Below are 144,179 nucleotides of genomic sequence, written 5' to 3' on the forward strand. Positions count from 1 at the left end.
CCTCTTTCTTAAGCTTATTAGCTTAAGCTTAACTAATTAAGCTTAAGCCATACTATACTCTGCAAGTTCTACTGGGCAGACAAGTCGGCAAACTCTCGGTCACGCACTCCAGAAGACAAGTTTCACAAGTCGACACTAATCAAGTCCTGCAAGTTCTGCAAGTCGGCTAAGTCCAGCAAGTCAACAACCCTGCAAGTCTGTTAAGTCTGCAACCCTGCAAGTCAGACTAAATCAGAACTGACTAACGCTCGAAACTCCTAGAAGACTTGTTCGTTTGCAAAAACTCAGAACTGGAAAGTTGTTCGCAGCAAGCTGTTTTACCTATCTACAAGTTCGTTGAAGTACTTTCAGCAAACGGAGACAGAAATATTTCAGAATTTCTGAAAATTGAAGAAGAAAATACCCAAAAATACATAGCCTTGTAACCCCAAATTTGAGCTACGCTCATCCCGCTAATTGATTTTGAGTGAGAAAGGTTTGTTGAGTTTTACAGGATGACTACCCCACATATGGATGATCCTATGGCTGAAGACGATCTACCCGAGCCTACCATGGAACAAAAGCTGGATCTTATCATGCTACAATTGGACGAAGAGCGAAGAGCTAGGCAAGCCTTGCAAGCGCAATTGACAAAGCTACAAGGAGCGTCCACTGATAAAGAAGAACCGCAAGCTGAAGATTTGATTCGTCGTACCATCGACGCCACTCTTGAAGCACAAACCATTCGCAAGGAATCCAAGATAAGTAAACGAAGTTTCAAGTTTCGCACTTTCAATGGCATAAGAGAAGGAAAGACTGTTTTATCATTCATTAGCCAGTTTGATGACTATTTCCATGAGGAAACTTATCCTGAGAAAGATAAAATCAAGTGTGTTACTAATCATCTGATAGATAGAGCATCACTTTGGTGGACTGTCGTCCGCAAGAGCATAGAATGTCCTGCTACATGGGAAGATTTCAAGAAGAAGTTCATGCAAAATTTCCTTCCACCGCAATTTCATGAGAAGGCAATCAAGCAATGGGATTTACTTCAACAACGCGACCGTGAGCCTATTCCACAGTATACAGAGCGTTTTTGGAATGCACTCTTATAGCTACGCATGCTTGAAGACGTACCAGAGACGACACATAAGCGGAAGTACATGTCTGGACTTCTTGGACATTACTACGCTGAGGTGAATATGTTCAAGCCTGCTACCCTTGAAGATGCCATCTCCTTAGCTCACGACACTGAAGATAAGTTACGTGGAAGAGATCGACGACCACAGCCATTCCAAGCAAACGGTAATTATGGATCTAAACAATTCAATTCAAATTTCAGAAGGTTTAATCCAGGTCGTTTCTCATCACCATCTTTCCGCAAGAATTGGCCTAAACCACCTGCATTACCATCCACTGTCAATCCAAATCCTAAGCCTATCCAACAAGCAAATCCAAATATACCCAGACTCCCAGCCATTGCAAATAATGTGACCAAAGCCAAGCCCATCGTATGTTACAAGTGTCACCAGCCAGGCCATCTCGCAGCAAATTGTCATTCAAAGAAGCCATCAGCACATATCAACTACCTTGGAGCTATGGACGAAGACGAGCATGAGGATATGCCGGACTTCACTGAAGAAGAAGATGATCCTACTACTACTTCCGACACTTTACCAGGTATGCTTACTTTACATTCATTGTTGACTATGAAATGTATGGTGCATGGAAAAGAAAGAACTGTATTGCATGATGACGGTAGTACGCATGATTTTATTTCAGCAAAATTGGTAAAGGAATTGAAATTGCATACAGTACCTACGCATTATCGCATAAAAGCTGCATTTTTAGGCACTAGGTACAATGGCACACAAGAAGTTCAAAATTTAGAAATTCAAATTGGTCCATATATTGAAAAAAGAAATTTCTTAGTTGTCCCATTACAGTCTAGCGACATTATTCTAGGAATGCCATGGAGACACCAACATAATCCCAATATAGATTATTCCACACACATAATGAATATTAATTTTCAAGGAAAATCTATTACATTATTTGGTATGCATGCATCTCATATGTTTCCACTGCTTTCGCATACTCAAGCAAAACGTGCACTACGCAAGAATACTAAATCATATCTCATTTGGGTGAATGAATTACACGCAAAAGAAACTCATATGCACCCTAGACATAAGGAATTTCTTGCATATTTTAAGGACTGTTTTGCAGAAGACCTACCACCAGGTTTACCTCCATCACGTCCAGAAGACCATAAGATTGACCTAATACCTGGCACACAACCACCTTGCAAAGCCCCATATAGGCACAATCAAATAGAGCAAAAAGAAATCCAGACTCAAGTAGAAGAATTACTAAATAGAGGTTTAATTCGACCTAGCAGTTCTCCATTCGGTGCACCTGTGCTCTTAGTCAAGAAAAAGAATAATACTTATCGGATGTGTATTGACTACCGAGCATTAAACAAGATCACTGTAAAGAATAGGTATCCTATACCTAAAGTTGACGACCTTATGGACAAACTGCAAGGATCTTCTATATTTAGTAAAATTGACCTTAAATCTGGATATCATCAGGTGAGGTTAGATAGATCCGACATATTTAAGACTGCATTCAGGACACAGTTTGGCCATTACGAATTCTTAGTTATGCCATTCGGATTAACTAATGCACCTGCCACTTTCAGTAGAATGATGAACCGTATCTTTCTAAAATATCAATATTGTGTGATTGTTTTCTTTGATGATATTTTAGTATTCAGTCAAAGTGAAAAAGAGCATTATGAGCATTTATCATTAGTTTTTCAATTACTGAAAGAAAATCAATTGTTTGCAAATCCTGACAAGAGTGAATTCTTTAAGACAGAAATAGAATATCTAGGTCATATTGTATCAAAAGAAGGAATAAAAGTTGATCCTAAGAAAATTGACGCAATATTGCATTGGCCTATTCCTAAAAATGTACATGAATTACGCTCATTCCTTGGTCTTGCTAGTTTCTATAGGAAGTTTGTACGTAATTTCTCATTACTTGCTTTACCACTGACCAAACTTCTTAAGAAAGGCATTGTTTATCAATGGACTGAAAACCAGCAGAAATCCTTTGATTTACTTAAACGTGCATTGACCAATGCCCCTGTCCTACAATTGCCTGACTTTAACAGACCATTCTTTTTAGTTGTGACTGATGCTAGCGGATCAGGAATAGGAGCCGTGCTAATGCAAGACAACCATCCAATAGCATATTCTAGTTCTAAGCTGAAACCCTCTGAGCTTAAATATTCCACTTATGACAAGGAACTCTTAGCAGTTGTTCAAGCATTAAAACAATGGAAGCATTATTTAATGGGTTCAGAATTCATGATAAAGACTGACCAGCAAAGCATTAGACATCTACTTAGCCAACCCCAAATTTCTGACCGTCATATCAAATGGGCTTCATTCATTCAAAGTTTCCATCCTATCATTCAATACCAACCTGGAAAAGAAAATGTAGTTGCTGATGCATTAAGTAGAAGACCTGCAATTCATAATATTTCTATCATATCTTTTGATTCTTTGATTGCTATGAAAGACACATATCACCAGGATATTACTTTTCATTCTGATTGGCAAAAATTAGTTCAAAATAATTTCATTCCTGTTGATTCATTGTCATATAATGATGGATTCATGTTCTTTGAAAAGAGACTGTGTGTTACTATTCCATTCCGATCTTTTGTTTTGAATGAAATTCATTGTCCCCCATATCAAGGTCATAGAGGTATCATTTCTACATTACGCATGTTAACTGAAGATTTTTATTGGCCGCATATGGATGCAGATATGTCTAATTTTGTTTCTGAATGTTTGATTTGTCAAAGAATAAAAAGACATCATGGTAAACAGTATGGACTATTAATGCCTTTATCTATTCCATCTAAACCTTGGGAACATATATCTATGGATTTCATTACTGGCTTACCAAATACTAAATCTAACCATGACATGATTTGGACAATTGTAGATAGATTTAGTAAGCAAGCATATTTCATTGCATGTAAGAAAACTTTAACAGCATCACAAGCAGCACAGTTATTTTTGAAAACTGTTTTTACTAACCATGGATTGCCGAAAGTGATTATTTCAGATAGAGATTCTAGATTTTGTAATAATTTCTGGATTACACTGTTTGCAAATCTAGGCACAAAGATTGATTTTTCATCTGCATTTCATCCAGAAACAAATGGACAAACAGAAGCCACAAATAGCACCATTCTAGATCTTTTACGTGCATACACTATCTCTAAACCTCGGACATGGGATACTCATTTACATTTATTACAGTTTGCATATAACAATACACCGCACACATCTACAAAGAAAGCACCTTTTGAAGTTATTTATGGATATAGATTATCTACACCTGTTGCATCTTTGTCTAATAGAATACAAAGTGCCGATGATATTGCTGTTATGCATAACACTATTTTTGATGAGGTAAAGGATATGATTGCTAAAGCCCAACAATCATATACCAAACAAGCCAACAAGAAAAGACAAGCCATGAATTTCAAAGTTGATGATTATGTTTGGCTTAGAATAGAAAAGCGTAGACTGCAAAGTGTAGATAGACATCCAGTTGTCAAATTAGCCCCTAGATTCTACGGACCATTTAGAATCATTCATAAGATTAATGACAATGCATTCAAGTTAGAACTGCCAACTCATTGGAAAATTCATAATACCTTTCATATTAGTTTATTGAGACCATTTAGAGGACAATTACCTATCCACCCTGTATATGAAAACCCACCTTTACTAGAAGAAGAGACTGAAATCCTTGAACCAGAAGCCATCATAGACACTGATTACATGACCACTAGAACTGGCCGAAGGTACTCTAGATATCTCGTGAAATTTAAGAACCATCCTGTAGAAGAAGCACAATGGATGCACGCTAGAGACCTAAATGCTTTCCCCACTCTGTTAGCTCCACATTGAGCTAATAGCAATTGAGGTCAATTGCTATTCCACCCCGGGGGTATGATGCCAGGAGGCATATTCCACGCCACGGTGGATTCCGTGAGGTTTTACGGTGGATTCCGTAAACTTAGATGACCGGGGCTCATACGCAAAGAGGATTTTTTGTGCGAGAAGTTGATGGGGACGCCTGTCCTTTTCGGGCGTTTCATTAATTTAGTGTGTACATGGGTGATTCCATAGCGGGTGATTCCGCAAAATGCATATTAAATTAATAAACGTTTATGAGTTTAGAGTGCGCACTCGTAATAAATTAAGGTTAGGATTTATTTCTAACTAGTTGATTTATTTATGTAGCTGAAGACTGCTAGGTATTCACTTTTGTCGGTTTAATTGTATTATTTTACTAACGATTGTGAATGCTTCAGTTGATGTGTAGAGATAGCAGCAGTGGCGGAGGAAAGCATTGGAGTCTAGCGGGTTTCCGATCTTTGGACTATATTTTGATAGGCGCCACGCCTATATTTTGTTATGTCTATAGAGACATCAATTATTTATTATTATTTTGTATGCGCTTATGCGCCTGGATATGTTATTTCTATTAGGACATTGAGATTGGGCGTGCCAGACACTATGGGCACCGTCCATTAGCTTTATTTTCCTATTTTTTGTAGAAAGCAAACTCAAAAGCTAAAAGCTTGTCATATTTTTGTATTTGGGCTATTTTTGAGCATAAAGATTGGAAATATACATTAAATACATGCTTTGTGAAGCGCTCACACAAGGCATGGGGGAGATTCAACCCAATTTGTCTCTTGTCCCATGTCGTGCTTGTTTTTACATTGGTTTTTGTGCTAAAAAGTAGAGTGCTTTGTTCTTGGGGACCTTTGGGAATTCACTACGTGAGCTACCTGCGTCTGATCTGCGCACCAGAGAGAGAGAGAGAGAGAGAGAGAGAGAGAGAGAGAGAGAGAGAGAGAGAGAGAGAGAGAGAGAGAGGGAGGGGGAGGGGGAGGGGGAGGGGGAGGGGGAGGGGGCGGGAGAGAGAGAGAGAGAGAGAGAGAGAGAGAGAGAGAGAGAGAGAGAGAGAGAGAGAGAGAGAGAGAGAGAGAGAGAGAGAGAGAGAGAGGGAGGGGGAGGGGGAGGGGGAGGGGGAGGGGGCGGGGGGGAGGGAGAGAGAGAGAGAGAGAGAGAGAGAGAGAGAGAGAGAGAGAGAGAGAGAGAGAGAGAGAGAGAGAGCATAATCTAAGATTAAAGCAAGTTGTGCGAATGGGTTTGCAAGAATAGCAAACATGTCCTCTCTTCTCAATAGCTATTTCAATTTGTTAGCTATCTATGCTCAATTGCACTTATAAAAAAGGCTATCATGACAAGATATATACGTGTCAAAAAACATCCCTCTCATTCAATGTGAGTGAGTTGTTAAAGGATCGATAATTCCCTATTTATTTGAATTTTAGTAGCCTCAGAACAACACTGTAGTACCACACCATGTTGTTAGAGCTACCGGATACCACATCATGTTGTTAGAGCTACTAGGCACTTCAATTACCGGCACAATTGCTGCCCTATTGCCTTGCTCTTCCCTTAGCCTCTATTGTTGTCATTGCTCCACCATTTGTATGTGAAATGTGATATATAGAGGAGAAAATTTGTAATCAAGACCACATCGTCACAGTGCTCATCCCCAACACTATGATGAGCAATGTTGAGGATGCAAATAGACAGTGCACACTATTCTACTGATTGACATAGGGGTTGCCATAATGCTGAAATAATGCTGATTGTACCACTGGTAGAAAAGGAGCAACATTAGCCTTTACAATTTTAGTATTTACAAGTGTTTGAGATAGGGGTTGCCATAATGCTAAAATAATGCTTGATTGTACAACTGGTAGAAAAGGAGCAACACTGACATTTACAATTTTAGTCTTTACAAGTGTTTGAGATCAATCATGCTCGATATTGGAGGCTTTGAAGACAACACCCGCTACTCTAGAATGACATCCAAATAGTGTACATGCTTTTGGCCTTGCAACTATCAATATACTCATGATACGCTTAAGCCTCTAATATCTTATTTTGTTGATAGTAAGGGTGCCAAGCCATGGGTTTTCCTTGCAACAATAGTTTTGAGACACTACCTCAAAAGCATTCGCAAACACATTAAGTTTCCTTTAGACTCCTAAATTAGTGCTACTGTAGCAAAATTGTTGTAGCTCATGCCGATGGTTGATGTCACAGTATTATGCCATGCACTTTGATGTATGAAGTTTTTCATCAGCACCTTTGTCTTCTCCTTTACTTCTCTGATTTCCACATATCTTAATAGCCTTGCATCAATTCGTTGGAATTGGCTTCGTAATAGGTTGCCTATACCAGCAATCACCCTTCCATCATAATGTCATTGCCCTCCATCACTCCAATTGGAATGAATACGACCTTCACATTGGCTCCACATGCACGGGATCCAAGCCCTTGAATGATGATGGCTATCTCACTACATGATATGGAATCGGCCTGCCATCTTCACAATCATGTGCACCCTTTTTTTCATGAGAAAAACTCATTCACAATGTTCTAGTCCTCTTGCCCCAAGCTCAGTGATAGCAACACCTCGTAGAAGGTGCCTCCTATAATGTTGGTAATTGGCACAACTGAAGGAGAGTTTTGATGACTCCTCTCACATCTCCAGAAATCAACGCTCAGGTTTATGATTGCCTCAGTTAGCTTGTTTAATCCACTCAGTTGTCACTCAAGTCTATCAATCAAGTTATGACCATCTTCGTTTGCTACAATGAGCCAAACGTTCCTTCATGTTGAAATCATGATCTAATCGTTGTAGCTTTGTCAAAAAAAGCCTCTAAGCTTTCTTCGAATTCTTCTTCTACTGCCTTTGCTATTACTTCTACTTCACTTGTTCATTCTTTTTTCTATTTTGTCAATATGCGCAAGGACACACCTACTCTTAGAGCCACCATCAATTGCTTGCCTCAAGTATCATTGAGCTACCTACTTGCGCCAACTAGCCCCACCCTAGCATCGCTCCTTCTTGCTTCCCTATTGTTATAAAACATTAAGAAGGTATCAACCATTTAATACCAATAAGACATCAATCGAACGCTAAGGAAAATTATAGGTCAAAGTGAACAGTGGCATTGGGCAAGCCAAATGAAAGTGTGTATGTACGTGGGTTGAATTTAAATATATGATAGATTTAAATATAAATAAAAGATAAAAGATTTCGCCCAAGCGGACCATGTGGATTTGGATAAACTTCTCGACACACAAGGGGAAAGACTGAAAGCCTTCCGCGGGCGATGAACCGAGGCATCGAGCAGCGAGCGATGGCAATCGATCTTCCTTGCCTGAGCCCGAACTCGCATTTCTTCTCGGAATGTATCAGACTCAATAACCAATGCTCGACACCTTCCAACGCTCACACAGGAGGCCTGCCCAGGTGCCTGATTCTCGTCAATTCTGACTTCCGTTAATGTTTAGCGCTCTGGAGCGCCAGTGTGGTGTGCGTGCGTGGTTTATGAAGATGCTGCAAGACAGATTTCGTCCATGTGCATGGTGTAATGGTGTCTCCGTACATCAAAGGTTTATGCAGCGCAGTTCCATAGCTGCCAATCTTGTGATTGGAAGCAAAAGTCTGAGCCCTGGTGCTTTCCTCAAGTCAAATTTCATGCATATGCATGGTGCAATGTGTATCCCTACATCAAGAATCTGACGAGCTTGCATAGGTAGCTTTAGTGTCATGGACTGTTCGGGCGGGCTACTTGTGCTCTGCTGGCTGGTTCGCTATTTGCCTGATATATGGTCGATTGGTCAATAGTCCTGGTTGCACCAATTTCCAAGGCTTGAAAGTATGCAGATGGGTCGATTGCTCTAGCCACACCATTGCATGCTCTAGTCCAAAGCTTTCTGCCTACAATGGTACCTTTTGATGGCTTGACTAGTTTGCCAAGGTTGAGGAGATCTCTTGCATATGGTGTCGGTCCTAATCTCTAGCATGGCCAAATAGCCCCTGGGTGAAGGGCTCCCGCCACCACTAACCTTAGGGGAGGTTTAGTGTGTGACTATAAATCTGCCCACGAAGGTACAAGAACTTTTGTGCAAATACAATTAAGTAATCAGCATATCAACAATAGCTAGACAAACTTTCCTTTTTTGTAATATCATTCCAACAATCTCTTTGAATATTTAATAATAATAAGCCTTTCTTAAAAAGACAAATTCAATAATCCAAAATTCAATAACCCAAAACATCCTTTGGATGCTTTGCAAGAGAAGATGCAAATCCATCACAAGTGACTTTCATCAGAGTATAATCACAAAGTGATACACACCATTCTCCTAGTACTTAAGTCACTAGTTAAAATAATACATCTCTAGTATTTTCTCTACATCACAATCCATTTCCCTAAATGATTTAACACTTATCATGCACTCTCAATTTGTTATGATATTACAAGGTATCTACCTTTGCATCAAATTCGACCTAGGGGTCACTAGGTTTGTTGTAGATTCTTCCTATGTTTGTAGGTCATAACCCTAATGGGATTAGAATGTAAGCTTTCTTGTGCATTTCTCTAATAACCCTTTATCAAGGAATATGATCATGCTTCTATAAGATATATTTTACAACTTCATGCTTTTCTCAAGATTATGCTAATACTTTAAGTCAATACTAAGAATTCCTAGGATCTTACCTTGAGGGTACACTCATAAATGGTGGTTCTAAAATTATCAACCTCTAGCCTCATCGGTAGATTGCATTGTAGGTTCTATGGTACAGGTTCTATGGTACTTCTAGGGCACAAGAAGACCGACAATTATTTTTAAAGAGCTTTGTTTGATGGGTTGGATAGATTCAGATGGGTAGGTGACATTAGACACTTGGGAATCCACTATAGGTTTTTGTCCTACTTTGGGGTCGAGTGCTATTGCACGGAGTAGCAAGGGATGGCCCACTACTTGTATTGTGTAAGAGTACAAAGCTGCTTGTATAGTAGCTCAGAATGCTAATTCGCTTTTCATAGAGATAGGTGATAGCGCTTCAATGACACTTCATGGCCATAGTAAAGAGCTCATTGTTTCATGCTTGCACAAAGCACATAGAGATCCAATTCCAATTCGTTTGGCGAGGGGCATTTCAAGCCTTGTTTAGTGTGATTGCTTTGTCTAGTTGGGTCCATAATCCATATTTTCTTCTTTTCTAGTGTATCTCATACTTTTTGGGCCCATCCATGTTATTTGGGCCTCAAACACATTTTGTACCAATGTTTGGTGATTGTATTGTGTGCACTTCTTTTGTCTCCCATCCTTCTAGGGTCATGTGTAGGGTCTGTCTTGTACAATAGTTGTATCAGCCCTTTTCATGTGTCAATTATTCATCACCTTCATCTTACTCTTTGTATTTTTTTAGTCTTTTGTTTGCTCATTCTTGCTTCTGCTCACGTTTTGACAAAAAGAGTATATTTTTGATGTAAGTCTTAAAGGGGAATTTGTCCTCGTTAGAGATGCATAGGATGGAAGTACACAAGTAATTGATGAGGACTTCATTGGGGCTCTCTCTACTTCCTTGGTAGTAGTTGAGGTAGTTGGATGCAATGAACTTTCTAGGCATGCTTTGTTGTGTGTACCTCTCTGCCAAGGATGTCGATGGAAGAAAAGTGTGACTACGTCTAGTTAACTTGCTGATGTTCATATTTTCTAGTAGCTCAAAACACTATGCCAATAATATAATTATGTAACACAAAGGAGTAATCTCACCATGGCATACATGTTTATTTGTGTATTCACATTGAAGAACAATGGGTGGAGGCTCTTCTCTTTTGCTACCTTCTTTAGGCTATAAGCAATTGGGGAAGCAATCTTAAATAATTGCATGTTGTAATGAGCGCGTGATGAGGAAGAGAAATCCTCCACGAATCATTTGAAAGAAGAAATCAAATCTTTCTCTTGGAACTTGAGGCTGTCTTCTAGCCTTTTTGCATTGACATTATGTATGAAAGGGAAATTGTGTCTACTATTCCTTGTAACAAAACCGCAAAACACAAAATAGAGAAGAAAGATAACGTGGAAGTGAATGAATGGAGGGTGTAAATGAAGGAAAGAGTGTACAAGATATTTAAAGACAGAGCTTTTCAATAGGCTAATGACTACTGTAAGAGTGGGTTGAGGAAAAGTCAGAGAGTGAAGTTCACTAGAGATGGATCCAGGGTTGTAAATACGAGTCAGAGCTATCGAAGACCTCCAAAATGTTAGAAGTTCTAGAGAGACAAAAGGTGGAGCACGAGCAAAGCAGTAGGCTCACTGCATTCTTCTTCTTCATCGTTCTTCATAGTCTCTACACACTAAGTCTACAATAGTGATAAAGAGATAGGTTTGATTGACCATAGTGACTAACTAGAGTTAAGCTTACCTGACTTATTAAAGAGGTCACACATGTCTAGTTTAGCTAAGCTACAATTGTCTTGTGTCCGTAGAGTAAATATGAGCTTGATTCTCAACACTCCCCCTCAAGCTCAAGAAAGACATTGTATCCCAAGTAGCTCCTTGAAGTGATTGAACTTATCTTTACCTAGTGACTTGGTAAAGATATCAGCTACTTGGTCTTTGGTTTTGACATGCAAGAGATCGATCTGCCCTGTAAGTACCATCTCTCGTATGAAGTGATAGTGTATCTCTATGTGTTTGGTGACATTTTGCGTATTCTTCTCATCGATTTGGTCATATGTGATGTCTACGCCTGATGTATGATGGATTTATCTGATTATGAAGAGAATCTGGCAATTGGCACCATCATCTATGGTGTCTCTGTCTCATTTGCAGCATGTTCTATGTGTTGCACTTCTCATTTTCTGATCTGTAGTGCTGAATATAGTATGTCTATGCTTCTATATGGTTAGTTCAGAGTTTCCATAGTTTTTGGATGCGATATCGAGTATGTACCCCATGAAGCATTCTTTGTCCTGTTATGTATTCTGCATAGATAGGGTAGCAACACTACCTGTACACCCAAATCTGCCAACAACTTCAGCAACCAAGCAGTCTCACACGTTGCTAATGCTACACCTCTATACTTTGCCTCAATACTAGAGAGTGTAACTGTTGGTTGCTTCTTGCTATTCCAGCTAATCATTCCACTACGAAGACTGAATGCATATCTGCTAGTAGACCGTCTATGATATGGACAACCTACCCAATCTACATTAGTGTATTCCATGAGCTTAAAGTGCTTATCCTGTTGGGAATAAAGGTCCTCGTGCCTTTTAATGTGCTCGGGTGTGAACACACCCTTAGCACTTGTACTTACACATATATATCTATCTAAAAAACCTAAAGAGGTACACTTGTCATTGTACCCACTAATCGTGCACACTCTCTACTTTTCTCTCTCACACTCTGTCTCATTGCGCGTAACGAACATTGATTGTCTCGATCTTTGTGTCTCCTGATCTCTACATACTGGTATCAGAGCCAATGGCTCACGCAAGTTGGTGAGGGGTAGACCAACAGGCATAATAGTCTCATGTAACAGTCTTGTGGATTGTTGAGGAGCAGGCAACACGTGGCGAGTAGATGAACAGACGAGCTGCGTGATAGGTGACGAGGTCAGGTTGAGTGACAAGTGATGAGGCGACCTGAACGCGACGCCAAACGGTCTCTGTGACAGGTGACGGGGCAGGCGACTGGTCGAGGGTCTAGCGTGGACCATGGCGACAGCAAGCGTGAGGCAGTCGACTGGTGCAGCGGCTGACGGGCGACTAGCGGCGGGCGAGCAGGCGTTGCTGACAGACGGCGACTGCAACTGCAACTGATGTCGGGCTGCACAGATGACTAATGGGATTGGAGGCGAGCTGCACGGCGCTGAAGATAGACGCGTCACGGTCGAGCGGGTCAACGGACCCCGATACATTTTTTTAAAAAATCAAATTTTTTTCTTCTTGAAACTCCTTTGCCCCCTTCCCTTTGTTGGGTGTTCACACCTACAAGCATAGAGTGCAAATCTGTGTCTTGAAATTTGGGGGTTTTCCCAAATTTGGTGTTTGACACACATTGCAATGTTCTCTGGACAAAAACTTGCAGACATTGAATGCACAGGCCTCAGAATTTTTTTTTGTGGGGATTCTCAAATGCAAGTGAGATTTTTTCTTGGATGAGTCAATTTCACTAAAATCTGTGCAATCTTGGCCTAAAAATTTGGGCCTTTTCCCGGATTTGGGGATTGTGATGCAATACAAGACAAATTGTCTTAGAAATTGCAAGAATTTGTGACATTTTGTCTCCAACATTTGGGGCTCTACATGTACATGCAAAATTGGGTTGAAATTTACCAATTTCTCGACATTGATGCACGTTGGACCCTGTGCAATTTGGGGCTTTTGCAGTTTGGGTAAAATTTGTACGTCATTTGGTCATTTTATGTACATGCAGGTTCAATTCCATGCAATTTGGGCATCCAACACTTGGAAAAATTTGGGGCTTTTGCTGAAATTGCTCTATTTTGGCAAAATTGGCTTGTTCTATGTATGACAGAGAAAATGCAGATGTGTGGTTGATGCTTTGAGCACAAAAATTTTGGGGCTTTTGACCGTGTATGTCAAATTTTATGCCCGTGGGTACATACATGTACAACAGAAATTGCAGCTAAAATTTGGGATTTCTCATGTAATGTGATGGATATGCCCTTGGAAGGGCTGTAATCAGTTGTGGAATGCTGTAGCACATAGTTTGGTGCTTCTGAAAATTTAATTACAGATCTGAAATCTTTGTCTCTACGTGGTCATTTATTGCTGGTTGGTACTTTGTTTGTACCTTGGTCACTTGTGTGACAGTTTGGGCCTGCATTTGCTGAATTTTTTGGTCACATTTGGGCTGAAAATCATGGCTGGCAGCAGTGACAGCAGTAATCTCATGCGCACAAAGAAGCTTGAAGGAGCACATAACTTTGCAGTTTGGCAAAAATAGTGCTACAATATCTTGTTGCAAAAGAAGCAGGCAAAGGCCATTAAGACAAAAGGGGCATGCTCAACCATCGAACTTGCATGCTCAACCATTGAACTATCGATTTCTGATGCCTTGCTGTTTAACATTAAAGGTTTGGATTCTACATATGCTATTTGGACTCGATTGGAAGAATTGTATGCATAGAAGTGTGCGGCAAGCAAAGTGTATTGGTTGAAAAAGCTTATGGATTTGCGTATGAAAGAGGGTACAACAATGTTTACTCACTTGAGTGAGTTTAACTCCATTTTCAGCCAGCCGGTTGCCTTGAAGTTCTTGATTGTTGAAGAATTTAAGGTTACGTTCTTGCTTTGCACTCTTCCAGAGAGTTGGGATACATTTAGGACTGATATGAGCAATTCCAATGCGATTCTTTTGTATGCTGATGTAGAGAGTGCTCTACTCATGGAAGAAATGAATTGGCAAAACAATGCATCCGGTAAGTCTTCTAGTGCTTTGCATACTAGGGGCAGATCATAGCAGAAAGGCAAATTTGATAGCAAGGGATGCAATAAATCACGGGGCAAAGATGTTGAATGTCATCATTGTGGCAAGAAGGGTCACTTTAAACGTGACTGCTACAAATGGAAGAAAGATAAAGGAAAGGGCAATAAGACAGATGATAGCAAGGAAGAGAAGAAAGAGGGTCACCCTAAGAAGAGCAGTGTCAAAATTGAAGAGATGAATGTAGTCACTCATGACAGTGACAGTGGGAATGACGTACTTTTGGTCTCTTCACACTTTGGTGCACATGCTTCACTTGTAGATACAGATGATGACATGCATACTTGGATTCTTGATTCTGGTGCTTCCTTTCATGTCACCCCTCATCGTGAGTGGTTCTCTGCCTATACAGGGGGTCAACATGGTGTTGTCCATCTTGGGGACAACTATGCATGTGACATTGCAGGTATTGGTAGTGTGCAGTTGCAGTTTCAGCATGACTCTGTCTTTACACTTCAGCATATACGGTATGTACCTTAGCTCAAGAAGAGCTTGATTAGCATAGGGCAGCTAGATGATGATGGATTTCATGCCACCTTTGGTGATGGGAAATGGAAGATCTATAAGGGGTTTAGATTGATTGCCAGAGGTTGTAAAAGTGATACCTTGTATCCTCTCCATGTATCTAGTGTGAGTGATCATGTTGTTGCCGTGATCGAGCAGCCAAGCGTTTCTTTGTGGCATGGCCGGTTGGGACACAAGTCAAACTGGAATGAAAGTGCTTTCTTGTTTGGGCTACTTGCCTTGTTTTCATTATGCTGATTTTGAGCATTGTGATCATTGTGTTTATGGTAAACATGTACAGACGTTTCATAAAAAGTCTCTTTCGTTGAAATCTTCTCCTCTAGAGTTAGTACATTCAGATGTATTTCAGATGCCAGGATTATCTTTAGGCGGAAAGAAATATTTTGTCACTTTTGTTGATGATGCTACACAGAAGGTATGGGTTTATCCTATTTGTAGCAAGGATGAAGTGCTTGACAAATTTAAAAAATTCTCGGCATTGGTTGAAAATCAGATTGACAAGACACTTAAGTGTCTTCGGTCTGACAATGGTGGGGAATATGTGTCCAAGGTCTTTCAGGCATTTTATGACAGCAAAGGGATCAAGAGGGAGCTCATTGCCCCTCATAATCCACCCCAAAATGGAGTTGCAGAGCATATGAATCGGACCATACAGGATAAGGTCCGTACGATGCTGTCTCATGGTGCATAACCCCATGGTTTTTTGGACAGAGGCTGTTATGACAGCCGTACACTTAATTAATCGGTCACCAAATAGATCTTTGGGGGGGGGGGGGGGGGGAGGGGGAGTTCCCAAAGAAGCGTGGTTGGGAAGCCACCTTCATATGCTCACCTGAAAGTGTTTGGTTGCGAGGCTTTTGTGCACATTCGTAAAGAAAAACGCAGCAAACTTGAGCAAAAGTCCTGTAAATGCATTTTCCTAGGATATGGTGACAAGCGTGAAATGGGGTATAGATTATAGGATCCTAAGAAAAGGAAAGTAGTAGGCAGCAATGATGTTATCTTCTGGGAAGATCGCATGCATAAACAGCTCGAAAAGACTAAGGAGGTCCGTAGGGTTGTGTTCCGGGAAGAAATACCTTTTGGACAGCAAAATGTGCCCATTGTACAACAGCAAATACTTGCTGTAAATGAACTTGTAAATGCAGAAAATAATACTGGAAATGATTAGCCAGCTATTGCCCATGATAATGAGCCACTACATGTGCAGGAACAGCCAGGACAACAAGCTCTTAATGCTGATTTGCAGGCTGAAATGCCAGGACAACATGCTGAAAATGGAAACTTGCATGAACAGCCAGCAAACAATGATCATTGGGCTAGCAGATTATCTAGGGCTACTAGACAACCTAATAGATTTGTTCCTGGTGCAAACAATGTGGCTGATTATGTCATGTTGACAGATTGTGGTGAACCTGTCAGAGTGCAGCGGTGCGGAAGCGTTGGACGAAGACTGAGAGAGAGAGAACGCAGAGAGAAGAGAGAGAAAGAGAGTGGATGATGAAGATCTGCTGTATACAAAGATATGCAGATATGTACACGGGCGCAGTGCGCTGGACTGCGTGTCTCCACCTCGACGATGCAACCTGCTGTTCACCTCGAAGTCCGCTGCAGTCTGCACGATCTCTTGTTTGAAATCTGCGAACAGAGATGTAATCTGCATGTATCTCCAGCCTGGAACCTGCGATCTGTAGTGTTCGAAGACTGCTGGAAGATCGGCTATAAATAGCCACAAAATAGGTGCCCAGTACATGCAGGTCGGCTGCATTAAATGCAGCCGACTGTCCTGGTACAGGTCGGACTGCCACGTGGCAGTCCAACTGTGCAGTCTGATTGCACTCCGACAGGATCTGATCGCTAATACCCCCTCTCAGAGCTTGGGCGGGGCAGAAGCCTGAGGGATTGGCATGTCTCCGAAGTAGAGCCTGGGCGAGGCAGAAGCCTGAGGGATCTGGCATGTCTCCGAAGTAGAGCCTAGGGAAGTGCCTTCGTAAACAAATCTGCAAGATTGTTCTCCGTCTTGCAGTACTCCATAGCGATGGTCTCATCCAGAAGCTTCTCTCTGATGAAGTGGTACTGGATTTCTATGTGCTTTGTCTGGGCATGGAAAACAGGATTCCGTGCCAAGGCAATGCAACTCTCATTGTCGCATTGCAGCAAAGTAGGACGAGTCTAGGGGCAGCCAAGCTCCTCCAACAATCTCTGAAGCCACACAGCCTCACATGTAGTGGAAGACGCAGCCCGATACTCCGCCTCAGTAAATGAAAGGGCTACCGTGGGCTGCTTCTTGCTACTCCATGAGATAACACTTGCACCCAAGGTAAAACAGTAACCTGTTGTAGACGGCCTGTGGTCCACATCACCAGCCCAATCCGAGTCGCTCCAACCTGCAAGTACAAGATCTGAACCACCTGTGCCTGCTGGATAATGAATCCCTAAATCAGATGTCCCCCTCAAATACCGAAGTATCCTCTGGGCAGCCTGCCAATGCACTGTCTGAGGTTCACTCATGAACCCCGCCAAGAGTCCAACAGCAAAACAAAGATCAACATGAGTGTTGAGGAGCCAAATCAATGATCCAATCAATTGACGATAGCGGGAAGCATCCGCCAAGGGAGAAGCTGAATGGGAAGTGGCCTTTCAGTTCGGATCCATAGGAGTAGAAATAGTCCGACAATCCTCCATCGCAAAAGAAACCAGGAGTGCCTGTACATATCTCTGTTGAGAGATGGAAAACCCCCTCTGAGACTGATAAATCTCATGGCCCAAGAAAAAGTAGAGTAGACCCAAATCCGTCATCTCGAACGTCCGATGTAAAGCTGCCTTTGTCTCTTTGACCTTTTGTGCATGATCACCTGTGACAATCAAATCGTTAACATACAACACAAAAAGCACACAACCAGCCGCAGAAGTGTGTACATAAAGCTGCAGATCGGCCTTGGAGTGCCGATATCCCAACTGTGACTGAAGGAACGAATCAATCTTCTCGTTCCATGCACGCGGAGCCTGCTTGAGGCCATACAAGGTCTTCTTTAACCTGTAGACCTGCCCATCTGAAGATCCAAAGCTAGGAGGCTGCTCTACATAGATCTCCTCCTTCAAATCACCATTGAGGAAGGCCGACTTCACATCCAACTGGTAGATAGGCCATCTCCTATGGCCAACCAAGGCAAGAACAGCTCGAATAGTCGCCATACGAGCAGTGGGAGCAAAAGTATCATGACAATCAATCCCTGGGCGCTGTGCAAAACCTTTAGCAACAAGGCGAGCCTTGTGCTTGTCCAAAGAACCATCGCTAAGGTACTTGGTCTTGAAGACCCATTTGACGCTAATTACCTTCTTATGCGAGGGGCGAGGCACGAGATACCAAGTGCCATTCCTCTCAATAGCCTCCAACTCAGCTTCCATAGCTTTCTTCCATGGTGCGGACTGTAAAGCCTCCTTCACGGAGGTGGGCTCTCGATCCTGTATAACATGGGTCATCAAACAATAGTTAGAGCAAACAAGCTCCGTAGAATGTGCCTGATGCCTCCGTGACCGCCGTGGACCATCCTGTGGTCCCTACTCCTCAGGGACCTCCTCAATCCCTGAATCACGGAGTGTGTCACGGGCCCAACGAGGAGGAGGCCGGACCTTTCCCCGTCTCTCTCCATCAGCTGAAGACTCTGGGATATCCACCGGTGGTAACTCCTCGGGGGTGACCAGTGAAACAGTAGACTCTGTATTAGAAACAGAATCGGAATCAAAAGGCGGGGGCTCCAAAGGAATTGTCTCGGGAGCCCAACTTTCCCCTGGATCTCCAAGAACGGGATGCTCCTCACCCGCTGCTGTGGCCGGAACCTGGACGAACCGCACATCTCGACTAGTGTACACATCCCGCTTGACGGGATCATACAAATGATATCCTTGGGACTGAGAGTTGTAGCCAATAAACACCTGTCTTCGGGAAGTTGCTTCAAATTTATCACGACGAGCCTTGGGAATGTGAACATAGGCATCACACCCAAAAACCCTAAAATAAGAAACATCAGGCTTACTCCCAAAGTAGGCCTCAAAAGGTGTCATCCCATCAACGGCCGAAGTGGGGGATCGGTTAAGGATGTGGACTGCAGTAGCCACAACCTTGGCCCACAAAAACAGAGGTGTCTGTCGGTGCTTCATCATGGTGCGCGCCATCTCGATCACACTTCGGTTCTTCCGTTCAAGAATGCCATTTTCTTGAGGAGTATTGGTATTAGCAAACTCCTGGTGAATACCTTTATCTGCACAAAAACGAGCAAACTCATTAGAAACAAATTCACCACCCTTGTCGGATTGCAAGGCCTTCAATCGCCGGCCTGATCGGTTCTCCTCAAAGAGAAGCCAATCCTTGAAGTGGAAGAAAGCCTCCGACTTCAACGCCAAGAAGTAGACCCATGTCATCCTGCTAGTCATCTACGATCAACATGAAGTACAAGCTTCCTCTCAAGGACTCGTTCCTCATAGGGCCACAAAGAGCCGTAGATACAAGCTCCATCGGTGAAGTAGACCGCGGCGAAGCTTTGTTGGGAATCACATCCCTATGCTGTTTCCCACGAATGCAGGAGACACATGGCTGCTGACTCACCACTATGTCCGGCAACCCTCGAACAAGCTGTCCACGCGACGGCCTCCGAAGATAATCATAGTTGAGGTGACCAAACCGAGCATGCCATAGCTCTAACTGTGTCTGAGAGGTAAGAAGAAGAGTAGGGAGGGCGGTAGAAGACGTCAATTTGTAGATGCCGTTCTCCTCATATCCTGATGAGAGAACCTTCCTTGACCCACGATCAAGGACTCGCACCAAATCACTATCAAACTCCACCAAAAGTCCAAGGGAACAAATCTTATGAATCGAAAGTAGATGATACCCTAAATTTGGCACATGCAAGACCTCTGAGGTATGGGTACCACCACGCCCATCTGGAATAAGCTGCATCTCACCCCGTTCTGCAATAGACACCGAAGAGCTATCTCCAATGAGAATCTGCCCACGCGAAGGTCGCAGCTGGGCAACACCATCTGATGAAGGAGTCATGTGCCGGGAGGCACCACTGTCAATGATCCACTCTCAAACCTGGTGAGCTGTCATCGCAGCATCAGAAGCATTCGGTGTAGAGTCCTCAATGACAGCTAGATGAAGAAACGCAGCTGATGAGGGTGCAGCCACCACTCCAGAATCCTTCGTGTCCTTCTTGTTGGTGTCCTTCTTGTCTTTGTCAAGGCAATCCTTCTTCCAATGGCTAGTCTTTCCACAAATATGGCATGTGGATTCTTTGTTCTTGTCCTTCTTTGACTTGTTGTCCTCCTTCTTCTTCTTTTGGTCCTTCCCCTTCTTCTGAGAGGCTTGACCTGTCAAGGCTTCCGACTTGGAAGCATGCTGTCCCTTCAGTTGTTCCTCTTGGTCCAAGACCATAGGAACCAGCTCTTCCCACCGAAGAGTAGACTCATGCCCCGAAGCAATAAGGGCGGAGTAGAAAGCACCGAATCGTGGCGGCAACTGGGACAAAAGTGTGATCGCCATGTCTTTGTAGGAAATTGGCTTCCCCGCATTCTGAACCTGCATCTGAAGCTGTCTAAGCTTGTTGATGTGCTCCCGCAGCGAAGAAGACTTGTTCACGAATAAGGTCCGCATCTGTACCTCCAAAGAAACCCGCTTCATAAGGGTCATTCGGTTATATATCTGATCAAGCTCCAGCCATATCTCCCGAGCCACCGTCAAGTGCTCGATGTGGGCTATCATGGCTGTAGTACAAGACAGAAAAAGAAAAGAACGAATCTGGGCATTTAGTTTGTCCCAATGAGACTGTGCCTTGGCCAACTCTGCACGAGCATCGGAAGAGAGTTTGGACTCATCTCTCACCGATGGCCGGTTGATCTCCTGTACAAGCTCTGTCAAATTGTAAGACTCAAGGATGGCCAACATCATCACGCGCCAGATGCAGTAATTGTCGCCATCGAGCTTTTGATCTGCGGGAAGAGCCGGTAAGATAGCACCTTCCGGTCCATGATCGTTTGGAACTCCAAGTCAATCTCTGTAGACATCTTCACCTGTAATGCCTTCACAAACGCAAAAGCAGCCCCCTCTGACTGTGAAAACGCAGCCTGCTAGGGCTCTTTCTTCTGCGTCCCGAACCTTCTTCACCCGCCGCTGGAGGCGATGAAAAAGCAAAACCTGCACTTGAAAGCTGAAAACTCAGCCTTCCTCCTCTTCAAACAGCAGCAAATACACCAACTGGACTCCTTTCTCGCGCGCCCACGCTCGCTTTAGCCTTGTTTCGAGGCGCAACCCTCCCGCTCGCCCTCAAACGCTAGAAACACAGCCTTGTGTCGCGATGGAAACTCCTCTTCAGGTCGGTTCTTCACTCAGTCAGCCCTTCTACACTGCTCTGATACCATGTCAGAGTGCAGCGGTGCGGAAGCGTGGGATCAAGACTGAGAGAGAGAGAACGCAGAGAGGAGAGAGAAAGAGTGGATGATGAAGATCTGCTGTATAAAGTGTGCTGTATACAAAGATATGCAGATATGTATACGGGTGCAGTGCGCTGGACTACGTGTGTCCACCTCGACGATGCAACCTACTGTTCACCTCGAAGTCCACTCCAGTCTGCACGATCTCCTGTCTGAAATCTGCGAACAGAGATGTAATCTGCACGTATCTCCAGCCTGGAACCTGCGATCTGTAGTGTCCGAAGACTGCTGGAAGATCGGCTATAAATAGCCACAAAATAGGCGCCCAGTAAATGCAGGTCGGCTGCATTAAATGCAGCCGACTGTCCTGGTACAGGTCGGACTGCCACGTGGCAGTTCGACTGTGCAGTCCGACTGCACTCCGACAGGATCTGATCGCTAATAGAACCGGTTCGTCTTTCTTCAAGGAAGCAATGGACAGATAGGACAGTAAGAAATGGTATAAAGCCATGTTGTCAGAGATGGAATCTCTTGAGAAAAATGACACTTGGGACTTCAGTTGCCTAAAGGGTTGAAAACACTTCCATGCAAATGGGTCTACAAGATTAAGGTCACTTCTGGTTCCTCACCAAAGTACAAAGCAAGATTGGTTGCGAATGGATATAAGCAGGAACATGGAATTGACTTTGATGAGATCTTCTCTCCTGTAGTCAAGATGACTACCTTGAGAACCATTTTAGGCTTAGTTGCAGTTGAAGATATGGAGCTTATACAGATGGATGTAAAGATTGCATTCTTACAAGGTGAACTGTATGAAGACATATATATGCAGCAACCTGAAGGGTTTGCTGAAAAAGGGAAAGAAAAGATGGTATGTAAACTCAAAAGGAGTTTGTATAGGCTGAAACGAGCACCAAGAGAATGGTGTTATAAATTTGATACATTTATGCAAACTCAAGGTTTTCATAGAAGTCAAGTGGATAACTGCTTGTACACTAAGAAGGCAGTAGATAGCAGCCTGATTATCTTGGATTTGTATGTTGATGACATGCTGAATGGTGACAGGGATACTCATGCCTTGGATTCACTGAAACAAAGTCTTCATGGTAGCTTTGACATGAAGGATCTTGGTGATGCAAATCACAGTCTTGGTATGCGAATACTCAGAGATAGGTCAAAAGGATTGCTCTATTTATCTCAGCAGGAGTATATCTCCAAGGTCTTGCATCGTTTCAATATGGAGGAAGGGAAAACAATTGGGGTTCCATTGCCTCCATATGTGAAACTCAGTGCAGAGGACAGCACAACATCTGATGATGAGAAGGCTGAAATGGCCAAGATACCATATGCTTCAGCTGTTTTCAGTTTGATGTATACTATGGTTGCTACACGTTCTAACATTGCCTTTGCAGTGGGAGTGGTTAGCAGATACATGGCAAACCCTGGCAAAAAGCATTGGGAAGCAGTGAAAGGTATTATGAGATACCTCAAAGGCACAAAGGAGTTGTGTATTTGCTTTGGAAAGCAAATGGCATCTGTTGTTGGCTTTACGGATGCAGATTACGCTGGTCATGCGGATTGTAGAAAGTCCACTTCTGGGTATGTGTTTACTTTCACAGGAAAAGCAGTCTCTTGGATCTCCAAGCTACAAAATTTTGTTGCATTGTCTACTACAAAGAGTATGTGGTTGCCACTAAGGCATGCAAGGAGGCTTTATGGCTTTCACGTCTGGTGGGAGAGCTTGGCATTACAAAGTTACCTGTTGTCCATTGTGACAGTCAGAGTGCTATCATGCTAGCACGGAATCCCGTCTTTTATGCGAAGACAAAGCACATACAGGTGAAGTACCACTTCATTAGAGATGTATTTGACAGCAAGAGCATTGAGCTTGTCAAAGTGTATACAGATGATAATCCTGCAAACCTTCTCACGAAAGGTCTTCCAGCAGAGCGGTTTGCTCATTGCCAATAGATGATGGGAGTTGGATAGATATATGTATTTCAGCTTTGTACATACCTAGACCTAGCTGATTCTTTTCTCCTCTTAAGGCACATTGCCTTTAGGCGGGAGGTTGTTGGGAATAAAGACCCTCGTGCCTTTTAATGTGCTCGAGTGTGAACACGCCCTTAGCATTTGTACTTACACATATATATCTATCTAAAAAACCTAAAGAGGTACACTCGTCAATGTACCCACTAATCATACACACTCTCTACTCTGCTCTCTCTCACTCTGTCTCGCTGGGCGTAACGAACACTGACTATCTCAATCTTCATGCCTCATGATCTCTACATATCCTTCTTATAAAAAAGTCCATAGTCTATTGTAGCCTTGACATAATGCATAATTTGTCTCACTGTATCCAAATGGGGTTTTCTAGGCTTCTGCATGAATTGACTAATGAGTCTAACTGAGTAGTTAAGATCAGGCCTGGTAATAGTAAGGTAAATGAGACTTTCTACCATTTACCTATACATAGTAACATCTAGAATTTCAGCTCTAGTATTCACATCTAGCTTAGTATTCTAATCCAGTGGAGTATCCAAAGGTTTTCAATCTATCATACTGTATTTTTTTAGCATCTCAAGTGCATACTGTCTTTGCATCAGCCAAAGTGCATTGGCTGAGCTCACATCCTTAATGCCTAGAAAAAACTTCAATTCTCCCAAATCCTTCATACCAAATTCAGTTTCAGCATAGCCATAACTTTTTGTATTCCAGTTCCATCATCTCCTGTAATGAGCAAATCATCAATATAGATGACTAATATCACAAGACTTGTATTTGTCTTCTTTGTAAAGAGACTATGATCAGCTTGTCCGTAAATCCAAGACTTTACAAGTAAGTACTAATCCGTGCATGCCAAGCTCTTGGAGCGTGTTTCAGTCCATATAGTGGTTTGTTCAGTTTGCAGACATAATTCGGATATTGAGGGTGCATGTATTCTTTAGGCTGATCCATAAACACCTCTTCGATCAAATCTCCATTCAAAAAAACATTCTTTACATCCATATGTTGTAATTTCCAGCCCTTTATTGCAGCCAAAGAAATCATTGTCCTGATAGTTTCCATTTTGGCAATAGGGTTGAATATCTCTTCATAATCCAAGCCAAATTGTTGTGCATACCCTTTTGCCACTAACCTGGCTTTGTATCTTTCAATGCTGCCATCAGATTTGCTCTTAACTTTATAAACCCATTTACAACCAATTGACTTTTTACCATCAGGCAATGCAACCAATTCCCAAGTTTGAATTTCAGCTAGTGCATCCATTTCTTTACACTAGTTTTTGTCCATGAGAGCTTCACTGAATGTAGCAGGCTCTCTGTGTTCCATGACCTTTGTCATATATGCATAATGCTTTGCTGAATATGCACTATACGTAAGCTTGTCAATAGGGTATCTCACTCTCTATGACCTTCTCAACTGAGGTGGATTACTTGATTCCCCTCTCTTATGCAGCGGTACATATGTAGTCTGCCTAATCCCAGGCATGTAAACAGATGGAATACCAAATTCATTGTCCAAGCGGTCATTGAGTCATAGCCTCAAGTCATCATCTTAGGAGCATCATCAAGAACTTTCTCTTTGCCTTTGTCTTCTGCTTTATTTCTCCCCCTCATTGACATAGTGCGGTCAGTGGATGGTGATGCATGACTGCATAACTTGCCAGTCCAAGGCGAAATACTCGGAGATACATCACTTGTAAGTCGAGACATAGTCGTACTCTGCTGCAGAATGGCAGTATATACATGATCCGAAGAGTGATCATGAGGAATAACGAGTAGATGACCCAAACCATGAAGCCAACTCATTAAAGATAATATCTTTGCTGATTACCGTTTCCCCTAGTAGATGGTTCAAAACATTTGCAAGCCTTCCGCTCTTGAGCATAGCCAATAAACGCACACTTTTGTGCCTTAGGATCCAACTTTTGTTGGGTGTAAAGGCCCTTACGCTTGTGAGCACACCCTTACGGGTGTAAGTGTACCGTATCCTAAGTATAAGTGCATTCTTTTATTCTTTGTGTATACCACATTGGTACACACCTATCCCTCGACTCTCACTCTCACTCACTGTTCACTCAACTGCTGCACACACCTCGATCGACAGACATATTCTGATTGCTTCCTCTCGCACTCTTCAAGCTGGTATCAGCGTATGAGAACTTGTGCAGGTAGTCGTGACCAGCAGCCATTGGTAGTTGTGACAAGCAGGGAGTTGCAAGACAGGCGGGACGATTTCTACAGACAGCAGCTGCGACAATGTCCGCAGCAATCGTGGTAGGGTGGCGATGTTAGGTTGACATGTGTGCAGGATGAGTGGCGATGTCTATTGCAGGCGACGGCAGCCTGACAGGTGACATGTCAATGACAGGGGCTGTCTGTCAGTTTTTTGACATTTTTGGCATTTTTAAAAATTCATTTCAGAAGTAGGCTCCTTGTTTATTAATGGGGTTCACGTCGCAAGCACATGGCTTAGATTTGTGCGAATTTACATCTGAAAATTTGGGGCTTTTCCTAGATTTGATGCTGGACATGCATAATAGTGACATTTGACTTAGAAATTGCAGATATTGGGCGCACATGCCTTGGAAATTTTGGGGCTTTGCATATATAAGTGAAATATTGCTCAGCTGAACCAATTTCATATCAATTTCATTGTAATTCGTGCACATTTGGACCCTAAATTTTGAGGTTTTGCAGAATTCGTGAAATTTCTGCAACATTTGCCCATATTTGATACTCGGGAGGATGTATTGATGCAATTGGGCAGATTCACCCCAGAAATTTGGGGGCTTTTCGCATCGATGATGCATTTTGAGCCGATTTGAGCTTTGACAGTGAAATTACAGCAGATTCATTGCTGAGTGGGAGAAATTTGAACTTGGGATGTTTCAAATTTCGTAAAAAGACAGCTTCTCTTGGTATATGTATTACTGAATGCTCATTATGCAGTGAAACAATTGCTAGCAGCCATGTTTGTCATGCCTTGTCATCTCCTGCCTGTGAGCCTCAGTCTGAGTCAGACAAGGACATTAGGAGCTCTGACATGTCTGTCATGTGTTATGATGGGGGAGGCTAGTTACTCTCGACTAGCTGTCTTAGGATGTGTATTTCTTTTTGGCCTCTTTTAGTGGGCAGCCATTGGCTGCTCGGCCACTTTTTTGGTCACTGATGTGGGGCGCCCATTTTAGGGCATTTTTAGGGTTTGCGCTCATTTTAGGGTTTGCGCCCATTTTTAGGGTTAGGGTTAGGGTTTGTCCTTTTGCCTATTTATAGGCAGTCCCCTCCCCAGTTGATCACTTGTCTTCTTGCAGATTCCGACACTCCTTCTCCCCCGTGGTGGTGCTGCCATCATCATCAGCCTGATCTGGTGCCCTCACTGACGCTGTGGGCTGCGTGCAGGGACTGATCAGTCTCCTTCCGCCTTCCTGTTTGTATTCAGCATTCATTTCAGTCAGTGCAGATTTCTCTTCCTTATTTTCTGCTTTCTCTCTCTCTCTCCCTCCGTGTTCATATTCCCTCTTCCGCAGCGCACTCTCACAATAATGGCATATACAACACTTGGGTTATTGCATTTGGGTATTATGGTGATGCATTACTGAGGTGGGAGCTGTCATTAATGCAAATGTATTAGATTTAATTCGTGTACCTGTAATCAGTACTTGAGGCTAAAATTGCAGCAAAACATCTGCTTCTTGGACATCTTGGAAGTTCAAGTGTATGTACTTGCTGTTACATTCAACAACTTTGCTATTGGCTAAAAGTATTCAACATTTTATTACAGTTCTTTATTGTTGAAGATGGCTGGCAGTGCATCTACATCTGACACAAAGAATCTCTTTGAGATTCATTAATTTGATGGCAATGGCTTTGATCTTGGGAAAGATTGTATGCAAGGTATATTTTTTTGAAGGATTGTGATGATGCTTTGGCAGAACATAAACCTGTTGCTTTGTTAGTTAAGGATTGGGCCAAAATGTATAAAAATGCCATTACTTACATTAAAATGGTTATCATAGATGATATCTTCGGATATCAAGGGACTTACTGTTTCTTATGCAGTTTAGGAGAAACTCAAGGCTATGTATAAAAATACAACTCCAGTCAATCGGGTACATCTCATGCGAAAGTTGGTCAACTTGAAGCTTGATGAGTCCAAGTCTGTCTCAGAGCATTTAAATGCTTTCTCTGATATTTTGAGTCAGTTACAGGATGCAAGCTTGCTAGCTTTTGATCCTAAATTGAGAGCTATCTTCTTACTCATGGCTTTGCCCGATTCATGGGAAGCACAGGTTGTATCATTGAGCAACAACCCCAACTTGACATTTGATGGTGTGTGTGGTTCAATTCTCGAAGAAGAGATTAGATGCAAGGCAAGTGGAAAAAATAGTGGATTAGCTTACAATATAAGAGGAAAAACTGAAAAAATGTAAAATGTTGCAAATAAGAACAAAAATTTTGGTAAAAGCAAGGAAAAACAACAAGATCTCACTTGTTATCAGTGTGGACGCAAAGGGCATAAAAAGCCCGATTGCAGGTACTATAAAAAGGAGCAAGAACACTAGAAGCAGGCTAATGCAAAAGGCAAAAAGAATGAAAAGGATGGTAGCTCTATCCCTAAAGAAACAAAAAAAGCAAATGTGGTATCTAATGTTGTTATTGAGGAGATAGAAGAAGATAAAGATGCTGATTTGTTGGTTGCATCTTCAGTTCCACATGCTATGACAATGGAGGACATGTATATCACTAAAATAAATGTGATAGATGCCTTGTTGTCAGCTCATGATGGTTTGCCACAATCGTGGATTGTTGACAAAAGTGCTTCATTTCATGTAACTTCATCTTTGGAGTGTTTTTCTTCTTATGGAGAAGGTAACCTAGGAAAAGTCTATCTAGGCAACAACCATGCATGTGATATTGAAGGAATGGGCACTATACACTTGGCTCTTGAAAATGGTTAGGAATTGAAAATGGTTAGGAATTGATACTTTATGATGTTAGGTATGTACTTGGCATTAAGAAGAGCTTGCTTTTTGTTAGGCAGCTAGACAATAGGGGTTACCTTATTATCTTTGGTGGTGAAATGTGGAAGATATAGAAAGGGTATATGCTAGTTACTAGAGATTATGGCACTTCCTATAAAGTTTGTTGTAGTTATTGAAGTGCAGGCACACATGGAGTTATGGCACAAGTGACTTGGACACGTGAGCCAAAAGGGTTTATAGGCACTTTTTTCACTTGGAAGAGTTGATGTGAAAAACTCAAAGCTTGACTTTTGTGATGATTGTGTTTTGGAAAAACATGTAAAGAGTTCATACTCTCATGGAGCCTCTAGGAAGGCATGTATCTTGGATTTAGTCCATTTTGATGTATGCACCATGCTAATAAAAACTCATCGTGGTTTTTGTTATTTTGTCTTTTATTGATGACCATTTTAGAAAGCTATGGTTTACTTGCTTAAGCAAGAAAGCGAGACATTAGATGCCTTTAAAAGGTTTTATGCATTTGTTAATACTCAAGAGGGTTTAAATTTAAAATGCACAAGAATAGACAACGGGGGAAAGTATGTATCTAAGAATAAGTTTTGTGACGTTAATGGGATTAAACAGGAGCTTACAGCTCCTTATAATCCATCATCTAATGGTGTGGCTGAGCGAATGAATCGAATGTTATGTGAGAGGATTCAGTGCATGCTGTCCATAACTTATCTCTCATAATCATTTTGGGGAGAGGCACTTAAGACCGTAGTGCATATTTTTAACCGATCTTCACACTGTGCACTTGAAAGTGGCATCTCTGAAGAGGTTTGATTTGGCAAATCTGTTTCATATGACCACTTAAGGGTCTTTGGCTGCGAATGCTATGTACATGTACTCGTTGATAGCAGAACCAAACTTGGACTTAAAATCCCATAGAGGCATCTTCATGGGCTATGGAGATGAAGGTGAAATGGCCTATAGAATTTGGGTTCCAAGCATGAAAAAGGTGCTACAGAGTCGGGATGTGGTATTTAATGAGTCAAAGCTGTTGAAAAATGTCATATCTAATGACATGGACAAAAATAAAGTGAAATTTCAGCACGATCAGCCACTTGAACAACCATCAGTCCACTGAAAATACAGCTCCATTTGATGCTGGTAATGATAACTAGAGTATCATCATTGAGCCAAATGAAAATGGGTAGCAAAGGGATGCTGAAAACCAGCTTGGGAAACAAAATCAGCATGCGAAAAATGAATTACAACAGCTTGAAAATGTATTACAGCAACCTGAACATATAGTTCAGCAGCCAAATAATGAGATCATTGATATTCCTTTGGATGTGGATCCATTTCTTGATAACACAAATCATTGGGTAAGAAGGTCTAATCGTATCAGAAGACCCATACGAAGGTTTGATCCCTCTTTGGATTGCATTTTGCTCACAGATGAAGGTGGGCCTCTCACATATGAAGAGGCATTATCATGTGAGTTAAAGAAAAAGTGGGAGCTAGCTATGCGGGAAGAAATGAAGTCATTGTATCAGAATAATACTTGGGATTTGGTTCCATTACCCAAAGATAGGAAAGCTATTCCTAACAAATGGGTCTATAAAATCAAGTGTGTGGATGGCAAACCCAAATACAAAGCGAGGCTTGTGGCTAAGAGCTAGACACAGAAAGAGGGAATTGACTTCTATGAAGTTTTTTCACCTGTTGTCAAAATGACCACTCTTTGAGTATTGTTTGTTATCGTAGCATCTATGGATCTTAAAGTTGATCAGATGGATTTTAGAACTGCAATATTACATGGTGATTTGGAAGAAGAGTTGTACATGAAGTAGCCAGAAGGCTACCAAGAAAGGAGCACTTGGTGTGTAAGCTTAAGAGAATCTTGTATGGTTTGAAATAGGCTCCTAGACAGTGGTATAAAAAGTTTGATGCCTTCATGCTCTTACATGGGTTTATAAGGAGCAATGCAGATCACTGCTTGTATATCAAGAAGGCTGATGATGAAAGTCTTATTATACTTGTGCTTTATGTGGATGATATGCTTATTGCTGGTAAGCATAAAAGCTAGGTTAATGCATTGAACAATAGCTGAATTCAACCTTTTCCATGAAGGACTTGGGTGCAGTTGAACACATTTTGGGCATGTGTGTAATGAGAGATAGAGAGCAGTAGCAACTTGTTTCTCTCACATTAGCAAAGTACTTGATTGTTTTTCTATGGCCGATGTTAAGCCACTTGACAGCATCTACAGACTATTGAGACAGGGCATCAGCAGTAAATGACTGATTTTCTTCAGCTCTTTGCATTTACAAGCTGCGTTTGACTGATTTTCAGTCATTCTTTGCAATAAAACTTTGAATTTTCTCTCTCTACAGGTATATCTCTCATCTCCCATCCATTTCATAGCTTTGCTCCAAAGATCTCAGCATTTGGACCCTTGGAGACTGAGAAATTTCAGATTTCTCTGCTGTAAACCCTAATTTGTAGTAGCAAAAATTAGGGTTTAGCAGCAGCCTCGGGAAGTATATCAGAAATTGGAAGCTCCAAGACTTGGATTCAACAGGGTTGAAGCTGTTTTTAGCCTATTCAAGTGGAGGGACCAGCAAATAATTGAATTTGGGGTATTTTCCATCTCCATCAAAGTGGGTGAAGGCCAATTGATTGCCCGAATCAAGGGGCAAATCGGATTAGAGACTTGTTGGTGATTCATCACAGCAAGCTATGGGCCATTTCAAGTGTTGGAGAGGACCAGTGGTGCATGCTATAGATTGAAATTGCCTCCATACTGGTGGATACACAATGCCTTTCATGTGAGCCTGCTTAGACATTTTCATGGAGATGTGCTGAAATTCAGCCGGAGGTTGAAGAGCTCGATGAAATACTGGCATCGGAGTAGATTTTGGCACACAAAGAGAGGAAGATCAAGGGTGAGGGTTCCAGAAGGTACTTGGTGAATTTTCAGAATTATTAACCAATGGATGCCAAATGGATGGAGGAGGATGACATGGCAAACCATCCTCAGTTGTTGCAGCTTTACCTTGATGCTTTCCAATTAGAGCTGACTTTAGTTCGGGCTTAAGTAGGTTCAGCAGAGTAGAGGCCTAGAGTATTACTTGATGCTTGTGAGGGAGCTAGCACCTCCACTCCTCGGTAATGGACAGCTCTAGAAGTAGTGGATCTCGAATGTATTCAACATACATTCAGGGTACTGTAGCTGATTATATATTTGCCAGGAGATCATTATATAGTGTACTAGTCACTATATTTGGTATGCAGATCGGTATGGTTTTCATTGTAACTCTGAAACTGTACATTTGCATCCGTTATTCTCGATGTGTAATCAGTTATGCTTGGTATGGCATTGGTTATGCTTGGTGTAGCATCAATTAATGATCATTAGGGGCTGATTATCGAATGTTGGTTTTCAACGTATGATCATTAATATTCAGTGGTATTCAGCTCAGCTTTTGATCAGCTTGAGAACCGTTTATGGTCACTTTTTGGATCAATTTTGCATCAGTTTTTGCATTGATTGTTGGTTAGTTTTTGCAATGAGTTTGTGATCAATTTGGGGTCACATTTGCAGCAGTTTGTGATCAGTTCTTAGATCATCAAGTGATCAGTTTATGATCAAATTATGCTCAGTTTTCAATGGTTTACATCTAGTTCCATGGACAACAGCATAGATTTGTCAGAGTGCAGCGGTGCGGAAGCGTAGGACTGAGAGAGAGAGAACGCAGAGAGAAAAGGGAGAGAAAGAGACAGTGTACAATGAAGATCTGCTGTATAAAGAATGCTGAATACAAAGATATACACGGGCGCAGTGCGCTGGACTGCGTGTCTCCACCTCGACGATGCGACCTGCTGTCCACCTCGAAGTCTGCTGCAGTCTGCACTGTCTGCTGTCTGAAATCTGTGAACAGAGACAGAAATCTGCACGGCACCGGTCTGTAATCTGCGACAGAGAAGAATGTGTAGACTGCTGGAAACGTCGGCAATAAATAGGCGAAAAACCACCTAGAACGGGGCGCCAAAATAGGGCGCAGCCTGGTAAAAACGGCTGCAGGCACTGCATGCAGTCCGACTGGACTGCACCAGGCTGAAACCTGCCTGACTGTGATCTCTCTAACAAGATTATGATGCCATTGATGTTTTTAGCCATGGTTTATGCTTGGTTATTCTATGCTATGGTTTGGTTTTGCCAGATGAGTTGAGCTTATGAGAAATGGACATGTCACATGATAATCTGGCAATGTTTTTGAGATTCTTTGTGAGTCTTATGTTATGTTATGTTGGCTGGTAATTTTCAGCATATGTTGGGCATATGGAATGGTTGAACAACAGTGCGCAATGTTGTATTGACTATGATGCCCTATGGAAATTTCATTATAGTACTTTGCTTTTGATGCACTTGGCAGTGCAATCGAGGACGATTGCAAGGATTTCAAGGGGGAAAGTTGCCATGAGAACATGTATTTTTGAAACCTCACTTAACATGTGGATTAATTTTTAATCACACGATTGAGTAAATGTTACACATGTGAGGTGCAACTAGGATTAAAGTAAATTTACAAGCCCAAGACTCGAGAAAATCATGGAATGTTAAAGGCAAAAGTTGCTATAGTTATGCTGCACAGGTACTTGGTGGTATTTGGTGCCAGTTGTTGGCTTAGGTCATCCATTTGACCATAAGTGTTAGTTGGTGACACTAGAGAAGTGGCGTTTAATGGTACCTAATACCAATCTCATGGTCAAAGATGGTGTAGAGACACTCCGGAATGGAAGTTGCCTAGTCAATTTAATTATTGGCAAGTCAGATTATTTTTCAGGGTATAAAAATAATTATTAGATTAATTTTCAGTATTTAAAGGCTGAAAATTAATATTTAATTATGAAAAGTATTGAAAACCCCATTTGGGAAGGTTGTTACTTGTCAAAAATGCCCATGCGAGATTGAAAACGTCTTTAGAGGTTGGAGAGAAGCATTTTTATAAATTCAGCCTGCAAGAGAGAGGGAGAAGAGGCTGTTGGTTTGATTTGCAGCCTTTGGAGGACCTTCTGAGGATGCCATGGGTAGGAGAAGACCAATCAACAGCGGGAGACATCATCTACAAGTTGTTGAGACAGGGCAATAACAATAAATGACTGATTTTCTTCAGCTCTTTGCATCTACAAGCTGTTGTGGTAGGGCAGCACAGCTGCATTTGACTGATTTTCAGTCATTCTTTGCGACAAAACTCTGAATTTTCTCTCTCTATAGGTATATCTCTCATCTTCCAGACATTTCATAGCTTTGCTCCGAAGATCTCAGCATTTGGACCCTTGGAGACTAAGAAATTTCAGATTTCTTTGCTGTAAACCCTAATCTATAGTAGCAAAAATTAGGGTTTAGCAGCAGCCTCGGGAAGTGTGCCAGAAATTGGAAGCTCCAAGACTTGGATTCAACAGGGCTGAAGCTATTTTTAGCCTATTCAAGTGGAGGGACCAACAAATAATTGAATTTGGGACATTTTCCATCTCCATCAAAGCGGGTGAAGGCCAATTGATTGCCCGAATCAAGGGGCAAATCAAATTAAAGACTTGTTGGTGATTCATCATAGCAAGGGGAGTTGGAATACCGAAAGGGATTTGGAGAATCCCATTGTAAATCAACTTCTTCTTCAATAAAGCTAAAGAAATATTGAAAGGGGCGCCAATTTTGGGGACAATCGGGTGTGCATTGTCCAAGATCAGTAGGTAAATTTGTATTTTTAGATTTGCACTAATTATTTGCTGCTGTAATTAAGTTGTAATCAGGGATTTACCACTCATCCATGGAAGGAAGGCTGGTTACAATATCCCCAACTACTGAGTGCACAACTAGCCCCAAACTGTAGTAAGATTTCTGCAGCAATATGACCTCAAAAATAAGTCAAAGTGTCTACCACACTGAGTGCAATTCACTCACAAGTCTGCCCCAAACTGTGACAGGGGTAAAGGCATTAAAAAGCCTAAAGTCTTTGACTCAAAAAGATATCACACTGTCTGTAACATATACCTTCAGACCACTTCTAGGTGTGCTTAAGCACATGAATTTAATGCCAATTTCATTTCCAAGAATTTCTCGTCGTCCAAGTGTATCATTATCAAGCATAAGCTGATTGAATTTTCTGATCAGCACTGTCAGAGACTAGGAGCATTTTCCTCAGTTTACTCTGATCTGTACATGCATACTTGCTGTTCATTTACAGCTCAACGGATACTCAAACCAAGGCAAGAATATCTGGTGCCAATGCTCAGGGAGATCTTCCAATTTCTGAGTGTTGCCAGCTCTCAATTGAGCTGCTATTTGTTGCCTTTAATGTCAGAAAGCAGGCGCCTTCAGTGCCCACTGAGCAGGCGCATTCAGTGCTGTCCATGCTGGCCTGAATCAAGTGTTTACTTCTGCTTGGTTGCTGCTATATCCAGCACTTCATAGTACCCAAGATGCAACAGAAGGTAAGTACTATACCTGTCAATCAACAGCCAAATATGACAGCACCTTTCAGAGCTTCAATGCTGTCCACTCTTTCATCCACGACTAGGTGCAGTTTTCAGGGCTGTCCACACTGAGTTGAAGCCATGTGTTTGCTGCGGGTTGGTACTATGATAATCAGCACTCGACAGTGCTCCATATGCTTCAAAAGGTAGGCTACTCAACCCCCTTGAATGCCTCAACAGGCCTTGGACAGCAAGGACAACTGATTCATGTCTTCCTTTCTTGTCTGCAGGACAGGTCAGCTTGTGCTTCTTTACTTGAACTCTCTTGGAAACCTGTTCTGATACCATGTTAGAAGTTCAAGAGAGACAGAAGGACAAAGGGGTGGAGTAGGAGCAAAGTAGTAGGCTCATTGTATTCTTCTTCTTCATTATTCTTCATAGTCTCTACACACTAAGTCTACAATAGTAATAAAGAGATAGGTTTGACTGACCCTACCTGGCTTATTAAAGAGGTCACACGTCCAGTCTAGCTAAGCTATAACTGTCTAGTGTCAGTCGAGTAGATACGAGCTTGATTCTCAACACAAAATTAGTGCAGTAGCTGTATGACCAGGCTTGCAGTAAAAACGCAGCTGTACCAACACCGTGCTGGTCAGGGCGGCAGCAAGAATACACAGTTTTGAGGCTGCAGACTATTGTGAAGTCTCAACTCGGGACGTATTCTTGGAGTTCGCGGCATGGGTGTAAGTGTAGGAAAGAACGTGAGAATGATAATACTTTGAACTTAACCAACTTGATAAATTATCACCATGAGAGAGAGAGAGAGAGAGAGAGAGAGAGAGAGAGAGAGAGAGAGAGAAAGAAAGTTATATTAACGTCTACAACAGGCCAAGTTGGCCTATGAGACCAAAATGTTGCATACAAATGTCTGGGAGATTTCAAAAGTCCCAGTGAAGCTAACATTTATGCTATGTTGAACTAAATTGAGTAGGTACAAAAATGATATCTGGACTAGATACAGTCTAGAGGTACTCCCAGTGCGGTGTGGAACTGCTCCTGGGGTGTTCATCCTAAGATGTCCCGCATGGGTCGGTCCAGCATGGAGAGGCTAAAGCGGCGGGGTAGGGCCCTCCGATGGCGGCGTAGTATCCCTTGTATCTTCGACCAATGTCTTCTCCGGGGACGGGGGCCGGCGGGGCGTGGTCGCCGAGCTTTACCTCTCGCTGTGGCTATTTCTAAGGTAGTCCCCGGGGGCCAGGAGGCCGGTTGGGCTGGTGGGGTCTCGGTGGTGGGGAGGGTAGCTGGTATTTGGTAGAAGTCGTTGAGTGTGCGTTGGTTGGTGGCTCCTTGTCTTTGCTCCGTGGTTCGTAGGAGGTGGTCTCTGTGGCGTCGTATTTCCAGTAGAAAGAGCCCCAGGCATCTCTGGTCTTTGAATTCCATCACCTTGGAGAGTGGTCCCAATCCTTCGCTGAATAGGCAGTGGAAGTGTCCCCGGATTTCGTAGTACACTGGGCATCTACAGATATAGTGTTCCTCTGTCTTTGGCTCGAGATGGCAGAGCTGACAGATTCGGTCTTCTGGGGGGAGGGGGTTGGCCCCATATCTACCCGTTTCGACCCGTAGTTGGTGTGAGGACGTGCGGATCTGTCCGATGGCACTTCTGACCCCGTGAGACAGGTGTGTGTCCATGTAGCTTGGGCGGGTGATGAAGCCGTCCGAGGAGATATGCAAGAAGTGTTCTCGGTAGAAAGCCTTCTTGGTTCCTAGTTCTGATGTGGGGGTCACCCATGTCCTGGCGGTGTTTGTCTGGATGATATCCATTTTGGTGATGCGATTTACCTCCTCTTGGCTGAGCTCCAGGTGTGGGCAGTCTAGGCTGTATTGTAGTGGGGGGAGGTGGTCCATGTGCAGGCCATGGAGCCGTAGCCAGGTCTCTGTTCGGGCATACCAGCACACTCAATGTCCCCTTGTGTTGCTAGCTGTTTGGATGACTTCAGGGCGAGTCTAGGGTACCGGTGCCGGGGCAGGTCCCATATTCGGCGCAAGAAGGTCATGGTCTGGAAGAGGGCCTCAGCCACGAGGGGCGATGCCCCCAGCTCTGCGCGGATGATCTCGTGTGGTACGGAGGGCTTGCTTTGGATTATCCGTGAGATCATAAGTATTAGGGGTCTCTCCATCTGGTCCCATCCCTCATAGGTGGCCTCCTCCTTAGGCAGTGGCTGATCCTGTGGGGCCCTCCGTGTGTGGTAGAGATTGGACCCCCATATGGGAGCCCCGTACAGGAGGGCTGGTGTGACCAATGTGTCAAAAAGCCAGAGCTTTGTCCGGGGTTCCTGGGACTGTATGCGGGCACATTGGTTCTCCATTGACCCCTGCATAGCCTCAGGTTAGTCTATTTGCCGCGGCTTTTCTCAGGGTAAATCTCGGTCTAGAGAATGTAATCCCCAGATAGACATATCTTTGGACCACGTCCACGGTTTCTCCACCGTATGTGAAGGGGGGTACCGATCGTCGGAGCCATTGGGTTGACGTGTTGAATACCATGACCTTTCTTTTCCCCAGGTTCACAGTTAGGTCTTTGTCTTGGCAGAAGGCCTGTAGTGCGTCCAGTTGGCGCTGCAGCCCTTAGGGTGTGCTGGAGATGAGGTCTATGTCGTCCGCATATAGTAAGATAGGTATCAATGTCTCTCCCAGGCTCGATCCCTCCTCGCCCAATCTATCTATGTACTCTGAGATCTCATCAATGTAGAGGCCAAATAGGGTGGGCGAGAGTGGGCATCCCTGCTTGACTCCGATGGTGCTGGTGATCTCCTTTGACAGCCCTCCCGGTGCCCGAACTCGGCCCGTTACCGATTCATATAGTGCCAGTATCCCCCATCGTATTTCGGTTGGTACCTCCAGTTCCTGTAGTCTCTGCGTGAGCCTCGCTGGTGGGACTGTGTCAAAGGCCTTGCGGAAGTCCACGAAGCAGCAGTACACCCGTCTTCCATGTGCTCTGCCCTCCTCTATGATAGCTCTCAGTGTGAGGATATGGTCAAGGGTGCAGAACCCCCTCCTAAACCCTGCTTGTCCTGCTACTCGGTGTTGGTGTTGCTCTGCCCACTTGCTCAGCTCATGGTACAGTATGGATCCATAGAGCTTGGCTAGTACATGGCCAACCATGACTGTTCGGTAGTTCGTGGGAACCATGGGGTGTCCGGCCTTTAGGATAGGTATTATGGTGTTGGCTGACCAACTGGCTGGGAAGCCTTCGCATAGGGCTGTGTTGAACATGTGTGCTAGGAGAGGTGCCAATATGTCTCTAGCATGGGTCAAATGCTCTGCTACCAAACCTTCGTGGTCTTGGGCACGGCCATTTTGGAGTCTGTCAATGGCGTCCCGAACCCGCCGCGTGCTGAAGAATGTGGATGATCCGGGTCTGCTCCCTGGGGGCCGGGGTAGCTGGGGCTGCTTGGATACTTGGTATAGTGAGGTTGCATATGCGTGCCAAGTGTCCGGGGAGGTGATGGGCGTCTGGGCTCGGGGTTCCTGAAACGCATTCCATGCCTCTTTGCTGTCTTGTCCTAAGAATAGCTGGTAGAATTCGTGTTCCACTTTGGAGAGGTAGGCTCGTTTCTTCCGTCGCACTAGGCGACGGAAGATCAAGCGTGCCTGTTTATGCGTGTGTACTCCCCGTGCTTCGTCCTGTTGAAGACGAAGCCGGGTTTCCCTGCACTTTGCGTCGTACCAGCTATTCTGTGGGACATTCTTGTTCGGAGGGGTGGAGTGGGGGGAGGGAGATGTGTGGGGGAAGTATTCGATAGCTGAGGTGTGTAGTGTGCCACCAACTGTGCTGTGACCTCCTCCAAGGGTGCGTGGGGGTTCATTTCTTGCAGGCTCCAATTGAGATGGTTGGAGTAAGCGCTCGTAGTTAGCTTGGTAAAGTGGTACCTGGGGAATCTTGGGGGGTTGCTTGCTGGGGGGGTTAGGTCATACCTGCAGGTTATGTCAAATTGTAGGTATGCATGGTCGGCAGCCACTGCGAGTGGGCGAGGTGATATTTTAAAGGATTGGACGTCGGGGATAAGTGATAGAGGGCCGAGGATATAGTCCACTGTGCTTGCTCCCAGTTTCTGTGTGGGTGCTCCATGTGCCCCCCGTCCGATGTAGTTGGCTGCGTGCTTGTGTGGGAAGCATGTGAGGGTATCCGACCCGGGCCATCTGTCGAGGCCGTTGAGGATGGCCAGTCCGTGTGCCCCCCCTAACGCCAGTAGGTGCTCCTCGGCGCCCTTCTGGTACCTCACGAGTTTCCTTGCGCTGACTTCCTGCCCGCTTGCGTTGCCACGACTGCAGACGCCCATCTGCCTTCAACCACTCTTCTGTTCGCGGGTGCGCCTGGTCATTTTGCTCCCTTCTGTAGAGGCGCCCAGCTGCGGTCAACCCTAAGCCCCACAGGCATCAGAGAGGGAGTGTCCCGTCCAGTGTGCTCGTTGCTCTGTACACAGAGAGAGAGAGAGAGAGAGAAAAGAAAGAAAGAAAGTTATATTAACGTCTTCTAAAGACCAAAACTGGCCTATGAGACAAACTGTGATACAACTGATCAGGTCCAGCTATCCAAAATAAAAGTGCTGAATGAAAAGCTAAAAACTGGAAACTGAAAATACGGTGCTGTGAGTGTGATAAGTATCGTGTATGTGTATGTGCGTATGTAGCTCTGGTACTCCAGATAATGGCTACAAAAGGGGAACAAATGTCGGCTGTGATAGGGGAACAACTGTCGGCTGTGATAAAGTGGTGCGATGTGTGGAGAGAGAGAGAGAGAGAGAGAGAGAGAGAGAGAGAGAGAGAGAGAGAGAGAGAGAGAGAGAGAGAGAGAGAGAGAGAGAGAGAGAGAGAGAGAGAGAGAGAGAGAGAGGCCTGCGTGTCTCTGCCTCCCGTGCTCTTCAATCGGCCTCTGATCGGCATACGTACTGATACAAGATGGCGGGCTTGGATCTGGATTTTATAGACCGAACGGTGGCAGCTCTTGGTCCGGATTCTGATTCGGAGGAACCAAAGGATATGGTTCCGTGCACAGAGGAGATGCCGCCTGCTTCTGACCTCCAGCCTGCGGGCAAACGTACTAAGCATACCTCGGCTGACACAATGGATCATCAGGATCGTTCCTATGCTCAGGTTGCTTTGGATTGTGTGGACTCTCAGGATGTTGACTGGGAGAATTTGCTGGAATTTGCCAACACTCTACTTGGCGATTATGTTCAACATAATCAGGAAGTCTTTTTCGACTTTGCAACAGAAGATGTTCTCGAAGCCATTGTGGACCCGAAACATGTCTTGCGCTCCTTTTCAGTTTTTTATGAACGTGCAGTGATACTCTTCTTCACTGGTCGGATCCCACTCCTTTCCCGTATTCGCCAGTGGCTGCAAAGTCTGCTACAAGGGGAATGTGTTGAAGAGATTTTTATTGGGCCCCGGGGGTTTTTTGAAGTGCTGTTGAAATCTGAGACGCACCGTGCTGCTCTCCTGTCTAAACTGCCATTGTTCGTTGAGCCGTTTGGTCCATGTTGTGCCATGGCGCCCAATGGCAGATTTTCAGCGCCTGCTGCAACGTGAATGACCTGTGTGGGTTGAAGTGGAAAATTGTCCGGCTGTTTATTGGCCACTGTTAAAGGACGCCATGGCCGCTGTGGGCACTGTTCTGGTCCCCCCAAGCCTTAGGGCCATAAATCGCAACCGTCTGTGCATGTTATGGGACACTGCTCGGAAAAGGCCTGCGTGGTTATGTATCAATTGCTCTGGCATGCATCCTTTACATTTTTGTTTGAAATAGGGCAACTTTGCAGGACATTGCTTTTTGTGTGGAAAATTGGGGCATTTCATGGCCGAATGCCTAGAGAAGCACCACACTTCAGATGCTGAGCATGTTGCGCTGCCTATGGAAGACATGGTGTGTGATGCTCCGTCATAGGATGCCACCCAGCCACCTCAAGTCTTGGACAAAGGGAAACAACAGGTCTCGGGTTTGGATTCCCGTGGCGATGACTGGGTGGATGTACGCACGAAAAACGGCAACAAGCTTGTTGCTGGCATGGTGGATACTGTGCCTACTGCCTCACCAAATCCCATGCGTACGTATATGCGCAGGAAAGAAATATTGTCTTCAGAGCACTTTGCTCCTGCTATGGTTTATTCTGCTCCTCGTCAACAGCCACCTAGGAGAGCGTATTTGGATGGTCCAAAGGGTCCATCTGCGAAGCTGGCTTTTGATACTAAAGGTAACGTCATTACCCCATGGGATCGTTGTTATCCCCGTCCCAACTCCAAGTGAGCGGATATGCCATCTACCTCCAAAGCTGGTTGTCAAAACTCTTTTGCTGTGTTAGCCGACTTTTTGGATGACGAAGTCCTGGACATTCTCGCAGAAAAGGTCAAATCGAGGCAAGCTGTGCCTCGTATTGACTTTCTTTGGAATACACATGAAGATCGCCACGTGGAATGTGCGAGGGATTTGCTCTCGCCACAAGCAACATGCCCTGTGGACTGTATTGCATGAGAATCAGTGGGATGTCTTGTGTGCTGTTGAGCACAAGAGTCACGGCGAAGCAGGAAAAGTTGTGGATTGCCATGGCTTTCGTTTGTTCTATGCAGGGACACATGCCAGGCAGTATTCTGGGGTGCTTATGATTGTACATGAAAAATATCAGCCGGTTCTTATTAAGAATGATGTACATGGCCGCTTTGTGGTCATTGAAGTTTTATTCGAAGGAGAGATCTTATGGTTACTTGGCCTCTATGCTCCGAATGATCCTTTAGCTCACCGGGAGCTTTGACATACTCTGCAGACTTCCTTGTCTCTTAGCAGACGGGGTTTTTTAATGGAAGATTTCAATATATGTGTTGATTCTTCACAGTCCACATCAGAGCATTCGGTAATGGATGCGCCATAACATCGTATATGGCAAGACTTGGCTCTTACTGTTCTTCAGCAAGATCTCTGGTCCTGGCTGCACCCTTCTTCTACGGGGTTTGTTCTGCCCAGTATGCTACAACATGGTCGCGATTAGACCGCATTTACATCATGCAGAATGATGATTTCCTTCCTGAGATGCTCGAAATGAAAGTGTTGCAACAATATGCCTTGTCGGACCATTTCCCTCTCCAGCTTGACCTCCTTGCACAACCCATTGCACCTTTCAAGCAATTTTTGGATAGACTCCCTTTGCGTTTTAACTCGTCTTATTTGAAGCATGCAATCTTTTAGGGCTATATGCAGCAATTGATTGATCTATTCCTATTGGATTTCTCATCTCAGGGCATTGCTTCTTTTGAAAGATTGCTCTCTAATGTGCAGCGGGTTGCTTGGCAGTATGGGATTCATCATGCCTCTCTTTCTCGGCGGCGTCGACAAGCAGCAGAGGATCTCCTTGTGTTGGTTCATTCTTTGCTGGTGGACACTCCAGATGATGTATTTCTGCAGTCACTAGCAATGCGTCTAGCTGATCTTAGTAAAGAGTTTCAGTTAAAATCTTATCAGCAGGTCAAATTGCAACATCTGACAGAGACTTTGCAAGATAGTGCTTGTCAGACTCGTAAGTTCTTTCGAGCTCTCCATGCCTCTCCTGCTCGCGAGAATATGACTAGACTTCAGGATGCAGACAGGCAAATGGTCCTTGATCTGGAGACTATTGTGGATATGTGTAGGAATTATCTCCTTGACCTTCTTGGTTCCACTTCTCCTCCTTCAGGCCAAACTGCTCATGCTCGTTCAGTTTTTATGATTTGGTCCGCAATCAGGTTCCGCAGGAAATGCAATCTACTTTGGAGGCAGATATTTGTGAGGAGGAGGTTATGGACGTTCTGTTACACTTGCCCAAGGATAAAAGTCCTGGCTGGGATGGTCTCACCAATGAGTTCTTTGAGTTTTTTGCCACCCAGCTCAGGAAACCATTGACGGCTTTGTTTCAGCAGGTGTGGGAAATGGGGATCATGCCGTCCTCATGGAAAGAAGGTCTTATTAAACTGCTGCCTAAAGTTCCTTCGCCGTCCATGTTGAAACAGTGGCGTCCAATTTCTTTGATGGGTTCTATGTATAAAATCTTTTCCAAAGTAATGGCGAACCGGCTCCATAAGCATCTTCCTGCCATTGTGCATCCTCTCCAATATGGTTTCATTAAGGGCAGAAACATTTGGCACAATGTATTAAATGCACAACTGGCGATTGATTATGCAAAGCATTCTAATCAGCAGGTCGTACTGGTTCAATTGGATCTGGAAAAGGCTTTTGATTATCTGGATTGGTCTTTCATTGCAGAACTTATGTCTACCATGGGCTTTGGTGCTCGGATGTCTCGTCTGATCTATACTATCAGTGATGCAGCGTCTTCGCACATCATGCTGAATGGAGGCGTTACCAAGCCAATTGTCCTTGTCCGCTCTGTTAGACAGGGGTGCCCTTTGAGTCCCCTCTTCTTTGCCCTTGCGACTCATCCAATTCTTTCGATGTTATCTCACATGGCAGCTTCTTCTCAGTTGGCTGGATTGTTGCTTCCCTCTGGATAGCACTTCATTAGTCAATCCTTGGCTGATGACAGCTTTATGATTCTACGTGCGGACAAGGATAACCTTCGCAAAGCATTAGATGTTTGGGCTCTCTTTGGTCAGGCTTCCGGTCTTCGCATCAACGCTTTGGAATCAGCCCTTCTTTGCTGCACGGAGTCGGATTTGCAGTCAGTGGACTGGCAGGGAATAGTTCTTCCCCGTGGCTCCATTGTCAGGCATCTTGGGTACCCTTTGGGTGTTGATGTTCCCCCAAAGCAGCTACTACAGTGGATTTCACAGAAACTGGCGGCTAAGTTTATGTATTGGAAGTCTCAGGCCTGGCCCTTCCCTGTTCGCCTCAAAGTAGCCCAGACAATTATGTTGCCAATGCTAACATATTTCTTGCCATTGCTGCCCTGGACTACTACTACAGTGAATGCTCTTACTCAGTCTATTCGTTTCATGTTATGGAAGAAGGATTCTTTGCATGCAAGCATTTCCTGGATTTCTTGGTCGCATGTGTGCATCCCCAAACATATGGGTGGAGGGGCTATTTTAGATGCCCAAACTCATATGCTGGCGCTCCGTTGGTCTCTTTTTCGCGCCGTGTGCTCGGATCATCATCCATGGGTCGTTATAGCTCGTTATTTTATTGAGGATCACGGGCTTCTGTATGGTAACACTCAAATCCAGGGTTCTTGGTGGCATGTTCTTAATGCGATTCTCGCTTCTCCAGTTCTTCATCTCTGCTTGCCCATTTGGTGTGTTCATGGAGACAGGTCCTCCGGAAGGTGCAGTGGCATCCAGCGGAGGATCGCTTAGCTACTAATTCTTTTCAATCGGAACTGTTGGCAGTCTCGCGGTTAATTTCGTGGGAAGGTAAACATGAGCTTCGACCAAAATTCAACCGCATGGCACGTTTGGGCTTAACTTCGGTAGCGGATGCCACCCTTGCCAGTCGCAATGTGTTGATATCGTTTTGTACAGCCAGGAGGCTTTTCAGGATCCCTCGTGGATACAGGTATTTATGGGAACAGCTTTTGATGGTGCTTCAGAGTAGACAATCCTTTCCTGCCCTTTCTACGGATCGTCCCTGGCAGGACTGGGACTTTGCAGGCCGGCTCAATTTAGAAAAGGCTTCAGCTAACTAGATGTATCATCTTCTGATTAAAGATCATCAATGGCTGGTTACTAAAGCTAATACTCTATGGGGATTGCATAAATCCAGGTCATGGTGGAGGGTAACGGTGATGGAGGGCTGGTTGAACAAGACACCCTTCATTTATAAGGTCTTTCTTTGGAGGGTGATGATTGGTGGTCTTCCGCTTGCTTCAGCCCTTTCCAAGCGTTGAATCTCCAACGGCAACTGTTTCTTTTGCACCATCACTGTGGAATCTGCCCGTCATCGTTTTATTTCTTGCCCCATCTCTCAGAAAATCTGGTCATTCTTGTCGGCCGTGTGGCGAGTGGTGGTTGGTTTCTCGCTATGCCCGTTTGATTGGGTTTTTGCGCGGCCCAAATATCCCACACCGACACAGCCTCATATGAAGATTTTGTTTCACTTTCTTCGATATTGGGGCTGTTGGCATAACTGGACCATTCGGAATGCCTTTCTTTTTTATTCTGCCTTTAATGTTCAGCGGCATATTGTGCGGCTTAAAAGTCTCTTGTATTGGCAGATAGATCTTCTTCGGCACTCTGACATGCTCCCTCGGGAGGACTTACGTCCCTGGCATATGGCAATTTCCTCTGTGTCTTTGCCATGACTTTGTAACTCTTTGGTTGTGTGGTTCTTGTAGAGAGTCAGTGTGTACACATGATGGGGTAGAGCCATCATGTATCTTGTAATCATGCAAACTTGTACCTTTTTTCGTAATTAATACAATTACCTTTTACGAAAAAGAGAGAGAGAGAGAGAGAGAGAGAGAGAGAGAGAGAGAGAGAGAGAGAGAGAGAGTTTTGAGAGAACCAACCCCTTTCTCTTTTCAACAAAACCACAGGCACTAAGTGCTTGAACCATATACAGAAGGGTTGATTTGCTGCAATTCTGAAAATTAGGGTTTTGAACCCTAATTTTTGCAAATTCCGGGTAGCAAGTCGATTTTCTTATTTAGTGCTTGGATTAGATTAAGCTAAGTAGAAAGTGTTTTCTGCATGAGAGATAGTTAGGAGAGTACAAAGCATGCAACTGAAATTTAAGCATGAGAGCTCAAATGAAGAGAGGGACCTCCAATATATATAGGTGTGGGGCTTGGGTGCTGAAAAGTGGAAAGTAGAGGCTATAAATGACAAACTATTTGCTGAAAATATTAAGTGTAGGGACACTTATCTATTCAAAATGACACATGTCCTCTTGTAAATGTCACATGTCACTTTTTTAGAGAAAGAAGATTCCAAACCTTTTACTCTAAAAATCTCTTAAATGGTTAAGAATGGGACAGTTGTTGAAGACAAAATTATTTCTTGTGATGATGTGAACAGAATTTCCATTTGAGCAACTTTCAAAAATAGTATCCTCCTAAATTGAGCTTAGTCATTTGACTATCTGAGTGTAAAAGCCTTAGTCATTTGAGCTTTTTGGTTAATCTGACTGCCCGACTAAACTTTTAATTTCTCTTGGGCATCTTGTCAATGACGACCTAAGTATAATTATAGGGTGTTCTAGCCATCGGCCACCCTTAATAGAAAGATGAACATTTAGTCATATTTTGAAACACGTAAATAATACAAATCACCTTTCAAAGTATATGGGCATCAAATCAATTTGGAATCATTGAGGCTTGAGCCAATGTCTTAGTAACAATTGATATACAAAAGGTTTGTTACAATGGGCCTCCAATTTCTTGGAGCTTCAACCTGTCCCATTTTGCAAAGAAGTTTTAGAATCAATGTGGAAAGAAATACTACAAGGGTTGCCAAGATTTTTGGGTACATCGGTGTTAGCTTGTCTCTTTTTGTGAGGATAATTTAGCCCAAAGTGGTAAAGTGCTGAATTTTCAGTTTATCATTTATTTTATGCATTAATTACTTATTGTAATCAAATTTAAATCAAAATTCCACCACCCTTTCTTGAAAAGAAAAGCTGGTTTCAAATAATCCTGCCTTTTTGTTCACATGTGCAACCTAGCACATAAGAGGGATGGTTCTTGGCCTATATGTGTTTTTTACAAGGCTTTGAATAGGAACACTATCAATAATTGATATTTTATTCCAAGGATCAATCATCAATGATATTTTGGACCAACTGCAAGATTGAACTGTCTTTAGTTGAATTGATAAAAAAAGTGCATAAGACAACTTTTGAGACAATCTTTGGTCTTTATGAGTCCTTGTCATGCCTTGTAGCTTGACTGGTTCTCTTAACACTTTTAATAGGCCGATGGAGAAGATTTGTTAATGTCATCTAAGAGTGTGTGGACATATTCTTTGATGATATAATGGTGCATTGAAGAGCATTTAGCCAGAATTTTTGAGCAAATAAGAAAGAACAGGTTGATCATTTGTGACACAAAGAGTGATTTTCTCTTGGAGGAGATTAACTTTTGAGGCACATTGTGTTTGGAATTTGAGGATTGGACATAATGTTTGCAGTTTTTAGGATTGTGTTTATACTGTTAAGCAATTTATATCAAATTTCTCAGGAATTGATTCACCATTACAATCTTTGACTAAGAATGGAGCACCTTTTCAGTGGGTTGGAAAGAAAATTTCAGCCTTTGCTAAGCTGAAGGGAAAGCTCACTCTTAGATCCTATGTTGGTTTTACTTGAACTTTGAAGAGTTTTTTGTGGTCCAATGTGATGGTTGTAGGAACAACATTTGTGTTCTTATATAGGATGGGCATGTGATTGCTCATGCGACTTGAATCTTAAAAACAATCGAGAAGAATATGTAGGCTCATGGAAAAGAGTTTCTTGCTCTTTCTACATGGAAGAGCTATTTTTTTGAAGCTGATTTCATAGTTTAGTCATATAAGCATATTTTGAGGTGTTTCCTTGTGCAAACTAAGCTTTCAGAGTAGCACACCAAGACATCAAATTGCTTCATCCTCTCCTTCTTCTGAGCTTGGAAGTGTTTGAAGTCATGGTAATTTCCTGGTTGTTAGCCCTACACTGAATTATTGAGGGACATCAGGAGCTCTGTTAGTGTTACTCACTTTTAGTTTGGTCTTTTGTGTCCGTTTTTGGTCGGTGTCCTTATTTCTGGGCACGTCCATTCTTTTGGCATTGGACACTTGTTGAGCCATTTTAGGTCAGATTGCCTGTCTATAGGCAATCAGGAGCTCTGTTAGTGTTTCTCACTTTTAGTTTGGTCTTTTGTGTCCGTTTTTGGTCAGTGTCCTTACTTCTGGGCATGTCCATTCTTTTGGTCTTGGACACTTGTTGAGCCATTTTAGGTCAGATGGCCTGTCTATAGGCACCTCCTGTCAGGGTCAACTTTGTATCAGTCACAATTTCTCAGTAGATCTCGTTTAGGAGTGTGGAAATTCTTTGCAAAAGACACCTGGCAGTACATGCCAACGTGTGTGGAACCAAGGAGAAGGTTTTGATGTTCATCAGCTAAGAATTCTGGACAGATTTTTATCGATATCGAGTATGATGAAGCAATTGCTTTAAGTATTTGGGATATGTGGAATGTAGACTTCCCATCTAAACATGCCATTTTGCACGACTAGTTTGAGATCTCATAAATGTATATCATGCATTTATTTCTAGTGTCACAACCATTAACCTTCAAAGTAAAGTCTAGCCTACTCGTTGAGACATTATGCCATGGGCTTATGTTAACAAACAGTGACTTGAGAACTCAACATTGGTTTCTTACAGTTTAATTTACTTGAATATTGAATGTGAAGTTTTAACAAGCTATCCCTGGGTTAGTTTCTTTGAGTGTTGAACTTGAGAAGTTTAACAAGCCACACATTTCCTCAAGCTGCTTCGGTGTTCTGCAGGATTTATGTGAAGGCAAGCATTGAGGCACCTTGTGAAACAAAGCCCTCTAAAATAGCTCTTCAAAAGGGACTTCTAGTTGAGTTCCAAAAGGATTCTGGAAGAACTGTTGTTGGTGTAATGCAAAATCGTGAAGGAAAGAAGAATTGGAATGTGATTGATCAGGTGTGCTGTGTAATTGAAAAATGAAAATACAGCTTGCGGTCAAGTTTATACTAAACATCAAAAGGGATCAACGATATAACTAATTGGTTTAGTTTTGGCAACATTTGATCCATTACTGTCATTTAATTGTGAAGTTTGACAGCTGTACATATTCAGAATGCAGATACTCATATTGTGCGTCCAAAGCAGATAAAGTTGGTTGTTCCAGGGGCACACAATTTTAATCCCAAGGATGTAAATCATTTGCTGCTTGAAGCTGAACGTCTACAGGTTTGAGTGAAACAACTAAACTAACCTAATGTGATTGTCAGGAATTGCATTTGTAAAAGGTTACTTATCATTTTGCAGGATCCCTCACTTTTGGAGATAGCATGGGAAGAACTTGTTTCGGTGAACAAAGCAGTTAATATTGAGGAATTGGCAACAGTGAGTCCTAGGTGAAATTCAGTAATTTCTGGAATTTGAGATAACTGGAAGTTCTTGATGCATTATAATCTTGCAGATATTGTATGGCAGCAAGACACCTGAGAAGTGCTATAGCACATACCGGTTGCTGTTATCTTATCCAGTCTATTTCAAATGTAAAGATGATGGCTATTCACCAATCTATGAAGCACGGCCTTTACCACAGGTTAGAACATCTTCATGCAGGTTATGCATTTGAATTTCACGTTTTAGGACAAAGCTCCAAAGCTTCGTTGCAGTGAGTTAGTTCCTTGAAATTGGTATGAGGGTTGCCATATATAGAGCCTTGCTAGTAACTAGTTGTCTTTGTTTTGTGAATTGAGTACTCCTTTGCTATACGAACTAATAAAACTAGCAGCAACCCAAATTGATGCCACAATGCAGCCCTAACATAATGCAAAGAAAAATGCATTTTAACAATGCTCTAACCATTCACTTGTAGAGTTTCCTCCAATACTTGCATGGAAGGAATGGGTAGTATCTCCGACATCTGATTATAGCACTCTGAAGGGCACCACTTATCTCTCTATATGCTTGTTATTTAGCTGTAGATATCTTCCAGTGTACAAATTCAGACCCACAATTGCTTGATGCTGTAAGACCAAATAATTGAAGCTGAAGCTTATGTTTCTATTGAGGGGAAAGAGGAAAGGGGTGAGAAGGAGTAGCTGAAGACTCGATCAATGAGAAATATCATAAGGATGATGAAGAAAAAAAGGATAAAGAACAAAGAGGAAGAGGACAAAGAAACAAAGAAGAAGAGGCAAAAAAACAAAGAAGAATGAATGAAATGATGTATTAACGTTTACAAATGGCCATAGTGACCTATGAGGCCATGGTACAATCATCTGTCAGATGATACAGCCGTTTGGAAAGAATAGAAAAGAAAATTGTAATGAACAGTATAGAAAGCTTAAAGCTATAAATAAGGACAATTGTAGCTGAAAATTAGAGTGTTCTAGTCGATACAACTCATGGAGGTGTGGAGGGCATACCTCTAGCCCGAGCAATAATCTCGTGTCTCTACCTATAGAAGTGCCACCCATGCTTGTGTCAGGGTCTAGGACGTTTGGATTGGCCAAGTTAGATGGCTTGATCAATTGATACCCCTTGTGTATGTTTAGACAATTGAGGCTATGATTGGATTGAAATATCCAGAGTCTCCCTCGTAAAGAAAATTGCAATAATATTAATATGAATTCAAGTGTGAGTCAATATTTGGATCCAATTCTATGTTGATGTCTTTCCATTCGAATTTCTGACAACTTTTGTCGTCTTGCAGTACGTTAGACTATAGGATTGAGACATGGTCTGATAGCCATGCCATCTCTCAGTAACCTTATAGGTTTAATCCAAAAGAGGAGGACAAGATAGCCAGGTAACTTCATGATTACCTAGGTAAGGGTTTTATTGAGCTGAGTAAATCTCTGTGGAGTGGGCCTATCCTTCTTGCTTCTATGTTGATTATAAAGGTCTCAATAAGGTGACCATCAAGAATAAGTATCAGTTACCTAGGATAGATGACTTTATAGATCGACTTAGTGGTGTGCAATTTCACCAAAATAAATCTTAGGTCTGATTACCATTAGATATGGATAACATTGGAAGATGTGCCGAAAACTGTATTTTGAACGTGCTATGGACATTGTCAATTTTTTGTCTTGACTTTTGGGTTAACCAATGCTCCCACATTTCTTTATCAAATCTAGACAAAAGCATGGAACATCTTTGGGTCTAGCACTTGCGATCCAACTACCTAGAAGGTGATATCATATCCAAGATTTTGGTCGGAGATCTGAACTTGGATTTTACAACCCAAAACAAAAAATGTGTACATGGCACAACACTTTATTTTCATTCTTTGTTATGCTGACATGAAGTCACATATCCTATTCCTATTATAATCTCATAGACCTCAATGGTGTTTCTAAGAAATAAATATAGGGCTTTGTTCTCAAATGTGAAGTTTAAATATTCCATGAATCTGACATTAGGTACAGCAGCTGCAACATCAACAACTACAAGAAGCAATTGCTTGCAGAAGAATTATTGAATTTGCAATGTATGCAAAATCAATAATGCAACTCCCCTTGATTCAAAAACCCACCAAATCTGTGTGGAATTCAAGGGAAGAGTTCAAAACTGAAGTTGAAGCTCTAAAAGCATTTTCTTTGGACATGTGTACATCGTCTGAGCAAAGAAGTATAGCAACACAGGTGAAATTTTGTTACTTCTTCTAGATTTTACAAGCCCACAAATTGCCTTTTGTTTTTACTTAAGATCTGTTTTCAGCGAGTGATGGTTTGATGGCTGAATAGGTGCTAGAAGAACTGGGTGTTGGCAAGACTCCTCAAACTGCGGTCAACGTACTTATAAAGATTGGCTATTTTGGTGTGCATGAGAACCTTGAACTTCTCAAGCTAGATATTCCAACAGAATTTTCCACTGAGGTTCTTGCAGAAGCAGATTCCATCATGCAAAATCCTTCTATTGACCCAGATGAGGTAAACTATTGAACTGGACCTAAACATTTTAATGATACCTTGAGATTGTCATACATATGCATTCTTATGCGTGCAAGTTGATTTGGCATGTCAGGGCAATCGCATAGATCTTACTGATTTAAAAGTATACACAATTGATTGTGATGATCCAGATGAGGTGCGTGAATTCTCAATGATAACCGAAGCAAATTGTAATATTGTGTAACAAGTATCAGTTGAAGGAATGGTGATCCAGTATCAGAGCGCAAATGGTGGACTCTGCAATGTTACTCTGCTAATTTTGGTCATTTTAAGTCTTGCAACAAAGGTGATTTGTTGTATTTTGTTAAACAGATAGACGATGGTCTTAGCGCAATACAACTCCCAGATGGTCGTCTGAAGGTGTGGATACATGTAGCAGATCCAACTCGATGGATCAAATGGAAGAGTATTTTGCAGATGTAGGACTATTTCTTTGTTGGTTTCTATTCATTGTGGCAGATTTTTGGTCTTCTTGTTCCTAAGGTGACATCACATTCTTATGCTAGACAGGGAGGCAAGTTGCCGTTGTACATCCATTTACCTACCTACTTTGACAATTCCTATGCTTCCTGAGGTGCTAGGCATCAACTTAATGAGCCTTCGACAGGGTCAGCATTGTCCAGCTGTTAGCGTGTCTGTTACATTGTCACACGATGGAAGGTACTGAAATTATTTTCTTTCATAGCAATGTGTCTGGAAGTTTCACTCCGTTCCATAAATTGATTTGTTCGTGTTGCTCTTGATGAGGAGATTATTTACCCTGTGTGGTGATTGTAATCACTAATTTGGCACCACTATTTTGATTTTCACTTCTTGTCCTTTGCACCTAAAGGAAATTACTAGTTGCTGTCTCCACATTTTGATTATGGTGTCATATTTTCTTACTAGGCCTCTTTTGTTAGCATTGCCCATCTCGGGAATGATAAAGAAAATTTAAGAGTTGAGTGCTTCAAAAGTTAGTGAATATTATCATGAACAAGGACTGCCATCTGATAAAAAGGCTGCATTATGTTCAGGAAGTGGTGCTAGTGCATGCTGGGTTTACATTTAGGATTAATATATTATTAAACAGCTGTTCAAAGACCTGTAGTGTCAGAGTGCTTTATACTTCATCAATTCTATCTTGTTGATGTCCCCCCACCTGCAGCCTTCAACTTTGGCGCTTACTTGCTTTTATGGTGCCAAGAAGTTCACTGGAACCTGTATTGGCCATGTTGGTCACAGAACTGTCCTATTCTTGGTTTTTCGAGGAGCTGTGTTGTTACCCGGTTGATATTCTTTCCATAATCTAAAGCTGATCTTGCCTTAAAGCTGAGCGTGAACTCATTGCAAATTAAAAGCACAATGACCTAATATATTCTCCAAATAGGGTTGTCAAATAGCAAGAGCAGGAACATTTTTGCTGAGGAAAAAGGGTTATCAGACTAAATATATTTACACTGCAAAGTCTCGAGTTTGAGGAGTTTAGTGTGATGAAATTTATTTATGGAGAGCGAGTAGAATGGAAGAGTAAGTTCTAGGATCTTTGGATTGTTTCAAGTCTCCTTGCTTGATCGAATTCAATTAGTTTTACCATTTGACTTGTTCCAAGTCTTGGGTTTCATGGGATCTGCATGGGGATTACTGAAGACCACAAACTTACTCCTTTGCTGATGCATAAATGTCCAAAGTGATGCATCAGCAACAAGGTGTTTGTGTTGTAGCCTCAAACCTTCCATGGACTTGCCTGCATTGCCATGCACACTGACAAAGGGATTGGTGGGCTAACTTTTTTCTTTCTCATCATTCATCAGCATCTGATCAGGATTCTCATTCCAGATTACTTGCAGACACACTGGACCCAAGGACTCTGTCATAGATGGGAGCTGACTGCTAGTATTATTGGTAGGTAAATTTGGATTGCAAGGTGCAATCATGCTGTCATAGACCTCCAGGATGTCTCCGTTGCAGAGACTCTTTCGAGGATTTGGACAGAGATAATCCATGCTCTATGTGGGAGATGGGAGAGGCTGCAGGGTGCTTCTGAGAGGAGGAGGAGGATGAGAGATGTCTTCTTTCAGACATGGGATCACCTCTTTTCACAAAGCCCCTCAGGTGGTCTAGCATTATAACCCACCAGATTGGTTGTTTACACAAGCATTGTATTTGTGATGTACTTAGCTACTCTCCATAGGGTTCTTCACTTTGTATTTTACCTGGGGGATTTTCTCTGAGATGTTATTAATAGAAATTCCATTTCTTTGACTTGAAAAAGAAACCCTGTTTCTTGAAGGTGGCACCTTTTCGTTTCCATTTTGCCATTTCTTAATCTCCATTCATAATACCACTCTCTTCTTTTACTCTTTTTGTGCGTGCTCAAAGTTTCTCACTCTCTTTGTTTCAAATCAGCTGATGTGCTTGTAACAAATTCCTATTTTATTGATTTTCCTGATATTTCTATATAGTATGATTCACAGTTTCTTAGCCTTTTTCCATTTTCTGTATTTGAGCGGTTGCTTTGCCCTACAGGGACCTTTTGATGTTACCATTTCCGTTGCATGTTGTTTTAATGCCCTCTGCAAGTCTGCACAAAATCAGTTGGCCTGTGTAAGAGTCTTAAGCTTGTTTTCCCTTTTCCTGTATATGCTTTGGATGCTTTGTCTCAGGTGGTGAAGATCTCTGATCTTCTAAAGAAGATGAAAGGCCAAATGTGCAGAATGGCTCTTTTCCCTGCTCCTCTCAGTGTCTCTGTTAAGCTTCCCGCAGTAGCCATCAAAGAGAGAGCTAAATGGTTGGCATGCTTTCTGGTGAGGAGCCTCTGGTTGCTTCTCTTGAGGTTGAACATGCCAAGCCACTAGATACTGATTATCATTCCTGGCTCTAGCTTCATGCAGTTTTTAATTCGGTCTGCCAAAAAATGAGTCATGGAGTCTCTTGAAAATTTTAGATCTTAATTCCAATTCCACTGCCCTCACTTCTGGAGAGATTGTTTTGGATGAAGCATAGATTCCAAATTCACTTTTGCTGCATCTTTGTGGAATTCTGCCGTATCATGGCTGAGAGAAATCCTCTTCAATTATTATTATTATAATACAAGGCTATGCTTATCAGATCTATATATGTTTATCCAAAAACATTCATGAATCAACATAGTACACAACACTATTACAGTAAGTGAGTTTGGACTTGTCATGTCTTTACCTGTACTAACTTGAGTAAAGGAAGGAGCAGATATGTTTCTAACTTTGTATTGTATGACAAGATTTATCATTTCTGTCGTAGTTTCACCCCTTGGGGATTTTTTAGAAGTGTCAACCAAATTTCTGGTTTGCTTTCTTTCCTTATTTTCTTGTGTGATTACTCAAAATGTTTTGACATCCTAACTAAATTCTGACTTTTCCTGCTGTATGATTGCTCCATATGTTCTTTTTTCACCAAGATATTTGTTCATTGAAGTGTTGCAGAAAGTGCTATTGAGAATTCTATGATCTGTCCATCTTACAAGCTGTCATATGATGCTGCCTCTGAGCTTTTATCCTTGGACTTAGAAGAGGAGACAGAGCTATGTCTTTTGTTGCAGGCTGCCAAACTCAGAAGCAGATGGCGCCTTTCCAATGTATACTTTTCTTTACATTGGAAAACTGTTGCTCTGATGCGTATCTGTGATGGATAATTATATTGCATGTTTGTGGATATTACCTATGGAATCCATGAACTTTTTCAAAATTGAGTTCTTATTTGGCAGGGGGCTTTGAATGTGGCTAGAACAAATGTAAAAGTTCAAGTTAAAGGTGAAGAGACATTAGACCCACAAATAACTCTGCATGTTGACGATCCAGCCAGTCCATCATCTGTTCTAGTCTCAGAGATGATGATTCTCTGTGGGGAGGTGATTGCAACTTTTGGGGGTCAGAAAAGGCTGTGTCTTCCATATAGAGGGCAAGCATTCCATGAGCAGATGACCACTGAAATAGCTGCCGAACTGGAGTCCATACCAGATGGGCCTGCTCGAGCATTTGCAACTTTCCGCTACTTGTCTCGATCTGACATGAGCTTTGTAAAGCCCTTAGAGCATGGATGCCTGGGACTTCCTGGTTATGTGCAATTTACTTCGCCTCTTCGTCGCTATGGTGACCTTATGGCACACTATCAGGTACTTTTTGTAATCTCTGTTGATGAGTAATGGTCTGATTATAGATTTCAGTAAACTCAAACAAATCTTCCTGTCTTTGCAAAGCTGTTTCTGTATGCAATACCTAGAAATCGGTCTGATGAGATTGTTGCTGGGTAAAGGCTTTCTGTCTTCATGTTGGATATCCACTTCACCATGAAGGGGGAGTGTAATTGATTACTTTAGGACATTTTTGGGACAACATTAAATGAGGGCTTAACTGGTTTATAATTTCATCTTTACTATATCCAATGTAGCGACTCGACTTTTGAATATGCAATCTCTCATTAAAAAGTTGGCTTGTTATTGGAGTTATTGCAGGGAGGGGGAGAACCCTGAATTTTACATTAATTTATTGTCAAAACAGCAGCTTGTGAAATGTAACCTCGCTGTGCTGTTTTGAGGAAGAAAATCTTTTGTATAAATATTTAAAATTATAAATGTCTTAGAACATATGTTAAACAAAGAGTATGGAAAGTTTTAAGTGATTTAATGTATGTTTCAATTTTATGCTTTGTAGATCAAAGCTATTCTACGGGGAGAGGATCCCCCAGTATCAGTCAGGCATGTGGAATGCTCAATGGCAGCTGTAGCCAGTAGAGGCAAGGTTGTGAAAAGGTTGCAAAATGATAGTGATCGATATTGGGTTTTGGAGTATCTACGGAGGCAACCTATTGACAACAGATACCGTGCATCTCTTGTCCGGTTTGAGAAGGATGGTACACCAATTGTGCTATTATTAGAGGTATGCTCCATACTAAGGGCAAGTTTTTAACATTGTACTCAAGCATCCTTCTTCCCAAACTCTCTCTTGACCTCTTCAGTTTTCACATGTTTGCTACTCTTAAACATGCATTTAAGATATGAATCTCTAAACTACATGCTATGCATCTGGCATGTCTTTACATATAACTGTCTGGCTGTTTTTTCAAATGTACAGTCTTTTATTGCATTATTGCTTCTCCTACCATATGGAAGGAAAAAACTTTTAAAGTCTTGCATTTCATATTCAAATGAAAGCAGGGAAAATAAGTTTTGTCTACTTTCATGGGTTGAAAACTTGCAAGCATGGTTAAGGTTGAAATGCAAAAATTTTGCAGGGAGCCTTTTCGCTGCTGCCTCTGATACTACCTTTCCATGCAAGTTCTTTTGGATACAAACCTCTATAGCAATTCTTTCGTATATATAGGGAGATAGATAGATTATATTAATGTTTCTAAAGAGGCCAAACTTCAAAGTGGCCTGTGAGACCCAATAGATATGATGCCATGATTCCATTACATACATCACCTGGCTCAAAGAAAGGAAAGGTTGCCTAAGCTGGACTCAAAACGATGAAACTGATCTCAAAACAAGTGGACTCCACTAATTTGATAACCTTCACCATGTATGCAGCACTTTGTGATCCCTTTGCATTAGGCCTGGTTTTTCTTTGTATGAATAACTGGAAATATTTATGGGCCCACGAGGCTTCTATGAAGTCATGTTGAAATCGGCTCATAATTCTAAAATTCTCTTGGGTAAGTTGTTGTGAGAGTGCACAACAGAAGAGAATCATGAACATGGAGAGAGAAAGAGAAGAGAAAAGGCTGCAGGAAGAGAAGACAAGTCTGCACTTAATCTGAGATGAATGCTGAATACAAGAATGGACTGATTTGTCCCTGCATGCAGCCCTAAACATTAGTGAGGGCACTGGATCAGGCTGAATAATGATGACAGCACTTGCTATGATGACTGCGTGTACAGCCTGCAGTCCTCAATGGAGTCGGAGAAGACTGCTGCAAACTGTCAGAGCACCTGCAGAAGACATAAGACAATGATCTGCCTAGCCTTGATGATTTCTATAAATAGCAGAAAAAGGAGAAGACTGAACGACTGCTAATTTGGATGACCTGCCAAATCTGATCCACAGCAATAAATGCAGTACAGCTGCATTTAGCGCAGCAAAAAGTGATGATGTGGCAGGTCCAAGGAAAATTGCAGCAGTCTGGGGGTTGGACAGCATCTGGTAGGGCAGTACAGGCTATGGAATGCTTGACAAACACTGGAAATGCACAATAGAATGAATAAAGACGTAGTCTGAGCTCCTATGTCCTTGTCAGACTTTGACTAGGGTGTACAACTAGGAGATGACAGACTGATAGATTAAATAAGGCAAGATAACACCCCTCTCAGATCCTAGGAGTTCCTGAAGACCCAACAATCTCATGTGATGAAGCATAGAAGCCTTGGGCAAAGGCTTCGTGAAGAGATCCACTCCTTATACTGCTCTGTATGTCACAGAAGAGGTTGCCTTGCTGCGTTTCAGGATCCGTCTTCGGTGGACGTCATAGTCCGACAGTCACTACTCTTCCCTTGAGCATTATGTACACTCTTACATTCATTTACTGCATTGATCCATTAACTTCAGAGCACTTTTTTTTCTCTATTTGTGTTTGTGTTTTTTGCATTTTGAGTTTTGAGTTTTGCATTTTGTGTTTAGGGTTTGAGTTTTGCACATCACTGTCTGAGTCTTTGTGTTTGAGTCATGGTCGTGACTCGTATGTTCTGTGTTTCCTTAGTACAAAACCTAGCATATCTTCACACCAGGTACTTGCTCTTACAGACCCACTTCACACCAATCACCTCCCGCCGCTGTGGATGTGGAAACGGTGTCAAATATCCTGTGCAAAAGCCTCATGAATTGTAGTAGGCTCATGATTTAGAAGGATCTATGACATAAGAGCATAGTTCACATAGAGTGAACTATCTTGTTGGTCTTATAATTTGGCTGATCTATGTGGGCCTGAAGGGATAGTAGGAAAGTGGCAAACACCGGATTTTTGCATAAGCGGCTGACACCACCGAGGAATGGTGATAGGCTGATCCTACTAGGAAGGAGGCTGAGTAGCCTTCGGTACCTGCAATGGACCTGTTTGGGATAGGGACTCCCCTCACTAGGTGAAGGTAAATCCCCCTTCGAAGAGAAAGGATCCCCTTGTGACGCCTCAATATCCCCAAAAGAAACATGAGGGATAGGAATGGAGTAGGACTACTTGAAGATGTAGTAGTAGAAGAAGGAACCATTAGAGAAGGAAGGGAAGCATGTGGAGAGGGAGTAGGAGGTAGAGTCGTCGTAGACGGAGGAGTGAAGATAGGTGACCTGGAAGGATGGGGAGGGGCTAATGGTGGGGAGGATTAGTCGATGACGAAGAACCACTTGCAAAAAAACCATCAATAGGATCTTGGGAGGCTAAAGCCTCATCAAAGATCACATCCTTGCTCACCTTGATCTTTCTTTTCTTTGGGTCATAGAGCCGATAGTTCTTCATGGTCATCCTATAGGCGACGAAGATAAGCTTATTGAACTTGGAGTCGAGTTTGCTCCCTCTCTTCTTCTTGTCCACTTGGACAAAAGGATTGTACCCAAAGATGCAAAAATGAAAAACAAAAGGCTTCTTTTTAAAAAAGATCTCATAGGGAGTCGTATCTTGTAACGTGTGTAAAGAAATACACTAACACAAAAACACAAATAGAAACTGTACGACAAAGCACAGACTGATAAAAGAACACAGTTAGGGTTAGGGTAACTCAGAGCAATGAACATAGAAAATAAATGAAATGATATGACCGATGAATATACAATGCTCATGCAGTAAACACACTCTGAAGTGAATGAATACTGAACCTCGAACTCTTGTATCTCAAGGATCAGGGCAGGGGTAATGAGCTAGAGAGTGTGTTGTATTTCGAACGGCAGACCCTGAATCGTAGCAAGGCAACCTATGGATATCAAACACTAGCAAATGCAGCCAAGGAAGGCTGGATTTGATGTAGACGATAGTGAAGGAGAGAGAAAGACCAAAAACGTAGGTGAGGAGAGACTAAAAATGCAGGCTGCAGGAGAGAGAAAGACTAAAAATGCAGGTAGTAGGAGAGAGAAAACAGCAAACGCAAGCAGTGGAGAGAGAAAAATTACTGCGACAGATTGAGGAGAGATAAAATCAGTTGCAATAGGCTGAGGAGAGAGAAAAACAGTAGCGACAGGAGGGAGGAGAGAGAAAACTGAGCAGGCGGCAGTTGGAAAGTGATCAGTAACAGTCGCTTTGCTGCAAACAGCTGCAAAGTGCGGTTGGAAGGCTGGAAACAGGTGCCAGACTATAGTGACAGCAAGGGATAGCTGAGGTTGCGATGTCCTCCGTGAAAGGGGTGTGGGCAGCAAGCTGAAAACACCTAAAACCTGCGAAAACGAGATCTGTTTACTGAATGGAGGGCAACATACTTATTTATAGAAAGTTTGGGCCCTACCAAGTGGGTTTGTGCTTATGGGACACAAGCACTCTCTAGGAATGCATTTCTTTTAAATAAACAAGGTTACTTTATTAATTAAGCATGTTTTGGGGCTGTTTAAGTGAAGCTAATGCATTTTTAGCTCAACATCCCCTCTCGGGCCCAACAATGGTGCCACGAGAATGAAGGCCAACCAAGCCCTTTTTCTTTTCTTTTACCCCAAGGTGTCCCATCCCAAAGCAGCCAGAGCATCAAACAAAGGTTGTGCGCCAGCTGCCCAATGGCCTACTAAGACTATAGAGGCGATGGTTATCTTACCATGGGAGCCCAAGTGATCACCCCAGAGAGGACGGGGCATCAGACAAAGGGTGCATGTCGGTTGCCCAGTGGCCTACCAAGCCCTACAAAGGTGGATGGAATCGGCTATGGACTTTTTTTTTGTTTTGGGGGCTTTTTAGATTTGATAGATTTAGCATTAAATGAGAGTTGCAAATCAGTTTTCGTCCTATTGAGTATCCATGCCCCAATACGGAAGAGTGATAAGGGATGACAAGACTCGAGACCTTCAGAAAACAAGCATACTATCCCTACCATTACTAGGTGTCGGTGAAGAAGGAAAATGACTAAGGTGTGGGTATAGAAAATAAGTGAAGCAAGGAAGACAAGCAAAGCAAGCAAGCAAGCTAGAAAAAAACTGCCTTGGAGATTGCTATGTGCAATGCCACGAATATGGTGGATCCAGAGTCGACTACTTGAAAAGACCGAAAAGGGATAAATACGCACAGATGCATGTTTATATGAACAGAATGCCAATGCATGAGGTAATGCCAAAGGGAAATGCAAGATGTCATGCTCACGCAAAATGCTATGCAAGGTGCCACTTGGACAATGCCCTCGCAGGGGAATTGTTCACTTGTCAAAGCGCCCTTTTACAATCATATCATCTTGAGAGTGTGGATGAAGTTACAAATGTCCATAATATAATATAAAAGAATAAATGAATGTCTAAAAACTGTAAGCATCATCATTGTCACTATTAAGAGAAGAAGACGTCCCCTCTCAAGCTGGAAGGGAAAGCAAGAGGGAAGCATTCTCTCCCCATCAATGTGAATAAGTAATGGAGAGTGTACCCAAGCCAATCCTGGGCAGCAGGTACTGATTGTTGATTGCTTTGGTCAAGATGTTTGTAAAATTATCTGATGAAAGCACAAACTCTAGGCAAATAGTGCTTAGCTCAACTTGCTCTCTGGAAAAGTGGAAGTGGACTCCCACAAGTTGCGTTCGTGGTGTGATGATCGGATTGCCTGTAAGAGCAATGGTACTGTGGTTGTCGGAGTAGACAATGGTGGGAGAGTCGTAAGGAAAATGAAGTGCTGCTAGTAAACTCTTGAGGTAGATGGCCTTTGTGGTGCCATTGAAGAGAGCCCTATACTCAACCTCGGCTATGGAATCTGCAACCGTCTCTTGTTTACGACTAGACCAAGAAATGGGAGTCGTGTCCAAGGTAAAGAGGTAGCCCCCCTGGGAACGCTAGGTATCAGGATCCACTGCCAATCAGAATCAATGTACCTCTGCAAACATAAACCAAAACTATATGTTAGGCCATAAGAATAAGTACACCGGTAAATAACGCAACACACAAAGACATGCAATCCAATGTGACATCCTAGGTGCTGTGAAATATTGACTGAGTATGCTAACTGAGTAAGCTAAATCTGGCCTAGTATGAATCAACCAAAGAAGTTTCCCTACAACAGAACGATAGGTATGTGCATCGAAGGGTTGACCTAGGGTATCCTTTGACAAGTGGATAGTAGGATCAAGAGGCGTGGCTACTGGCCGTGTTGTCTGATTTGTAGTGTACTGAAGTGTATACTTTTGTTGTGACACAAAAATACAGCTTCCAAATCGAACTACCTCCATCCCCAAGAAATAAGACAACAAACCAAGGTTTATCATCTCAAAGGTAGCACTAAGCTTTGCCTTAATTTCTGCGATGGCAACAAAATCTGAGCCTGTGATGAGTAAGCCATCAATGTACAACAGGATATAGTTGACCCCCTCTGTAGTAGATCGAATATATAAGTTCGGGTCATAAGGGGTAGAATGGTATCCGTGAGTTCCGTGGTGAGCGGCTAGCGTGAGAAGTAACCGGAAAGATGTCAAGCGTATAATAGGGGCAAAGGTCTCTTCATAATCAATGCCATGCTTTTGTCGAAACCCTTGCACTACAAGGTGAGCCTTGGACTTGTCTAAAGTCCCATCAGCTTTTAGCTTGGTCCTAAAAATCCACTGTCCCAATGACTTTCTTGTGGCTCGGACGATCCACCAATGTCCAAGTCTCATTTCGGTCAATACTCTCTAGCTCCTTTTCCATAGCCTCTCGCCATTGAGGATGCTGAAGAGCCTCTTGCCATGTATCCGGCTCAAAATGCGCTATGTAATCAGTTGTAAATAACGATGCAAATGATGCCTAAGGAGCAATCCGGGCAGATCTTCTAGGTTCCTCGGAAGTGGAATTTGGTGGTAAGATCCCTAAATCCCGCATGGTCTACTTGTACCGGTGAGGTAGCGGGTCTCGTGGAGGGGGCCTAGGAGTTGAAGAATCTACAGGAATGTCAGGAGTGGAAAGTAGTCCAGGCTTAGTAGGCACGATCTCTGATGATGTGGAAGGAGGAATCAGATCGGAATCGGGTATAGAGAACTAGACGATCTCTCTCTTGTAAAAAACAACGTCCCTTTGAAAGATCACCTTATTTGTCAGAGGATCAAATAAACAATAGACTTTCGCTTTAGACTTTCGTTTCAGAGGAATATCCGACAAAAATAAGGAGATCAACTAGGGGAGTAAGATTTCCTATCTTATCATTAGGCGTGTGTGTGTATTCATGATATTGGAAGACTTTGAAGTGGAAAATAACAGGCCGAGAGCCAAAGAATGTCTCATATGGGGTCTTTTGAGGAAGAGCTGCAGTCGAGCACCGATTGAGAATATACACCGGAGTGTTAACAACCTCGACCCAAAGGTGCTCAGGGAGCTTTGCTGCGAATAGCATAGAGTGTGTCATTTCCATGATTGTCCATTTCCTACGCTCTACGACTCCATTTTGAGAGGAAAAATTAGTAGAGGTGAGTTGGTGAGAGATGCCATGCTACTGTAAAAACTCAGAAAACTCGTGGAAGATAAACTCACCACGGCTATTACTCCTGATGCAACCAACACGACGTCCAGTTTGGTTATGAACCAGCAGCATCCAAGCAGAAAAATATGTGAAAGCATCTGACTTACACTTCAGGAAATACATCCACATGTATCTAGAACGATCATCCACTATAAAAAATAAGTAGTGTGCCGTTCAAGGTGGCAATAAATGTTGGCCCACAAAGATCAACATGAATCAATCTAAGAGGTGCCTCAGCAGGATGTGTGGACTGTTGAGAGAAAGAGGTATGGTGTTGCTTTCCGAGCTGACAAGCTTTACAGACATTGCGAGCTAGCTTCAAGCGGGTAATGCGACCTTGGATGGAATAAGTGCAAGATTGGGTTGGGTTTCGAACCCCTTAACAAGATCCCATAGGTTTTGTGAGTCAAGGACATGTCTCATCAAGTTTGACCAAGTGGTAAAGTTTGACCTGTTGAAACGAGTCGTCATTGAATGCATGCTTGGCTGAAGATGAGGTAGAACCATGAGGTGTCGGGAAAGTGGGGTAAGATGAATAGGTGGAATAAGATGGTGGTGGTGGTGGAGGGGTTTGATAAGAAGGAGGGGGAAGAGATGGGTAGGCAGAAATGGGCTATGAATGTCCAATGAGTGCCGATTGAGGCGGAGGCACTGGAACATGAATGTTTCCATAAGGTGCCGGTGTAGTTGGAGGCACTGGGACACGGAAACTGTCCAAAGTTCGGCTGGGGCACAAGAGGATGACCAGAAGGTCCACTAGCCGTTTAAGTGAAGCTAATGCATTTTTAGCTCAACAACGTGGAGATAGGAGACTAGTTGCAGATGTAAACTGTAGTAGCCATGGCCTCATCCCAAAGGGAGTGAGGAAGACTCCGACGCTACATCCATCCGACCATCTCCACCATGGTTCGATTAGCACACTCTACCACACCATTCTCGGATAGTGTGTTCAAATGGGAGTAATCCATCCGAACACTATTATCCCTGCAAAACTTAGAAAAGAGATAGAACAAAACTTGTCATCATGGTCTACTCGAATATCTTGAACCTTGAAAGACGTTTGTGTTCCCGCAAACACATTCCAATCATAGAAGTTGTAGTATATCTCGCTTTTGCACTTCAGAAAATAAGGCCATACATAATGGTTGAAGTTTTTAATGATCAACATCAAATACTTGGCCTTCCCGAGGAAGGCCGTGCCCATAGGACCACATAGGTTGGTGTGAACCGAGTCAAGTAGTATAGAAGCCCTCTAAGAGGCAACTTGTGGATGGGGCTGCCTATGTTGCTTGCCCCTCAAACAACTAGGGTGGTGCAAGAATGTTGCTGATATGGCAATAGGGGAATGGTCCCACTCAATGAATGGGCATGGAAGAATTGTCACCAATGCTAACGGATCTCCCTTTTAAACTCATGTCCTGAAGCCAATCCTATCAATAGGTCATGTGGGAAGAAACCCCATTGTCCAGGACTCAAGGCTTCTCCGGGGGAAAGAAGCAAGAGTGGTATCCTTCTCAAACACATGTATGAAGTCGAACTTAGTGGTAGCTGGGATAGCCTTCAATCCTTAGATCCCTCCTTGGACTTTAAATGGGGGTACTTCTACCAACACTTCTTCTCCGAATGGGTACCTTTCGCACATTAAGGGCACTTGGGCTTCTTATTATCCCTTTTGCCTACTATGAAAGCCTTCCTAGAGCGAGATCCACTGGTTTCTACCTCTTGGATCCGCTCATCATGCTCCGAGACTAACGAGGCTAGCTCCTCCCAAAGAAGAGTCTCACGGGTCCTCAATGTAAGAAGGATGGTATAGAACATGTTGAACTTTGGAGATGGCAACCGAGTCGAGAGAATCATTGCCATATCCTTCGAAGATATTATCCTTTTGAGGGATGTAAACTCATCCCTCATGTCCTCTAGTTTGTTAAGGTGATCCTTCATGGAAGGAGAGTCATGAACATTGAGCATCTGGAGTTTCTCCTTAAGAGAGATCTTGTGGACAAACGTCTTACAAAGATGCAAGCTTCTTCCACACTTCTGCTTCTGTCTTTAACTTGCAAACATGCACTAGGAGAGTGTATAAGCTCATGAAAAGGCATGATTGGGCTCAAGAGTTAAGCTGATCCCATAGGGCTGTACAATCCATTGATGATCCCTCTCTAGGATCCTTCGTGAGACGGGTTGAAGGCGTCAAGGATGCCCTCCAGCTTACATGACCAAAGCAAATAGTTTGCACCATCTACGTGGTTCTCTTTGGGTAAAGAAGGGAGAATAGGCAAATTGTACGAGAGGTGCCATGTTAATCATTCTAAAGCCAACAGAGCGGGCTTTGTGTGAAACATGGAGATAGGGAGGAGGAGAAGGCTGCTTTGAATGATGAGACAGTATAAAAGGGTTTGGTTACCTCCGTTCTTCACGATAATCATGCTACCGTTCAAATGAGTGATGGGAAGCATTCTCGTTTGAGTCATCAAAGCCTTGGAACATGCAATAAGACATCTTTGTATAACCTACAAACACACAAAGGTTGTTGCGTTTTGCTGTAGGAGAGCCCGAATGAAGGGAAAATCAGCAACACTTACAAGAAGAGAGTTGTGGATGTCTTGCCTTTGTCAAAAGTCCCCGTCCATTCTAGAAAAGTTGTGTTTATAGTAGCTAACAACAAGCTGAAATTTGAGTTTTCAGCAACAGTGTGGTTTGTCCCTCACACTCTTAACCTCAATCTCTCTCACTTTTTCCGTAATAGGTAATTGTATTAATTATGAAAAAATACAAGTACAAGATACAAAGTTATGGCAAAGGAGGAAAGGAGATTGCCACATGCCAAGGGACTAAATCATCTCTGACTAAGATATCAATATATTGTAGAAGGTCAAGGTGTCACTGGAGAAGACTCTTAAGTTTTCCAACAGGATGCTGAATGCTCGAGGCGGTATTAATAATAAACACATTGTGAGTGACCCAAATATGCCAACAACCCCAAAATCTGAGAAAGTGAAACAAAATGTTCATGTGAGACTAAGGAAGACCATTGTATTTAGCTCTTTAAAAAACCCACTCAAGTGGAGGCATCCTTGTGCCCACCATTGCAAGTGAAATGTTAGAGAGAAGGGTCCAAATCTTCCAAGCAAAAGGGAAGGAAACGAATTTGTGACGGGAAGACTGCACTGTAGTGGCACAAAAGAAACAATTTCCATCGGATATACCTCTGCAATGAAGGGCCGACGCAAGAGGGGGGCCCCCCACCAACATTTTCCAAATGAATACCTTGCATTTGAATGATGTCTTATTGATCCATCCCTTCATTATTGTCAATTTCCACCAAGCTTTAGATTTGTGCAATCCCCAAAGAGAATTGGCTTTGGTGGGGATCCACATGCACGGTCTCTAATCATGAGATGATAGATCTGATTAACTTAAGAGGATTGTAATGTCAAATGCCCTTTAAGATCCCAGTCCTGCCAAGGGCAATTAGAATCCAAAACAGGAAAGGGTTGCCGATCCAACAAGAGATTAGAGACTCTACCCTAGAGATCACTGTAGCCACATGGTACTTGCAAGACTCTTCTGATGGTGTGAAAGGATATTAGGGATGAAACAAGTCTTATCATTAAATGCATGCTTGGTGGATGAGGAGCTAGAACCATGAGGTGTCTGTGAAGATGGATAGATGGGATAAGACGGTGGTCGTGGTGGTGAATAAGGAGAAGGAGGAGGTAAAGGTGGAGAGGCAGTAATAGGGTGCTGATGTCCAATGAGTGCCGATTTCAGCGGAGGTATCGAAATGGATATAAGTCCACATGATACCGTAGGTGTAGATGGAGGCACTAGGACACAATAGCCTTATTCCAATGTTGATTGGGGCACAACATAATGATTGGTTGGTCCACTAGGTAATGCCATGGAGGCAAGCTGCGATACCAAATGACCCACACTCGAGTATGTCTGGGATGCACTTGAGAGGGATAACCCGAATGTGTGTATGTGTGGGAGGTTGAGCCTTTGTCACCGGTGCACCACTCGGAAACGGGTATGTAGAGGTCCTAAAGGCTATGTCTAAATGTGCAAAACCCCCCTGTGTGGTGTGTGGTGGATAATGTGGTGCACGTAATGGAAGTGGAATGGAAGGTGCAGCGGAAGATGAGGGAGGGATGGGTGGGAGCCCAAACGGATTTGTGATGGATATTGTTGTGGGAAACATGATTGGTTCCTTTTGTCCATTAAATGCACTAGATGAAGATGCACCTACTCCATATTGACTATGAGAAATAAATTCATTTGAAGTAAAAGGAAGGGAATGAATACTTACAAGTTTTTTTTAAAGCTTTTTACCTAGTTTTTTGTTCATAAAGCAATACCTATCTTCCTTATTACTCACAAACCAAAGCTTGTTTTGAAAAGTCCCTTCTTGATGAGCATCTCCCGATCCGTCAGAAAATACAAAATTAGTTGGCATAGAATCTGAAATAATAGGGTTCATACTTGCCATTGGAGAAAAGAAGTACTGTGGAAGTGATGTGTAATTTGAGTCAGATTCCACTTGCGGATGGCTGGTATGTAGTGGAGATTTCGAAGGTCCTACAAGATCATTAGTTTTGTGCACCAAATCTAAAGGAAAAGACTCAAGCTTACTTTCAATCTTCTGTTGAGCCCAATGCATAAGGATGAGATCATACTCAATGGCAGAAATTTGATATGGTCTATGGACTCCATGGTAGTCCAATGGTTCTCTGTCCATGTCAGATCAAGCAGTAGCAAGCTGAGAGGCCTACTCTTCATTGTTTTTGTCAATGTTTGGCTATGGAGACTAGAGCAGTGTTGCGAATGCCTTCGAGTCATGTGACCCTTCTGTTATTCTTGTTTTCACGAATGAGCTTTCCGATCAAAAGCCAAGGTTTCTTAGAGAGTACCTAGCTCTGATACTATATGAAGAAATGCTCTAAACGTAAAAAGCACAAAACCATTCGTACGACAAAGCACAAATTGATAAACTCAAAACATAGTTAGGATTAGGATTAGTGTAACTCAGAGACAATGAACATAATAAATAATAAAGTGAATGAATAAAAAAATGTAGTGCTCATGCAGCAAACACACTATGCAATGAATATTGAATCTTGAACTCTCATATCTTTGGGATTAAGACAGAGATTATGAGCTGTAGAGTGTGTCGTAGTTTAAACAGATCTCGAATCGCAGCAAAGGCAGTCTCCGAGTATCGAACATTAACAAACACAACCAAGGAAGGTTGGATCTGATGTAGATGGCAATGCAAGAGAGAGAAAGACTAAAAACGCGAGCACTTGAGGAGAGAAAATCTGAACGATAGCTATTAGGTCCAAATGCAGCAAATAGAGGTAAGAGAATATCAGGGTGGCAACTAAAAATTGAAAACATACTATTCAGAGGTGAGAGAAGATCAGGATGATAGTTCCAAGCTGATGGCAATAGCACCAGATATTGATGTCAGCATCAAACTGCAAGGCGACAACTCTGGGAAACTTGGTGAAAGCTGGAGCCAGGTGGTGAAGGCGGGAATCAAGTTATAGATGGTAGCAGATGGTTGGGGAAAGCTCTAACCGTGATGTCCTCCACGAACATGGTGTGGGCAGTAGGGGAGGGTCAGTGGAAGACTCACCCAGGTTTGCAGAGGGATCCCCCTTTGCAAGGTGTACCTGCAAATTGTCCCAGGCTGGGTGGAGTTATCTTCTGCAGGTGATCACCTGAGGTGCAGGTCAAAGTTGCATTTCTAACAAAATATTGAGGGAGAGGCTAATATTAGAAAGAAACATTGACGGGCTCAGAGGGGTGTTGGGAATGAAGGCTCACCATACCTTTTACCGAGTTCGGGTGTGAACACGCCCTTACACTTTGTACTTTATATATATTCAAAACCTAAAATGTGGTGCACAAGTCTTTGTACCAAACATCAAGTGTCATTCTCACTCTCACTCTTTTCATTCTACTGCTCTCAACTCCCTTTACTCTCAGCTGAGCTCATGCACAACCATCACAACAAATTGGTATTAGAGCACACAGGCTGTGTACGTTTCAATTGTCAGGCCATGTGATAGGCGAGCAGGAGCTTCAGGCACCGGTCGTCAATGTTCAGCAAGTGCAGGAGAGGTAGTCTACAGGCGATAGGTTGGAGTGACCAGCCTTAGCACGACTTGCACTTGACCTGTGCAAACGTAACCATGCTCGCGTGTGCACACAGGTGCCAGACGGGACGGACGGGCTGCGATTGGGACGAAACGGGTTGCAGGTGCCAAACGGGACGAACAATGTTGACGTGACACGCTGCAGGCACATGCGGGCAGGTGGAGTTGATGGCACACGCGGGCAGGTGGAGTTGACGACACACGCTGACAGGTCAACGCGTTGAGTCTGAGATTCGACGGACGTCTTCTTTTTCGTCATTTTTTGTGAAATTCTTGAAAATTGTCCTTCTCCCTTTGCTGGGAATTCATATGCACAAGCACAATGTGCAATTTTAACCCATAAATTTGGGGCTTTTGTCGGATTTGGGAACTTTAATGAAGAAGTGGACAATTTCACTCAAAAATTGTGAAATCAGTGCTCAATTGCCTGTGAAATTTTGGGACTTTTTCACATTTCAGTGAATTTTGTGCACACCAAACAAAAATTTTGGGCTTTTGCAGAATTTCATCAATTTGTGCAAGAATTGCTTGGTATATGCACTTGGACACTTGAATTGATGCAATTTGAACAGATTATCCTCTCAAAAATTTAGGGCTTTTGACCCAAATTGTCAAATTTGTGCTGAGGAATGCCTTTGGAGCAAAAATTGCAGTGAAATTTTGGAGATTCATGTCCAGTTGGCTTGGTCTCTACTTGTGTCAGAAATTGCTTGAGAAGTGCAGCAAACGACATTTTTTAATTCTGAAAATTCATTTGCAGATCTGAAATTTCTGCAATCTCGGGATTTTCATTGCTGGTTGGTACTCTTGTGTATTGTGGTCACTTGTGTCATATTTGGGCTTGCCTTTGGTGATTGGTTAGTCAATTTGGGACTGCAAATTATGGCTGGAAACAGTGACAGCAATCTTTTGCACATTAAGTTCTGGTTCGTCCCGGGTTCTGTTGCGCCTATCTACTGCCCACTTGAGCTGCCACGCCTGCAGACGCCCATCTTGCTTCAACTGTTCTGCTGTCCGCGGGTCCGCCTGTTCGTATTTGTTCTTTTCTGCAGAGGCGCCCAGCTGCTGTAAACCCTAAGCCCGACAGTCGTCAGAGACGCAGCGTCTCGACCAGAGTGCCCATTGATCTGTACACAGAGAGAGAGAGAGAGAGAGAGAGAGAGAGAGAGAGAGAGAGAGAGAGAGAGAGAGAGAGAATCGTACCAAGCATACTTTGGAAGAGACAATGGATCATCAGGAACGTTCTTATGCTTAGGTTGCCTCTGATTCTGTGGATTCTCAGGATGTTGACTGGGAGCATTTGCTGGAGTTTGCCAACACTCTGCTTGGCGATTATGTGCAACATAATCATGAAGCTTTTTTTGACTCTGGAACTGAAGATGTTCTGGAAGCCATGGTGGACCCGAAAAATGTCTTGCGTTCATTTTCGGTGTTTTATGACCGTGCTGTTATACTCTTCTTCCATGCGAATACTCAAAGATAGGCCAAAAGGATTACTCTATCTATCTCAGCAGCATGAGTATATCTCCAAGGTTTTACAGCATTTCAATATGGAGGGGGGAAAACAATTAGGGTTTCATTGCCTCCATATGTGAAACTCAGTGCAGAGGACAGTCCTACATCTGATGATGAGAATGCTGAAATGGCCAAGATACCCTATGCTTCAATTGTTAGCAGTTTGATGTATGCTATGGTTGCTACATGTCCTGACATTGCCTTTGCAGTGGGAGTGGTTAGCAAATACATGGCAAACCTTGGTAAAAAGCATTGGGAAGTAGTGAAAGATATTATGAAGTACCTTAAAGGCACAAAGGAGTTGTGCATTTGCTTTGGAAAGCAGAAGGCATTTGTTGTTGGCCTTACGAATGATGTGTTTACCTTCACAGGAGGTGCAGTCTCTTGGATCTCCAAGCTACAAAAGTGTGTTGCATTGTCCACTACAGAGGCAGAGTATGTGGCTACCAGTGAGGCATGCAAAGAGGCTTTATGGCTTTCACGTTTGGTGGGAGAGCTTAGCATTGCAAAGTTACCTATTCTCCATTGTGATAGTCAGAGTGCTATCATGCTAGCACGGAATCTCGTTTTTCATGCAAAGACGAAGCATATACAGGTGAAGTACCACTTCATTAGAGATGTACTTGACAACAAGAGCATTGAGCTTGTTAAAGTTCATATAGATGATAATCCTGTAGACCTTTTCACAAAGGGTCTTTTAGCGGAGCGGTTTGCTCATTGCGGATAGATGATGGGAGTCGGATAGATATATGTATTTCAGCTTTGTACATACCTAGACTTAACTGATTCTTTTCTCCTCTTAAGGCACATTGCCTTTAGGTGGGAGGTTGTTGGGAATAAAGGCCCTCGTGCCTTTTAAATGTGCTCGGGTATGAATACACCCCCTTAGCACTTGTACTTTCATATATATATATATATATATATATAAACCTAGAGGTACACACTCGATTGTACCGACAAGTCGTGCTCACACACACACATACACACACACACACACACACACTGTGTGTGTGTGTGTGTGTGTATAGTGTGTGTGTGTGTGTGTGTGTGTGTGTGTGTGTGTGTGTGTTGCTAACAGCCACTACGTGTCTCGATCCCCACGGCCTCTGAGCTCTACAGATAATCATGTAGACCTTCTCATGAAAGGTCTTTTAGCCGAGCGGTTTGCTCATTGCCGCCAGATGATGGGGGTTGGATAGTATATGTGTCTTTCAGCTTTGTACATACATACACTTAAGTGATTCTTTCCTCTGCCTTTAGACACGTAGCTTTTAGGTGGGAGGTTGTTGGGAATAAAGGCTCACTGTGCCTTTTACCGTGTTCGGGTGTGAATGCACCTATATTTTGTACTTTATATATATTCAAAACCTAAAATGTGGTACACAAGTTTTTGTACCAAACATCAAGTGTCGTGCTCACTCTCTCACTCTTCTCATTCTACTGCTCTGAACTCCCTTCACTCTCAGCTCAGCTCACACACAGCCATCATAAGGGAGGCCGAGGGCAGGTGGGCTGGTGGTGGTAGCCGGAGGGTGGCAGGGGAGGTTCACTGCCTCGACAGGACGGCCTACCTGGTGCTGAAGAGGCTGGAGGATTGCAGAGTGGCTTAGGGAATGTGTGGGAGGATGCATGCCAACAGTGAAAGCAGCAGCCTAGTGAGGAGAGGCTGGCAGTCAAGGCTGACTGCATGCATGAGTGGGCCAGGCAAACTGGCATGGCAAGTACTCGAAGAAGATTGGAAGTCTGAAGGCTGGCAAGGTGGGAAGAGGGCAGCAAGTGTTGGCAAGCTGGATGGACTGTGTTCTTATTTCACAGGAGAGCAGAATTCTTGGCGTTACGAGGTAACTTGTTACCCATGTTGCCTAAATTCTAATGGTGCATGCAAACCACATGGGAAACAGGGACATAGTAACAGAATGGAAATAGTTCAGCTATGTCTGCTCAGGTTCTTTCAGCCAGGTTGCTACCTATGGCAATGTGTCTCATTTTTTCCTACTTGTTTAAAAGGTTTGCTTCATAGTTACATGAAACTCCAAATTTTTGTTACTTTCCATTTAGCTCATTACTGGAAACTCTCTCGAATTCTAAATATTGCAGTGGGAAGATTGAACATGAAGTTGTTTTCAATTGTATGCTTCTGAAGGGATCTTGTTGTATCAATTCCTGCATATCTAAAATGTATTGAAGGCACATCACATTTGCAGATGTAAAGCTTGCAAGCACTGTTTTTAGAGGTGCTTTTCCAGGTTTGAGAGGTTGAATTCAACTTGAAGTTTTGAGTCTTCTTATTTTCTCCCATGTTTGGAAGGTGCTTTTGTGTCAGTTTAGCTGCAGATGCTTTGTGTGAGTGTTAATGCAAGCTACTTTACTTTTTAATACAGGTGGGGCTGTATAATTCAGTAGATCTACTAAGCAAGAAGCTGCTAGGTGATGAGTTTCTTGTTCGAGTCCATGATTCACAACCACGGAAGAGCATTTTGGTTCTGAAGGAGGTTCACATGTAACTTGCATGTGTGAAAACATTGTTTCAACTAACCATGGGTCCAGAAGATTCAGAGGACTGGACTTGCTGAACCTCGACCAGGGCAGAGATGGTGGTGATGCAAAAGCTGACAAGGTTTCATAGATTTCATGGATTGGTTTCTCACCTGTTTCCAGATTATCACCTACAGATCCTTGAAATCCTAGGCTTTGATAGTAGTGCAAATGGGCTACTACAAGCAGGCGCTGATGAAGCAATAATCTTCATAAAATCAGCATGTACATCTACATTCTTTATATCTTGAATCATCTTGTTGCCGATTAAATTGATTAAATCATAGAGAGATGGTTGCAAGGTAATGGGCACAATTTGCATAAATGAAATGGACTCCATACAAGTCACAGCAGATAACATGGCTGCAGCAAATTTTCCTTTAGCTCTACTGATCACCAATCGGTAACCCTCCCATTGTAAGTCTCCAGAAGAATAAAACTTAAGCTTGAAAAGCAATTTGAGAGGTCAGGGAGGAACAAGGCTCAAAGCCTACACAGGGTGAATTAAATGGTCCCAAACTGGCTGGTAAACTGTAGTAACTTTAATATCTTTGGCATTTCTTCTCTAAAAGACAGCAATCTGATCGAACCAGTCTAAGGTACACAAGTCCGAGCTGTTCCATTTTGATAAAGTGTCTAGCATGTTGCTTTTCCAGCCAATTAATAACCCAAGATGTTTTTGACGATAAAGAAAGAATGTAGCCTGGCTCAATTTAATGGAGGAAATTCATTTGTGATAGCACCTGCCTCAAGGAAACCATGAAACAAAGTAGCCAGATTAATGCTGAAATATCCGTGGATTTCATAGTCCTCTAATTGGAGAGGTAGATTTAGAGCTAGGTCAATTTGAAGCATTGTGTGAATCACAAAACTGTAGATTATGTTTTCTGAAAAATGCAAACTTGGGTATATTTGTATTATCAAAATGATTAGGGACGAGCATTAGCATCTAAGATCTTGCAATCGAAGTGCAGCTTGCATCATGTTGTACTTGAGTGCTAGACAAGCATTAGCATCTAAGATCTTGCAATCGTAGTGCAGCTTGCATCATGTTGTACTTGAGTGCTGACCAGAATATGAGCTTGGGGTGAGCAGAGATAGAGCAAAGAGCCGAGAGAGTCGACTAAGAGTGTACCAATGTGTTGCATGGTACACAAAGAATAAAAAAGTACTTATATGCTAGGGTACAAGTAAAGGGTATGTTCATACCCATAAGTTTATACATGTGGGAGTTTACATCCGAAAGGGTTTTACACCCAACAACCTCCCACTTAAAGGCCCAAAGTGGTGCTTGTAAACTATCCAACTCCCACTAGTCGAATGCAATGCTTATGCTAAGCCTTTGCAAGATTTTTAGTGAGAACATCTGTAGGGTTATCTTGGGTTTTAATCTTAGTCAGTGTGGCAAGGCCACCATCCAAGACGTGTCGAATGAAATGGTACCAAACATCTACGTGTTTGGTACGAGCATGAAACATGGCATTTTTAGGTAGACATATTGCACTCTGTCTATCACAACCAAGCACCAGAGTACGGGAAGAAAGACCAAAATTCTTGACCAAACAACCAAGCCAAATAGCTTCCTTAGAAGCTTTTGTGTGGCTTAAATATAGTCAGCCTTTGTAGCACTTAGTGTTACAATTTTCAGTAACCTTAAACAGCAAGAAATAGCTCCACCAGCCAAAGTAAAGATATACCCACTAGTAGACTTTCTAGTGTCAAGATCTTTTGCCATGTCCGAATTACAAAACCCTTGCAGCTCTAGTGTACCCTTTTCATAGCATATACATTTGTCTTGTGTATCTTTTAAGTATCTATAGATACATATTATTGCTTTTCAATGTGATTTTCTAGGGTTAGACATGAATCTACTAACAACTCCCACTGCATGGGCAATGTCTCGACGAGTTGCAACCATGGCATACATCAAAGAACCACAAGCAGATGCATAAGGTATGCCTTTTATCGCAATAGCAGCTGCATCATCTTTTGAGCAATCAGCTTTGCTAATATTTGTATATGGTGGTAAAGGCACACCAAGAGACTTAGCATCAGCCATATTAAATCTATCAAGTATTTTGTTGATGTACTTGTCTTGTGAGAGAAATAAGTGCTCTCATCTATCTTTTTTAATGCACATGCTCAAAATGTGTTTAGCCGGTCCTAAATCTTTCATTGAGAAGACTAAGCTCAATTGCCTTTTTAGAATATGTAAATTACTCTTATGCTTTCTTGCAACAATCAGCATGTTATCCACATATAAAACCAGCACAACAAGGCTTCCATCATCAATTTTCTTAGTATATAAGCAGTGACCTTCATGATTGCGTTTGAATCCATGGCTAAGCATAAAGGTATCAAATTTTTTATACCACTGTCTAAGATCTTGTTCCAGTCTATATAAGCTACATTTCAGCTTACAAACTAAATGCTCTTTCCTTGGAATAGTAAAATCTTCAGGCTGTTTCATGTACAACTCTTTATCCAGGTCACCATGAAGAAAAACAGTCTTCATCTCCATCTGATTCAACCCTAAATCCAAGAATGCAGTGAGAGCAAACAAAATATGGAGCATAGTCATCTTTACAACCGGTGAAAAAACCTCTTGGAAGTCTATGCCTTCCTTCTATGTATAGCCCTTAGCAACCAAACATGCTTTGTATTTGGGCTTCCTATCAATACATTTCACCTTATAAACCCATTTGTTAGGAATAGCCTTTCTATCCTTAGACAAAGGTATGAGCTCCCATATGCTGTTCGCATATAGAAATTTCATCTCTTCCTGCATATCAAGCTCCCACTTTCTTTGGTTTTCACATGACTATGAATCTTTAAATGTCAATAAAATGCAATCCAAAGATGGTTAAAACCTATGTGGTTACCTTCTGACCCATGTAGATATTCTTACCCAATGATTTGTGTTGATACTCAATGGGCCTACATCCTGAAGTAAGTGCATACCATCACTTGGTGGCTAATTTTCAGCATTTTCTTGTTGCTGTAACATGTTTTCAACATGTTCTTACTGTCCTATTTTATAATGTGCATCAATTTACTGTCCATTATCTTCTGGATGTAGCATAATACGTTGTTGCTCATTTTCAGCATCAAAAGGGACTTAATCTTTAGCTAATGGTTGCTAAAAGGTTGGCTGTTCATGCTGAAACTTGACCTTCTTGTCAAGGTCACCATCTGTAGTATTTTTCAGCAACTTTGCCTCATTAAATACTATGTCTCAGTTGTGTACTATCTTTCTATCTTGAGGAAGCTAAACTCTATATTCCATCTCTCCCTCATCTTTATATCCCATGAAGATGCCCTTGATGGATTTCATGTCTAGTTTAATCCTCTGATTTATAGGAATATGCACAAAAGTATCACAACCAAAGATACGCAAGTGGTAATATGAAGCAAGTTTGCTAGACCAAACCTCTTCAGGAATGCCATTTTTCAACGCACGATTGGGAGAGTGATGGCACACATGAACTGTAGTTTTAAGAGTCTCTTCCCAAAACTACTACGCGAGATATTAGCTATGGACAACATGCATCTGACACTCTCACAAAGTGTGCGATTATATCTTTCAGCCACGCCATTTGATGCAAGGTTGTAAGGGGCTGTCGACTCCCTCTTAATGCCATGCATCTCACAAAATCGTTTAAACTCATTAGAGATATACTCCCCCCCCCCATTATCCATTCTTATAGGTTTTAACTTGAACACTTTTATGTGGTAACAAAGGCATGAAACCTTTTAAGAGTATCAAACACTTCCTTTTTACTCTTTAGTACATACACCTATGACTTTTTACTGAAATCATGAATAAAAGTGACTAAGTATCGTGTACCCCTATGTGAATTAACAGCCATAGTGCACACATCTGAATGTACTAAGTCAAAAGCATTGGACTTCTTAACAACACCAGAGTTATAAGGAGACTTCGCATATCTTTCATATATGCAATCATTACAAAAGTCGAGTCCAGAGCCTTTTGCATTAAATCTCCTTAAAGAGGAGAGAACTTGCAGGCCTTTCTAGCTCATATGAAGAAGTCTTCTGTGCCAAAGTTCCATTTGTAAATGAACTTTAGCCACAACCAAAAACTTGCTAGGTAATGCTTTACAATGCAAATAATACAAAGTCTCCTTTTTGCTGCCTTTAATAATCAACATAGAGCCCCTGTGGACCTTCCAAGATCCACCACCAAAAGTAGTAAAATACCCTCTTGCATCAAGTTGCCCAACTGATAGTAGATTTTTCTTTATGCTAGGTATATATCTGGCATAATGCAAAATCAAATCTTGACCATTTTCAAGGGCCAAGTGAATGGTACCTACATCCTCTATTTCACATGCATGATTGTTGCCCAAGTAAACCTTGCCCCTAGACAACTTAAAGTGTATTCAGAAAATGACTCCAAAGAGGGAGTGATATGAAAAGAGACACTAGTGTCGACTATCCATGATTGAGACAACCCATCATGAGTTGAAAGTAAGGCAAAAAGTAATCCTCCATGGGCTCAATTCAAATTTCCTCTTCGGATTCAGCATCTTTCCCTTTGCTCTGAAACTTGGGTGGCTTGATTTGCTTGAGAATGAATTTTTTCTATTGCACTTCATCCAAGGTAAGCGTAGGTATGGAAGGCATGATACCCTGAGATTGATAACATTTACAAGATTAAACATATATTATTTTGCATGCTACGAATTTCCTCTCTCTCTCTCTCTCTCTCTCTCTCTCTCTCTCTCTCTCTCTCTCTCTCTCTCTCTCTCTCTCTCTCTCTCTCTCTCTCTCTCTCTCTCTCTCTCTCTCTCTCTCAATTTTCAGTAATTGAATCCATGATTTTAAATTTACAGTATAAGTCTAATATTAAAATATACAATCTTGAAAAGAGATCAAGATCTTTATTGCAATAGATAGAGATTATTGAGATCAAACTAGGAATTTTTTGTTACAATAATTTTAAAAAATTCAGATACATCAATAATTTTGTAGGTTGGAGGCTCAAAAAATATATTTAAAATTTTATATTTTTGGGAAAGATCTAGGAAGCCATCTTTACAATGATTGTTGTGGTGCAAGCACCCTGAAATGGCAATATGCTCACCTGGGAGAATGTCAAGCACTTGGTCTTCAAGATAATGGTTTTGGCAAATCAGCTCTTTGTCTATGTTAAGAATAGGATTTAGGTGTGATTCTTCAAAGATGAATAGCTTAATCAATTTAAGGTCTTCCATCCACTTAATCATTTTGAGGTTAGTTTGTAGATAAGAAAGTTGATCGACATTGATGAAATAGTGGACTCCGCTTCACATCCATCAATGCTCCCAATACACTAGGGAGGGATTATGCATATGCTCCAAGATTCTCGTGAAGCAATCTTGCTAATCAAAATTAAGGGAATGCATCGCATAGCTAAAGATTGCTCAGAATACAGGGAATCTTTGCCAATCTTCATTGTTCTGGAAGAAATCCCATTGTTCATTATTAGAGGATGAATCAACCAACAAGGTTGCAAATAAATCTTTCTATGTATTAATTCAATTTTCGCTCTCATACTATGTTTAATGTTCCCAACTGAGACATCTAAGTAGCATGGTTTTGGTGGTATATCAAGATGTTTTCCTAAGTGATGTTGCTCGATAGTTATTCGGATAGCATGAGGTTTGTTTCTTAGTCACTCTTGAGTCCACTTCACAATAGAAGGTTTCGACTGTACCCATGAGGATTGATCGAAATTTCAGGTTTCTAAAGCTAGCTAAGGTTACTTACTTGTTTATCTAACATTGGTCTTCAAGTGTCTCCTTGTGCTAGATCACTCAAATCGAAGCCAACTCGTATTGCACTTGGTTCACGAAGTTCGTGAAGGCATGTCAAGCCCTCTGCTCGTAGAGAAAAGTCTCACTTTGGTCTCCTAAAACAATATGGAGTTAGGGTTCTAGCTAACTTCTACTTGGTCAATGTTGCCTCTAACATAACACATTGAGTTATTGAATTGTGAAGAAGCTCTTAGCTCATTGAGACCACCTTACCTCAGGACATATTCATCAGGAATCTTGCCCTCTCACTTCCCTCGACAATTGATTAGCTTTAGTTAACTAATTACCTAACAAGTTTATGTTTGAACATATAAAATCAACTTCTTTAATTAACATTCTAGATCTCAAGATTTGTTCATGTAACTTAGGTCATGACACACAAATAAAGAGAATAGTCATTTGAAAACAACTTTTATTTATCATAAATAGTCTTATATAAATATCCACTTTCCGCACATATAGAAGAACGATTCAAAGGTCTTATTTCCACCAGGATTCCACCCTTAACCAATAGTAGGGCTCTCAAGAAGTCCATCCCGAGAGTTAGGTGATTCCTTGGAGCCTAGGGATTTACTAGCCATAGCTCCCTTGGCACCCTCACCTATCCAAGGTTTACTTGCAAAGCACACTCTTGCCATCGAGGCCAATCCAAGCCCTTTGAGGTAGTAAAAAGCCAAACTCATTGGTGAAGGGTTCTACAGCTATAGGCTTGGAGGAGGCCTAGTGTTACTCTTTTATTCTATTGTAAATTAGATTCAATTAAGATTCCAAACTTATATACTTATATCTTTTTGAGTCCATCAAGTAATCTTTTGCAAGCACTGTTGCAATCACAAATATGATGGTAATCAAAGTAGGATTTAACCTAGTGAAAAATTTCCAACTTGGTTTGTCTTCTCCTTGGACTTTGCTAGGTTTTTTGAAATCCCAAGCTAATACTTTTCTCCCATTGACTCTTTCTTGGTTATAATTAGCTTACCTAGTTTGTTTTAGGTATTGTCAATTGCAATCTCTTTTTTCTAAGTTCCTTAGTGAATATTAGATAATCAATCCAATCACAAGCCTTGATTGATTATTTAGGTTTTTATCTTTGAGGCACGACTAAGTTGAAGGGAGGTGAGCCTTGAAGTGGAAGCATGAGTGGGAGCAAGAGCTATAGTGGAAGGAGCTAGAGGAAGAGAAAGAGACACACACAATGTGGAAACTCCAATAGTCACAATGTATGACCGGCCTTCTCTTTATTCAAACGTCACTGAAAGAATAAAGAATGAAGTGACAGTGATGGGTTCCTACCGCTTGTAGTGTGCAAGCATGGGTGTTGTCAGTGTAGTAGTACACAAGTGGCTAGGGCAGAGGCGCCTTTACTGCTAACAACCTCCCACTTAAAGGCGAATTAGCCTCAGTGAGGAGTAAAAAGAAAAAATAAAAGACAATACTAGGGAGCACTACTACTAGCACCTTGTCCTTCTCCTCCCTCCTCCCCTTGTCCTATTCCCTCTTCTTTCTATTCCCACCTATTGTCCCCCCTGCTCCCACTCCCACTCCCATTCCCCCCTCCCCCCCACCTCCCCCTAATTTTCTCTCTACCCCCCTAGTTCCCCCCCCCCCACCCCAACTGCTTGTATCACTAAATGGGGAGCTTATGTTAGTACGTGATGAATTTTGGTCTCAAGAATGGCCCTCCCGAATTTCAAGGAGCTGCTCATAAAACTTTTGAGACTTATCTGACAACTTTTATGAGGGTCTTTATTGATGATTTCTGTATGTTTGGCCTAAAAAGTGATCATTTGAAGCAACTTCGACAATGTTTTGAAAGATGTAGGACATTTGGTATGTCTTTGAATCCTTTTAAATTTGTTTTGGCTTCAAAGCAGGGAGTACTTGATAACCAAAAATTTGTGCAAATTTAGGCTCACAAGTATGATCTTCATCGGCAAATCTTATGTAGTTTGATCATTTAACCTTGTAACTTCATTGCAAAATCTCAAGACAAGCATTGTAAAAGGTATGATTAGATATTATAGAGTCATGACCTTAAAGTGTATGCGTGTTTCTTTTCCAAATTTGGAAGGTTGAGAAGTCCTTTATTGAAAATAAAGAAAACGAATCTTCTTGTAAGGTGCAAGTGACCATGTAAAACAAAAGTCTCAAAGAAATGAAAATGTGGAAATGAGGAGCCGTGCAATTTGTGGGAAAAGGTAGTTGGGGGAGTTACAACAACTTCTCTTCCTCTCCTTTATCTAGCTTTTTGCACGTATCTTCTTCTCTCTCTTGCATTGGCACAACTCTTGCTCTCTTTTCTTTCTTGTGCTTTCTTGCTTTATCTCTTCCATGGAAGGAGAGAGTGAGAATGAAGATGATGGTCATATTTCTTGTGTGCCAGATTCTTGTGTGTGTAAGCATGGTTTCTTGTTGAGAGGAAGGGTGTTTCTTGCAAGTTTTTTAGGGCACGGGCATTGTAGATGCCACATGAGGCCTGCTCTTTTGGTAGATTTGGTGCTGTCTTTGGGGTGTTCAGTACTTCCAGGGCATATTCTTTCTGAAGAAGGTATGGCCATAGATCTAAGGAAAATTGTTGTGATTTAGAAAGCGAAAGCTCCAACTAATGTGTAGGAAGTTATGAGATTTGTGGGCCAAGTGAAATGGCATAGTAGATATTTGAGATATTTGTCTCATATTTGTTTTCCTCTTATTACATTGACCAGGAAGCGTATGCAATTTGTGTGGAGGTTTACTGATCAAGACGAGTCTTTTGATGTTCTCAAAAAGATGCTTATAATGGCTCCAATATTGCAACCTCCAATATGGGATTTACCTTTGCATGTATTTTTCGATACTTTTGACATTCCAGTGGGAGCAATGCCTATGCAGGATAAAGTATTAGGATGGTTTAGACCAATTTACTATGCTAGCAAGAGGTTGAGTGTTGCTTTGAGCAGAATTACTTAGCTACAAAAAGAGAGGCACGGTATAATTTTTTCTTTGCAGAAATTTTTGCATTATTTGTTGGGGAACCAAGTGATTTTACAAGGGACCATCAGGAATTGTTGTTCTTGATTAACAAACCTCAGTTAGTTGGAAGGTTAGCTAGATGGATGTTGTTGTTACAAGATTTTGATTTTAAGGTTATTCATACTCCTAGCAAAGAGCATGCAGTGGCAAATTATTTAAGTAGACTGGATAATGATGATCTTGAAGTTGGGGTCCCTAATCAGCTTTTCAGATGCTGAACAGTTTGAAGTACAAGTTCTTAATCTTGATTCATACTATGATCAGTTGTTGTATTTCCTAAAGGAAGGAGTAATGCCCGCACACCTTACTGCATATCTATCAAAGAAGAAGATTGGCATTAAAAAGTCAATCATTTCAGGTTATTATGAATGTTTTGTATAAAAGGGGAGTAGATAATGTTATGAGAAGATGTGTCCTTGAATATGAGTAGCCAACAGTTCTGCATGAAGCCCATTCCGGACTGTCAAGTGGTCATTTTTCAGGGGAAATAACAGGAAGGAAAATATTCCAAGCAGGTCTATGGTGGCCTACTATGTTGAAGGATGCTCATCAGTATGCTAAAGAATGATTGCAATGTTTGAAAGAAGGTCAACCTCTTGACATGGATTGAATGCAAGATCATCCTATCTTACCACGAGTGGGGAATTGATTTTGTGGGGCCAATTAAGCTAGTAGCTAAGAAAATTGGTAATATATATATATTTTTTGTACGGATTAATGTACTAAATGGGTGGACGCTCAAGCATTGAAGGACAATAAAACAGTTAGTGTGGCCAAATTTTTGTATTCTAACATTATGACTAGGTTTGGTTGTCCTATTGAGTTGATAAGTGAGAAAAAAAAATTTAAATCAAGTTATTAGGGAACTGACTATCAAGCACGTGATTTTTGTATAAGAAGTCTACTCCTTATAAAATCATAAGAAGTCTACTCCTTATCATCCTCAGGATAATGGTCAAGCTGAAAGTTCAAATAAGATTTTACTCCACATCTTGAAGAAGTTTATTGAGGATAATAGGGATGACTGGGATGCAAAAATTGATTCAACATTGTGGGCTTTTAGGACATCATACAAGGTTTCAACAAGGCTTACACCTTTTAGGATTGTTTATGGTTTGAAAGTTGTAGTACCTATGGAGTTTGTAGTACCGACACTAAGGATTGCAATAACACATAAGTTGGATCCATGGAGATAAGCTTGGGTGAACAAGCATATTAGAAAGAAAAAGGAAGGTGATTGGGTTGTGGTGTATAATTCTCGATTCGATAAGTTTTTGGGTAATTTAAAACTTCATTATGCATGTCCATTTGTGATATTTAAGGATGTCGCACATGGCACATTTTTGCTCAAAGATTTGTAGGGAAAGGTGTTGCAACATGCAGTCAATGGATTCAGACTTAAAAGATTGATTCGACCATATTATGCACAGGTTAATTTAGTCTTATCATGTTTGGTTAACTTGAGTGTGACATGCAGTGATTGGGTGGAGTGGTTTAAGGTGTGTCATGTTGAAATGACAATCGGCATGAGAAGGCTCAAACTTATAGAGGACTTGGACTTCAATTTCGAGATGGAGATGAAGGGTTATTCTTTTGTTTCCTCTTCTTTCTATCCATCTTCATCTGTGTGCCGACTTGCATTGCCAACTATGACACATACTTGGCGTACATCCACCAAAGCGTTGTCCAAGAAGAAAAGAGCTTGTGTGGAGGATGATGATGACACCGAGTATGATCCACATGAGGAGGAGCGCTTGGAGCAGTTGGAAGTGGCATCAACACCAAAGTCTTCACCTAAGATACTTGCTTCGAGTGCTGTGTCTACACCGTTTGTAGATTCTACTTTGGCACTGGATGTTGAGCATGCATCTACCAAAGCATGGTTGGAAAGAATTGGGTTGTATCATTTTGCATGCCTTCCTTAGGATTCTTGGGCCACCAATACACATGCTTCGGTTTAGTTAGATATCTTGTGACAATCCTAGGGTAAAATTGTAGGTCATCTTGAGCTTACAATAGCTGTTGTAAGCCATGTTTTTGCATTACCAATGAATGTAAACCTAACATTGTGGATATGCTGTGATGAATAAATGCATGAAGCATTCGGAGATGTCACAGGTCCATGCAAGGTGTATGTTATGAAACACATTGATGTTGATCTCGCAGAACACATCTTCGGTGGTTTATGGAGAAGTTCATGTTGTTTAGTAAGATTGATTCCATATAGCTCGAGAGACTTATGGCTAAATTTATTATGCTAAGAATGTGGATATGCCAAATTGGGGTGGGGTTTTGTATGACACGTTAATGACAGATATCAAAGTGCTGAAGACTAAGAAGGCTTTTCATAAATCCCAAATGGGTTATTTCTTGGCATCCCTGCATGAGTATGCTTTTAGGCAATATCCTGGTTTGGCTATGGAGTCCTTATTGACTTGGACACCTGATTCTATGTCTCAAGATGCATGGCATGTTGATGATGTGACAATGGATACTAGTAATGGGAAAGATAGTGTTGATACTTTTGATCTTTTTGGTGGTGATGAAGAGGAAAATTGACTTGCAAGATACTCTCATGTGAGCCGCTTTGATTGGGCCACACATATGCCAGCTTCTTAAAGATAGCTACCACTCAGTGGATACCAAAGGCCAAGAAAATAAGTGCCATGAGTGTGGTAATAGGGCATGCTTAAAAGAGATGCCCTAATCATTGATGTTTACACTGTAATGATCTATCATATATCCAAGCAAATTTCCTTGAATTAGACTAAGAATATTTGGTATACTTTAAGAGTTAGGGCCTAGAACCTATTGTAAGCTTTGAAGATGATTAGAAATCCTAGAATGATCTTCATGAGTTGCATTAAGCCTTATATTGGTAATGGGCCTACTTTTGTAGTAGCACTTGAATGAAAAACTTATTCTAATAAGTTTGTCATTGATTTCATTAATTTACCTTAGGTTTGAGCACCTATATGTAATTAAAGTAACATAGCAGAACTGTGGTGGATCCTAACCCATAGGTCCTAGTATCCAATAACAACTTACCATAGAAATCAATAACTTCTAAGTTCTCTCGAGGCAAGGACATCTCAATATCTCTAAAGGAGAAAGGATGTATTGTCTTAAGCCCTTAGTTTTAAATGCACATGAAGTAGGGGCCAAGAAATAATAACAACAACAACAATAATAATGAAAATGCTAAAACTTGAAAGCTTAGTAGTTTTCTCCCATCATTTTTATTCTCTTTCTACCTTGTCTTCATCGACCTATAGTGCTACCATGAAAAGGTGATGGAAAATGATTAGATTGATGTCATTCCACATAATGAGAAGAAGAAGCTTCCCCCCAACCCCAAACCACATGCATCCAATCAAGTAGGCATGCCTTGGTCCAATAAGTAAGTAGGACCTAAATTGCATCATCAATGATCAACCATTATGAGCCATATGATGGAGAGCTAAGAGATGATGATTAAAAACATAGGAAAGAAAATATTATAGACATAAATGTGGATAAGCCATTAAGGCTAGATTTTTCTTTTTTCAAGCCACTTGATCATTTCACACACGCACACGCACATGCACACGCACACGCACACGCACACGCACATCTTAGAGGGAGAAAAATATATATATAGTGAAAGGAGTGAATAATAAGGGGGAGACAAAGAGCCAAGAAAATATGCCTTGATGTGTCAATCCTCTTGATTAAGAGAAATGAGTAAGTGAAGAAGAGAAAGAGAGGAAAAGGAAACACTATCTTCTCCTTCCATTTCTTAATTTACCCTTCTCTCCAACCAAATCTTAATCTAGCCCTTTAAATCTAAAGAGTCTACTTCTAGAATCCTATCTCTCTTTAGTACCCTTAAGGAGGTAATTCTACTTATACCACTCTCTCTAGGCTTATTATATTCTTCTATCTTCTTCTGTCCTCAAACCGTTCATTCCCCTAAATCGATAACTTCCATGCCTATCCCTTGATAATCTTTCCAAGGTAACTTATTACCAGAAAGCAAAGTAAATCTATCCCCATCTCGACCTACTCTAATAAGATCATTGCCTATCTTAGGCTATGAAGGAGAGGTCAGACTTGAGAATAATAAGGATCTAGAGTGGAATGAAGGATTGCTTGAGCAAAAGATGAAAGAAAAGGAGAAATAAAGATAGTAAAGATGTTGTGGATTGTAGAAGAAGTATGCTATGGCACCCAAGAGGAGAACTTTGGATTCAAGACATGCAACCAAGGGGACGTTGACAATGCCAACCATTACACAAGTTTTCTGGGTACCTTGAAACCTTGTGTCTTAACCATCAAAGGAAATTATGTACCTATAATTAGAGAATAGATTAATGCTTTGGAATGATAGATGGTGAAACCAAAAAGAAGCATTGGAAGTGACTTCTAACTAAGAACTCATTATGAATTGATAAGATTGTAAAGGTTCTAGGAATAGATGCAAGTTACCCAAATATATAAGGACATGCAAAGGATGTAGATACTAGGAATGGTGCTTAAACACTATGCATTCCTTGAAGGGCTCATAACAAGAAGGTTAAACGTATTGAAGCTATTACTAAAAGAGTAGTGTGAGATCACCAATGATATTGGAAGGTTTTTGGGAAGGGAGAATAAATACATGAGACTACAATAGACTAATGAATAGAGACTTGTGATTATACAACCTTCATATGTCAAAATGTCAAGTATTGGTCTCTTAGACAATTACACTGTTTATGAGGAATATGCTGTGAAGTGTATCCTTCCTTGTGGAACATTCAAAGGAATTCTTCACTTGCAAAAATTATTTGAGGAACGTTATGTTGTCTTAGAAAATGAAATGATTTCCTAGCAGAGGGTAGATTGTTTGCCTTGTTTTTGCTTGAACTTTGAGAATCCCTTTAGGGGGAGAGTTATACTCGTTTGGAGGACTTATTGGAAAAGGAACATTATGTTTCCTTAGAAACTGAAATGATTTTCTAGAAGAGAGTAGGTTTTTTTCCTTCTTTTTGTTTGAAATTTGAGAATCCCCTAAGGGGGAGAGTTACATTTGTTCAAAGGACTTATGATGATACAAGGGTGGATCATCGCCATGATCACATTGCAGAGGTGTTGGTAAAGGCCATATATGTGAAAGGAAATTTCTCAATACATTGGTTGAAGGTGGAGTGGTGAGAACGCCACTACACAAAGGCAAGGTTTGTTTCTATGGAGGGTCAAAGAGGCTTTGGAGACACTCAAGTTGGGATCCTAGGATGGAGATAGAAACCCATCCTAACATTTACATATGTTGGAAGACCTTATTCTAGATAAAGGGTAGATTATGTGGATTGTGTCCATGGGAGTTGGACATGGGTATCCAAGTGCTTTGGATATGGGTCTTGGTGTAAGAAGGGACATAATGTGGATATGACATTTTGTAGCTATGTGTTTGTCCTATCAAGGAGACATATGCAAGAAGGATGATTTCATAACAAAAAATATCAATTAGGAACCTAATGAAATATAGTATCTTGTGTGTTAAGCATGCAAACTAGATCATGTGAGCTAAAAGTTGGCTACTGACCCACAAGAACATGTTAGAAGAGTGACATTTGCAGTAGCTCCTTGAGCCTATCCACAATACATCATTTATGTGAAAGGCTTTGAAAAGACAAGGCATAAGAAATCAAGGAAAGGCAAGAATTGTAGCTTAAGCTAGATGAAGCAAAAGATGCATAACAAGATATTTGCCAACAATCTACACATCAACATTGAGATCTCCAAACCTAGCTGGAAGATAAAAATAAGGAGCTTAAAGAAGCAAGAAGTCAAGTCTAAAGCATGGAGGTAATTCAAGCCATGAAAAGAGAGCTAGATTAGAATCCCCAAACTTGGGAAAAACACTAGGTAGCCTTCACCAACTATAAGCCACAATTGAAACAAGCTTGGTAGGAGCAATATTCAAGGTAGAAGAAGAAGCTAATTCAGCACATATAGAGATTATTTAGAGGATGGCCATGGACCTATCCAATTTCTTGTATCGTAAAATTAAAGGAATAAATAGTTGTGTGCAAGCCACACAATCTCCTTGCAATAAGAAATTTATCAAAAGCCCATCATGATTGCCTCAATGAACAAGATGGATAAAGTAGAGGAGTTAATAGCCCAACTCAATTTAGCCATTCTAGCATTGTAGCCTTGGAGAAGCTAGCCTTTGCCATTGAATTCAAGATCATATCTTTGAGTCTACCAAAGAAAGGTTATTGAATTCAAGATCATATATTATGAGTCTACCAAAGAAAAAAAATTGGATCACCTTTGTTAGATGGGCTGCAATGACCAAGCTAGCATTTTCCATTGAATTCAAGATCATATCATATGAGTGTACCACAGAAAGGTTATTGGATCACTCCAGGCAGCTCCACAATCGTTGCCTCTATTGGTGCTAAATGAACATCACTTGATTCTCAAGGTACAGGTGACCGACCAAAGGTTTTGGTACAGAATGGGACTTTGGTCAGTCACCTGTACCTTGAGAATCAAGTGATGTTCATTTAGCACCAATAGAGGCAACGATTGTGGAGCTGCTTGCAGTCATGAAAACTATGACAAAAGTTTGAAGCCATTGGATTTTGATGTACCTAGGAGGGACTTAAAGGAGAATCACAAGGCTCAAAACAACTAATGGAAGTGACTTCTAAAACCTAGGAGAACTATGATAATATGATTTTTTCACACAAGTAGATGGATAATAATCTATTTTTCCATAGCACGCTTTAGTTCCCTATCAATACTTCCATTCTCAAGTCAGTTATGCATTTGACATATCAAAAAAATTGATATGGAATCATTGTGACATTATACAAGTCACAATCATGTTATGTAATGCACTAGGATGCCTTGGTTAACCATAAAACAAGAAAAGTGGTGAAACCTACAAAAGCACATAAGCAAGGTGAGAAAGAGAAAAATTAACAAGCAAATCCATATAGGTGTAACATGCCAAATATATTTTAGAAACTAATTCTGGCACACATACAATAATTTTTACTGAACATCCACAGTCATATACTTTTTAAAAATATTATTTTGAGAGTCATTGTAACACTTGTGCATGTTTTGTCTATGTTGTAATATTTTTTAATGGAAAGAAAGCCCATAGCTCAACAAGGGTATAGATATCCCCTTCCATTTACTTTTATAGCAGTTGATGCATGCCATATGTATATGTTAAGCAAGAAAGATAGGCCTAATACTAAAATAGGAAAGACAAATGCCCAACTATGATGGAAGTCCAACTCAAAGCCCATGTATAAAAGATGGGGTCATGTGATAAGCTCATTCTTGTGGTATACAAACTTGCGATGTTTTTCTTCTTGCTTCTACTCTATCTTCTTATGCTAAATCTTGAGACTGAGAGAGAGTAAGAGTGACAGAAAGATTGAGAGACTTGGTAAGCTTATCTTTTGCTTCAGGCTTTTCTCTTCCTCCCCTTCTTCTTGGGTGAGAAATATATTGGAGGAGAGGTTAGGTTACTTCTCCTTTTCTTCATGGTTCCTCTTCCAGATCAAGTACATTTGGATTGGATTGAGAGCTATGGAGTAGCGGAGGAGGTGGATCAAAAAGTAGTGCATAGATCATGGAGCCACTTTTGAGCTTTTCCATTGAGGCATTCAGGAGAAGATAAGAAGAAGCAAATATCACTACACACTTGTTAATTTTTTGATCCTTGGTTTCATGGGGTTTGAGAGAAGGATGGTTAGATTAGTGAGCATAAAGAGATCAATTAGCTATGTGAGAGGTAGCCATTTTGAAAGAAAAGAAGCACTTGAAATAATATGTGCTCTATCAAGTCCACTGTTGAGCTTGCAAAAGCTCTGATATTTTGGTTTTGTCATCAAGACCATGATGGAATCACCTATGATGGCATATATTCTCTTCATTAGGCACTGTTTTGAACATTTGGATACTGATATACTGCTCTATATGTGAGAAAGGATTGATATTGTAGTACTTTTAAACATTTGGATATTGTTATATTGATATATATGTGAGGAAGGATTAATATTGTAGTACTATGCTTTAATTATATGCAATGATTTTTAGAGCACTTGCATAGTGACACATGTATTATTACTAAGTAGTGTTTTATTTTCTATCTTCTCTTAATTGTAGTCATACTAAGTAGGTGTTGAAGAAGGTCTGCCAATTTTGTGGTACAGTTTACTAATTTTCTAATTTGTTGTCTAGTAGTGATTCATTTTCTAGCTTCTCTTAATTCTAGTTATATTGAGTAGGAGTTGCAAAAAGACTACTGGCTTTATGGTGCAATCTGATAATTTTTTGGTTGTTGTTACTTGATAGTTGGTTGTTGTGTTGCACAAATAGCTTCATCATTTGCAGTGGATAGGGAATCGTACAACATTAGAAAGTTTGATGGTACCAACTTCATTTTGTGAAGGAGCAAATCCAAGATATCCTTATTTAGAAGAAGCAATTACGACACATAAGAAGCATAGATGGAAAGCTAGTTGAGATGCTTAAGATGATCGATTAGAGCTTGATGCATTGGCCAAAACCACTATTAGGCTATACCTAGTAGAATCTATTTATTTTACACATGATTTATGGAAGAAGCTATGTGACACATATGAACTACCTCTAACAAGATGTATCTCATGAAAAATCTATTTAAGTTGTAAATAAATGAGGCCTCTACTATTTCTCCCACCTTGATAAATTTAGCATCATATTCAATCAAATGTAAGCTCAAAAGAAGTTTGAAGATGAGGTTAAGGCAATCCTTTTGCATGCTCCTTTCATATATCATGGGACACATTTTGAATAACCATTTGTTGTTTAACTCCAAATGGTGAGTTGAAGTTTAATGATATTATGGGTAGTTTAGAAAATCTATGGACCAAGGTGGCAAAAATGGTGAGGCATTAGCAACTTACTAAGAGAGTGATATCTAAATGTTAGTTGGATGACTTGGATTACTTTATTACTTTTGGAAATTAGTTATGAAAAGTCCATAGGGGATCATTTGTTGTTATTGTTAAAGGTGCCAAATATGGCACTTTGCATTTCCTTCATGCATCTTCTATCAAAAATCGTGTAATTGTAGTAACCAAGCAGTCAAATGTACCTTCATGGTATTGTTGATTGGGACACATATCTAGAAAAGGAATGGAAATGCTATCTCATTTGGGTTGCTTATCTTCTCTTGATTTTGTTGATCTTTCTATTTGTGAGCATTGTACGTGGTGTGGAAGGCATGCACACTCAACCCATAAGAGAAAATTAAATAAAAAAATGACTGAGCCACTTAACTTATGCATAGCAATATATGTGGACCTATGCCTACAAAGTATATAAGTAAGGCATCCTATTTTGTCACATTCATTGACAATGCATTAAAAAAGTGTGGGATTTCACAATGGGTAGAAAATATGAGGCTTTGTCTTGTTTTTAAGAACTTCTAACACTTGCAAAAAATAAGTCTAGCAAGAGACTTAAGTGTCTCAAAATTGATAATAGTGGATAATATGTCCCTCATGAGTTTAGAAATTTTTATGAACCATGTGAGATAAAAGGAGAACTCACAACACCTAGTGATCCTACCCAAAATGGTGTTGCAAAGCATATAAATAGAATGATAAATGAAAAGATGTTGAATATACTATCTAATGATGGTCTTACTTATGGATTCCGGGCTGAGGCTATGGCAATTGCTATAGATTTGATAAATAGGTTGCCTAATATTACTTTGGATGGTGGTCTTCATAAAGAGGTATGTTTAGGCAAGAAGCCCTCTTATGAATCACTTAAGAATGTGTAGTTGTGAAGAGGCATACTTAGGCAAGAAACTCTCTTATGATCACTTAAGAATATTCAGTTGGGAAGCTTATGTGCATGTACCAAAGAAAAAATGTAGCAAGCTAGAACCAAAAATCATAAACTGCATCTTTCTAAGCTATGGATAGAGTAGTAAGATGGGTTGTCAATTTTGGGATTCAGAAGGTAGACATATTACCTGTAATAATGATGTGATCTTTAATGAGAACAAGATGCATTAGCAACCTCTTAAGAAATTGGAAACAAGAAAGGTTACTTTCTAGAATGCAATGCCACATATTATTTTTCCATGTAAGGCTAGTGCTAGTGCACCAAGTGTGCAAATAGAGGGCATAAGTGATGCTTCAGCTAGTGAATAGGAAGCAAGGAGATCTATTGAGCAGTATGTTAAGAGCCCTATCATAATAATGGTGTCATGAAGAAATAGTGGAGGATAAAATTCCCACTCCAAGTTAATCAATTATGCTAAGAAAATCTACTTGTACCTCCTATTCTCCTCTCCCTAAGAGATTTTAGCTTGGGGTTGAATATGTGATGCTGGACAGATTGTGAGAACCCATCTTGTTATAAATGTGAAATTATTGATGATGATAATCTTAAGCGGGAGTTAGCTATGCAATCTAAAATGGACTCCATTAGGAAGAATCAGACTTGCGAGTTAGTTTCTTTGCAAAATGGCAAAAATGCTTTGCTATCTAAGTGCATCTATAAGTTAAAGATAAAAAATAATGCTTTAAAAAATTATAAGGCAAGGTTATTGGAAAAAGTCCTTAAGAAAAAAAAATGTATGCTTGTACGATTGGATGTTAAGACATCATTTCTACATGATGATCTTCAAGATGAGATCTTCATGTAGTGGCTAGAGGGTTTTGTGGAACATGGCATGGAGAAGCTCGTTTGCAAGCTCAAAAAGAGTCTCTATGGATTAAAGCACACTCCACGAGAATGATTCAATAAATTTGATGCCTTTATGCAATCTCATAACTACAAGAGAAGTGAGACAAACCATTACTTATATACTATAAAGGCTAAATATGGCACTTGATAGTGTTGATTGTTTATGTGGATGATATATTGATAGCTGGAAAAAACGTATATGAGATTGATGCCTTGAAAAAAAGGTTAATGGAAACCTTTAAAATGAAAGATTTGGGATATGAAAATTACATTCTTGAAACACATATAATTGGGGATAGAACAAGAGATTGTTCTATCTATCCCAAAAGGATTATGTTAGTAAAGTGTTGCAGTATTTCAATATGGAGAGAGGAAAGGAAATTAGTACTCCATCGCCTCCATATGTGAAACTTAGTGTTGATGATTTTCCCAAATTTAATGAGTAGAAGGGTATCTTGAGTGGTACAAGAGGTATGTGCATATGGTTTGGGAAAAATACCAGTGGTGTACTTGGATACATATATGCAATGTATGTAGGGAATTTTAACAACAAAAAGTCAACCATGAAATATAATTGTGCCTTATATTGTGATGCAATCTCATGGATGTCTCACTTATAAATATGTGTGGCATTATCTGCCACAGAAGTTGGATATATTGCAACCACAAAGGCATACAAAGAAGCCACATGGATTACTCATCTAGTGGGAGAACCTTAGTGAAGACATGACATTGTTATACAGTCTTCTTAGCATAACAATTGGCTGCAATTTGTCTTGTTTTGCCACAATAATGGCAAACAATAGCAGAATTTCTAGAGCCTCTGTTCTGCCATCCACCTCTTCCTCTAGAGCTCCCCCTACCTCTAAAGTTTCCTCTGCCTCTAGAAACATGCATTTTACCAAACTATTGATTAAACCTGTTTTGCTGGTTATCGCCAGCACGTCCCATACCACGGCCTCTCAAAGAGGATCTGCCACGTCCCCTTCCTAAACTCGAGTAAAATTCTTGGCCTTGTTCACCATTTCTTTCAGATGAATCACCCTGCATATTGATCTCTTCAGTAATCATGAGAGAGATCAACTCATCAAAATTTGGAAATGGCTTCCATACATATACTGAAGTAACAAATGATTTCCATGCCTTCTCATTATTAAGGCCACTCAGAGTGGATGAAACCAAATCATCATCATCCGACATTGCATCAATCGTTGCTAAAGCATCTGCAATGCTCCTCACCTTCAACACATACACATTGACAGACATTTTTTCTTTCTTCAAGGCATTCAACTCTTACTTGAGTTGAATCTTTCGTGCCTTTGTATTTACTGAAAACATGCTCTCAAAAATTGTCCAAGCTACATGTGAAGTTTCTGCATTCTTGATATGTCTCGGCATAGTATTATCAATGACTGTAGATAGCTAGTGCATCACCTTTTTGTCTTTTTCATTCCACTCTTTCCATACTTTTAACTCATCTGTAGTCGGAGGGATACCCAACTCTGGCTCATTTTCTTCACCTGAGACATACTCATAAAGGCCCTTTCCAATGAGGAAGTTCGTCAGATGGAACTTCCATGAAGGGTAGTTGTTCTTGTCGAGCTTCTCAATAATGGGATTTCCACTGTTCTCTGCCATTATCACAAACAAGGATACAATACAACAAGCTAGTCTTCTGCAATCTTTCACAACACATGCACACCAATACACCAAGCAACCTTTTTCACTGATTGCTCAATAATACATGTAATCTGCAACTTGTTTGTAGATAAACCTTATGTTTGCTTCTTGCAAACACCTCAAAATTTACAAATTCACAATCTGTAATCTGTGCACCTACTTTCGGTCAATACAGCCAAAATCACAGTGTACCCTGAAACTGTTGTCCGTAACCTTGCAGCTCTAAAACGGGGCCTGAAATGGCCTCAGATGCCCAAAATAACTACGGACAAGCCCTGAAGGGTTTGTTTGCAAAATATATTGTGATCTGCTTGCACACCAAATCTCACAACAATCTGAGATTTTTACTCGACCCTGCTTCCTGTGCCTCCACAGGCACTATCCAAGAGAGAGAGTGGAAGAATGGGAGAGCTTCTAACCCGTTGCTTGCTTGCTCGAACCTTGCTTCTTCTCCTTCACTTCAACCTTCAAAATCAGCCTCTCTCATGAGTGGCACGGCTCTGATACCATGCTAAGAATCGCATGGTGGGGGGACTTGCTTGAGCTACTGCGCCAAACACACATTGTATACACAAGAGGAAACTCACTCAAGAACACAAGAAGAGAGATGGAGGCCAAAACATTTTCTTGCTGGTTTCTTCTTCTTCTTTCACACACTACAAAAGGTACACAAAGCATAGATAAGATACAACATAAAGGAAAGTAGCCTACTCAGTCAAACAGTGCATAACTAACTATACTAATCGACTGGCGCTATATCTTTGCCAGCTGTAGGTAGGTGTAACAAACTAAATATAATAACTGATAAGTTAGTGGCCATGTGAGTATCATAATGACCACCAATGTGTTAAGTGTAGACGTGCGGACCCATCTAGCCAGACGGTCCATCATCAATGTCCATACATGTTGAGCTTGCCATCTCAACAGCTAGTTGTGGTTCTAGTTGATAGACTCATTGAGGTCCTATGGGTTTGGTGCTTTTTGGGTCAGTTGGTTCCGCATTTCTCATTGGCTTAGCATTTTGTTGAGATATACTAGAGGGCCTAGATTGAGGGGCATGTGTACTACTCATAGTTTTGGGAAACCAAATCTAGTCGTTGCCTTCGTATAGTAGCCTTGAGTGTGCAATAGGTCTTTGGGTGCCCATCGCAGCTTAAGCATTCATTTGCTTTGGTAGCACTAGCTTTGTCTCCTAGGCCTAGGGCGTGAGGTTCCATGGTTACAAGTTCATGCACTTTAGCTTTTAAGCAACTACGGTGGCCGTTTGGGCACCCATTTTAGTTGTTGCTTTGTGTGTTAGGCATAGGAAGTCTTTTAGTCCCGATAGAGGCTGTTGTTTTGCACTTTTCCAGCAGTGAATAGGATTGCTCCCCAAATGGGTTGAGTTTAGCATTAGTAGATTGCAATTGGGGCTGACCAATGAGGGTCCAATGATCATGTATAGGGATATTAAAGTCATCTCCCTCGTCAATAAGTGAGTCAAAGGCATATGTCTTATGGGTAGTCACTCATATGCATAGATAGGCAGGTTCTACCATTTCCTCATCCTTGTCCTCTATCTCAATGGCGATGGTGGCTTCTTGCAAGAGCTCTTGGCCATCATCCACAGTGGCACTAATGGTGGGGTCTTACTCTTTGGCAACAGCTAAGATAGTGTGACTTTGTGGGACTCACCGTCTTTCCTTGTAACCTGCTTATAATCCCCTTCGTCATCTAAGAATGGCATATCAATGGTGGCTAGCACATGCATCCACTTCGTTAGTGGCCCGTAAGAATTCTCAACATGTGAGTATCCTTTCAAGATAGCAGAGATGGCATCTAGGTCGACTAGTGTGGTCTTCCAAGTATCCATCTTGACTCTTACAGCCTCTGATCTACTGCCTAAGAATATGAGATGATTGCCCCAATCTTCTATCACTTGTGTGTTTTGCATTCCCCAAGGTTGACCCACCTAGCAAGATGACGTAGTCCACTCCCTTCATGACTATGAAGTTCACTAAGAACTAGACTCCTACTATCTTCAAGGGCCAGTCTTTTAGCACTCCAAATGGTCTGACCTTCATTCCTTTAGCTAGTGTGATATTAAACCTTGCGATATCTATAGGTGGGTTACCCCAAGCCTGCAAAACTGCATGGCTAAGCACACTAAGTCCTGCTCTTGTATCTACAATTCCCTTGTGGCATCTCCTAATGCATTGATAGGAAAGACTATGTGCATCTCCGTGCCTTCCCAAAATGCATTTACGTGTAAAGACTTAGGCACTGAGTCCAAGGTTAAGCTTGGTATGTGCATTACTATGTCATGGTTAGGCAAGTTAATCACTCCAAGCTCATCATGGCATTCTACCAACTGCTTCAACCCTTTCCATATCATCGGGTTCTGTCTAAGCAGCTCTCCCAAAGGTAGGGTCATAAGGGCCAATATCAATGTCATGAGCAAGTTTCCAACTGCGTACTTTTCATTAGGCTCTACACTTTTTTGTCAATGATCTTAGGCCGTCTACCCACCTATGGCATCTAGACTCTATCTATGTAGTTTTACGTGGGGAGTGGATGCGTCTCTTGATTTGAACTAAGTAGGCAAGACCAGTGTGCTCACACTAGAGAGCTTATCAATCTTGTCTTTGATAATGGGTTTCGCATCCTGTAGATGTGCTTGGTCTTCTCTCACGCACTCCTTGACCTTAAACCTACTAAAAATGTAATATTCCTGTCAGCCGAAATAACCCCCCCTTAATAGTTCATCAATTTTTTTTTAAATGCCCCCTGTTGATGCTGCCAGATGGCGGAGGGAGGGGGGGCTACAGTGACCATCGACGATGGTGAAACACAAGATGACGAGCAGCTTGAGTTGATGGAAACAAGGTTGTTGATGTCAAGGATGGCAACGAGGACGATGATGAAGCACAGAGGATGATGATGATAATGGGGAGGAGGGGATTCTGGCCGCCTGGGTGGAGGCAAAAGGAGGGGACCCCGTGTCGGACCCCCCCCCCCCCCCCAATAATACCCTTCTCCCCCCCTCCCTAAGCAAGAGGGACGTTAATTTCTTCCTTCCCTTGCTACTGATTTTTCGAAGGGTCAAAGAAAGAGAGAGAAAGAGAGAGAGAGAGAGAGAGAGAGAGAGAGAGAGAGAGAGAAGATTCTCAAGGGAATTCCCTCTCTTGGGAGGAGTTCGAAGTACCCTCTCTCCCTATTGCTATTTCTGATATCTCCCCATCAACTGCCCTCTAGTTGGCAAAAGGTTGCGAAAGTCAAGGCAAAACATAGGAAATTCCCGACACAAGGAGTGCTCCGAGAGAAGAGGAGGGCCGCATTCCAAGCTCCGAAATGACCCCGAAGTGCAAACTCTCCTAAGTAACCGAAAAGGTCGCAACCACGAAAGGAGGATTGGGCAAAGATGCCACCAATGGGTAATCGGGTATAAGTGCTAATTTGATACTCCAAAATCAGGTACCGTTATAGTGTATAGTCCTATGAACAGAACAGCAAAGAATAATCATTGTAAAAAGAAATCATACTTTTGCATCTCGTAAATTGCTTAACTGGAAAGGTAATTGTAAAGGCTTAATGGCCATGAATTTCCACAAATCGATTAAGCATCTACGGGTTGTTGAAGTAGTAAGCGGAGTATTAGGCTCAAATTTTTGCAAGTGTACTTTGGGTTGCCAATGTATATAAATATACTATGTAAGTCAATAGCATCCTATAGACTATTAGAGTGAATTAACTTGCATTTACATTAGGTATGATGAACTCATGTACACTCGCACTTAAATACTTAGGTCGCACTTTACGATTTGCATAAATTCACTAGAAGGAATTTTCATGAATGGGAATCCCGCATCGTGGCATCAACTCAAGAAAAACTTGCATCTATATTTGTATGGCATCATGGACAATTTTGATTGCACTACATAATAGGGATTCATCTTAAAATATAGATTTAAGATGTGTATGTGAATTGTTAAACTTAATTGCAGGAGGCAGTTTGGTAAATGAAACCCTATATGATAAGTAAGGCTAGGGTTTAATTCTATTCAGTTAGGATTTAATTTTAAATAAGTCAAATTATTGTTATGATCAACTTAGAGTCAGGTAAACACGCTCATTGGTCTCCATCCTAACAACTAGCCACAATAAATCCAAAACTCCCTCAGAGATATCATTTTAATTATGATACGACTCGAAGCCCATATAAGAAAACTTGAATGTCATATCCACACGAAAGAAGCACCATTCGCCACGTGAAATTCGATGCTCACAAGCATTTAAGGATTGCAAAAGGGCTTATTTTACTCTTGACTTGCAAAAGGAATGAACAAAAGTTTCTATTATGAATTCTTAAGGGAGTGAAACCCTAGGGTAAACTTAGAAACCCCGATAAGGTTCGAAAAAGAAAAATGGTTGCCAAATAACCAATTAAAATCCTAGATTGAATTATTTAAACTTATAATCCCAAGACAAGAACCCTGGACTACAGGCCTACATGTCAGCAAATTAGGGCAACTACCATCCGAAAACTATCGAATATAAATCCAATAGCGTAGTTGCTCGCTCCTATCACATAGGAATGAGGTCGGAATGAGGGTATTCTCTATCCCTCAAAAGGTCATGGCAATTGACACCAAGGCAAGAAATACCCAAGAAGGGTGAACGCTAAGCATTCAAATAGAGGAACTCTACCTTAGCAGATGTCATGAGCACTCACCTTCATTGTTGTTTGTGCTTGTAAATTTAGAAACACCGTCTATGAAAGGATTGTATAACCCAAACTCACAAAAGAAATTGGAATAATGAATTAGGTTAAATTCATGGAGAGCACGCCAAGCCACCCCCAGCTGGTTGCCAACCCTAGCTTGCTGTCTTAGGAGAAAATGTCTTTACTTCTGCGGGTTTGAATTGCTTCCCCTTTGGTAACATGGTGGCATCGTTTGTCTTAAGCATTATCTTTGTCTCAATCCTCTTTTTCCTTCTTCTACAGCTTTTCTTCCCTATTGAATTTCTCCCTCTTAGCATTTGGTCATGTCCTATTTCGGTTGGGAAATGCTAAAATGTGTTGGAGTCATGCATTTCTATATCTTGCCTCAACTTTTGAGCTCATTGCTCTTAATGATAGGCGGCTATGCTTAGCAATTCTTTCCTTGCCAACCTTCTCTCTTCCTCTAGATCGGCTATGATGTCCTCGCTCGGTCTATCGTGATGCTCAATTTTGGTTTGCAAGTCATACCTCATCATTAGTTGTGTTGGATGTTGACCGAGAATTCTCCCAAGTCAAGCTCATCATTTTTTGGGTTGGCACTAGTTTCTGACGTGTTGATTTCTTGGACAACTAGATCAAATTAATCAAGTCAAGTAGAGATGCATTTCTAATTGTGCATGTCATGTTGTTGCTCCCTAAGCAACTTAACAATTTAAGTCTCAAGTATTTGGTGATTGGTGTCCTTAAAATTTGATGCCTAGGGGGTCTCCTCCTACTAGTGGCTTCATTTAGCTTATCTTATCTTGTGTGAATTCCTTGCTATTAAAAATAGTCCTCAAAGTTACATTCACTAAGATGCTGTGGAAGCTTTCGCTCAACCGCCAAGACCCACAAACCGCTTATTGTTTCAAGCGTTCCAAGCCGAGCACTAATGGCTACCTCTCACATAGCCGACGCGCCATCCATATCTATGAGTGTAGTGAGTTTACCTCCATGTCGTTCGAGTTACCTCCTCCCCCGCACACTCCGGTAGCTCCACGATCCAAGTGCAAGCTTCAAGCAAGCTCCATCCTCAAGCTCCGCGCTCCAAGCTCCATCACTGTGAGCAAGAGAAGAGAAGAGAAGAGAAGAGAAGAAGAGAGGAGAAGATGGAGAGCTTCTCCACCCCACGGTCCCTCACCCTCACACACAAGCTCAAGCACAAGCTCAAGCAAGCAAGAACAAGAAGAAGAAGAAGAAGAGGAGAGCTACTTTTGGCCACACACAAAAATGAGCTTCTCATTCACTTTTCAACTTTATATACAAAACCCTAAATCCCTTTTGGGTGGTCATCCCCTTTTTTACATGGCCGTCCATAGCCTAGGCCCTTTTTCCCATTGTCCTTCTATCTTCCTAGCTTCCTTTCCACTGCCCGTCTACATTTACAAATTGCACGGGTGAGAGCCCGGCGATCCTTGAATTAAACCATGATGCGCTTGCGCTCTTTTACAAAAATTTTAACTTGCGCTTTTCCTTGTGTGCCTTTGTCTTTTGTTTCTCTTTGCCTTGGCCTTTGTCTTTGTCTTCTGCTTTAGCTTTTCCGGATTCTCCACCTTCGTTCGTTTGAGGGTTAACATTTGCGCTTTTCCTTGTGCGCCTTTGTCTTCCGTTTCTCTTTGCCTTGGACTTTTTCTTTGTCTTCAGCTTTAGCTTTTTCGGATTCTCCACCTTCATTTGTTTGAGGGTTAACATTACCCCCCTCCTAGACGAGTGCCAGTCCCATGGCACTCACCGTCATAGGTAGCAGGCATTAGCATGCACTGAAGACATGGGTGGCAAGGATGTTTGTGTTGCCATGGCAGAGTGTTGGTAGTGTTGGGAAGGAAGGTCGTTGGGGGCACATTGGTGGCCTAGGTGGCTGGTTGTAGGATTGTTGGAGTTGGTGGTAGGGTTGTTCTTTGTTGGGGATTGCATTGATGGCCAGCACAAGTATTGGTTTGTTAGGGATTCTACACATGATGATTCTTGGCGGCGGGCTTGCAGGATGATAAAGGATAAGAGTTCAAAGTTGGGTGTCGATGAAGAGCGAACGACACTTTCGTTGGAGTTTTCAATACCTGCAATTGAAAAACCTCTCATGTGGTCTCTCCCTAAGGTGTAGCGCTAGTCTTCTTATCGTGCACAAGACATATTTTGATTAGTTTGGGAGACATGCGGAACTCTAAGCAAGCCTGGAGTATTGTCCTGCACTTGAGGATCCAAACCGTATATAGGTTATAATGTGAATATTAAGTGAGTGCACGTGAGTATTTAAGTATTACTTACTTAGTTAGAAGACTGTCGGCATGGTTCCTTGTATAGCAATGGGTCAGTGAAGCAAGGGGCTAAGTTGATGGAAAATTTTGTCAATGAAGATGGGGAGTACACTTGAAGATTGCTTGAGACATCATTATGGTCTTGTCAAGGCAATGTAGCATAATTGAGCTCCTTGATGTCTTAGCTTTTGGTAGCTAGTGGCTACTTGTAGTGCTTGAAAAGTATGGTGTACTTTTCCATTGTCTTTCATGCCTTGCTTACCACTGTTGATTGTAATGGCATTGAGATGGAGTGCAAAAGAATTATGCAAGTGTGGTTCAGGGTGACATGTCTAACCATAGGCGAGGCGAGCTCCCTAGGTATGTCCTGCCCTTGATGTGCCCTAAACAATTGTGAGGGATGTACAACGGGCTAGGGGATTAGGGATGGAGCTAGCCGACCAAGGTCACTGGACGTACCTAATTTTAGGACCCCTAGGTGCGGTGCCATGACCGTGTGGCTTTTTTTTTTCCTTTTTTTCTTTCTTTCTTTTTTTTTTCTTTTTTTTGTGGAAAAAATGATTACAATCAATGCCATACATTGAGGCTGTTAGCCTTTCATTTGGATTGAGAAATGTTAGGATCCAAAGGCTATGAAGAATGGATATTATGAAGATGATTGTGTCGCCAGCCTTGATGCTAGAGGAACTGTTGTTGAGATGAAGAGATACACTTGAGATTTTGCAAACCTCTTTGTAACATGTGAGACATCGAACAGTTGAGGTAGCACTTGGAGTGAGCTGTGCATGGACAAGACGTTCGCCCTTGTTAAGAGCGTGGCTCTTGCCTAAACATAGAGTTTGGCCAAGAAGGAGGAGGTAATCGATGATTATGCTTTGGCCATGTTCAGTTGCAATATGTGCTTTATGCAAAGGTGTCCTTGGGTTCTCATCCAGTGGCACTTCCATCATGGCTTTTGTTTCTTGGTATTCCTGTCACTTCCTCCATAATGGTTCTTTGTGGGGTTGGTGGTCTTGTGGTGACTTGGATATTAAACGCTTCTAGGCATTGACCTGTATCATTTTACATTCACTTGGAAAGGCGTGAGAGTATATGCAAGTCACATGCTTCAACCATAATGAAAATGTCCAGCTAAACAAGACATCGCCACCCTGAATCCCTTAGTTTTGACTTGATGCATATCACCTGCACTTGGTCATCATTGCTCATGGGGTGTGTTGGCCTTTGCTTCTTTTGGTATTATTTACACACTCACAAAACACATTGTTTATTTATGTACATGTTTATGAAACCATGTCACTCCATGAGGATAAAAACCAATTGTAGAACTTAGGATTGTACTCGAGTGTGGCACACATATTTAGCTTCTGTGGTAGCCTACTTAGCAATAATAAATATTTGGCAACATCGAGTAGCATGGTTGTCCGAGTCTATTGGAAACATGTAGCTCCTCCTCAGTGAGAACTTTATCAATCAAAGGGCTCTCTAGGCTAGTTCCAACTAGGTCCATACCTCGAACTGTAGCTAGAACTCGAAATGAAGTTAGTGCCACATAGGTCGAGTCTCTTTGGGACCGCCATTTGGCCAATCACTCCTCTGAGACTGTCATGATTTGGGCTCCAAGTTCGGCCATTGTATCGTGATTTTCAAACCAATATTTTTCAAATTGGCTTCTACCCTCTGATTTTCACTTCAGTTGCTCTATCTCTAAGAGATTTGGCTGGTAGAGCATTGCATTAATTATCACGATTAAGTGTAGTTCGTCAGCCTCCTCGTCAAAGATGAGTCACATGCGTTCATGTAAGAGCTTGTCATAATGTCCGTCAAGATATTCTTGCTCTTCCCATGATAGTAGATAAGGCAAATATTCCTCAAGCTGCTCCTTAGGGAATGTGCCCATGTCTGCATGAACATAGACATGTGCAAATAATTTTAATTTAGTGTCCCACTTGGTCAAGCACTCTGCCACATCTCTATGTTCTATGAGGGCTTGCTCAGTTGCTATCTCATGCAAAGTTCTAAGGGTTTCCTTAGGCTTTAGCATAGCTGGGGGCTCATGCCTAGATGAGCAAGATTGATCAATGCTAGGATTGCTTATGCTCTCAGGGATTGTGCGTTTTTCCTGAGGTTTTGCTGCTATTTTATCATGGTTCTCCTCGGATGTGACTGGTGTAGGTTTGTCACCTTGTTGTGACAGCGTTGTATCCACTCTTGATTGGTTGATGCGAGTTCTATTGTCGGTGGATTGAGTATTGAAAACAATTGTTAATGGCAACAGCTGCTTTGATTTTTCAGAGCACACGGATGTGTCTAAGGTTTCACTACTGTTAGGAGAGATGGAAATGGGTTTATCTATGGATGAACCAGATGCTTTGTTCATCATCTCTTCAGTACTCTTGGTGCCAATCTTCTTGTCGTCTGCAGTAGCTTGCAATTGTCGTTGTTTTCGTTGTTTTCTTCTCTTTCTCTTGGGCACTAGAGGTGTATCCTTTAAGGACTCGGGATCCTGAACTAGGTCAGTAGTTGATGTGCTTGGTTGGGCCTTAGCATTCTCTTTCTGTGGCATGTCATCATGGGATTTTGCTACGGCCTCACTAGGTTGAACAGCCTTGCTAGGTTGCAAGGGTTCAACTACCTCTCTTTTTGGAGAGTCTAGCTATCCAGCTAATTCTCCTCTGTTCAGCCCTGCATTCGATTGCATTGACAGTTGCTCCTAGTTAGGCATTTGCTCTAGATTTTTGTCCTTATCTATTAGAGCCTATCTCCATTGCTTCTTGTCAAGGTGAGTGTTGTGTTTAGAGCTGTTGTTCTCTTACTCTGGAGGTTTGGGTGACTCTAGTGTAGAACCATGAGACGGTTTAGGGTTTTTGTCATGTAGGCTTGGAAAAAACCAATTGAAGAAGTCAGGGTTGTAGTGATGGGAAGCATAGAGATCTAGGATTGCAGGGTCTTGAGTGAGGCAGAAGACATATGCCCTGACATCAAGTACCATGCTCCCTACTCCTAGCCTGCTAGCCACGTGTAGATCTTCTTCTAGAAGCACTTTATCATACAAGGGATGTTTTTGGACAGTGGTAGAAAGATGGACATCATGGGCAGTTGCCAACACTCTCAATGAGGTCAGGGCAATGTACGTGGAATCATGTATTGATGTCCAAAGGGCTTTCCTTTGCTCAACAAGTGTCATTAGTCAATAGCCAATTTTGGCTACCAAACTTTGGTTGGAGTACCAATTTTGCGCAAAGGTACCTTGTCCTTCCCTTTTTGTTTGATTGCTTCAAGCTTTTCCTTGTTTGTCTCACATAGAGCTGTATAAAATGAGGGTATCTAGTGCAATTCTCTAGCTATGGCTTTTGGGATGTCCTTCATGACTTCTTCAACAATAGTTGCATAGCAAAAACAAACATGTTGTTGCTCATACCAAGTCAGTGGTTCAGCTATGAGCTTTGTGTGCTCTAGTGTTGGCCTTCCGATGTCCACATGGATGTATGCACGTGTGATGGCTGTCAGCTTGTGATCAAGCTTCACCATGCACTTCATCTCTGGTTCATTGGTCAGATGTACCATTTCTTTGGCCAAGTCTTCGAGAGATTTATCCTCAAGCCTAGGCTGGCAACTCAGTTTCTGGCCAAAATGGAATTCTGAAAAATTTGTAGTTTTTGGGCCGAGTCCCAAATTCGGCCGGCTGAGGGCCGAGGGCCGAGTGGGTCAAGGGCCGAGGGCCAAGTGGGCCGAGTGGGCCGAGTGGATTGCTCAGACAGGCCAAGTCGATGTTAGGGCCGAGTTATCTAGGCCGAGGGCTGAATGTGAATGGGCCGAGTCAGGTGGTCCGAGTGGTAGTGGGCCGAGGGCCGATTCTGGGACTCAACCCAGAATCGCCGTCACTCGGACGGGCCGAACACGGCGCAGTTTTGGCAGATTTGACGAATAATGCTTCGTTTTTTATGATTTTGGTCTTGAGGGGTCACACAAACTTCCAGAATGCAAGAATAGACATGAATGAAGGATTCTATACCCCTGGAATAGCAAATAACCTCCAAAGTACAAATCGGCAAGCAAATCAAACCCTCTTTCCCTGTTTTGATAGCAGAAACCCTAATGCTTATTTTCTTTGTTTTTCTTTATTTTCTCCTACTCTAATGCATCCAAATCACAAAGTAAATACCTACACTACTCCATCTCACAAGATAAATCTCAAAAAAGCAAAAAAACTACTTGCCAAGGAGATCGAATACCGTCTTCAACCCCTTCACTTCCTACCTATCTCAAGCATCGGTTCGGGGAAAACCCTACTTCAATGCTCGATTCGAAGCGCGCAAGCGCTCAAGGCTTGAATCCGTTGATCTCGGCAATGGAACCAAAATGTGGGAGCTTTCGCTCAACCGCCAAGACCCACGGACCACTTATTGTTTCAAGCGTTCCAAGCCGAGCACTAATGGCTACCTCTCACATAGCCGATGTGCCATCCATATCTACAGGTGTAGTGAGCTTACCTCCATGCCGTTCGAGTTACCTCCTCTCCCGCACACTTCGGTAGCTCCACGATCCAAGTGCAAGCTTCAAGCAAGCCCCACGCTCCAAGCTCCATCACCGCGAGCAAGAGAAGAGAAGAGAAGAGAAGAGAAGAAGAGAAGAGAAGAAGAGAGGAGAATATGGAGAGCTTCTCCACCCCACGGTCCCTCACCCTCACACTCTCACACTCCCTCTCTCAAGCACAAGCTCAAGCAAGCAAGAACAAGAAGAAGAAGAAGAGGAGAGCTACTTTTGGCCACACACAAGAATGAGCTTCTCATTCACTTTTCAACTTTATATACAAAACCCTAAATCCCTTTTGGCTGATCATCCCCTTTTTTACATGGCCGGCCGTAGCCTAGGCCCTTTTTCCCATTGTCCTTCTATCTTCCTAGCTTCCTTTCCACCACCCGTCTACATTTACAAATTGCACGGGTGAGAGCCCCGCACTCCTTGAATTAAACCATGATGCGCTTGCGCTCTTTTACAAAAATTTTGACTTGCGCTTTTCCTTGTGTGCCTTTGCCTTCCGTTTCTCTTTGCCTTGGCCTTTGTCTTTGTCTTCTGCTTTAGATTTTCCGGATTCTCCACCTTCGTTCATTTGAGGGTTAACGAATGCTAGTGTAGTGCTTCCTCAATGTGCACTATGAGAAATCAAGTATTTATATTTTTTGGTGCACTCCAAGTGTTTATGTGACGAAATGTGTGAATTCAATCATAATCAATACAAATCACACTTCCTTTAATCAATTTCAGCTAGTACTAGGTCTTCCGTGCAAGTAGCTACCACTCACAATGGTCTACTCTAGGTCCCTGCTATATATTTAAAGCGTGGTCTAAAGGAGGGTAGCGGGTTCAGGTTGTTCGTTCAGATCTCTATTGGGGTATGGTCAATGACTGCAGTTGCTCTTGGACTATTGAGTCTCAACTCTTAAGTCAATCAGTTCTATTGCCCCTTTCACTCACCTAGGGATCTATCGAAGTGTTCTACATCTACTACTAGGGATTGGCCTCTACAGGGTCTAGTGAGGTAAAAGTTTGTCAGGATTTGATGTTCAATTTTCCCATCCGATCTACAAGTTTTTTGTCCGATTCCCAATGTCCAATTCTGGGCTAGCCAAGTTTGGGACTAGTGTACCATCCAAGTCTAATTTATCCAAATCAGACAGTCAAACTGTCCAATTTTTGGGGTCATCTAATTCTAAAATGATTAGGGTTTGTCCAATTAGACTATTTAATTGCGTTCGATTTTAAAAATTGGATGCCGAACCCTCCAATTTTGGGAATTGGATGGTCCAAACGTGGTGGTGAAAACTAATGTGCAGACCTGCCGAAAATCCATCATGATGCTCCCAATGCCTCTTCCTAGTCCCTGGCAAGCTCCAAGATTAAAGAACAAGAAGTTAGCTATCAAAGCAACTCACCGATATCTTGCGAATGTGTTTGATCGCACAAATCAAAGCACTCTTTGCTTGACTGTTGCCTTGTAAACAATATGTCCAACTCCCTCTCTCTCTCTCTCTCTCAACTCTGAATGTAGAAATGAGCTCCCCTTTGCTCTCTCTGCCTCTTAAACCCCTTGTTCTTCAATCTTCCACTCCCCTTCTTCTCTCTTTCCTCTCTTAATGCATTGAAACACCTTTTTCTTCCTATTCTACCCTGTGTTTACAATACTAACCCTATTGTTTGTTTCTCTGTTTTTCTTGATTTTTCCTTACCTAAATGCATCCAAATCACAAGCAACCACTTACAATGATCCAACCTACTTACGTAAATCCAAAAAACTAGAAAAACTTACTTGCAAAGGAGATCCAATACCTCTTCAACTCCCTCACTTTCTACCGATCTCAAGCACTAGTTCAAATCCTACTTCAATGCTTGATTCGGAGTGCGCAAGCACTTAGAGCTTGAATCCATTGTTCTGAAAAGGGAACCAAAATGTGGGAACTTCTCACTCAACCACCAATACTCAGAGACCGCTTATTGTTTCAATCATTTCAAACCAAGTGTAATGGCTACCTCTCTCACATAGCCATACACGCTCTCACACCTAGAAGTGTAGTGAGCTTACCTTCATGCTCGATCGACTTGCCTCCTCCCTCAAGCACTCCAGTAGCTCCACGATCTAAGGTTCAAGCTCAAGCAAGCTCTATCCTTCAGCTCCATGCTCCATTGCCACACGCGAGACAAGAGAAGAGAAGAGAATAAAAAGAGAGAAGAAGATGCAGAGGTTCTCCACCACAATCCCTCACCAGCACACACTCACTCCCTCACACTCCCTCTCTCAAGCACAAGCTCAAGCAAGTAAGAACAAGAATAAGAGGAGAAGAAGAGAGCTAGTTTTGTCCACACGCAAGAATGAGCGTTTTCATTCACTTTTTGCCTTTTATACAAAACCCTAATCCCCTTTTGGGCTCCCATCCCTTTTTTTCATGCTTGGCCATTTTAGCCTAGGTCCTCTTTTCCTATTCCCTTCCTATTTGCATTGTGCCTTCACCCATGCCCATCTACATTTACAAATTGCACATGAGGGAGATTTTAAAATATTTAGAGTGCCCTTTTATATTGAAAATGCACCTTTTATCTTTTGCACTTGCCTTAAACTTTTAAGGTTGCCCTTGCACTTTTGGCCTTTTTTCCTTCTATTTCTTTAGTTGGGCCGCCTTTTTTCGCTTTGCCGTGTGTTTTTTTAATTTTCTTTTTGCTTTCTTTGCACTGGGGTTAATATATCACAAAACAGTAAAATTGATAATCACTCAATCCATAGGTTGAAGCATGCATATCCTAAAAAATCACTTATTTCATAAGGAAAATTTTGATTCTTGACATCAATCAAGATATATCTATGTTTGCCACCCTTCCTTCTAGGTCTCCACAAAATTTGGGCCATAAACCTAAATATTATCAAGATAACAAAACAAAAAAAAAAACATAATCACTTGACCCATAGGTTTAAGCATACATAGCCTCAAATGACCATAAGTCAATCAAGAATGACCTGAGGAAAAACCGATCCTCCAGTTTACTACTCCATAAAGTTTTGTTCAAACAGAGATATCAAATAATTTCTAGGTCTTGTTTCTAATCATGTTTCATGAATCTACTTATCATAAAAGTGATTGAGCTTTGAGATCATGTGAGGCTTACCCACCTCAAAATCCCAATGAGTAACCTTGGGTAGTCGCCCAATCACTTGTCCCAAGTATCACCACCCAGATTCCATGGAATGCATAAGCTTAGATTATTAGGTTGCTTCTAGATCTACTTCGCAAAAGATCATCCAGTTTAACCCAAGAGGATCAACCTGAGATTCCTAATGACTCAACTACGACTACTAACAACATTCTACTGTTGAGTTAAGAAAGTCACTTATGTGATCAATCAAAACCAAAAGTTGACAAGCACTGCACTTGGATCAATGAAAGTGAGAACACCAAGATATTCATTACAAGGAGATATTCTACTTACATGGGCTCTTGAAAAGAATCAACACTGATCAAACACCCTTTTCACCATCCAATTTTAAATAATCTCTTTTAATCCATCCAAACCCCACAGGCTTATATGGACCCCAAGAGGACAAACCAAATCTTTAACCAAGTAAATATAGTCTTGTTAAGGGTTCAGCCTAAGAAGAGTTTATAATCTCTTTGAAATTCCAAAAATCCCAATCTGAAATATTTGAGGTTGCATAGAATCATAAAATGCATTGGGACACGTGCTTACAAATTAGACATGTCTTCTCATCTAAAGATTCGTAATGTATTTTATGTAAGCCTATTAATCATATGTCTCCAACACTAACCATATCCTTGGTGATGAATAATGTTGTAATGTCAACTTAAGGAATCCTTGAGGTCCAACCTAAGAGAATCTTAGAAGTCAAAGAAAAGCCTTTAAGAAATAGTTGTTTACGAGAATATCTAATTAAGCATAAGAATTTCTCAAAAGAAGATGCAACCTAGATAGAGGAATCCATCCTTTAAAGGGATCGCTTGAATTTATTTCAAGATGAAGACATCTCAACTCCTCAAAGGAAAGAGAATGTAACATACCCAAATTTTCTAGCCAAAAAGCCCACTTTGGATACTAGCAAAACACTCTCTGGACTAGAACTATTAGTGGCAATGTTATCCTAAATAGATCTCCCAATACTAAGAAAATTGCTTTGAACTAGAACTATGGGTACCGAGCCTTTAACATATCCCCCAACTAGTATAGGGACCTTTTGAAATAGGTTCCCAAGTCACTAATCTCATCCTAGACCCATGAATGTCTTCTTAGAGTCTTGCTAGCCATCCTTGGAGGGGTGCACTTGTAAAAAATCTTTTATATAATGTGCGTTCAAAGGGTATTAAGAAATACCCTTTCTTTACATGCTATAAAGCCATAAAATGACCCCCTTACTAGATTTATGGATTTTTTTAGAATTGTAACTAAAAAACCATTTTGTAAATATAATCTTGGAAATTTTATAAAATAAAATACTCTTTCTTTTAAACTCACGTGGTATCTTATATATTCTATAAGGTGCACCCCCTAGGTATACATCATAGTCTCAAGTGATCAGTCACACCTTGTAGAGAGACCTTTCATCTATGAGCCTAATCAAAGCATTTGCGAATGGAACCACTTTCTGGTGGTGAAACTCAACATGGTGTGCTTAGGGAGAGCCATACCCGCTCTCAATCCATCAATAGGTCTCTTATTATCTATTTGCAAACACAATCATAAAGTAGACATACCAAGATTAAAAATACAATTATCTTTTCTAAAAAATGTTTTATATCTACTAAAGCAAAGCAACACTTTTAACTTGAATAAAATTAAGTAAATATGAAATAAACAACTCAACCCAATTATCATGACTCAATGTGATATGGTCTACATCCTTGATGATGTCTTGTGAGTTCATTACAAGAGTGCCCCCAAATTCTCTAGAAGCGCCTTCTTTAATGACCTGCTTTCCTTCACAAGGGCTCTTGCAGGCCAGTAACTTAGAGTAAAGTTGATATAGCTTCTACACAATCACAAAAAAGAGATAAAGGGATTGGTAGATTTTGGCAGAGCTTTCATGCAAGTGTGGATAAGATGAGAGAAGCTCAATATATTTTGGCAAAGATTCCATGCAATTGTGGAGAATACAAGAGAAGAGACTCCCTCTAACTTTACCATGCTTGCAAAGTAGTGTCTCCTCCAAGAGAGTTGTGTCTCTCAAGCTACCCATGGGTTGTTTAAATACATAGAGAAGGGCCTTGCCTTAAGCTTAAAGCAAGCTATTTTGAGTGCTTTTTGAGTGGTTTAGCTCAAATTCATGGTCATCCACATTTTTACAAATTTAGGAGTTCAAAAATGTCAAAATGAAATCTTTTTACAATCACACATAGCTCCCGCACACGTAAAAATTCATGGACATTGAACAATCTTTTTAAAACTATCATAACTTTTAATCCATAACTCAGAATTCAGATCTATGTGAATCCTTGTGATCATGGGGACAAGCTCTATACTTTGATCTTATGCATTTGAAATTTTTCTTAAATACCAAAAGTCAATCTAAGCTTGAGCTATCCTATCATTATCTAAGCAAGTCGACAAAACTAAGATATTCAATACATCCAAGCATTGCTAATCTTGAAGCTTGCACATATGCAACATTCTTGATTAATTTAATCACTTTTTTTTTGGAAACCTAAGATACCATGGGGTACATTAGATTACATGGTTGGTGAAAAAATGCAACTATGCTTTTTGAAAAGGAGAGAAGGTGGCAACGCTACAAGAGGCCACCCATGTCTTTGGAGGAGAGTATGGTGGATAGTAGTGGCTCTCTGACTAGGAGGAGAGTCAGTGACATATTTGAAAGAGCCAAAGTGTAATTTCTTACTTCAAAAAGCCTTAGTCTTCACTCTACCAAAATCATCCCATCATGTACTACCAACAATAGTGGTGGAAACTACCATGAATACTTTGATTCATGATGATAGTATATGTACGAGTTGATTTGTCAGGCAGTCCTTCAATTCTTAGTAGAGTGTTAAAGATGCATGTTGGTTGTGTTATGATGCTTAGATATAGTGGATGATTTAAGGCCAAATTATAGGATCCATGCACAAAGTTTTTTTATGTTTTCTTAAATGCTGACTATATGAGTTGGATTTAAACTCTTGGATGTATCCATCTACCTTTCTATATTTGGTGATATATCAAACTAGACCTTGAGGTGGCATGGTAAGCCTCCTTTGTTGAGTTGTGTAAGTTGTTCGATAATTGTATATCCCCTGCATTGTCTAGTTGAGTTGTCGTGGAATCAAGATTCATCCATAAGCATGTTTTGCAAAGTTTATACAATCGAGTTGTGGTGTTGCTACATCTTGGTGGTGTTAGTATATTTGCTTGCAAATCTATTGTTTCCTTGTTCACTCTCCTACACAAGGTTGGAAGGGGTTAAGCATTGTTAATTTTGAGACCATAAGTTTATCAAAATAAAATAGTTGCCTCTTTGATTTCCACAACTAAATATTAAGCATTGATCCGAGCAATAAAGAGAGGAGGTATTATCTAGATGTGATCAATAGATACCATAACCTCTTTGTAATTTCCTATCAAGAGATAAGGAAGATGAAGGGGGATGGGCTTAGAATTGAAATTAAAGGAGAAACAAGACCAGTCTACCAAAGATTAAGGCTCCTCATAGTAGAATAAATGATTGCATTGAAGGAGGAAGTGGAGAAGTTGCTCCAAGCAAAGTTGTTATACGTTGTAGAGCATTTGTAGTGGGGTAGTACAATTGTTAGAGTTGTTAAAATGAATGGAGGATCATACATAAGGAGTTGTTTATGAACCCCTCAATTGGAGAATATGTGATTGGAGCTACATTGATGCAACAAGGAAAGAGCTCCTGCTATATAAGACCGATTTCTTATGCAAGAAGGGGCAAGAAGATACTTTGGAAAGCCCACAATTCCCCATTCTCAAGTCACCTCGCCCAACAATGCAAAGACTTTCAATCCTATATGAAGAAGTTATCACTAGGAGAAGCTCAAAGGAGATGTACTTAAATATGTCACTGAATGTCTGAGTTCCCAGCTGGCAAAAGTTGAATATGTTAAGGTGCCAAGAAAGCTCCAACCATTTGGCATTCCACAAACGAAAAGGGAATTTGTCAACATGGGTTTTGTAGTTGGATTATCCTCCATTGAGGGAGGATATAACTCAATCCTAGTAGAGGGACATGTTGACTAAGGTTTCTCACCTTATCTGCCAGATAAGACCAACTACAAGGCTTCAGATATTGCAAAGCTCTTTGTAAAGGGAATATTTAGGCTACATGGGTTGTCTAAAATGATGGTCAGTGATCTATTTCTCTTTTCACCTCTCACTTCAAGAAGAGCTTGTTTAAGTCCATTGCTACCCAAGTTTGTTTACTATCATCCCCAAACTGATGGTCAAATTGAGCGGGTTAATCAAGTCATTGAAAACATATATTGGGGAAAATATGGACTTCAAAAGGGCCCTTTAGCTTAGGAGTTAATGACTTCTCTAAACAAGAGAGATTTGAGGTGGACCAATTAGAAGGGGGGCCAAAGGGGGGGAACATTCTATCCACTTGCTTTTCCCCCTTTGACTCACCAAGCTAGTTTTCTTATAAATAAGAGTGGTATTGTGGAAAAATAATCTTTAATTATACATATAATAAGGCCCTCATTTTCTCATTTTTTTGCCACCTGTAAAGGTGGAGAGAGGAAAATTTCAATTCAAGTTTATCTTTGGGTGTCACCCATTAAAACTTTTTTGTTTATATTGTGCCACATAGGGCAAGAAGCACCTAAGCATTGGCCACGTATGCACACTCGACAGTGCTCCATGATTTGCGAGACAATATCGACAAGGCACCGCATTTTTTTACAAGATACATAGTCCACTTTCTGTGTCACACACGTGGAATTTGACGAGCTACAAACCTCTTGCATATGGGAACCCCCACGAACCATTAAGGTAGAGGCCAATGTTGAAAGGCCATTTGGACTCTAATTAAATAACCAAATATTGTGAGATTTTTTTGGAGTAATTTTATTCAAGACCATCCCAATTTTTATGAAAACCATTCTTGAGGATCATTACGGCATTTGGGCCCCATGTTTTCTTTCTATTAAAAAATTTAAGTCTTCCTTAATCCAATCCTTATGAGGCTCTTTTCTAGTCCATATTCCCTCCTAATTCTTAGAGCTTACTACTACAAGGAACCTAAGTGGTGGATACAATAGTTACCCTTGGTTGAATTTTCCTACAATGCATCCTATCATCAAAGCATTCAAATGACCCCATTCTAAGCTTTGTATGGATGAGAATATCTTACTCCACTAAAATTTTCTAACCCTATCCTAAGGGTAGAAGCTTCCAAGAAGATGTTGGAAGTCATGGATGAGTAGGTTAAGGCTATCAAGCAAGACATCCAAGATGCCAAGGATCAACAAAAAAGCATATGCTAATCTAGGAAGGCAAGAATACAGCTTTAAGGAATAAGACATGGTTTTTGTTTTTGTCCATCCTAAGAAGAGTTCCTTATCTTATGGAAAATTCAAGAAATTAAGCCCAAGATATCATAGCCTATATAAGATTCTTAAATGCTAAAGACTCAGTGCTTATAGTTATAGCTTCTTGAACATTTTAAAGTTCACAATGTATTTCATGTTAGCCTATTGAAAGGTTATGCAGCCAACCCCAATCACATTCGTGGATGATCAACAAGTTGTCATGCCAAGCTAAGGAGTCATTGAGCTTCAACCTCATAAGATACTTGATGTAAGAGAACACACCCTCAAAAGCATAACCCTTAGGGAATATCTCATTTCGAGTGGAAAGACTATTCTAAAGGGGATGCTACTTAGGTTGATGAGGAAGCCCTATGCAAGAAACATCCCCAATTTCTTTCAAAATGAGGACATCTTGATTCCTCTAAGGGGAAGAGAATGTAATGTTCTCACCCTGCTCTGCATGAACTAGCACTAGGAGGGGAGTGAGTTTAAAGGATTTTAAACCTTAGTATTTCATTTTGAAAGAAAAAGCATGATGAATGAAAATAAATTATGCGGCCAACCCATCGATTCCAACGTCACCACCAATGCCTCGATGTCTTCACAACCTGCATTGCTTAAAGTGTGTAATGGGAATCCGTCTTGAAAATTCTCACTATTGTCATATATCTCCTCTCACTCACCACACAACCAACCTCATGATCGATGAGAAGAAGAACTTGGAGATGGCCTATGGCTAGTATTCTATACTTATCGAAGGGAATAGCGTTTAGCTAAGTCTTATAAAAGCCTTAGCTAAGGCTCAATAATCTTGTTTCTTTTGCATGCAAATTGCTGCTAATACCCATGAGAGAAGGGGGGGGGGGGGGGAGTGAGTGTGTGAGAGATAGAGAGAGTAAGAGGGAGAAGGAAGAGTAGGAAGAGGAGAAGAAGAAGAGAGGTATGAAATAGAGGAGAAGAGGAGAAGAGAAGGAAGAAGAGGGTGGTGAGTAGAAGAAGGGAAGAGAAGAGTTATAAGGAAAAAGACAAGAGAAGAGTCATCAACATCACTCACATCACACAAGGGAGCATCTCATCATATTGTGGAAACTCTGTCCACCGCTCCCCCCCAAGCCTCTAGCACCATGGATAACTTCCTTTCTCTTTACAAGATCCTTGTCTCACAAGGACTTGCCTAGTTGCTCAAGGCTCTCAATTGTATCCTTCAAGTCCAACAAAGTTGGAAGACTAGCACACAAGAGGTTCCGTATCTATGATGGCCTTGAGAGGTGAAACTCTAGAGTTGGAAGCACGGGAGCTACGAATGAAGCCACAAATGTGGACAACACACCATCACTCACAACCCAATCCCAGGTTCTTCCATATAATTTAAGTTTCATTTAATTCAAAGCATGGAAATGTAACAAAGTTTGCTTTAAATTATAGATGAAAACTTCATTAGTTAGGGAATAATTTTTAGGACATTAAAAAGTGTACAAAGGAGATGGAAAATATTAGGCATTCAAAAAGATATGATTGTACAAGTTTTAGATTTTGATTGAACCTAATTTACAACAGGATAAAAGAGTCATACTAGACCTCCACCAAGGCTAACTACGGAACCCTTCACTAAGGGGATTGATTTTTTACCGTGTCAGAGCACTCAAACTCGCTTAGAATGGCAAGAGGTTGATCCATAGGGAATCCTTGGGTACAAGAGGTGAGGATGTCAAGGGGGCTCTGAGCTAATAAACCCCTAAGGCTCTTAGAAATTTCCCAACCCCTACATGACTTGGGATGGACTTCCTAAGAGCCCTATTGCTAGTTAAGGGAAGAATCTTGGTGGCAATAAGACCTTTGAGTCATAGGGGCAGAAGGTGAAATTTTATCTAAGACTCTTTATTATAAATAAAAGTTATTTTCAAATGACTTTTCTTCGTTTATGTATTGTGACCTAAGTTATGCAAACAAACCATGTGATCTAAAAGGTTAGTTAAAGAAGATAGTTCTATATGTTCAAACATAAATGTGATAGGTAATAAGTTAACTAAAGCTTACCAATCAAGCGAAGCAAGAAGGGGAGATTCCCAACAAAATTTCCCTAAGGAAATGTGGTCTCGATGAGCCGAGAGCTTCTTCACAATTCAACAACTCAACACATTATATTAGAGGCAACATTGACCAAGTAGAATTTAGCTAGGATCTCGACTCCATGTCATTTTTGGGGACTAGAGTGAGATGTTGCCTTGTGAGCAGAGGGATCAACATGCCTATACTCCCCCTTATTTCTCTCCTTGAACCAAGTGTGACCTGAGTCAGCTTTGATTTGATCTAGCACAAGTAGACACTCTACCGATGTTAGATAAACCGGTAGGTGACCTTAGCTTACTTTAGAAACCCAAAATTCATATTAATCCTCATAGGTATATCCGAAACCTTCTATTGCAAAGTGGAATTGAGAGTGACTAAGCAACAAACCTCGTGTTATTTGAAGAAGTACTACGGGGCATTGCTTAGGAAAATGTCTCGATGGACCACTAAAATCATACTACTAAGGGCATCTCAATTGGGCACATTATAGTAAGCCTGCTTGACTAAGCATACTACATGCTCTTTCTCGAATAGTGTCCTATTCATGCGCTTTGCAACACCATTTTGGAGTGGGATGTAAGGGGTAGTAAATTGATGTTTAATACCTCCCTCATCACAAAATTACTTGAAAGCACATGATACATATTCATCCCCATTGTCAAATCTTAGCCATTTCAACCTATGCTTATTAACCATAGCAAGAAAGCACTTAAATGAAGGTAAAAATTTTGACTTTTGGTTCATAGGATAGGCCCAAAATTTATGCAAATAATCATCAATGAAATGTAATGAAATACTCAGAACCACCCAAGGATTAACAAGGCATAGGACCACAAGCAAAGACTCACCCATACACATAAAGCAAGACTTATTATATGTGTTATGAGTTTGCCTACCATAAAAACAATGATCACATGAATCAAAACATGAAAAGTCTAGGGGTGGGAGATACTGCAAATGAGTCAAGACTTTCATTTCTTTGAGGGACATATGCCCAAGACAACAATACCAAATATATGTGTGGAAGATTAGTCACAACCAAAGCACGAACAATAGTGCCAAATACAAGGGATAAAGGTTGCCAATCTTGGTAACTCTAGTCAAAATGAGATTCCTATGAGTGATTTTCCATGCAAAAACAACAAAAGAACCATAATATCCAACATCATCTAATTGTCCAGTAGAAATAGGGATTTTAATCATTAAAGCCAACACATGGCATACATCATCCAACTGTCTAGCAAAAATATGGCTTTTAGTCAAAGCCAACACAGGGCATACATCATGCAAAATAAATGAAGTACCAATAGTAAACTACATGCAAATATCACCAATGCCAAACCATATCACAAACAACAAAGATGCATAGCAAAGCATCTCAAAGACTAGATCTTGTGGACATGGTTGTGGTATATCTTGTGGCCCCAAGTCATCTAAGTAACATGGTTATATTGTTCCCAATGCCACAAAATGCACTAGGATAGATGAGATAAAGGCAAGGGAAAAGTGTAAGATAATGCTAAGGCTTCAAATTATCGTAGCATGACAAAGTGTACTATCAAGATTGAGAAGATAAATGCATCAAAGCACAATTCTGATGAGTACATTCTGGTTGCTTCTTCATTTGATGCCGAGTTGATAGATATTCAGTTCTCTTTCTCTCGATGTTGGTTGTTTGATTTAGGGGCTTCCTTTCATGTGACCCCACATCATACTTGTTTCTATATGAGTGCATGAGACACAAGCTACATCAATATTCTTTCTAATCACTTTCTCAATAAGCAAGGCACTCTCTACATCTTTAAGTTTAAAACCATCTGCAAGCGCATTAGTGCTTATGGCAGTGCAAAAAAGTATCCCATGACTTGGGGAGAGTGACAACCAAGAATATAGCCCTCACATTCTTCTCAAATGTAATCCCCTACAAAGTAAGCTAGCTAGAAATAAAATGAAACTCGTTCAAATGAAAAGATATAGTAGGGCCTTCCTTCATATGAAGATCCATGAGCTTGTTAAGCCAATACAATTGCACAACAAGGCTTTTATTATCATAAAGCACTACCCTCAATCCTAATGACATTAAAGTAAACTTGCTTTAACAAAGACAAAATGATAGTGGACTTGTATAACTCATTTAGATCAACCCAAGCCTCTAGATTATGCTCTTTGGACTTTACTCATTTAGTTTTCAATGTTCTAATTTGCTTCTTTTGAACCAAAATTTGCCATATCTAGGTCTTCAAATAGTTGAAGTTATTGCCATCCAACTTATCTATGTTGAAAAAAGCACTATCTCCAGGAACACTTGAAGCAAATGTCATTATGATTGCCAAATAAAGGGGTATGGGTTGTTGTACATAACAATAAATCAACCCTAAAACTAGCCCAAAATTGAATGCAAGAGGTGGGGGTGCAACGCAATGTATGGTTGTCCACAAAATAAATACATAAAAGTGCCCAAACCAAGCATCTACTCTCAACAAAATTACTCAAAATTGAGTTTCAGTATTATTGTCCGAAAACTACAATAAAAGAGTATGCAATTCCAAAATGACAAGCTCTCACTACCAAGGAAATCTAGATAGCAATTGGATGTACATTGCAACTAGCAATGTCAAGAAAGAGCATAGACCAATAAAGTGGTAGTGATGGGTGGTCGCCACCTACAATGTATAGTTGTACGAACACTAAGTACAAAGAGTGGGTGGCTAGGCACAAGTGGCCTTTAACCCCCAACAAGATCAACTTTGGGATTCTTCCCCATTGCATTGATAAAAGAAATAAATATTGATTTTTTATTGAAGCCCACAATCCATCATTCCCCCTAAGAGTGGACATTACTCTCTTCTATTTGTTGATCTTGTGATGACATTGGCAAAAGGGAAGCAATGACACCCAATCGTGGAACTTATAGGTTGTTGGATGCCTTATATCATCTTCTCTATATTGTGGCATGTGTGTGCTTGTATAGAGTTGGGTGGGTTCCTAGAAGAACCCAAGAAATAAGTCTAAAGTATTGAAAAGAAATGAAATTGGAATATAGGAAAGATGTTCAAAAAATTAGGCTAGATTCAAGTTAAGGTACCAAAACAATGCACTTACAATATTAATGCACATAAAAGGGTATGAACAACAAAATACTTAAGCATCTCTCAAATCAAGGCAAAAGACAACTAAAATAATACCACATTTTAAAAGTTGCATCAAGGTTACTTTTTCTTTAATTCAAAAGGAGGCAAAACATCACATCAAGTACAAAGTTTTTTACTAGAAATGCCTGGAGAAAGAGTTTGGAGGCTCTTTGTCATCTTTTTTAAAGGCAACATCAAGGGTGCTAAAAATTAATAAAGGGAGGTGAAAAAATGTCACATCAAATATAAAGCTTTTAAATTTGGCAATGCCTTGAGAGGATGAGTTTGAAGGCTCTTTGTCAACCTTTTGCTAAAAGTAAATGGAGATTCATTGTATTAGTAGAGAGTCAAATGTCCCATTTGACCACACATGGCTGTCTTATTTATCTTTTTATTAATCTCGTCATTAGTGAAAGATAATCGAATAATCCCTTTGGCCTCAATTTCCCGTAATGGCTCATCTGGAAGCACACTTCCAAGTAAGGCTAGTACTCTTGTCTTCTTTACTCCACTACTACTCAAACTTCAAGCTATCTTTTACCTTTTCTCTGCATCACTTTGCCTCCAAAGCAACAATACCTTGTTGATATCTCCTCACATTCCATGTCCATCTTCATGTTAAGAACTTTGCATGGTCTCTACCCATTTGTGTTTCTTCTTGAGTTCTTCTCCATATGAAACTCCTCCTCTTCCTTTCTATCTGCATTCAATGTCACAACTACATGCTAGCAATTCTCTCGACCCCACCTCCCTTGGACAATCCTATATAGAGTGGCTGCCCTCTTTGTAAATGCTGACATGCCTCTCTAATTTCAAAACTCCAATGAGAGAGGCCGCTTGTTGGCACAAACTCCAAGAGAGAGAATGGACTAAGTTTCCTTTGTATCCAATTGTAGAACTAAGGATTCAATAACCCTTACCCATGGATTTACAACAAAGGTTCCCACAAATTTACATGAGAGAAACTCTCCCAAATGGAGGTCTTCCCATGAAAACCATAACCATATTTGCAACATCCATGTTGTCTATGCATTTCTACCCTACATGCATGCCAAGGTAGGGGAGGAGTCATGTTCTGACCTTTTAGTCATACTAGTTCATGAGCTTGTTCAATACAAAGGAGAGACTTGTAGTGATGTCAATGTATGAGCTAAACTATTTGGCAAAGAGAAGCAATATAGACAAAATTAATGGAGTGGTGGGTGATGACAATGCAATCTTGCTCAAGGATTGGGAATATGACCCTCCTTGACTCAAACCACCCTTGCATGGAAGGCAAAATGCTACTACTAGAAAGAGAGAACTAGCAAGACTTGGCCACTACTAAAGATCTTGTTGATATTGCATAGATCTTGTTGATATTGCATTAGTATTTGGTAATGAAGCTAAGCTCCTCTTTTCATGGCATAACTAGCAATATTGGAGAGTTTCAAAGTGTAGCAAGATTAAACAAAATCTACTTAAATAGTGGAGCTTGAGGGATCACCAAGATTCCATGCACATTTATCATGCTTGGTGATGTTACCTCATTGAGTCGAAATCTTGTAATATGTAATCTAAATTTAAAGTCAAAGGATCAATGTCCTCTTAATTCAACACATCCTTTCTAAAAGAGAAGTTCAAGCAACATTTGAAGTAAGCCTAGATAACAGCCAATAAAGTGAAGACCTTGCAACTATATGGATGATTCGTATTATTAAGGCTATATAAAGGTGGCTAATGAGCATGGTAAAACTCTCAAGCTAGAATACAAAGAAAGATGCAACACAGCAATCAAACAAGCAAATATGTTATTCTTGTATGTTTTAGTCATAATCCTAATTATATAATTATGCATTAACCCCTCGTGGAAGTTGAGAATAACATTCAAAATCTATAGGAATGTAAAGTTCAGGCTACAAAAGTTTAATCAAAGGGGAAGTGGTGCCTCATGGCAGATGTCCCAATAGCATTTCCTTCAACTCTTTGAAACAAACGAGGCAAATAGATTTTAATTCAACCATTGAAGATGAAAGGAAATGTCCTTAAGAAGGATGTTGAAATCATCAATTTGTCTTTTCCTTAGTTGGCACTATCCTAGAGGTGCCTTGTCAATGAAGGCTAGAAGAATTTCAAGCCATTAATCACCAAAGAGAGGCCTAATTGTTGAAAAGGCCATTTTCAGTTAATGAGCTACAATATGTCGTGAATAGAATAAATATGTTATTCCCCAAATATTTATCGTTTTAGAGTTCAATAATCACCTTCCAAGTTTGTCTATAACCTAAGTTGGATGGAAAATGTGTTGAATCATTTAGGCTTTCTAAAGGGCAACAAGTCAATTTTGTGCTGCATGTAATGGTCTTGGCATATCATTATATATGTTTTAGAAAGAGCTTTATTATTTGTGTTTTCTGCAATGGTTCTGAATTTCAATGCATCTACCTTAAAAAGGATTGAGAAGGAATTTCGGTGCATCCACCTACCCTAAGATTGAGAAGGAATTGGCTACCTTCAAGTGAAATTCACGAGTGGGCAAAAGAGGTAGTAGATCCACCTGATGGCCCGGCTGTACAAAATTGAAGGAATAATGCATACAAGACATTCCATGATGCTTTAGATGCTTCAAACACTCCTTTGTGAAACCTTTTAATCATGGTTTTTTCTCACTACGGCTTAACTTGCCAAGGTAAAATTAAATAAGGGAAGCTATTGGGCTTGGAATGGCTGGATGTCCTAGCCTCAAATCAAAAAATCATAATTCTAGAATCACTACTCACGTAAACATTTTATAAAGATTGTGATTCTAGAATCACAAGTCACACAAAAGTTGCATTGAATGGCAGGTTACTGGCATTTACACATGCCATTGCTCAACCTTATGAAAATTTGCAACTGGTAAGTAGATCACCATTCCAGCATTTTGCAATGCAGGACATCTACAATCCCAACATGCTGCATTTTGAAAAGACTTGGGCAGATTAAAACCACCTCAGTTGAAAGGAAGGAAACTATATACAAGAGGTACTAACTAAGAAGCACCAAGACTAACCTTCAGCCATGAGTGTGACTGAGCAGATTAAAACCACCTCAGTTGATTAGGAAGGAAACTATATACAAGAGGTACTAACTAAAAAGCACCAAGACTAGCCTTCAGCCATGATACTAGCGATGTAAATATCCTCCTTTTCTTGACATTGTCTAATTCCATTACAAAAAGGGTAGTACTTTGAGCACAGGCTTTCAATAAATATTGAGCAGTTGCCCATCAAAACATTTTGAGTTTTCTCCACTGGAAGGCGACAGTCTCCACTGTGCTGCAGTAGTCTACTGCTTGTATTTACTAAAATAGGCATACAAACATCCATTTCACAATGTAAACACATTTATCAAGTCAGGACATCATTTCTTTGCCAGGAGGGACTGGATTGTTTGTTTTCAGACCACAGATGAGCATATAACCATGATGGAGCCATAAGGACAACACAAGATGCCTATAACCTGGCAAAAAGTACATGGCTGATGCTTTATTGTTGCAGAATTATGAGCATAGAACTGAAAGCCACAAGTCAACCCACTGCTGAACTGTTGCTGCAGTGTTGTGAGCATAAAACTGAAAGCCACAAGTCAACCCACTGCTGAGTTGTTGCTGCAGTGTTGTGAGCATAAAACTGAAAGCCATAAGTCAACCCACTGCTGAACTGTTGCTGCAGTGTTGTGAGCATAAAACTGAAAGCCACAAGTCAACCCACTGCTGAGTTGTTGCTGCAGTGTTGTGAGCATAAAACTGAAAGCCATAAAACTGCCCATCAACAAGAAGATTACCATAAAACCCTTCATGAAATCTCCACATTGATCTAGATCTGCTAATTCAAGTGGGAATAAGAACACGTGTTATATCACAGGCTATAGATTTTATTCTTGGATACAGGAGATTCTTGGTTACAGGTGATGCCCAATGTCTGGTCAAATGCTGTTGACAATACTGGGCACCTTTTTACTAGTCCAAGATATAAGGACGAATCAATGTAAAATCTAATTCATACAACACTCCACAATTTAAAAACAAATATGCATAGCAATCACTTTAAAATTCAAATCAATTTCAGATTCAAAAAACTAGGAGCAAGGTTTATCTACGACTAGCATATGCACTATTACATGTCAACTTGAACATTCATCCATAGAAGAGACTAATCATCCACAGCTGGACCAATCTAATAGAACTCAAAGGCATCACAAACCTCCCAGAGTCACATCAACTACATTCAGAGTTAAACCACCAAATTGAGAACTGTCCAGAATATTTGACACCACACCTGAAAGCCATTTTCAATAGGCCGCCAAAATCCTTAAATGGCACAATTCATTAGATTCAAACAGCTACAAGCCTAATACATGTGTTTCTCATTGCAATTTGGTAACAAAATCTGATCCAACTGATTGCAGAATGCATTCAGAAGAACCTTACAAGAGTATCTGCTGCTAAAACCTACAGAATATCTCAAATAAGAGCTCTAATCAAAGAGACTGAAGCCCATATCCTGCAAACAAACAGAAACTTATGTTAAATTTATGTTAGATGCACAAAGCTAGAGCTCCCACAGAAAAACATCTGACCATGAAGAGCATGACACACCCCATGCAACTTCAATGCATATTCATACAACCCTGACTGTAACACACTTGCCAATCTTAATATATCTTGCATACAATACCAGACTGAAATTTGAATCACAATAATACAGAGAGCACAAGCAGACATATAGATAGGCATGGCTATGTGCATCAAAATGAGCACCATCAGAAGCGTACACACAAAAACATAAACCTTTACAAAAGGTAACATGGATGATCTAACTTACGTCATCAGATTCCTCTTCGGGCTCTTTTTTCTCCTCTTTCTTTTCTTCCTTCTCCTCAGCCGGAGCAGCCGCAGCACCACCACCTGCTACAGCTGCCACAACTACACCACCACCACCAGCTGGGACAGATGCAAACTTCTCCCTTCCTGACGCAATCACCTCAGCAATGTCCTTTCCTTCCAACTGGCTCAGCAAGAACTCTATGCGATCATCATCAGCCTCAGCTCCCACTAGATCAAAACCAGCCAACATTAACAACCACACTACAAACTCTCAAGAGCTCTGAACAAATGAAATTTGGAAAGAAGAAAGACAATCTCTCAGATATGGTAATTCTTGACACACCAACACTGTAGATGACCAACCAAGATAAGTTGGTGCACTTAAACCGAAGGATTAATTATCTGCACGGCTTCTCCATGCACCACATCCACAATGTGAAGAAAGAACCAACTTCAGGCCACGGGGATTCACTATGTCGTTATCTTATCGATCATCCATAAAGGGACATCAACCAGCGCAAACAAATACACAAATGAGTAAAACAAGGTTTGCACTATACGTTCAAGTTAATAGTACGGCAGTGAGTCCACCAAAGCATCGAACCAGACATACACAAAGAGACGTACGATCATGTCGCAAGATGAGGCAGACACATGCTGATTGGACTCAATAGGCAAGCCTATAAACAGGCAATTCAAGTTCTACATTCCCGCGAGTCAGAGCTGACATACAAGGCCTAAGGTATTCCTTTACAATCACGATCCGGACATAGAGTCGTCCATAGCAAACAAAGATACGAAACGGATGGCCACTTAAGCTACCATATTAACATAAACATCATGTCCTTTGAAAGCTACCCGGTAGCGAAGACCTAGATCTCTACCCAGGAACAGACACCAGAAAGCGATGCAACCATGCCAGTGCACACAAAGGACGTCTCTCTAGCGAACTCAAGCACGTCACGCCGTCGAGGGTACGCCGAAACAGTAGAAGAGGAGAAGAGGACTCACCGGAGCCAAGAATGTTCTTGATGTCATCTGCGCAGGGGGAAGCGTTCCCGCCGAGTAGTGCAAGCAGATATGCCGCGACCACCTTCATGGCTGCAAGCCTTCTTCTGTAGGGAGACGACGGGCAATGCTGCAGAGTTGCTAAAGCGATGGTCGCGAAGAGAAGAGTAAGCGTAGCGCAGCTGGAGGAATATGTAAAACCCTAAGGCTACCGGCTCGCCCGGTTGCTTTGAGATTATTACCGACTCAGACGGTTGACTCGAGGGTTAAGTAAGATTTAATTGATAGTGCTTTACCTGTTCCTTGGTTTAGCCTCATAGGGGTTGTACCTCAGGTACCATAGTAACAAGATAATAACCTATGGTTAAAGGCTTTTGGGTCTACCAAAACCCAGTTTGGATGCACACAATGGTAAAATCGTAGGTGGAATAGTAGTTGCTTTTGTGGTTTCTGGTGAACCACAAAATGAGCAATTTCTTTTTAAGTTGTGCCAATCAATAGTGCTACTTCACCTTTGTTGTTCATCCAACCTAAAGACACATTTCACTAGTGTCCTGGCCTTGACCTCGCATTACTTTGCTTCTTGCCTTTCACCATACCTTCTCTTAGTTGATTTTGTCCATTTAATGTTTAGAACCTTACTCTAAGAAAAATTATGCTCAGCTTTCAAATTCAATCAAGTTGTCCCTTCTTCTCCAACTTTGTCATTTCCCATATGGAGTGTGAACAAGACCTATATCGCCTCCTCATATTCTTGCAATAATGGAGTCCGAAAGTGCTTCATCCATTGTATTATTATTGGCATCATGCACCTTGCATGAGTGCCTCGAAGGTGTTGTCATATGGCATTAATCAAGGTGGGAATGTTTGAGAGTGTAGGACCACGTCATCAAATGAATACACGTCCAACAATTGAGAACCCATTTACAACATCTCCACATGGTAATGATCTTCATCAGCACTCACTTGGAAATGGAAAAGAGTGGTCGTTTTTCAAAATGTAGAGAATGCATGTGGACAAATGAAGTTGTCGTTTCTCTCCATTCTAGAAGATGGAAGCAAATCACTATGAGCAAAAATATGTTGTGCTCTATAAAAATATGTACTACTGTTAGATATACTCAATGTCCCACCCTCGTAAGATGCCGCCAATGATACATTGTGCTCCAAGTTGTAAGACCCCCATTATGAGAAGAAGCTATGTGTAAGCACATACATTGGGTGGGTGTCCTAACTTATATGTCAAATGAGGTCTATGTGATGATTGGATGGCAAAAATGTGACCTTTGTGGATCTAGCCTTTGGGTTAGATAGAGTAGTTATGCTGGTCGATTCTACTAGTCATAAAGTCAGTGTCTAGAATAGTTTCTGGTTCAAGAATTTCAGTTCCTTTTTCTAACAAATGAGGATTTTCATAGACAGGGTGGACAAGTAATTGGCCTCTAAAAGGTCATAGCAAACTGATATGAAAAGTATTTCAATGTTTGGGTAGTTCTAATTTAAATGCATTGTCATTGATCTTATGAATATTTTGAAATGTCTATAAAACCTAGGTGCTAAATTAACAATAGGGTGTTTCTTAACACTTTGCAATCTTCTCTTTTCAATGTGTAACCAAACATAATCACTAACATTGAAACTCATGGCTTGTATTTTCTTATTAGCTTGTTTAGTGTATGATTGTTGGGCTTTCGCAATCATGTCTTTAACTTGAGCAAAAATAGTAGCATGTGTATTGGCAATATCATCAGCAGCTTTAACTTTATTCGACAATGATGTGATAGGTGTAGGCAATCTATGTCCATAAATGATTTTAAAATGTGCTTTATGAGTAGCTATGTGTGGTGTATTATTGTTTGCAAATTGAAGTAGATGTAAATATGTGTTCCATGTTTATGGTTTTAAAATTGTGTATGCACACAAAAGATCTAGAATTGTACTAGTAGTAGCTTCTGTTTGCCCATTGGTTTCAGGATGGAATGCAAATGAGAAATCGATCTTAGTACCCAAATTAGCAAACAAAGTAGTCCAAAAATTATTACAAAATCTAGAATCACGATTAGAAATAATAACTTTTGACAAACCATGATTAGTGAAAATAGTCTTCAAAAACAATTGTGTAGCTTGAGATGCACTTAATGTTTTCTTGCATGGTAGAAAATATGCTTGTTTATTAAATCGATCTACTATAGTCCAAATCATATCATGATTAGCTTGTGTATTAGGCAAACCAGTTATAAAATCCATTGAAATATGTTCCCATGGACGGTCAAGAATTGGTAAAGGCATTAACAAACCATATTGCTTACCATGGTGTCACTTAACTCTTTCGCAAATTAAATACTAAAAAACAAAGTTAGAAACATCAGATTCCATTTGCGGCCAATAAAAATCTTTAACCAATGTTTTTAAAGTGAAAATAATGCCTCTATGACCTTGATATGGAGGACAATGAATTTTGTGCAACACAAATGATCTAAATTGAACAGTGACACACAATCTTTTCTCATAAAACATAAATCCATCAAAATAAGACAATGAATCAATTAGAATCTAGTTATTAGCAATGAATTTGTTCCAATCAGCTTGAAAACTAGGGTCATGGTCATAGGTATCCTTCGTAAGAGTAAGGGAATCAAAAGATAGAACGGAAATATTATGAATACTTGGTCTTCTACTCAACGCATTGGCAAAAACATTTTCTCTTCCTGGTTGATATTGGATAAGTGGATGAAAACTTTAAATGAAAACAACCCATTTAATGTGACGGTCAAAAATTTGTGGCTGACTAAGGAGATGTTTGATACTTTTTCGGTTAGTTTTAATCATAAATTTGGATCCCATCAGATAGTGTTTCCATTGATGTAAGGCTTAAACTACAACTAACAATTTTTTATCATAGGTGGAATACTTCAACTCAGAGGGTTTAAGTTTGTAACTAGAATAGGCTATGGGATGTAAATCTTGCATGAGGATAGCTCCTATTCTTGATCCGATAGCATCAGTGACTACTAGGAAGTATACCCATTTAAAATCAAGTAATTGCAAGATAGGTACATGTGTTAAAGCATGTTTCAACAAATTAAAAGACTTTTACTTGTTGTCAAACCATTGATACACAACACCTTTCCTTAACAATTTCGTTAAAGGTAATGCAAGTAATGAAAAATTTCTCATAAATTTTCTATAAAAGCTAGCAAGGCCTATGAAAAAATGTAACTCATGCACATTTTTAGGGATTGGCCAATTCAAAACTAAGGATTCGAAAAATTCACTCTTATCAAGGTTAGCATATAATTGATTCTCTTTCAACAAGTTGAAAACTAAAGATAGATGTTCACAATGCTCATTCTCACTCTTACTGAAAACTAATATATCATCAAAGAAAACAATCACACAATTCTGATACTTAAAAAATATATGATTCATCATACGACTGAATGTAGCTGGTGCATTGGTCAAACCGAAAGGCATAACAAGAAATTCATAATGACCAAACTGAGTTTTAAATGCAGTCTTAAAAATGTCATGGGTATCCAAGCGTACTTGATGATATCCAGATTTGAGATCTATCTTGCTAAAAACAATGGCCCCTTGTAGTTTATCCATAAGATCATCTACCCTAGGAATCAGATATCTATTCTTAACAGTGATTTTATTTAGGGCACGATAGTCAATGCACATCCTATAGGTATTATTTTTCTTATTAACTAATAGGATATGTGCACCAAAAGGAAAACTACTGGGCCTAATGAGTTCTTGATTCGATAGTTCCTTAACTTGTGCTTGGATTTCTTTTTGTTCAATATGATTGTGTCTATAAGGTGCTTTACATGGTGGTTGAGAACTTGGAATTAAATTTATTTTATAGTCTTCAGGATGTGTAGGTGGTAAACCAGGTGGTAAATCAGTAGCAAAACAATCTTTAAATTGTGAGAGAAATTGTGTATGCCTATGATGCATCTGATTTTCCTTATCTTCAATTTCCTTACCTTGATTTACTACCTTTTCTCAATGCACGTTTAGCATGTGTGTGACTAAGCAATGGAAAATTATCAAAGTTGTACAATCCATGTAATGTGATTTGGTTTTTGTTAAAATGAATTTTCATGGAATGTGTGGAATAATTTATGTCAAGATTATATTTGTGATACCAAGGCATTCCTAAAATAATTTTACTAGCTTACAAAGGCACAACCAATAAATTTCTATTCTCAACATAATCACCAATTTTAATCTCTAAATCATGTATTTATTACGTACCATTGTATCTAGTGCCTAAGAATGTAGCCTTTATGTGATAATGAGTTGGAATAGTAGACAAATTCAAAATTTTTACCAACTTTGCAAAAATAAAATCATGTGTGCTTCCATCATCATGCAAAATAATCTTTTCTTGACCATGCATAAAACATTTCATTGTTAATAACGAATGAGGATTTGGCATACCTAGTAAAGTATTTGAAGCATCGCCAATATCATCATCATCTTCAGTGAAGTTTGGCATATCTTCATGGTCCTCATCATCAGTTGCTCCTAAGTGATTGATTTGAATAGCTTGCTTCTTGGATTGACAGTTCGCTGCTAAGTGTTCAGGCTGATGATACTTATAGCAAACCATAGGCTTTGCTTTGGAGACATTATTGGTAAGGGCTAGAAGTTTGGGTATATTGGGATTTGGTTGGAGGGAAGACTTAGGGTTTGAATTTGTATTTGATGGTAAAGCACGAGGTCAAGTCCCAGATTTATGAAAAGAAGAAGGAGCAAAGATATTTTGATTGAATCTTCGGACATTAGAATTGAATTGCTTTGTACCAAAGTTACCATTAACCGAAAATTATTACGGTCACTTTTCTTGTCCACGAATTTTATCATCCGCATCATGCACTAAAGAAATCGCATCCTCCAAAGTCTTTGGCTTGAATATATTTACTTCCGCATAAAAGTCACTAAGCAAAACGGACATGTACTTGTGCTTGTGGGTTACCTTAAGAACATCTTCAAGCATTCGAAGTTGAAGTAAGATACTCTAGAAATGCTTAGTGTATTGCGGAATGGATTCACGATCTCTTTGTTGTAGGAAATCCCATTGTTTGATAGCTTTCTCATGTAATTGAGGTGGAAAGAAATTCTACAAAAATTTCTTTTGAAAGGCTTTCCAAGTAGAGGGACAAAAAACACTCTTGCGAACAATAGTCCACCATAATGATGCTCTATCTGTTAGATGATTAGTGATGCATTTAAATTTATCTTTTTTAGTATATTGCTCTTCATGAAAATAGTCATCAAACTGACTAATGAAAGCAATAACAATTTTGCCATCACATTGCTCATTAAAAGTGTGAAATTTAAAATTTCTTTTACTTATATTGGCCTCTTTCCTCTGACATCTTCAGGTCGCGCTCCATCTTGATCGACAATGGATTGTTGAAGTGTATCTAATTGTGCTTGTAAGTTTTGATATTTCCTTCGCTCTTCTTGAAGCTACATCATGATTAGGTCTAATTTCTACTCCATAGACGACTCTAGCAAATCGCCTTCGCCCATAAAATCGTCCATATTATAATCCTACATCCTGCAAAAATATCAAACACCTCACACGCCACTCAAAATCTCGTTAGAAGGATGAGCGTACCTCAAATTTGGGTTTACGAGGCTTGCTTTTTTTAAAATGGATTTTGCTTTTACGATCTTGCATTTTTCTCGAGTGTGGCAATTGAAAACGGTCTTCTTCCAAGCAAAATAGTCTTCCATATACACTGCGTGTGATAGCCTACTTGCTATAAATCCATTAGCCAAGTTGCAGGTGGGAATAGGGGCTTGTTGAAGCTTCAAAACTAGTTTGGAAATACCACAGTGTGAACAGCGCTAGATAAGAGATTGATAGTTGAACTTTAAGCCTTAGATTAAGCTTAGTAGCTTAAAGCTTGTTAAAAAGCTTAAGCAAATCGTTGGATCAATGCGCAGGATGGTGGCATGTTCTTGATCGAATCGACGGCTCTGAGTACATGCTTCCACCATAATTCGTGAAGTTTGTGGAGTTAAAGTTTTTTAAGTTCTTATAAAGCTTAACAATTCTTATTAGCATTAATTGCTTTATCTCTGAGAAAAAATGACTTGAAGAGGAGACTTTTCGAGTGGTCCTCCGTCTCTTGGATGAGGTCCTTCACGATTAGAGGGTACAGTAGGAGGTTCTTCACCGCTAGGAACATGCTTGTGTTGTTAGTTCATTGCGAGCCTGTAGAACTCGTTCATTCCAAGAGTTTCGCCTTTGCACAAGATGGAAAGAAATTGGAAGCTCTTGATCTCAGCTTCGCTCTAATACCACTGGTGTGTAGATCGGATGTTATATATGTATGTAGCGAATGCCGGAAGGTCTCCATGAATAAAGAACTCTACAAACCTTCATAATTGCAAGTTAAAAACAAGAGATAATTAGCATGGCATGAGACAAAAATATAAATTAAGTGCAATCTCTCCCCATGCCTTGTGTAAGCGCTTCACAAAACATATATTTATAGATTTATTTATCTTTAAGCTCCAGAATAGTCCACTTTACAAATAGCATGCTTTTGCTTTTTGTGTTTGCTTTTGCCCAAATATAGAGTAAGGTGTTTGGGCATCCAAAAGTCGAGTTGTGCCCAAATACAAATATCAAATAATGAAATATTTAACCAAGTGCCTATGCGCATACAAGATAATAAATGTTTTGTCAAGTGCTTTAATAGATAAGAGCGCTTAAATAAATATTAGTGCCATGCCTTTAGTGATAAGGCATGCACCCATAAAAAATAGTAATTCTTTTAGGCATTTGGATTCACGTCATTGCCCATGGCTACTACCCAACACCATCGCCACGTGCTCTACACATCAATTGAAGGATTCACAATTGTTAGAAAATAATTAGATAAAACCCAACAAAAGTGAATACCTAGCAGTCTTTAGCTACAAAATAATTAAATAGGTTGAAACTCTATCTTGACCTTAATTTAATTTGAGTGCGGACTCTAAACTTGTAAACATCTATTACTTTAATATGTATTTTACGAAATCACTCGCTATGGAATCACCCATGTGTACATTAAATTAATTTGATGTTCGAAAATGACATGTATCCTTGTCAACTTCTTGCACAAGGAATCCATCTTGTGTATGCTGCCAGGAGGTATATTTCACGGTGAATTCCGTGAGGTTTTACGGTGGATTCCATAAACTTTGATTACCGGGGCTTATACACAAAGTGGATTCTTTGTGCGAGAAGTCGATGGGAACGCCTATCCTTTTCGGGCGTTTCATTAATTTAGTGTGTACATGGGTGATTCCATAGCGGGTGATTTCGCAAAATACATATTAAATTAATAAATGTTTATGAGTTTAGAGTGCGCACTCGTGATAAATTAAGGTTAGGATTGATTTCTAACCAATTAATTTATTTATGTAGCTGAAGACTGCTAGGTATTCACTTTTGTCGGTTTAATTATATTATTTTACTAACGATTGTGAATGCTTCAGTTGATGTGTAGAGATAGCAGCAGTGGCGGTGGAAAGCATTGGAGGATAGCGTGTATTCAAGTTATCGTCAATATTTTGATGGGCGCATACCATAGGCATGGCGCCTATATTTTGTCGCACCTATTTATCAAGGTGTTTGATATTTACTTATGATTTTTATATGCGAATGGGCGCACGATTTAGATATTTGTATTTGGACATTGTATTGGGTATGCCTGACTCTTTGGGCGCCCGCCCATTAGCTTTATTTCTATTTGGCACTAAAGTAAACTGAAAAGCCAAAAGCGTGCTATTTTGTAATTTGGGCTATTATTTGAGCTTGAAGATGATTAATACATAAAATGCATGCTTTGTGGAGCGCTCACACAAGGCATGGGGGGAGATTGTATCCAATTGGTCTCTTGTTCATGTCGTGCATGCTTTTTACATTGAGTTTTGTGCAAAAAGTAGAGTTCTTTTGTTCTTGGGGACCTTCTGACGCTCACTACGCGCGCTTACGGCATTCGATCTGTGCACCAGTGGTATCAGAGCGAAGCTGAGATCGAGAGCTTCCAATCACTACCCATCTTGCGTGAAGGCAGAGCTCTTGGAACGATCGAGCTCTACAGTCAGTTTCATCGTGAACGGTCGATACGGGTGGATTCCTGGCGATCAAGAACCTCTGTCTACAACCTCTGATCGCGAAGGACCGGGCTGAGGAGGCGGAGGACCACTCCTACATCTCCCTTTACAAGTCGTTTTTTCTTCCATAGTATAGTAAGCTTCTTCCATATCTAAAAGTTCTTAAGCTTTAAAATAAAGCTTAGGAAGCTTAATAGTAAGCTTTAATAAAGCTTACTTAATAGAAATTCAACGACCAGTATCGCGGCATGTTGACGCAGTAATCGACAGAAAAAACGGACCCCCCCTCAAAATTCGTCGATAGTCAACATTAGTTTAAGTCTTCTTAAGCCTAAGTTACTTAAGCTTTAAATAAGCTTAATCACTCAAGTCCTCCAAGTTGTTTTACTCTGCAAGTCCTGCAAATCCACAGAGATTAAAATCGACTTATCTTAATTACTCCCATAAAGGCTATTCATGCGCAGAAGCACAGAATTACAAAATTATTCCCTGGAAGACTCTATTCATATACACAAACTTGCCGAACCAGTTTCAGCATACGCAGGTTATACGCAGTTTCTATGAAGACTACAAATCCCGCAACCGCAAAAGACAAAGACCGTAAAAGCCAAATAAAAACCTATAAGCCTTGTATACCCGACTTTGAGCTACGCTCATCCCGCTAATCAGATTTTGAGAGTGTGAGGTCTTTTGGATTTTTAACAAGATGACGGAACAAAATATGGACAATTTAATGGCAAAAGGCGATCTTCTTGAACCAACGATGGAACAAAAATTGGATTTGATTATGATGCAGCTTGATGAAAAACGAAGAGCCCGACAAGCTTTGCAAGCTCAATTGGCCAATTTGCAACGATCTACTGCTGACAAAGATGGACCATAACCCGAATATCTTATCCGACGTACCATCGATGCGACACTCGAAGCTCAATCCATCTGCAAAGAAACGAAGATAAGTAAAAGAAATTTCAAAATTCGTACTTTCAATGGAACTCGAGATGGAAAGACTGTACTTGTATTTATCAGTCAGTTTGATGATTACTTTCATGAAGAGACATATGCTGAGAAAGACAAAATTAAATGTGTCACTAATCATTTAGTCGATCGAGCATCTCTATGGTGGACTATGGTTCGCAAGAGCATTGATTGTCCCACTACCTGGGAGAGTTTCCAAAAGAAGTTTTTGCAGAATTTCCTTCCTCCTCAATTCCATGAAAAAGCCATAAAGCAATGGGATCTTCTATAGCAAAGAGATCGTGAACCTATTTTCCAATACATTGAATGTTTTTAGAATGCCCTACTGCAACTATGCATGCTCGAAGATGTACCTGAAGCGACTCACAAATGCAAATTTATGTCTGGTTTACTTGGACATTACTACGCTGAAGTTAATATGTTCAAACATACAACCCTTGAAGATGCAATTTCTTTGGCTCATGACACTGAAGACAAGATTTGAGGAAGAGACAAGCGTCCACAACAATTTCAAGCAAATGGTAACTATGGTTCCAAGCAATTCAATTCAAATTTTAGAAGATTCAATCAAAGTCATTTTCCTTCATCATCTTTTCGTAAGTCTTGGACAAAATCACCTGCTTTGCCATCAAATACCAATCAAAACCCTAAGCCATCCTCACAGCCAAATCCTAATATTCCTAGACTTCCTGCCATTGCCAACAATGTATCCAAAGCTAAACATATAGTATGTTACAAATGCCATCAACCTGGACATCTAGCAACCAATTGCCAATCGAAGAAACCACTTGTCCATATCAATTATCTTGGAGCAATGGAAGATGAAGAACGTGAGAAAATGCCTGACTTTACGGAAGATGAGGACGACATTGCTACTCCTTCAGATATTTTACCAAGTATGCCAACTCCACATTCTTTGTTGACAATGAAATGTTTAGTGCATGGAAAAGAAAAGATTATTTTGCATTATAATGGTAGCACACATGATTTTATTTCTGCAAAGTTAGTGAAAGAATTAAATTTACAAACTCTTTCTACACATTATCGCATTAAAGCAGCATTCCTAAGCACAAGATATAATGGAACACAAGAGGTGCATGACTTAGAAATTAAAATTGGTGAATACATTGAACGTAGAAATTTCCTAGTTGTACCTTTGCAGTCTAGTGATATTATCCTAGGTATGCCTTGGCGTCATCAGCATAATCCTGACATAGATTATTCTACACATTCAATTAAAATTCATTTTCAAGGAAAACAAATTACATTGAATGGTATGCACGCATCTAATAATTTTCCACAGCTTACTCATACTCAAGCTAAACGTGCATTACGTAAAAGTAGCAAATCTTATTTAATTTGGGTGAATGAACTTCAAGCTAAAGAAAAACATATGCATCCTAGGCATATAGAATTTCTTGCTCAATTTAAAGATTGTTTTGCTGATGATTTACCACCTGGACTACCACCTTCACGTCCTGAAGATCACAAAATAGATTTAATTTCTGGTACACAACCACCATGTAAAGCACCATATAGGCATAACTAGATTGAACAGAAAGAAATTCAAAATCAAGTAGAGGAATTGTTAAACAGATGATTAATTAGACCTACTAGTTCTCCATTTGGCGCACCTGTTTTATTGGTAAAGAAGAATAATACTTATCACATGTGCATTGATTATCGTGCTCTGAATAAGATTACTGTTAAGAATAGATATCAAATTCCTAGGGTAGATGATCTTATGGATAAACTACAAGGTTCTGCCATATTCAGTAAGATAGATCTTAAATCTGATTATCATCAAGTGAGATTAGATAAATCTGATATATTCAAAACTACATTTAGAACAATTTGGACATTATGAATTTCTAGTGATGCCTTTTGGATTGACTAATGCACCTGCTACATTTAGTCGAATAATGAATCGCATATTTTTGAAATATCAGCATTGTGTTATAGTATTCTTTGATGATATATTGGTATTCAATAAAAATGAGAAAGAACATTATGAGCATCTGTCTTTAGTTTTCAAGTTGTTAAAAGATAATCAATTGTATGCTAATCCAGAAAAGAGTGAATTCTTTCAAACAGAAATCGAGTATTTAGGTCATATTGTTTCATCGGAAGGTATTAAGGTTGACCCTAAGAAGATAGAAGCAATATTGAATTGGCCCATATCCAAAAATGTGCATGATTTACATTCTTTTCTAGGTTTTGCTAGGTTTTTACAGGAAGTTTGTGCGAAATTTTTCATTACTTGCATTGCCTTTGGCTAAAGTTTTAAAGAAGGGTATTGTGTATAATTGGACTGACAATCAACAAAAACCTTTTGATTTATTGAAACACGCATTAACCCATGCTCTTGTATTACAACTACCTGATTTCAATAGACCATTCTTTTTAGTAGTTACTGATGCTAGTGGATCTAGAATAGGAGTTGTCCTTATGCAAGATAACCATCCCATAGCCTACTCTAGCTGTAAACTGAAACCATTTGAACTTAAATATTCTACATATGATAAAGAATTGCTAGCTGTAGTACAAGCCTTACAACAATGGAAACATTACTTAATGGGTTCCGAGTTTATGATTAAGACTGACCAACAAAGTACTAGACATCTCCTTAGTCAACCCCAAATATTTGACCGACATATCAAATGGGCAGCTTTCATTCAAAGTTTTCATCCCCTTATCCAATATCAACCAGGAAAAGAGAATGTAGTAGCTGATGCTTTAAGTAGAAGACCGACCATTCATAATATCTCTGTCATATCATTTGATTCCCTTATCCCTATGAAAGATACTTATCATCAGGATATTACTTTTCAATCTGATTGGAATAAATTAGTTGCAAATAACTGGATTCTTATTGATTCATTGTCTTACAATGATGGATTCATGTTTTATGAAAAGAGATTATGTGTTACAATTCCATTTAGATATTTTGTTTTGAATGAGATTCATTATCCTCCATATCAAGGTCATAGAGGTATTATCTCTACTTTGCATACATTAACTGAAGATTTTTATTGGCCACATATGGACATTGATGTATCTAACTTTGTTTTTGAATGTTTAGTTTGTCAAAGAGTTAAGAGACATCATGGTAAACAATATGGTTTACTAATGCCTTTATCTATTCCATAAAGACCATGGGAACAGATTTCTATGGATTTTATTACTGGTTTACCTAACATTAAAGCTAACCATGATATGATTTGGACTGTTGTAGAGACAGGTTTAGTAAACAAGCATATTTCATTCCATGCAAGAAAACTTTAACATCATCTCAGGCAGCTCAGTTGTTTTTGAAAACTATGTTTACTAATCATGGTTTACCAAAAGTTATTATTTCTGATCGTGATTCAAGATTTTGTAATAATTTTTGGATTACTTTGTTTGCTAACTTAGGAACAAAGATTGATTTTTCATCTGCATTTCATCCTAAAACTAATGGTCAAACATAAGCTACTAACAGTACTATTTTAGATCTTTTACGTGCTTACACTATTTCAAAACCACACACATGGGATACACATCTACATTTACTTCAGTTTGCATATAACAATACACCACACACAGCTACAAAGAAAGAACCATTTGAAGTTATTTATGGTTATAGATTGCCTACACATGTTGCATCATTATCAAATAAAATTCAGATTGCTGATGATATTGCTAACATGCACGCTACTATTTTTTATAAAGTTAAAGATATGATTGCCAAAGCCCAGCAATCATATACAAAACAAGCCAATAAGAAAAGACAGGCCATGAATTTTAAAGTTAATGACTATATTTGGTTAAGAATAGAAAAACGTAGATTACAAAGTGTAGATAAACACCCAGTTGTAAAATTAGCACCTAGATTCTATGGACCATTTAAGATCATACACAAAATCAATGACAATGCATTTAAGTTAGAACTACCACCACATTGGAAAATTCACAACACCTTTCATATTAGTTTATTACGACCCTTTAGAGGCCAATTACCTATACACCCTGTTTATGAAAACCCACCTTTATTAGATGAAGAGATTGAAATCCTTGAGCTTGAAGCTATTATAGATACTGACTTTATGACCACTAGAACTGGCCGTAGATATTTTAGATATTTGGTCAAGTTTAAGAACCATCCTGTTGAAGAGGCCCAATGGATGCACGCTAGAGACTTATATACTTTCCCCACTCTGTTAGCTCCACATTGAGGTAATAGCAATTGAGGACAATTGCTATCCCACCCCGGGGGTATGCTGCCAGGAGGTATATTTCACGGCGGATTCCGTGCCACGGTGGATTCCGTGCCACGGTGGATTCCGTGAGGTTTTACGGTGGATTCTGTAAACTTTGATTACTGGGGCTCACATACAAAGTGGATTCTTTGTGCGAGAAGTCGATGGGGATGCCTATCCTTTTCGGGCGTTTTGTTAATTTAGTGTGTACATGGGTGATTCCATAGCGGGTAATTCCGCAAAATACATATTAAATTAATAAACGTTTATGAGTTTAGAGTGCGCACTCGTGATAAATTAAGGTTAGGATTGATTTCTAACCAATTAATTTATTTATGTAGTTGAAGACTGCTAGGTATTCACTTTTGTCGGTTTAATTGTATTATTTTACTAACGATTGTGAATGCTTCAGTTGATGTGTAGAGATAGCAGCAGTGGTGGTGGAAAGCATTGGAGGATAGCGTGTATTCAAGTTATTGTCAATATTTTGATGGGCGCATATCATAGGCATGGCGCCTATATTTTGTCGCGCCTATTTATCAAGGCGTTTGATATTTATTTATTATTTTTGTATGCGCATGGGCGCACGATTTAGATATTTGTATTTGGACATTATATTGGGTATGCCTGACTTCTTGGGCGCCCGCCCATTAGCTTTATTTCTATTTGGCACCAAAGCAAACTCAAAAGCCAAAAGCGTGCTATTTTGTAATTTGGGCTATTATTTGAGCTTGAAGATGATTAATACATAAAATGCATGCTTTGTGGAGTGCTCACACAAAGCATGGGGGGAGATTGTATCCAATTGGTCTCTTGTTCATGTCGTGCATGCTTTCTACATTGAGTTTTGTGCAAAAAGTAGAGTTCTTTTATTCTTGGGGACCTTCTGACGCTCACTACGTGTGCTTACGGCATCCGATCTGTGCACCAATGTACGAGCCCTGGCAAATAAATATAATCACGGAATCCACCGTGAAATATGTCTTCTGTCATTAGGTGATAAGAAAAAGTTTCAAGGAGAGTGCATCTACTGCAAGAAGAAAGGACATGCAATTGCAGATTGTCGTGTCGAGAAGGCAGATGAAAAGAATGGTACTATGAAGACTAAAGAAAAGGACACAGCCAATACGGTTGAAGCAAAGTTGGAGTTATTCATGGTGATTATTGAGGAAGTGTGTTCCTCGGTGCAAGAAATATCTACCACTAACTTATGGATATTGAATAGTTGAGTCTCCCATCACATGACCAATAAGAAAGGTCTATATAGTTTTATGAAGCCTCTATAAGAACCCATCATTGTGATGGTTGGGAATTATGAAAAATGCATTGTTGAGAGTACATTTACTATTTTTTTTGTTACTGCAAATGGTGAATTAAAAAATCTTTCAATATGTGTTGTATGTTCTAGAGATTTAGAGAAATTTGCTATTAGTTGCTTCTATAATTGATATTAACCATGAGGCGAGGTTCACCAAGATAGATGTAGAAATCAGTAGCAATGGTGGCAAAGTTGTTGGCAAAGGAGAAAGAAGGAACAACCTATATAACCTAAGTGCTCTTATAGCCACCACTTGTACGTGCACAAGTAAACTTTGGAATGAAAGATTTGGTCACATTGTTTTTACAGTGTTAAAGGAGATGCATAAGCAAGATATGGTTACTTACCCACTAGCAACAATTAAAATAAAGGAACCATGTGAAGCTTGTATGATGGGCAAGCAATAGAAAAAGGCATTTCCACAAGAAAGTAAAAATAGAGCAAAGGCTCCTCTAGAGTTGGTGCATGCTGACTTGTATAGTAAAATACATATACAAGCCTTGGGAGAATCTTCTTCTTTTACATTGATTATCAATGACTACAGTAGGAAGATGTGGATGTATTTTTTTTTGTGATAAGGCTCAAGCTTTTGGTAAGTTTAAATAATGGCAAAAACTTGTTAAGAATGAAACATGGAAAAGTGTAAAGAAGTTTAGAATATATGGTGGTGGTGAATTCAACTCAAAGGAGTTCGAAGACTTTCCCAAGAGCAAATGGATTAAGTGTCAATTGATGGCATCTCAATAGAATGTCATCATTGAATGCCAAAATCACACCATTGTACAAATGGCAAGGTGCATGCTTAAGAGCAAGGAACCCATTTTGGACAGAAGTTGTTAATACTACAGTCTACATTCTTAATTAGAGTTACACAAAGGCACTTAATGGTAAAACTCCTCATAAGGCCTATTCTGGTAAGAAACCATCTATCTCACATTTTAGAACTTTTGGATGTGAATGTTATGCACATGTTCCAAAGGATAAGAGAAACAAGTTAAATTCAAAGGCACAAAATATCTTGGGTTATAGTGATAAGCAAAAGACTTACAAATTGTATGACCAAGAGGCAAATAATATCATATTGAACCATGATGTGGTGTTCAAGGAGCAACCACATACAGTGGAGGAGAAGAATATAAGTTCTTCCACTTTATCATGTAGTGATGAAGTAGTCCATTATAAACCTATCCTAAGAGTTGTCCCTACCCTCAAGGAGGAGGAAGCATCATCTTCAAATGATGACAAAAAAGTTCACCAGCCTGCAATCACACCACTAGAAAAGCCATTGTTGTGATGGGTGAAGCAACTCTATGATCGTAGTAATCCTATGCCTACCATAGTTGAGGAAAAGGTAGATGGACCCACGAGGTCTTTGAGAATAGAGAAGCAAAAAATGGCTTCTGCTCACATAGTCAATATGGCCTTGATGATGGAGATTATGAGAGAAGTAAAGGAGCCAGTGTAACCAGCTTTCCTCCTCGGATAGGGTGGTAAATAACTTGATTAAGCACCATTTACATCAATTAATAAATTCACAAAATTGAAAAGTATATGTCACCATATAATCTTGGACATTGGATACACTATTGGCCCCAAAATTGGCGTCCCTTATGGCATTTATTTAACTTTATTGAAGAAGAAGTTGATGTACAATGGGATTCTCCCAATACCTTTCAGTATTCCAACTCCCCTTGCTATTCAAAATGACCAGCAAGTCTTTAATTTGATGTGCCCCTTGATTCGGGCAATCAATTGGCCTTCACCCGCTTCGACGCACATGGAAAATGCCCCAAATTTAATTATTTGCTGGTCCCTCCACTTGAATAGGCTAGAAATAACTTCAACCCTATTGAATCCAAGTCTTGGACCTTCCATTTTTTGGCACGCTTCTCAAGGCTGATGCTAAACCCTAATTTTTATTGCTGCAGATTAGGGTTTACAGCATAAAAATTTGAAATTTATCAGCCTCTGGTGACCTCAATGCTGCAATCTTTGGGGCAAGGCTGTAGAAAGGCTAGGAGATGAGAGAGAATGCTGAGGAGAGAGAAATTTCAGACATTCTTTGTAAAGAACTCAAGAATATCTGTCATTTACTACTGATGCCATGTCTCAACAGCTTGTAGATGCAAAGAATTGAAGAAAATCAGTCATTTATTGCTACTGCCCTATCTCAAAAGCCTGTAGATGCTACCATATATTGTTGATTGGTCTTCTCCTACGCATGGCTACCTCAAAAGGTCCTCCAATGGTTGCAAATCAGATTAGCAACATCTCCTCCCTCTCTCTTGTAGACCGATTACACTAAAAATGTCTCTCTCCAACCTCTAAAGACGTTTTTTAATCTTGCATGGGTATTTTTGATAATAAGTGGCAGTCTTTCCAAATGGTTTTTATAGCATTATCTATAATTAAATATTAATTTTTAATCTTTAAATACTAAAAAGTAATCTAATTCGGTGCCTAAAAAATAGTCTAACTGGCCAATAATTAAATTGGCTAGGCAACTTCCATTCTTGAGTGTCTTTGCACCATCTTTGACATCAGATTGCCGTTAGGCACCATTAAATGCCACTTTCCTAGTGCCACCCTGACACTTATGGCCAAATGAATGACTTAGGCCAAAAATTGACATTAGATACCGCCAAGTACTTGTGCGGCATAACTTATAGCAACTTTTGCCTTTGACATCCCGTGATTTCCTCAAGTCCTGGGCTCGTAAATTACTCTAACCCCAATTACATCTCACATGTGCAACATTTACTTAACCATGTGATTAAAAAGTAATCTACATGTTAAGTGAGGTTTCAAAAATACATGTCCTCACGACAACCCTCCCCCTTAAAATCCTTGTAATCATCCACGATTACACTGCCAACTGCATCAAAAGCAAAATATTGGATTGGAATTTCCACAAGACATCATAGTTAACACAACATTGTGCACTGTTGCTCAACAATTCCATATGCCCAACACATGCTAAAAATTACTAGCCAATCATAACATACCATAAGACTCACAAGGAATCTTATAAAAAAAACATTGCTAGATTATCATGTGACGTGTCTATTTCTCATGAGCTCAACTCATCTGGCAAAACCAAACCATAGCATAGCATAACCAAGCATAAACCATGGCTAAAACATCAATGGCATCATAACATATGTTGTTGAGAACTGATCGCAAACTGCTACAAATGTGACCCCAAACTAATCACAAACTCATTGCAAAAACTGATTAGCAATCAATGCAAAAATTGATGCAAAACCGATCCCAAAAGCAACCATAAATGGTTCTCAAGCAGATAAAAAACTAAGCTAAAATTGATCAAAATTTATCTCAAAATTGAGGCAAAATTCATGCTAAATTGATTATATGATGATGCAAAAGTATAGTTCAGTGCTCGAGTGAAACTCATACTCATCTGTATCCATCCCACAATGACTAGTACACTAAGTAGTGACCTCATGGCAAACGTACTGTCAGTGTAGTACCTTGGATGCATGTTGAATAGATATGAGATCCACTACATACGAGAGCTGTCCATAAGAGGAGTGGAAATGCTACCTCCCCCTTGAACATTAGGCATTACTCTGGACCATTGCTTTGTTGAACTAGAGGGAGCTCGACAAGCTCTAACTAAAAAGCATCTAGATAAAGTTGCAATAATTGAGGATGGTTTGCCAAGTCATTGGTGCACAGATCAGATGCCGTAAGCGCGCGTAGTGAGCGTCAGAAGGTCCCCAAGAACAAAAGAACTCTACTTTTTGCACACAAATCAATGTAGAAAGCTTGCATGACATGAACAAGAGACCAATTGGGTGCAATCTCCCCCCTGCCTTGTGTGAGCG

At 40.6% G+C, this 144,179-nt stretch overlaps 2 protein-coding genes across 3 annotated transcripts; one reads left to right on the forward strand and one right to left on the reverse strand.

Annotated features, from left to right (window-relative positions):
• The first annotated feature begins 8,225 nt into the window (after nucleotides 1-8,225).
• LOC148027801 (ribonuclease II, chloroplastic/mitochondrial-like) lies at nucleotides 8,226-73,948 on the forward strand. Of its 2 annotated transcripts, XM_087689499.1 has the most exons (15): nucleotides 8,226-8,418; nucleotides 48,355-48,517; nucleotides 48,674-48,787; nucleotides 48,866-48,943; nucleotides 49,020-49,148; nucleotides 50,977-51,198; nucleotides 51,301-51,486; nucleotides 51,581-51,643; nucleotides 51,820-51,926; nucleotides 52,018-52,167; nucleotides 54,769-54,812; nucleotides 54,951-55,102; nucleotides 55,232-55,639; nucleotides 56,178-56,402; nucleotides 73,166-73,948. In XM_087689499.1, exons 1-15 carry the CDS (start codon nucleotides 8,279-8,281, stop codon nucleotides 73,286-73,288), a joined length of 2,304 nt encoding a protein of 767 aa, XP_087545625.1. In that variant the 5' UTR covers nucleotides 8,226-8,278; the 3' UTR covers nucleotides 73,289-73,948. The 2 variants fall into 2 exon arrangements, with proteins under 2 accessions (XP_087545625.1, XP_087545626.1); XM_087689500.1 differs by lacking the exon at nucleotides 54,769-54,812 and having other exon boundaries at nucleotides 54,943-55,102; nucleotides 73,166-73,945.
• Nucleotides 73,949-124,121: 50,173 nt separating this feature from the next.
• Nucleotides 124,122-125,845, reverse strand: LOC148027802 (large ribosomal subunit protein P2-like). Its single transcript, XM_087689501.1, has 3 exons — nucleotides 125,671-125,845; nucleotides 124,658-124,887; nucleotides 124,122-124,336 (listed from the first exon to the last, which is right to left on the reverse strand). The coding sequence occupies exons 1-3, from the start codon at nucleotides 125,756-125,758 to the stop codon at nucleotides 124,310-124,312; spliced, it is 345 nt and encodes a 114-aa protein (XP_087545627.1). The 5' UTR covers nucleotides 125,759-125,845; the 3' UTR covers nucleotides 124,122-124,309.
• Nucleotides 125,846-144,179: the final 18,334 nt, after the last annotated feature.

The sequence above is a fragment of the Lygodium microphyllum genome, chromosome 12 (assembly GCF_053477565.2).
Source record: "Lygodium microphyllum isolate KBCC chromosome 12, Lygodium_microphyllum_v1.1.10, whole genome shotgun sequence".
Taxonomy (NCBI): domain Eukaryota; kingdom Viridiplantae; phylum Streptophyta; class Polypodiopsida; order Schizaeales; family Lygodiaceae; genus Lygodium; species Lygodium microphyllum.

Excerpts from the sequence above, each read along its gene's own strand:
- LOC148027801 (XM_087689499.1), top strand. The coding sequence starts at position 8,279 with ATGAACCGAGGCATCGAGCAGCGAGCGATGGCAATCGATCTTCCTTGC. Across the intron at positions 51,487-51,580 it reads CTTCTATTGACCCAGATGAG|GGCAATCGCATAGATCTTAC; the intron begins GTAAACTATTGA and ends TTGGCATGTCAG. Across the intron at positions 56,403-73,165 it reads CAATTGTGCTATTATTAGAG|GTGGGGCTGTATAATTCAGT; the intron begins GTATGCTCCATA and ends TTTTTAATACAG.
- LOC148027802 (XM_087689501.1), bottom strand. The coding sequence starts at position 125,758 with ATGAAGGTGGTCGCGGCATATCTGCTTGCACTACTCGGCGGGAACGCT. Across the intron at positions 124,888-125,670 it reads CAAGAACATTCTTGGCTCCG|TGGGAGCTGAGGCTGATGAT; the intron begins GTGAGTCCTCTT and ends GTTTTGATCTAG. Across the intron at positions 124,337-124,657 it reads CCGAAGAGGAATCTGATGAC|GATATGGGCTTCAGTCTCTT; the intron begins GTAAGTTAGATC and ends GTTTGTTTGCAG.